Source organism: Quercus suber, unplaced genomic scaffold (genome assembly GCF_002906115.3).
Source record: "Quercus suber isolate HL8 unplaced genomic scaffold, Cork oak 2.0 scaffold_500, whole genome shotgun sequence".
Taxonomy (NCBI): domain Eukaryota; kingdom Viridiplantae; phylum Streptophyta; class Magnoliopsida; order Fagales; family Fagaceae; genus Quercus; species Quercus suber.
This window is the reverse complement of record NW_027069949.1, coordinates 300,354-444,532: the sequence shown is the minus strand read 5'-3', so window position 1 is coordinate 444,532 and position 144,179 is coordinate 300,354. Positions and strand designations below refer to the sequence as shown.

General features: G+C 35.1%; 9 protein-coding genes, 1 non-coding gene and 1 pseudogene across 13 annotated transcripts; 5 read left to right on the top strand and 6 right to left on the bottom strand.

Moving 5' to 3' along the window:
- The first annotated feature begins 1,375 nt into the window (after window positions 1–1,375).
- Window positions 1,376–1,448, top strand: TRNAF-GAA (transfer RNA phenylalanine (anticodon GAA)). The gene has a single exon. It is a non-coding gene; the product is annotated as a tRNA-Phe (tRNA).
- Window positions 1,449–5,681: 4,233 nt separating this feature from the next.
- LOC111999498 (ATP synthase gamma chain, chloroplastic) lies at window positions 5,682–7,300 on the bottom strand. Its single transcript, XM_024031623.2, is given in 2 exon segments — window positions 5,682–6,695; window positions 6,697–7,300. Coding segments are annotated over 2 exon segments (1,122 nt in total). The 5' UTR covers window positions 7,137–7,300; the 3' UTR covers window positions 5,682–6,013.
- A 3,852-nt stretch (window positions 7,301–11,152) lies between these two features.
- On the bottom strand, window positions 11,153–14,926 carry LOC111999478 (pentatricopeptide repeat-containing protein At1g11710, mitochondrial). Of its 2 annotated transcripts, XR_010624923.1 has the most exons (3): window positions 14,668–14,926; window positions 11,560–13,633; window positions 11,153–11,474 (listed from the first exon to the last, which is right to left on the bottom strand). XR_010624923.1 is itself a non-coding variant. In XM_024031605.2 (2 exons), exon 2 carries the CDS (start codon window positions 13,593–13,595, stop codon window positions 11,634–11,636), a length of 1,962 nt encoding a protein of 653 aa, XP_023887373.1. In that variant the 5' UTR covers window positions 13,596–13,633; window positions 14,668–14,926; the 3' UTR covers window positions 11,153–11,633. The 2 variants fall into 2 exon arrangements, 1 of the variants encoding a protein (XP_023887373.1); XM_024031605.2 differs by having other exon boundaries at window positions 11,153–13,633.
- An 8,680-nt stretch (window positions 14,927–23,606) lies between these two features.
- Window positions 23,607–28,569, bottom strand: LOC136063220 (uncharacterized; annotated as a pseudogene).
- Window positions 28,570–34,586: 6,017 nt separating this feature from the next.
- LOC111999510 (transcription factor CPC) lies at window positions 34,587–35,577 on the top strand. 2 transcript variants are annotated; one of them, XM_065763266.1, is made up of 4 exons: window positions 34,694–34,712; window positions 34,828–34,918; window positions 35,050–35,095; window positions 35,245–35,577. In XM_065763266.1, the coding sequence occupies exons 1-4, from the start codon at window positions 34,698–34,700 to the stop codon at window positions 35,336–35,338; spliced, it is 246 nt and encodes an 81-aa protein (XP_065619338.1). In that variant the 5' UTR covers window positions 34,694–34,697; the 3' UTR covers window positions 35,339–35,577. The 2 variants fall into 2 exon arrangements, with proteins under 2 accessions (XP_023887407.1, XP_065619338.1); XM_024031639.2 differs by lacking the exon at window positions 35,050–35,095 and having other exon boundaries at window positions 34,587–34,712.
- Window positions 35,578–50,006: 14,429 nt separating this feature from the next.
- On the top strand, window positions 50,007–58,287 carry LOC111999497 (tRNA wybutosine-synthesizing protein 2/3/4). Its single transcript, XM_065763252.1, is given in 9 exon segments — window positions 50,007–50,796; window positions 51,115–51,568; window positions 52,160–53,350; window positions 53,521–53,650; window positions 54,423–54,658; window positions 55,270–55,405; window positions 56,094–56,170; window positions 57,491–57,597; window positions 57,692–58,287. Coding segments are annotated over 9 exon segments (3,159 nt in total). The 5' UTR covers window positions 50,007–50,075; the 3' UTR covers window positions 57,799–58,287.
- A 14,996-nt stretch (window positions 58,288–73,283) lies between these two features.
- LOC111999481 (peroxidase 42) lies at window positions 73,284–75,743 on the top strand. Its single transcript, XM_024031608.2, has 4 exons — window positions 73,284–73,568; window positions 73,655–73,843; window positions 74,259–74,424; window positions 75,023–75,743. Exons 1-4 carry the CDS (start codon window positions 73,338–73,340, stop codon window positions 75,430–75,432), a joined length of 996 nt encoding a protein of 331 aa, XP_023887376.1. The 5' UTR covers window positions 73,284–73,337; the 3' UTR covers window positions 75,433–75,743.
- Window positions 75,744–76,890: 1,147 nt separating this feature from the next.
- LOC111999511 (uncharacterized) lies at window positions 76,891–82,678 on the bottom strand. Of its 2 annotated transcripts, none has more exons than XM_024031640.2 (6): window positions 81,835–82,678; window positions 80,091–80,972; window positions 78,991–79,181; window positions 78,420–78,626; window positions 78,050–78,110; window positions 76,891–77,744 (listed from the first exon to the last, which is right to left on the bottom strand). In XM_024031640.2, the coding sequence occupies exons 1-6, from the start codon at window positions 82,045–82,047 to the stop codon at window positions 77,148–77,150; spliced, it is 2,151 nt and encodes a 716-aa protein (XP_023887408.2). In that variant the 5' UTR covers window positions 82,048–82,678; the 3' UTR covers window positions 76,891–77,147. The 2 variants fall into 2 exon arrangements, with proteins under 2 accessions (XP_023887408.2, XP_065619334.1); XM_065763262.1 differs by having other exon boundaries at window positions 80,091–80,967; window positions 81,835–81,915.
- Window positions 82,679–97,119: 14,441 nt separating this feature from the next.
- On the bottom strand, window positions 97,120–103,155 carry LOC111999480 (calcium-dependent protein kinase 21). The gene is made up of 8 exons (XM_024031607.2): window positions 102,083–103,155; window positions 100,938–101,081; window positions 100,670–100,822; window positions 99,835–99,947; window positions 99,268–99,435; window positions 99,030–99,157; window positions 97,706–97,805; window positions 97,120–97,630 (listed from the first exon to the last, which is right to left on the bottom strand). The coding sequence occupies exons 1-8, from the start codon at window positions 102,876–102,878 to the stop codon at window positions 97,556–97,558; spliced, it is 1,677 nt and encodes a 558-aa protein (XP_023887375.2). The 5' UTR covers window positions 102,879–103,155; the 3' UTR covers window positions 97,120–97,555.
- An 18,463-nt stretch (window positions 103,156–121,618) lies between these two features.
- On the top strand, window positions 121,619–122,110 carry LOC136063217 (uncharacterized). Its single transcript, XM_065763258.1, has one exon. The coding sequence runs from the start codon at window positions 121,619–121,621 to the stop codon at window positions 122,108–122,110; it is 492 nt and encodes a 163-aa protein (XP_065619330.1).
- Window positions 122,111–137,709: 15,599 nt separating this feature from the next.
- Window positions 137,710–138,411, bottom strand: LOC111999517 (protein S40-6). The gene has a single exon (XM_024031645.2). The coding sequence runs from the start codon at window positions 138,409–138,411 to the stop codon at window positions 137,710–137,712; it is 702 nt and encodes a 233-aa protein (XP_023887413.1).
- Window positions 138,412–144,179: the final 5,768 nt, after the last annotated feature.

The following is a 144,179-nucleotide window of genomic DNA, read 5'->3' as shown; positions in this document are numbered from 1 at the left end:
TTCCTACTCTTTTCTGGCTCCTTTTCCTCACCGCACGAGCTCAATAAACTCTTCAACTCACGATGCCCCTTGAGTCCAGCCTTACCCAACTTCCTCTTAGAGTCTACATCAATCATCCGCTGTTTTCTTCGCTCTTCTAAAGCTAATAGCAAACCGAAACCCTCTAGCGAGGTCCCGACAGATTTCTGGAAAGCTTTAATTCTATTAGTTACCCAAAGTGACAACTTGGTGCTATCAACATCAACCTTACCCCCAATCTTCTCAGTTGTAGGAAGCTCCTTTCCCACAGAATTAACCATCGCCAGCGGTGCCACTTCAAGTGGGTCTCCTAAATGATTCCAATCCAATAACCCCTCAACAGAGTCCCACTCCTCACCCTCTGACCCAAAATCAGAGACAACAGAGCCCCCAACACCCTCAAACTCAGAATCCCAACTAAACAATATGTCCCTCATTAACAAGAGAAGCCAAACCTGGATTAAGTTCACCCTTCGGAATAGGTTGATTTGACACAGAATCAGGGGAGCGATATGCGGATAGCGGAATAACGATTTTCAACCTTACCCCCATTCTTGAGTTTAAGTCTTTTTTATTTTCTACTCTTCTTGAATGGTGTTTGGTGTTACCTTCTTTTTCTTGTATTTCCCTTTCTGGGTTGCTTGATCTTTGTACTTTATTTTCTTGATGTTTTTGCCTCTTTCATACATTTCCTATGTACAGGGTTGTGTTCTTTCAATAAACTTTTAAGTTACTTATCAAAAAAAAAAAAAGTTTTCAGTTCTACATAATGTTTGGAGGGGTAATTATAGGTCACCAACGAGCACTAGCATTGGAGGGTGTAAAAACCCTCTGGTTGCTATTTTAACAACCAACAACCCAAAATCTGGCCACATCCGGGGGTTGGTCTCTATTTATTTTTATCAACTATGAACAGTTGGTTCTCATATACAACCCAAAATCTGGCCACATCCGGGGGTTGGTCTCTATTTATTTTTATCAACTATGAACAGTTGGTTCTCATATATGAGAACCAACTGTTCACAAGGATGTAAAAAATTTATATTATTTTAATGAGGAAAGAGAGACAAAAAGGTAGAGAGGAAAGAGAGAGATGGGAGAGAAGAGAGAGAATTGATTTGTTTATATTATTTTTTTGGTATAGTTTATATTATTTTAATAAATTGTATGTAAAATAGAAACTGGGATGTTGGGTGAGTTATAAAATAGGATGGTAAAATAGATAAAGTAAGTTTTGAGGAAGTAAAATAGACACTTTTTTGCATCCCCGGATGTTAGTAAAAGGTATTACTACTACTTCATAGGATAACTTCCCATGGTGCAAACAGGGGTTCGATTCCCAACTGGTGGATAATTTGCGGGGATAGCTCAGTTGGGAGAGCGTCAGACTGAAGATCTGAAGGACGCGTGTTCAATCCACGCTCACCGCACGCATCCTTGGGATTGGGGCTTTGTTAGAGTAATAGACTAGTTATTGGATAAAACTCCGTTGATTAGGATAATCTCTCTATGTGGATTGCCAGCCTTGATTTCAAGAGGAGAATTACTTTGGTAGCAGTAGGCAGTAGCACTTTTGTTCTGCTCTAAATCTTTCTTTTGACTTACTATTTGAAGATGTGACATCTCATCTTTGAAAAATTTGCAATTAGTGAGGTTGTTCTCAGGTTTCATGCTGATTTCTAACTAGAGATTAGATTTGGTGTGAAGAATATGATTAACAAAATGCCAAGAATATTATTAACAAATTTGCAATATTTTAATTTTTTTTGGTCTTGTGAATCAAAGTTGCACCATTTTCAGTCTTGATGTTTCTGTATTCAAAGATTTGTAATCCATAAATCTATTGAAAGAAATTTTCTTTTACCTGTTGGAGATCAAGAACTAGCATCCCCCCAAAAACCAAAAAAGGCACCTTAGAGGACAGTAGAAAACTGTGGCCATTTTAGATTCCTGGAGCAAGATAAAAGAAATATGAAATTTTGACTTTTTTGGAATCCCATGCCTTCATCTAAACAATTTGAGAATATTTGAAGATGAGACATTTCCTCGTCTTTGAAAAAATCACAATTAGTGTGGTTGTCCTCAGGTTTGATGCCATTTTCTAACTAGAGAATATATTTGGTGAGAAGAATATAATTAACAAAATGGTAAGAATAATATTAACAAATTTGCAATATTTTCATTTTTTTGGTCTTGTGAATCAAAGTTGAACCATTTTCAGGCTTGGTGTTTCTATATTCAAAGATTTGTAAACCATAAATCTATAGAAAACAATTTTCCTTTACCTGTTGGAGGAGATCAATAACTGGCACTCCATCCCTCCAAAAAAAAAAATAAAGGCACCGTACAGAAAAGTAGAAACCTTTTTGGAATCCCTTGCCTTCATCTAAGCAATTTGAGAATATTCTTTTCCAGTCAACAATGATCAGATAGGGCTGAAGTATCAGTTGAGTTTATCCTCTTGTCTAACACAAATAGCTAACAATTTTCAATTTACATGGTCATACAACTCCTTTTCGAAGATATTGTAACTAATAAGCAATTCATTTGGTCATAATACTCTTCTGTAAAGATATTGTAGATCATAAGCTATAATCTAGAGGCAAGCTCCTTTCCCCCTTCCTTATTTTTATGAACAAGGACACGGCCATAGGACTCCTTTTTGAAGATATTGTAAATGATAAGCAAATTCATGTGGTCATAGAACTCTTCTGTAAAGATATTGCAAACTATAAGGGTTTTATTATTATTATTATTATTGCTAAGTTGTAGACCCAAGCATTGGGTCTTGAACTCAAGACCTCACCTCAATACCATCATTATGGGGGGAGGAAGTGCCAATTGAGTTATAGTTCATTGGAACATATTAGAAGCTGGTTTGGAGGCAAGATCCTTCATCACCCCCCCCCCCCCCCCTTACCCACTTCCCATCATTCCCACGTTCTCCAGGGATAGAGTTGTATTAGCGCTAGGATTCTCAGCTTTATTAATAGCCGACGTGACTTCCACCCAACCTGATGCTTGTCAGTCTCGAAAATCCCTCCCAAGAAATACACGATTTCAAATTTTGAAAATCCAAAGCAGCCTCCTTTCCTTTGTTTCCAAAACCTCCAGAGATCTGCCGGACTTTCTCCATCATCCTCACCGGTCTAAAGGTGGCACTCCTGTGCTTCACGCCATTATTCTGAAATAGCGGATGGATTGTCTTCCTCAACTGAACTCCAAAACTTCTCCATCCACTCCACAATTTTCCTTCCGGTATGACAATGGAAACCCTCCGGCGGCCTTTATCTAACTCAGAGACCAGCAGAAATGAGCCATGAGCATTGGACCCCAGCTGGAGAATAAGCACGCTATTACCCTCCCTGACCGTTCTCGCAAACTGACCCTGATTTGGCTTAGATAACAACTCCTCAACGTGAAACAGAATTCTTTTAGCGCACTCCTTACTCATACTGACAGAACGAAAGAAACTCCTACTTCTCTCATGAATACGTAAAAGGAAAAACGACCCCCTTCCTCAATAGCAAACTCAAAAGTTTTTGCTTCAATGAAAACAAAAGTAGAACCTCCCAAGATATTGAAGAGAATCCCACAGGCGTGTCAAAGAATTTTTCTTCTGTAAAAAGATATGCTTGTTCTAAATTTGAATAATTCCTTGAAATTTTGATACGTCAGAAATTACTTTTGGCTCTTATATGTCTAGAAGAAGAATCTTTCTGTCTTTCTTTCTTTGTTTTTTTTCTTTTTGTGTGTTTGTGTTTACAAGCTTATCATCGAATTCTAGAATTTTGAATCTTCTTGATGCTTGTCTACCTTATTGGAAATCAGGAGATTGATAAACAAAAGAAACTAAGGTTTAGGTTTATTTGAGTTGAGGTTCTAAGTCTGTCATCGTCTTGGTTTAGTTTCTGAAAATTTCTAAAATTTAGATTTTCTGTGTTTATTAACTCTAAAATTTACATTATGTTGTCTATGCAACTTATGATAATTTAAGCATAAGATCAGGATATACATATTGAAGTTTTGAAAATATGATTTTGAGTTGAACTTTTAACATGGGGAATAGAATTGATATTTTGAGTTTTTTTTTGGTCATCATGGTTTGAATTGAGAGTTCCATATTTGAATGAAGTTTGAGAAGATGACTTTTATGCTATCGTTTTTCATATGACCTAGATTTTTTATTCCTAATGTAGATTGAGATCAATCAATAATGACAAACATAATAGTAATATAATTAATATGAACAGCATAGAAGGTATGTTGATTAAATGTTTATGCATATATAAAAAAGTAAACACTATCGCAGGCTAGATCTCAAATTGCCATTTTGTTAATGTTATCACCTTGAAAATGCTGAGATTATTATATTGTAAAGTTCACATAAATTAAGAGATCTCAACTGTTTATATCAAGTTTACATTAATTTTCATTATACACTGTTAATAGACATCAAATGTTTGCAACAGTAATGGACAGAAACATATACCACATCAGTGGTTTGATTGGTTGTATTTAAGTGTTCTGGTTCAGCCTTAGCAACATAGGCTTTTTACTCTTAGAAAAATTCCAAATAAGTTCTCCCTCTCTCTCTCTCTCTCTCTCTCTCTCACACACACACACACACACAAGCATATATTGACTTGGTTGGGAATTTTAAAATATTTCCTTCTTTCTGGTTACATAATTAGTTCCATTTATACTTCTTTTATTGTCAGAAAACTGAAATCATAAGAGTTGCTATATTTATAAGGACTTTTAGGTAGACTTTCAGTTTTGATAGATAGGTTTCCTCTTAACTTGCTGAAAACAGAATGCTACACATGAACTCTTTTGAGGATTTAGTACACATGAAATTAGATATAGATAGCCCAGACATTTGGAATTATATAGATAATTTACTTTTTTCTTTCTATGGTCTTTAAATTTAATAACAAAGAGAATTATAAACTACTTATTTTTATACAGTTGGATGGAGAGTATTCCATTCTAAGCTAAACATTGCAGAGCCACGCAACCGAACACCAGTGAACAATCTAAGGACCAATTCGCAGAAGTGGGAGATGATGATAGAGATTTAGGTATCACCTCTTATTACTTCATAGCTATACAATCAAAAGGATTTGAGGAAAAAAAACACATGATAAATAACCAAATTAGGTTAGAAACATTTATGAAAGTCCTGCTTAATGGAAGAGGAAATGTTTGAACACTGGGATCACTTCTGAGATGTTTTTATAGGAGGTACATGCTAAACCTCCTTGTGTATTATGAATTTTAGAGAACCTTATTGGTAAATTGCTTCCCCACCTTCAATTCTTAATTGGATAAAATTGTGGCCTGATACGCCATAAGATTACTAAAGTGCATTCTCTGATTGCTACACTAATGGTGGCATATTTAGAAACATCATCCTAAGTTAACTGCGAATAAATTGATTCTGCACTGTCACAAGTTAAAGGAATCCAGTTAAACTAATAGTGAAATTCCAATTTCAGAATATGTTTGTCATTAGTAATACTGAAACTCAGTCTTCAACATCAACCCTGTTTGGGCACTATGCATAATAATAGCCATTTCATATTATGAAAGCCATAGAGTAAATGAATTATACTAACAAGAACCAACATGTGGGATATATCAATTATCAAGTGACCATGGAAATTAATAAGAGCTGCAATAACACAGCAATGTACAGTTCTTGCATAGATTATAACTCAGCGTGCCATGCAATGAGAATTTCAAATATTACAAGTTTATAATGGTAGAAAAAAAAAATGACATAAAAAGAAGTACAAGTTTATTGCTCCTATGTTCCAAAATACATTGCAGTTCTCATTGTGCACAAAGTTCATACGCATGAGAATTACAATGAAAAAAGTGTAAATTCTGAATAACTGTTCTTAAACAAGCATATTTGAATAAATTAAGAATCCCCATAAAAGTACCTACTAAGAAGCAAACTGTGGTGGACACAAGAACCAGGGTTTCACTAGATTTGAGCATTGGCACCAGCAACAATCTCCAATATCTCGCCTGTAATTTTGGCCTGGCGTTGCCTATTGTAGACCAAAGACAGGGACTTCTTTAGCTCAGATGCATTATCAGATGCACTGGTCATGGCGCTCATCCTAGCAGCAAGCTCACTCGCTAGTGATTCCTGCAATGCCCTCAAAATCTGACTGTTCAAATAGAGAGGCAACAAAGCATCAAGAATCTGAACTGGGTCCTGCTCAAACTGCAAAATTGGTGAGAAATCTACTGTCTTAGTCCTCACAACATCTCTCTCCACTGTCAGTTTCCCCTCCCTAGTTGTTAGCCTGAAAAACTCATCCTCAGCAGCATCCACACATGTTCCATTTATATCACAAATCTCACCCTTTGGTGAGAGTGGAAGCAAGGTATGAATAACTGGCTCAGACTTAACCAAAGACACAAACTTGGTGTACAAAAGCTCAACTTTATCAACCTCCTCACTAACAAAGAATGAGAAAACATCATCAGCAATAGCCTGAGCTTCTTTAGCAGTAGGAAGTGAACCACCCTCAAGAAACTTATCAACCGGAATATAAGGCCTCCTACGGAAGTAAGTGTTACCCTTTTTACCAACACTAATAACAGTATAAGAAAGACCAAGACCCTTCAATTCAGCAATCCTTGCTTCAGCTTTTTTTGATTTGATTGTTGAAATTACCACAAAGACCCCTATCACCAGTGACGACAACCAAAGCAACCTTCTTGACAGGCCTAACCTTTGTAAGAGGGACATCTACATCATCAGTTTGTAGCTGCTCATTGATGTTGTAAAGTACTTCTACAAGAGTTTCTGAGAAAGGTCTGCCATTAACAACAGCTTCTTGTGCTCTCCTGACTTTAGCAGCAGCAACAAGCTTCATAGCCTCAGTGATCTTCTGTGTGTTCTTTACAGAATCAATACGCTCTCTGAGCTCACGGAGACCACAATGGATTGGAGTTACAGATCGAGAAGGATTGCAAGAGGTTGAGTTATGAGAAGGAACCTGAAAAGGGTTGAGGAAAGAACGGAAGGAAAGTGCAGATGCATCAGAAAGGGAAGGTTTTGAGGACACCCACATTGTTAAATTTGAGCAAGACATGGTTTTAATGGAGGTTTTTGAGCTATGGAGGGACTAACTATGGGGAGAGAAAGAGGGTCCGCTATGTGGGTTTGGTTTTTTTTCTTTTTGTGAATTCTTATCTTCATGTTGTTGTTTCTGGTGTTAGAGGAAATGAGTGGAGGGAAAGGGAGAGAGTGGATGAGGTTTTGGGATAAGGATTTTGACCGTTGGAAATTGCTTGGGCAGGATTTTGATTCTTATTTTATCTTTTAATTCATGGTGGGGTCCTCTCTGATGTGGCATCATCTGATTGGGGGTATTGGTCTCTGACTCTCTGTTGCATGAGATGAGAGGTTCCTAATAAATAAATAAAAAGGTATATGCGGCTATGCGACTGGGATACTTTCTCTGAGCCAAATTGAGTTCAGTACTGTGTTTCTTTGTTCATTTGGGATACAGCAGTAACCAGTAAATGTACAAAGTAAAACATAGCTCTTAAATAGTAATAACTAGATAAAGCAGTCATTCTCATATGTTGTTAAATGTAGAGATTAAAACATAGCTCTTAAATAGTAATAACTAGATAAAGTAGTCATTCTCTGAGCCGAGTGCTAGTTTATTTGAGTCTGCCGTTGTAACTATTGAATTTATTAAAAATAAGAATTGATGGTTTGCTACAAGGATTTGAAATTGTAAATCAAGCAATTATTATTAAGTTACGAGACTCTTGATATTCTCGTATATTTTTGTTTTACAATAACTTCGGTTATTTACTTATTTTGGTTTCATATAACTTTTTTCTTTATTGATTTTTTCTTAAAAAATAACTTGGATAAAAGTGGAATTACACTTTAAGAAATCGAGGCTTTATAACTGACACAAAACTAAATCTGTATATAAAAAGTGTCGATTTTTTAAAGCAACAGTAAAAACCTATACTAGTTTTTGGTTTGTTCAATCTGCACTGTTTTGGCCTCTTCTCTTCATTTTTGGGGGGGGGGGGGGGTAACATCATTGTTGAACTCTTTTATATTTTTTAATATTTTTATTTACATAAGTAAAACTCAATTGCTTATTGTTGGAAGATGATAATTTTTGTTATCATTATTAGAAGTTTTTAGTGATTGGATATTGCCTTTAACAAATAGGTATCAAAATTCTCATACGAATGAGATTAATTTTGTATGACAAACATTTTTTATGTATATAGTTTCATATTACTTCATATAAAAATTCGATTTTAATTTTCTCACTCAAGAGGTAGCACATGCCTTGCACGTGCCACCTAAACTATATATATAAAAATAGCCAATGAGTATATACAGCTACAGTAATTTTGATTTGTTCAATGTTCTCAGTTAAACCTCAATGAAAGCTTGATTCTTAAAATATTCCACTGTGTATTTTCTAAAATACTCCACTAAATTTTAACATCTCAAAAATTTTCTTCACATATTTTGAGTTTTAGATGATAGTAATGCTTAGAAAGTTGGAATGATAATATAAGGTGTTGTATTTTTTACCTAGAGAACATTAATTTTCTAGATTTAGATCTTCAAAACTTATAATTTATTTAATGGAAAAGTCGATGACCCATGTCTTTTGTTTTTGTTTTTGTTTTTGTTTTTATGCCTAAAATGGATCTTCATTAAAAACTAATTAAACTAAAAATTGCACTTAGCCTCATGTAGAATGATAAAAAAGAAAGTATGAATGAAAAAATTTTCATTGTATATGGTTGAAGGTATTTGATGAAGAGTTTTAGTTCTAGCATATAACATCATTCATTACGAAAATTTAAATATTATGACAACGTTTTAGTAAAACTCAGTTGCTTATTGTTAGAAAATGATGACGTTCCTTATCATTCTTAGAAATTTTTAATGAGTGGATATTGCCTTCAGCAAATAGGCATCAAAATTCTTATATGAATGAGATTAACTTTGTATGACATATATAATTTTTATGTATATAGTTTCATGCTTTTTCAAATAAAAATTTTATTTTAATTTTCTCACTCAAAAAGTAGCACATACCTTGCACGTGCCATCCACACTAGTAAAATAAAAATAAGCTAAGCCAAACTCTAAAAATTATTTATTTTGGTTTAGTTTATTCAACCAACAAGATGGTGTAATTGAGCTCATCAAAAAAAAAAAAAAAAATGAAAAGAAAAGATAGTGTTAGTGAGTAGGCATCCATGTCACCAGAGGAACGCGTCATATTTCTTGTAAATTAGTCACTAGTATTTGAAGAAAGGATATTCCATGTAATTTTATTTTTTATTTTTTATTCTTTTTGTTTTGGAAAAGTGGTTACTTTTAAAAATAGAAAAATAACAAAAATAAATAAAAAGAGCAAGTTATGGTCCATCGCATCTTGCTGGTCATGATGTGTGTCACATTGGCATTATTTGGCCACAACAAACTTGAATTTTGAGAATTTCACAATTAAATTAATAACAAAAAAGACAAACTAAAATTAGGGCACCACACAATCATTCTTACCGGTATTATTATTGTCATAGTCCTTGACCATATGGACAAAATATCGATTTTTATGTGTACAAACAGATTAATGTATGTCATCATATTCGACATATTGATGGAGATGTAATAATTGTGTACAAAGACTATATCCTTTATCATTAACACGGTTTTTGGCTTAGTCTTGGCACTCACTCAGATTATTGTATGTCACCATATTTGACATATTGATTTTTTTTTTTTTTGCTAAACTTCAATGTCATAACTCAAATATTTGACATATTGATATTTGACATGAAAGTTTCTTCATATAAGACGGAGTAATTGCTTCGGAGATGCTTGTACCAATTTCGCTCAAGCTTAGTAGAAAATATGCATATATAGATGTGGATCATGTATGTTTCCTTATAACATTTTATGTTAAATAGGTGATAAGTTTACTTGTCATGTCTTTCTTTATGTTGTGAATATCTGTTAATTATTTTTATGGAAATAAATATCATGGTAGAAACATAAGTACTGTATCTTTATTTCATCTAATAAAAATTCATTTATTTTGAACTAGAATTATTGATTTTTATTTATTTTTTAACTCAATGTTACATTGAACAAAGTGAAGATATTTAACATTTGCTAACTATCTAGTACATTGGACAAGATAGCAACTAGTTTCGTGTAAGAAATTAGTCACTACTCTTCAATATATATTAGTCACTACTCACTAGTATTTGAAGAAAGGATATTCCATGTAATTTTTTTTTTTTAATTCTTTTTGTTTTGGAAAAATGGTTTACTTTTTAAATAGAAAAATAACAAAAATAAATGTGTGTCACATTAGAATTTTTTGGCCACTACAAAATTGAATTTTGAGAATTGCACAATTAAATTAATAACAAAACGAAAAGACAAACTAAAATTAGAGCACAACAAAATCATACTGGCTATATATTATTGTCATAGTCGTTTGACATATTGATGTAGATTGTAATAATTATAAACAGAGACTGTAACCTTTATCATTAACACGGTTTTTGGTTTAGTCTTTGCACTTACTCATGATTTTGATCCAAAGTTTAGGCAGCAGGAAAAAGGGAAAGGGGGAATGAAGAAGATATTTAAAATGAAATGTTAAAATTAATAAAAAAAAAAATTCAAATGAATTGTTCATACAATTTAGTTTAAAAATTGTTGTTAAAATATATTCAAAATGATTTTTTATTTTCATTTAAAAAAAAATTTGAAGTTGTTGGAGGGATCAATTTGTTTTTAAACCAAAGCACAGGAGATATTTTTGCATTTTTTGCTTGATTTAAAAAATTAAATAAATTAAATAAAAAAAAAAAAGAAAAAAGAAAAGAAAAGACAAAAAAAAAAAAGTGAAATCTGTATGAGGACATGCAATTGCCAATATGTGCACAAGAAAATCTGCCTACATGTAAATTCAAGAATTTAAGAGCAGCTGGAACTTCAAAACTATTTCCAGGGAGATCACATACAGTATTCAATCCCAAGAAAAAAAAGAAGGAAAAAAAAAAAAAAACATTGATGGTAGAAATATCAGTAAACCACTGGCACGAAAAATCAGAGAGACTAGAATTCATTCCAATATTAAGAGCTCAGATCATCTGAAACCCCCTTTAGTATGATGTTTAAGAAGAAATTTTACATCATTTTTTGGATAAACCAGCAAACTCCTTTTTCCCTCTTCTTCTCTGCAAAACAAGGTAGACGAGTTTGAGTACTCTGTGATCTCCAAGAAGAAATCCCTGATAAGTGCATACCTAAGTGACCCAATAGAGCTAGATGCCATCCTTTGGCAATATGAGCCTCACAAAATTCAACTGCAAGCACAGAGCAAAGAGATTGTGCACATTGACCACTCATCCACCTGCTGCAACGGTAAATCAGCACATTCTTCACTGAACTGTCTAGGTGTCTTGAAAGCACAAATTTATATTGGAAGAATGAAGCCTTACATTAAGGAGGTGATTGTATAGGCAACTTGCCATGCTAAAATGTGTGATTCGAAGCTCACTTTGCCATTCCGAACTCAAGTGTCCACGTTGTCTTCTTGAAGAAGTGGGCTAACAATGGCCCTATATGTTGGTCTATCAGGGATCACTCCCTTAAGCACCATCTCATCATGTAATTCAACCACCTCCTCTGGAGTGCAATTCTTGCTGAAATGGGTAATAAGTGTTGTGTATGATATGGAATCAGGAACAACGCCATGATGAGCCATCATCTTCACAAGGTCTTTTGCCTGTTGAAAACACCCAAACTTGCACAAGAAGTTGATTAATGTATTATAAGTGACTCTGTTCTCTAAAATCCCCAACTTTCTCATTTCTGAAAACAAAGCAAAAGCCACTTCAATCTTCCCACTGAAGCAATAGCCATTAATCAGAGTATTATAAGTTATCACATCAAATAAACCCATGCTCTGTAAAACATTTTTCAAGAGTTTTGCAACATCCATCGCTGCCTCTTTGCATAAACCATTTATAACAGAATTATATATAATCAAGTTGGGATTTTCTTCCGCCTTTATCATTCGGTCGTAAATCTGTACTGCATGCTCTACATTGCCTTCCTTGCAGTACCCATCAATCAAACTACCATATGTAACAAGGTCAGGAATTAAACCGTGAACAAACATACTGCCTAACAGTTGCTTGGCTCCTGACATATTTTTGCTTCGGCACATATAATTTATGAGAATATTGTGAGAAAAAGCATCTTCAAGGAGGTTCTTTCCTATTACCTGGTTATTCAGTCTAAGAGCTTCAATCACATATCCATTTCTGCAAAGCCCCTTCGTGAGGATCGAGTATGTGAATTGATCAGGGCATATACGCTTATCAATCATGTCAGACAATAGCAAAGAAGCTCCCTCCATATCTTCTACCTTGTAAAGCCAATGGATAACTGTATTGTAAACAACAGTATTAGGAATTAAGCCCCTTTCCACCATTTCATTACACAACTTAAAAGCCTCCTCCAAACTCCCTCCTCTTGCATGCCCATCTATGAGAGTCCCATAGGTCCTTTCATTGGACTCAATACCCACCTTAGTCATTTCAATACGCACTTCTTCTGCCAATGCTATGTTCCCGATCTTACAAAACCCATTAATGATACAATTATAAGTAACTGAATTGGGCCTTACACACCCCCCTGACATCACCCCCATCTTCCTTACAAGCTTCAAGGCAAGTTCCAAGTTGCCCATCTTGCAAGCTCCATCTATGATCATGTTAAAAGTAACAACATTGGGCCAAATTTCATCCTTCAACATCCGGTAAAATACCGAGATTGCTTCTAGTAATCTACATTCCTTACAAAGAGCATAAACAATCAAATTGAAAGTATTCACATTTTCACTATACCCATATGAAATCATTTCTTTATACACCTTCCAAAATCTATCAATCTCATTCAACTTCAAAAGGTGACCCAGAAAATTATTCCAAGCGTGAATTGTAACCCAACAACCGTCCATTCTCAACTTTTTGATCACTTCATAAGCACCATCGGTGGCCCCAAACTGAGTACAGGCCCTTACCAATGCATCAAACACCGCCGGACTTGAATCATCTCCTTCATAACTATTAATCAACCCTTCCAAAACATCGAATGGAGCCAATCCTCTTACACACATTAAGTTCCCCATACGAGCCAAGGCCTCATCGAACCTCCTCAATTTTACCAATAAATGAATTACAGCACAACAAGATTCCAATGAGTGCGAAAAATTCTTCTCTCCAATCCAATTGCAGAACTCCAAAGCTAACTGTGGCAAGTTCCAAAACTCGCCAACCACACGACATACTAATGAGTTGGTGATACTCAGAGACATTTGCTCCAAAAGTTTCCATCTCCTCTGCTTTAAATTAACACAAATTGCTCTAAAAACAATGTCCTCAGTACTTGGATTTGAGAACTGCTTACCAACGTGAAAACCCCGGCATATAAAAGTACTTCTTTTCCTTAAACAAAAGCTTAAAAACATAGAATGTCTAAAACCCAGTGCATCAAATGGCCTAAAACCTGCAACAATAACAAAAGTAAGGGAAAAACCAAATCAGTGTAGCTGATAATCCCATATCTTTTTTTATTTGAAATTATGGGTAACCCCCAAAAGATGGGTTTGCTCAAAAACATAGAATGGTGAAACTCCAGGTCATCAAATGGCTTAGTTTCTGCAATATATAGTCAAAGTAAAGGAAAACCAAAAAAGGTATAGCTAAAAAAAGTTTATGTCCTTTTTGATTTGGGATTATGACCCACACCCAAAAAATGGGTTGGCTTAAAAACATAGAACGGTTAAACACCAAGTCATTAAATGGCTTAATTTCTGCAATATATAGTCATAGTAAAGGTAACCCACATAAGTGCAGCTAACAAAGTTTATATCTTTTGATCAGCTATGCAATATTCATCTTCCAATACAATGATTTGGCTAGTATCCATCATCTATAGTCAAGATACATATTCAATATTCAGAATCAAATTAGAGAAAAGAAAAATATTTTTTAAAAAAAGCATTCCAACATTCAGGGCCCATTAAAGAATTCTCTCAATGAATTACTTACAAACACTAGAGTTAAGTTTTAGAATGTCTAAATCCAGAATCCTATATTTTTACTTACCCTCAATTACTTATATTTTTGAAAATCAAGTCAATATGAACAAGAACAAATTTTGTTTTTATAGATGAATCAAAGATAAATTCAATACTAAAGAAAAAGGAATACAATTGCTACAACCCAGCTAAATTTAGCATCACAAAAACAACACCAAAGCCACAATACAGGACAGCAAAACCCTCTTCTACACTGCACAAACAGTGCATTAATAATCAAACAAAACCAGCAAATCCAAAACTCACATTAATAATCAAATACAATTCTTTCAGGAAAAACAAATTAATAGATTAAAAAAAAAAAGTAAGTATTTCAAATATAAGAATTCAACCACATTAATCTACAATACTCCAAATTTTTATAAATAAAAAAATTGAAGGAATAAAAGTTATCAATGAATAAAAACAAAAGGAAATTTAGTATTAATGGAAGACCAACCTTTGAAAAACAAATGCAAATTTCTATGTTCGTCTGTGAAAGGGTGGTAGTTTTGACCGGTGGAGCGGCGGAGCAACGTACAAGAGGTGGCTTTGAGAGTCGGAGACTGGGTGGCTCGGCGGTGGAGGGAGAAGAGGGCTTGGGGTGACCGCTGGGAGCTGGGTTACTGGGTTACGAAGAAGTCGACGAGAGAGAGTGTGCGTATTAGGTTTTGTTTTGTTTTTGTTTTGTTTTTGTTTTTTTTTGTTTTTAATAGGTGGTGTAGTTAAGTGCTTAAGTTAACTGGCTTTAGTCTTGTAGCGAAAGAATTCTTTTTTTTTTTTTTTGAGAAGCTAGCAAAAGAAAAATTATAATACCACGGTACAATTTGTGTCATAATTGTCCACATGACAAAATGTAGGTGGTGAAAATAAAATTGTTAATCTATGTAAATGTGACAAATAGTAAATTATAGTCTAACACGTAAGATAGTTACAGTAAAAATTGTATCAATTTATGTAGCACTAAAACTAGTTGTAGTAAAAGTCTTTTGGGACTCACCTATTAGTGAGACAAAGGTCTTATACGCCCGACACATAAAATACTTTCTTAGTTTAGTTAAATAATCATATGTAGTGCACATGTTATTTTTACACATGTCAATTTATTAGAGAGAGAGAGAGAGAGAGAGAGAGAGAGAGAGAGAGAGAGAGAAGTACTTTTTTTTTGGCTAGTATTTGGATGACAAAATCGTTGTTTTGCTTTTTAAAAGGAAAAGTTTGGGCCTAAAACCCTAGTATAGTGTACACCTCGGCTCAGTTGGCTGTCCTTTGGTTGTGATGACTTTGAGGATTGAGCTCATATCTGCTGGGCTGGTGGGCCTGTTGGGATCGCACTTTTGACCCAAAAAAATCTCTCTCTCTCTCATGGATCATGATCTTGCTCAACATACAATAGACAATAGTTTTTTTTTTTTTTTTTTTTGCCTTATAGATACCATAATATTTGCCCTTACCATAGTTTGTTCCATAATAAATGTTCGTTACCATCAAACAAAAATATCAATAGATTTTTTTTGGTACAAGTGATAAAAGATTTTAACATTTGAGTTAATTAGATCTCACAAAAACATCAATAGATTCTTTTTGGTATAAGTGATAAAAGATTTTAACATTTGAGTTAATTAGAAAGATTTTAACATTTGAGTTAATTAGATCTCACGTACTAGATTGGGTTGAAGAGCCACTTGCAATTATTATCATCAGCTAACAAATGGCAAATTTATCCAAGCGGAGTTAGATACTGGCTTACTTTGTAATAATATCACCCTAACACTACATTATGGGTGATTGAAGGCTGGAGCAAGAACAAGTGTTTTAACAAAAAGGGTATGAGTATGAAAAGGTGAAGCTTGAAAACAAATGGTCAACGGCAAAAGTGCATCTCTAATATACCAAGACTTCACACAAGAAACTACAACCTGTTAGTAAGAATTGTCAAAATTTTCCATGATGTTATGAACAGTTTTTGCCATTTCGTGAAACTACATTATGTTAGCAAAAGTGGCCCCAAAATGAGAGATCAATGGAGGATGTACAAGCAAAATATCTGTAAACAAACCTAACTATAAAAACAAATTGACTGATAATGATTACATCAACCAATGGATTAACATAGTAACTGCCTGTGTGAAAAGCATACCCAGAGCCCTCCATTCACCAAATAGAGAGAGACCTTCATCACAGTCTCTTTTATATGCAGATGTATGAATCACCAGTCCCCTAGTTCAAGTTTTAGGGAAGATGAGGACTCCATGAAGATCAAACTTCCTCACCTTTCTACTTCCACTCTGACACCTCTTGGTTGTGAAAATTCGAGGAAATATAACCACCACTGACTAGTATGGACAGATCAACAATCAACCTAGTCTGTCTCTACCATCACCGCTGCTAGTATGTGTTTTTGGGTTTTTAGGTCTCTACCCTTTTGGGTCTACAAGAAAAGAATTGGACCCAGTTAGACCCGATTTGACAACGGATCAGACCCAGACCCGAACAGACTTTAGTTAATCTCTCTTTCTCTAACAGAAAAATTGACTTACTTAGCAATCACAAATTTCCCACTCTTTCTTTGAGCCCACACTCACTCTTGTAATTCCCTTTCTCTCTCTACACACACATTCTCTCTAAAAGTAGAGATAGAAAAAGCACCTACTTGCTCAGCAAGAAATCACAAATCACTTTCTTTGGCTAAAAATCATCGTGTCCGACTCTCAAATACCTAGTGCCACCAAATAAGTTTAGACTCTCAAACTTTGATATGATTTGAAACCCAAAATTGAGTATTGTGAAATCAAAGAAAATGGTGGAAGGCGAATCGAAGAAAACAGAGCAAGCCAAGAGAGGAACCAAAGTTGGAATGGACAAGAATCCAATAGAAGAAGGTGTCTTTGATTTCAAATCTACTACTGGGATGTGTTTTTGGGTCTTTACCTTTTTGGGACTACAAGAAAAGAATTAGACCCGATCAGACTCGATTTGATAGCTCGTCAGACACAAACCCGAACTTAGTCGATCTATCTCTTTCTCTAATAGAAAAAATGACTTACTTAGCAATCCCAAATTTCCCATTCTTTTTTTGAGCTCACACTCTCTTTCAGAATTCCCTTTATCTCTCTACACACAATCTCTCTAAAGTAGAAATTGAAAAACACCTACTTACTCAGCAAAATATCACAAATCACTTTCTTTGGTTGAAAATCATCATGGGTCTGACTCTCAAATCCCTAGTGCCGCCAAATAAGTCTAGACTCTCAAACTTTGATCCGAATTGAAACCCAAAATTGAGTATTGTGAAATCAAAGGAAATAGTGGAAGGCGATTTGAAGAAAACAAAGCGAGCCAAGAGAAGAACCAATGATGGAATGGACGAGGAGCCAATAGAAGAAGGTTTCTTTGATTCATCTTTGATTTTAGATCCACTGCTGGTATGTGTTTTTGGGTTTTTAGGCCTTTACTCTTTTGAGTCAGCGAGAAAAGAATTGGACCTTATTAGACCCGATTTGACAACAAGTCAGACCCGATTTGACAACGAGTCAAACCCAGACCCGAATAGACTTTAGTCGATCTCTTTCTAATAGAAAAATCAACTTACTTAACAATCACAAATTTCCCACTCTTTCTTTTAGCCCACACTCTCTCTTGGAATTCACTTTCTCTCCCTACACACACACTCTCTAAAGAAGATATAGAAAAAACACCTACTTACTCACCAAGAAATCACAAATCACTTTTTTTGGTTGAAAATTATCGTGTTTCACTCTCAAATCCCTAGTGTCGCCAAATAAGTCTAGACTCTCAAACTTTGATCTAAATTCAATTTTGGGTTTCAATTCAGATCAAAACTTAAGAGTCTAGACTTATTCAACAGCACTGGAGATTTGAGAGTGAGACATGATGATTTTTTTGGCAAAGAAAGTGATTTGTTATTTCTTGCTGAGTAAGTATGTGTTTTTAGTAAGTATGTGTTTTTTTTATTTCTACTTTAGAGAGTGTGTGTAGAGAGAGAAAGGGAATTCCAAGAGAGAGTGTGGGCTCGAAGAAAGAGTGGGAAATTTGTGATTGCTGAGTAAGTCGATTTTTCTGTTAGAGAAAAAGAGATATCAACTAAAGTCTGTTCGGGTCTAGGTTTGACCCATTGTCAAATCAAGTCTAACCAAGTCCAATTATTTTCTCGTAGAACCAAAATAGTAAAAGATTTAAAAATCCAAAAACACATACTAGCAACAGATCTGAAATCAAAGGCAAATCAAAGACACCTTCTTCTATTGGCTCCTCGTCTATTCCATCTTTGGTTTCTCTCTTGGCTCGCTCTATTTTCTTCGAATTACCTTCCACCATTTCCTTTAATTTCATAATACTCGATTTTAGGTTTCAATTCAGATCAAATTTTGAGAGTCTAGACTTATTCGGCGGCACTAGGAATCTGAGAGTCAAACACACGATGATTTTTAGCCAAAGAAAGTGATTTGTGATTTCTTACTGAGTAAATAGGTGTTTTTTCAATTTCTACTTTACAGAGAGTGTGTAGAGAGAGAAAGGGAATTCTGAGAGAGAGTGTGGACTCAAAGAAAGAGTGGGAAATTTGTGATTGCTAAGTCAATTTTTTTGTTAGAAAAAGAGAGAGATCGACTAAAGTCTGTCCAGGTTTGGGTCCAACCTGCTGTCAAATCGAATTTGACAAGATCTAATTCTTTTCTCGCAGTCCCAAAAAGAGTAAAGACTTAAAAATCCAAAAACACATATCAGCAACGGATATGAAATCAAAGGCAAATCTAAGACACCTTCTTCTATTGGCTCCTTGTCCATTCCATCTTTGGTTCCTCTCTTCGCTCGCTCTGTTTTCTTCGATATGCCTTCCACCATCTTCTTTGATTTCACAATACTCAATTTTAGGTTTCAATTCAGATCAAAGTTTAAGTGTCTAGACTTATTCGATGCCACTAGGGATTTGAGGATGAGACATAATGATTTTTAGCCAAATAAAGTGATTTGTGATTTCTTGCTGAGTAAGTAGGTGTTTAGTCTATTTCTACTTTAGAGAGTGTGTAGAGAGAGGGAATTCCAAGAGAGAGTGTGAGCTCAAAGAAATAGGGGGAAATTTGTGATTGTTGAGTAAGTCGATTTTTATGTTAGAGAAAAAGAGAGATCGACTAAAGTTTGTTTGAGTCTGGGTTTGACTCGCTGTCAAATTAGGTCTAAGCGGGTCCAACTCTTTTCTCGCAATCCCCAAAGGGTAAAGACCCAAAAACACATATCAGCAGCGGATCTGAAATCAAAGGCAAATCAAAGACACCTTCACAAATATATATATATATATATAATCCAACATAATAATTAGCTTCTCTCCCATAAAAAAAAAAAAAAAAAAATGAAGTTCATAGAAAAGAAGGGCGTAAAAAAAAAAAAAAACACAAGGTGCATTTGATTTATCTTGGCCAATTAAATGGCACCTGGGGTATTGGATTCAGTATTAAAAGAATGGCTGGGGCTGGTTAGGTATGTCTTAAATTTGAATCTTGCCTAAAATGAAAATGGAATAATCCTAGTTCATTATTATGGTTATGCAAATTATCAAAATAGGATTCAATCATATGCAATTATTCAAAGAAGAAACGGTCATACTAAAGCTTTATAAAAAGCAATTACTTTAATAGTAACTATTCTGTTTTCAACTGATTATGCCTAATTTGTAAGAAGAAATGGACCAAAGATAGAGCAAAATGGCTAAAAAGTTTGAAATGGGAAACCAAGTTTTTTATTAAAAAAAGGTCTGTTGAGTAAAATTTTGTGTTCAATCAATCATCTTGAGAAAATATGAGAGGGCGAATCCTATAGTAGTTTTAGTTCTTCTATGAGGGATGACCCTGAAGCAAGGTTGTCAAAATCGGGATCTTATATAAGATCGTGAAAGGTAGGTGGGATCGTGAATCATAGGATCGGATCGTGGATCATAAGATCCTACATATTTTCATATTTAAAGTAAAAAACACATTAATAATGACTTTGTATGTTGAATAATCACGTAAATTGTGAATTTATCCATAAAAAAACAAAGATTTGCCTTATATGATGTAATTTGCATGTCTTACATCGCTATGTCTATATTAACGAAACAAATATATTTACTTTTTGACCCAATGTATCTAAAAAGTTCAATAAATGTTTAATTAGCAACCAAATACCAAAATATTTATCAATAATATGGAAATATTTTTTAAGTTCTAAGTTCCAAGTTTAAAATCCAAAATAAGTTATCAAATGGAAACTAGCTAACTAAAATATGAAATCCAAAAGCAAGATTAATATTAAAGTGAAGTGAACATTTAATTATTCTCATTATAGGGTTTTTTATGACCACTGTTCTAATCATCATCAACCATTTTATCATCTATGTAGACATTGTATATTTGTATACTAGAGCTGCAAAAGAGATCAAGATATAACTTCACACTCAACTATTCAAGTTATACCATTTAGCAACAATTACAGAGTGTGCTCAAAAAAATCAATCAATCAAGATACAAATACAAGCATACTAATAAAATTATATATAAGAAAAACATTTTAGTAATATTATAACACAAATTAGTATATTGATCAAACAAATTTAACAAACATTATAGCTTAAAATGTAGCAAAGTCAATATAAATTCTTCATTTAGAAATGATGAAGCATTCCTTCATTTTTATTACAAGTGAACTAAAAACTAGAAAACATTTGCTTAGGTTAACATAATTTTATAAAAAATAAATATAAAAAAAGCCATCGCATCCCCATCACAACATAGAAAAAAAAACCATTAAAAGTTCATCAAAACCAAAAATTTATCCTAAAAAAAAATGATGTTTTGGTAGGATCAATAGGATCCAATACATTCCTACACGATCCTACCATTTTTACAATTCTAGTGCGATTTTAAACGATTTGATGAAGTGGGATTGTAAAATCGTGTGATCCTACGATCCAGATCGTGATTTTGACAACCATGTCTTGAAGCTTTCAAGATATAAAAGGTCAAACTTTACTTTGGAACACCAAAATTGTATGTAAAATGTGGTTCAGTATGCAAATAAATAGAATTTGGTGGAGCAATAGTACTTATCAAAAAAGATGAATGCTTCTCATTTCTTAAAAGAAAGACTTGAGTCACCTTATTTTGCATATTAGGAATTTGTTCACAGCCTGATCCATCCTCTCCTTCAGAATCAGCCATCTCCTCACACTCAAACTCTACATGTTCTTTAATTTCTTCATCAAGGTCGCTCAATTCTTCCTGCTCCATCACAATCTTCGGATGAGACAGGTCACCTATATCATCATGTGATATCTGCTGATGTTATTACTTGGTATTGACAATCCATGGCTACTTGAAACAAGGTCAGTAGTAACTGTGGGACAAATATCACCCTGCTAATAATGTGGGCCATTGAAGTTTAGGGTTTTCATTGTAGACCTGGAGTGTGATGCTGCCAATACTGTCAGTTGGATTACATGCAGTCACATCTCTACTTTCCATGCCTTTCTTCTTTCTTGATGTATAGCTTAGGTGGATCTCCAAGTCCAGTTCATTAGTTTTCTCTATAGGGCTTGGAGGGTTAACACTAGTAGCCAGACCAAGACTTAATAGTGACTCAGTCTGGACAGTGTCAAAAACTTTCTCAATAGTCACTGAGTCAGTATATACATGACCGGTTCTTTGTAGCCGTTAGGGCTGTCCACGGGTTGGGCCGAATCAGTTTTCGACCCAACCCAGACTCGACCCGCCAGCGTCGGGTGGAGGGGCGGAGTAACCCGAAACTGACCGCCGAAAAAATCAGTCGGTTCAGTTTTCAGTGATGGTTAGCGTCGTCGGGTCAAATCGGTTGCCGGAATTTTTTTTTTTTTTTTTTTTTTAAAAAAAAAAAAAAAAAAAAAAAAAAAAAAAAAAAAAAGGTCACCGGAATCTGGAACTTTCGCCGGAAACTGGAAATTCTTGCCGGGATCTAGAAAATTTCGCTGGAAACTGGAAAATTCTCGCCGAAAACTGGATTTTTTCTGAAATCTGCATTTTTTTTTTAGCTAGAAATTGTTGGGTTTGGCCGGATCTAGCTAAATCCCACCAGATATAGCCGGATCTGGTTGAGATCTCCCTAGATCTGGTCAAGATCTCGCCAAATCTGGCTTGTTTTTGCAGATTTGGCTAGATTTTTTTGTAGCTCGATCGGGTTCGGGTTGCTTGGGTTTTGGAGATGCGAACCCGCCACTCGACCTGCTAGTGTCGGTTTTTGAGAACGGAAACCCGCCGCCGACCGACTGGACCTTCGGTTCGGGCCGAAATCAAGTTCTCGTTGAGCGGTTTGGCCGGGTTGTTGGGCGGCGGTCGGGTCTGGACAGCCCTAGTAGTAGTGGATGGAAGTCAATGCCAGAAGATACTTTAGATTCCTCTTGACATCAGAGATTTATTAAAACCTTCAAAATAGTTTTCTAGGTAAGGATTATGGAAGAGATTTAGGTTCAATTGAGGCAGATTTTCTGAAAAGAAAATGAAAGAACTAGAAGTACTAGTGCTGCAGTTCAATCGATAATAGGGCAGACGTCTATCTTCAGGGGACTGGAACAGTAAAGGATGCATCTGAAGATTAGAATCAATGCGTTTTCCCTCAGGAATACATTTATTCCTATCAACTTTAGATTCTTTTGGATGCGAATGTCTAACATTGTCTTTCAGGGGACTATTTTTTTCCTGTACAGCTTTTACTGAATGGGTGGTTCCCAAGTTCACAGCATGAGGAATTCGAGAAAGTAAATTTTCTTTTCCAGAATTACAAATACCACCTCTAGCCACTAAAATCTTGGTAGATGCTCCAGATTGAAAGCCTTTGAAGTCAGCCTGTGAGACTACACAAACAGATGGTGGAAGATTCACAGGAGGCAAGTCTAGCACTAATTTCACTAAGAAGGAATTAGAAGCACCACTTTTTCTACGACAACGATAAGGCTGAAAAAAAGAATTAGGATTTTCTGATATTCAATGTCATACCAGAATCTGGATGATTTGGTTCCATTTTATTAGATGTACCATTTCTAGCACTAGCAAACTAAGATGAAATACCCAGGTACACTGTGATAGAGTTAAAAACTTGTACATGATTCCAGTCTGGAGTTGAGTCTCTCTGAACCCATCATAAATTTGTTGCTCCCTTATATGAGTACCCTCTTGTTATAATGCATAGAAACATGCATGCACATAATAATATATGAGTAAGAACACATTTACACATTAACAATGTTACGTGCAAGTATTATTTAGTAAGTAAATTCATGATTTCTATTTTTCTAATTCAATAATTTATAGACCATATTTCCCATTTCTATTCAACATTACCATTACACTAGAAAGCTTAATAGGTGATGAACAAAGATTACATTGAGTGTCTCATAGCAGAGGCCAACTAGTTTACAGCAAAAAGCACAAATTTTGTGCAATGAGACACAGTCTGCAGCTGTAGGTGCATGTTTTAATAACTATTAGCAATTCAGACAAAGTTATCTGATCCATGGACAACTAATTAGAATATTGTATAAAAGCAATGGGAAGATGTGAATAGTTGAATTTCAAATTTTCAATTCAAATTTTCTAGCTCAAAGTTAACAAACCTCCTTTTCGGATGTAGTTTGCCAACTTGCCAAACCTCCAGTTTTGCACTTTTTTTCTTTTTAACTCATACAAACACCACCTCTCCTTTTTTTGCTTCATCCTACTTATATGACCTCTGAGTTCCAAAGGCAACAAGCAACTGCCGAGGTAGTAAAGATGGTTCTCTATGTGAGACAAAAAATTGCCACACAAACATCCAATCTAATTTATAAACCTTATGTCCCTGGGAGATTTGGATCAGATAGTAAATCACACAGGAATCAATCAAACAGAAATCCTCTTAAGAAAAATAATAAATTCAAACATCTCTAGGTTGAATTTACCTCCTGAATACATGTTATCTCTTCCACAGTCAATGGAGAGGTCTTCATTCTCCAAACTGCCTACATGAAGTAGAAAACAACTACATTAAAAGTTTACTGACAAACAAAATGCCCATCTGCTTTTGCCATGTTCATATGGCATATTTGTTTATCCACCAAAACAATCTAACTAAAGACCACGTCCAGCAATGATATAAGACCTAAAAATTAACTATTACAATTTTCAAGCATCCAAATACCATAGATTTTTCTCGACCATTAGTGGATGAAATGTTTGGTTGAAGAGTCAAGAATGTATATCCACTCAGTTTTAATTAGAGGTCATGAGATCACCAAGAATGATAAATGTTGGAGACAGAAAAAGATGGAAGTAGTAAACAAAAGGAGGACATAACCCAAATGCCCAAAATGTTTCACCATGTTCAGATGGCATATATCCACCAAAACAATCTAACTAAATACCACTTCCTACAATGATATAAGACCAATAAATCACAAGTTAAAATATTTGAACGTCCTAATACCATAAATTTTTCTTGACCATCAATGTGATAAAATGTTTGGTTGACAAGTCAAGAATGCACATCCACTCTTTTAGATCTTCCACTTGATCTTCTTGTACTTTTTAAAGTTACTTTGTGTTCACTATCATGGCCATAGAGAGTTTTTATTTTCAATAAAACTCTTATTACTTATCCAAAAAATAAAAAAAGAGGCCATGAGATCACAACCAAGAATGATAAATTTTGGAGATAGATAAAGATGAAGCCACAAATTAGCAGCATTGTTTTATACAATTAAAAAAACTGCTATATCTCCTCTATTTATAAGTTCTAGGTGGAGGGTGATGTTGTGGGTTCAAGACCCATTGGATGCATGTGTAACTTAACAATATAAAATAATAATAATAATAAATAAATAAATAAAAATTTGCTTAAGATGACTATCAATTAGGATGAGATAAGAAGAGATCAAAATAATTTATAATTTATCTTGGTTGTGCTCAAGATTGTTGAAATACCTTTATGGGATTTTCTGGTGCTCTAGATGAGCAACGATTCTTTTGCCTGACAAAAATCTCCAACAAAAGTGGTACATGTCAATTAAAATAGTCAAAAATTGCTTAATCATGACAATTATGTTGATGAATTACAACACACCTAATGCCAACATGACATTAAACTTCAGAACTTAAACGAACTAACAAATACTATGACTCCCTATCATCATGATCATTAAACTTAACCTAACAAATACTACAATTCCCTATCATCATGATCATGAAACTCTAAAACCAATCGCAATCTTTATTCAACAATGTACATGATGAGCAAAAAAATAATTGACCATATTAATCCATTATCATGTAAAAAAAAAAAATTTATTTCCTCAAAAAGAGAGGATATTGAATACGCAAACACCCATAAGTAAACTCACATCTAGTCAAACTAATTAACCAAAAAGCTAGGAATGGAAATGGGACTTTTTAAAAGGATAACTTGCACAAACCCTCTAATTCAGGGAGCACAACCAAATTATTTCAGAATTTATTTCTTCAAATTTTATTGTTGTTGGAAAACTCATATTTCTTTTTTTTTCTTTTTTCTTTCTTTAGATTTTTCAGGTGGGGATCGGTGAGGATCAGATTTCATGTTTTTTCTAATAGGGATAAGATTTTAAACTATTTAATTTATTTTTAGTTGAGGATTTTGAGGGATTGTATGCTTCGTATTCCTAGAAGCTCTATAAAAAGGCTCCAAGTGGTGGTTTTTTATTTTTTTTATTTAGATTTTATTGTTGTTTGAAATTCAGACAGCTCTCGGCAGTGAAGCCTCGACTGTCTTGCATCACTATCCAGTGTGAAGCCAACCAAAATGAGATAGATCAGAATTGTGGATTCTTAGTTTAATAAAAAGCAGCTTCCGAACAAAGAGGGCTTCAAGGGTGCATTAACAACAAAGCCTTTACTCCCAAAATTTTGGGCTCAACAGAGAATTCGAAGTCAACTATATGTATTTTTATACATTATTCTGTCTTAATAGGAGCCACCTCAATCTTTAAACAAATATGTTCATTTTGTGTCTATCTGTCCTTGTATTTCCATTTATCCATCTTAAATCTTAACATTCATCTATGCACATTTTATAAACATATTGCTTCTTAATAGCTCAACATTTAGTACCATATAGCATGGCTAGTCTTATAGCAATCTTCTAAAACTTTTTTTTAACTTAATAGGTATTTTACGATCACACAATACTCCAGACACACCTTTGCTCTTATCCTATAATTCACATGCTCTTCAATCTCTCCATCATTATGAATTACATATCCAAGAAATCAAAAGCACTAACTCTTTGGTATCTCTTGACCATCAAGTTTTACAACTCCGTCTTTATTTATCCTTTGCTTACATTTCATGTAATCTGTTTTAGACCTACTTAACCTAAAACCTTTAGATTTTGAAGCATCCCTCCAAATTTTTAATTTGGAGTTGACTCCATGTCTAGTTTCATCCACAAAAACTATATCATCTGCAAAAAGCATACACAAAGCAACTTCATCTTGAATCAATCTAGTAAATTCATCTATAACCAATGCAAAGAGATGGACTTAAAGCTAATGCTTGATGAAAAACTATAGTGATATGAAACTCACTTGGGACAATTCCATTTGTTCCCACGCCGTTACAACTACGTAATATATAATTGTAATATACTTTAGAGGAAAGCTTTTCTTTTCTAAAACCCACCATATAACCTCTCTAAATATCTAGTGAGTGGAAGAAATGTAATTGCTAAGAGAACCTCATCTTTAATAATTTTAATATTAGCCTTAGATGTGTACACATACACACATAGAATACATTACCATATCCATCTAGCAAAAAATAATTTCAATTGAGTCTTACAACCTATCTAGTTTCTTTCCAATGAGATTTGGCTCAAATGGTACTTCCTCCTTCCACAAGAATGGTTGGAGGGTGAAGTTGTTGGTTTAAAAACTACTAGGTGCAATTGTAGCTTATCAATGAAAAAATAAAAAGCATCTAGTTTCCTTTCATCTTTTGACCGAAATAAAATACTTTCATGCTTTTAATAGTTTGGACCCAAGAAAACAAATATACGTACATACATACATACATACATACATATATATATATATATAAATTGTTTTGCATTCCTATGCCATAAGTAGCTCCATCCCTCCTTTACAGAAAGAGCAGGAGGAATAGAAACACAACTGTCTAAGCAAGCTTAGAATTTTGTCTAAACAATGATTACCAGAATAATTTTGTGTTTGAAATTCAAAGTCTAGAACTACCTGATGCCTCGATTTGCATGGAAGAAACCGTTGTTGAATAGCCTTCCAATCCGTATTGTATTTCATCAACCCCAGCACTAATAGCCTACATTAACCATGACCATGGCACTTGGAAGTAATTACAGGAAACAAATGTTCAACATAAAGGTTAATGCGTATCACCATCATCAACTACAGAATTAAATGGGACCCACCTAGGAAAAAAATGAAAAAACTTTTTGTTATTTAATCACATACTTGCATACTTGCGTACTTGAAATAAATTTAATCATGAATAGAGATCTTAAAGCTACCATTCCACCATTAGTCAAACCTATAGTAAAATTTACTACGCAGAAAAACCTTTTTTAGATATACTTTCATCTCCCAGTATATAAAACAATATTCCTATTCTAACAGGTGAAGAAAGCATTAAGGATTGTGAAAAAATTGTGAATCATAAGAGAGATTCCTGTTAGAGATCAAACCCAAGATTTTTCTTTTTTTATGATGTTATATCTAAGACATGAATCCTAACATCCCATCAACTCCATTATTTTTGTCAAAAGAAAAAACCTATGCCATTAATATCCATACCTAAAGTCAAATGCATTAGCCTTGATTTCAACATTTAAATTTCATGAGTCTTTTTCTTATACCGTGACAAAAGTATAACTATGAAAAGCAATGCACCTTGAAATGAAGGCATTTTAAAACTGAAAATAGTAAGTAATCAAGATCAAGTAAAGCCACCAATTCAGCAATAAAACAGTCAAACAGAGAAGAAAGCATGTAACTCACTCATCCTCTACATTAGTGAAAAGCACCCAATTTATAACAGCTGTAGAGAGTGGCTTATGTGGAAATAATGAAGGATTGAAGAAAGGAAAAAAATCTCTGAGCTAACTTTACAATTTCCTTGGTAACTAAAGCAACTGATTTCTTCATGGTGCTTTCTACAAGTGCAACAGCCATTGTTTTTTTAGGCAATTGTTGACTGGCTGTAGATGAAACCATGTTAACAGCTGAGGTAATGGGTCCCCTTAAAATTTCAGAATTAGCTTCAGTATCAACGGGAAAGAAGGAAGGAGAAACATTGGTTCTCTTTCAAAGGGAGCATCACTACTAGATTTCACAGGACGATGTTGATAGTCCTGTACAACTATGACAAGAATTTCATATCAATGACAAAGCATACAGAGGTTAAACTTTTGAACAAGTGTATGATTGTAAAAGCATGAAAAACACTTGAAAGCTTCTAAATGACATACTAGTATAAACATCATCTGTATATCTTCCAACTATATTGAGTGGAGCCACATCCAAGATGGACAGTAACAGACCACTTATCAAGGGCACCTAGAAAGAGTCCTCGATGTTTTGGAAAGAATCCACTTGCTCATTGAAAACATGTACACATCTTCCTTTAGAAGGATACATGTTTTGAGAAGCTAACATCTGGTTATTTACAGGAGAGCAAACTTTTTGTGTATTAAATGGAGGAAATGATTCTAAACTACATTGTGCTGGGGTGACTCTGGGATGTTCATCTGGCACAGATGAGCAAACATATGGAGGGTAAAAACAAATACTAGGATATGGGACACTTTTCCAGGCTAATACTTCATTATGTTTTTTAAGCATCTCAAAAATCAATCCCTGAACCTGGGAGGCAATGTGTTACAGAAAAGAGTCAAGAACACACACAGCAAATACTTGAATGAGAAGTTGCACATGTTCATGTATCAAAACAATGTAATTGGCCCATTTGGTGGAGAGTAAACCCATTTATAGAACCATCTTCTGCTGCAGAATAATGAGGCATCAAAGTTATCCCACAATTAGTAGAAAAGATTGCAGTTGGTCCATTTTGCGAAACTGGCAAGAGAGGATGTAATGGCCTCTTCTCCTGTCCTGAAAGCTTCTTTTTATATTGGGTAGAGTTTTATTTGTGCCTGTTTTGCCTAGTCTCTAGCCACCGTCCAGCTCCCCCATACTTGTTTGGGTTTTATCTCAAGTACTTTCATCAACATCACTCTCAAGCAACTCTTGAATTTCTATCTCAAAATCCACATCATTATCTTCATCTTCATCATCAACAATTTCATTCTCTTGATTTGACTGACCATCACCATCTCCACTATTTAAAACAGCTGCAAGAAACTTCCTGTATTCTTCTTCACCATCAACATTTTGAAAGTCATCATCATAATCAGTTTCTTGAAGAAAAGTCTTGAGTTCATCAAGTGTGAAACTTGCAAGGGAATAACAGACCCTAGTACGTGTGCAGACAGCATCCTTATTCTCTAAATCTATTACAGGCTTCTGGGATTGTGCTGTATTACTTAAGTCTCCTACCAAAACATCAATATAATCAATTTCACTAACATTGTCCTTTGTTTGAATAGTATCAGCTTTTGGTTGGGAGTTTGAGCAAGATTTTCTCTTCTTAGGAGTTTTGGAAACAGAATCTCCAACAGCTAATTTTTGCACCTCACTTGTTGGCTTCAACAAATTAACTCCCAAACTATTATCAAAAGTCTTTCCCTAACTGTCAACTTCACCATCAAAACCATCACTGGAAGCATTTCAACGACCACAATGCCCAACCTTAGTTGATTGTGCATTTGAACATAAAGAAATCTTCAACAAAATGAAAACTTTGTGCTCAAGATCCTCAAGCATCTAGAAGCCCCAGAAAGCCCAATCATCCATAAAAAAACGTTAATCAACGCACATATAATACCATCCTGAACCAATGCCAAAAGTATAGATTAACCCAAAAAAGACAAAATTTCAAGCTCAACAAAGCATCAAGTCCTGCCTTACCATACACATTCAACTTAATGATTAATCAGCCCACTTTTTTAACAAAGGCAAATCCTAAAAAAAGTATGCTACTTTACATCTTGTACAATAAATTTAACCCCCTTTTTTTAGTAGTAATCAGAATTGAGTAATGCTACTAACACCCAAAAAAAAAAAAAAAAAAAAGACATCATTTTTCACACTAGGTGAGTTGACAAGCTTTTACTGATTCTCGTCTAGGTCTACCACTGACATAACTTTTTTATCTACCGCTAACAATTTATCAAATCAGCACATGTCAAATTTTAAATGTCTCTAGACTTTCTCATTAGAATTACATGTTTTTACAATTAAAGTAATGTAAAATGAATCCATTTCTTAAATTCTAGCAATGGGACATTAAGAACAGCAAGTTGTCCTATAAAAAAATATAGATATTCAAATAGGAAAAAAAACACACACACACAGACAATGTGAGATTAAATTAAGAAACTAATTTGAATGCAATGAATTCAAGCTTCAAAACCCTAAATTTAAAATTTAAAAAAAAAAAAAAGATTTATTGAGTGAGGGAAAATTGAATACGTACCAGTAGCAGAGAGAATGGTGAACGAATGAAGGTATTGGGAAGCTTTATGGTGCTCACGAACGAAGATGTTGAAGGAAACAGAAGCAAACAACGTCATTTTGAAACTTGAAACGCAAATTAGCTATGCAAATTTTTTTTTCTTTTCTCTCTTACCAAAACGGTGTGCTTTGGGGAGATTTAGGACTGTTTAGTATAAAAAAAAAAAAAAAAAAGTGTGAATGAATGGGTTTCAAATTTTTTATTCAATAACAAAAAAAGTTTATTAATTAGGTTAATTGAAACTCATTACGTAAATAAATATTTAATTATACTATTATCTTACATTTTTTTGTGTAACTTAATTTAGAATTGTGAGTGTGAAAATTGGCAAACTTTCTTATTCAAAGATACTAAATCAAATTCTGCTCATTGGTAGAAGAAATGTACTTATAAGGAGGTGAGTAATGTTTCATTCTTAAGTAGGTGAGTCATGCTTCATGTGTAAGTGGATGACTTATGCTTTTTCGTAAAATTATTTACCAATATTGAATTATCTTAAAAGTATTTTCTTTTGGAATGGGGAGTTATGGGAATTTCAAAATTGTTAATTCAGTTAAGAATAAGGAAAAAAACAAGAATGATACTGAAAATGTTATTGAAAAAAGCAACTAAAAAGAGATAGCTGATGGAATGGTTGGTGATTTTATTTTTTAGAAGAACGTTGCAGATTTTACTAAGAAAACTTAGCCAAATCGGCTATAATTGCAACACTAAGGTGTGGAGGAACATCTTTTATCTACACCAAGAAACTATTGACATGTTTAGTATGCCTAACAAGGTTATGAGAAACTGAATTTCTCTATCTCTTGGTATGAGAAAACATAACATCAATAATGAAGTTGACAAAAATTTTGCCTCGTCTATGAGTTGACCAAAAGAAGCAAGAGAAGTATCGTGACAAAGAAAAGCTTTAAAGATCACTTCCAAATCCCCTTCAAGAATACTAGAAGAGGCACCAGCATCTTTAGCAAAAACTAAACTAAAGCTCTAACGGCGGCAAAGGTTTCATCATCCTCCGCTGAATATGGTAGATGATTATTATTAATAATAAAATTGTTATGATGATGGAATAAATCTAGAGTTTATATTGTTTCATAAGTAACAACCATGGTTTTAAAAATCGAATTAAATGAATTAGTTCACATTTGAACTTGTCTCTATATTGGTTCGGTTATCATATAAAACTGAATAAATGCCAAAATTGGAGGAAACCAAGGAATTGTCAATTCAAACAGTAAAATTGGAAACCACAATAGTTAAACCATTTCCAACGGTATTTTGATTCAAGCAAACCCGGTTCCCTCATCGATGCTAAATCAGCTCTTTGGTATTATTACTCTTTAAAAATTGAACTTGACTCTTGTTTTCTTGTATTGTTGTTAAACGACTCATGTCAAATGTATTTAATGAACAAGAATGATGAAATGACAAGAGAATGCTTTGAATTGTAAAGTTTTTTTTTTTTTAATTTTTTTATTAGATGTCATTCTAGCTGGGCAGGTGGAAGTCAAGTGAGAAATAGGATCACTTTTCTGTTCATAGTTTAGCACATCAAATCGTGCAGTACATCGAATCATGCAGCCGATGTCTCTCAATTAAAGTCAGATGAATTGAGTTGAATCCTATACTTCAACCCGGGGGTAGGTTGAATGTGTGATTTATGATTTTTAGTCAATGATTTAATACATCAATCCTATCTTAGATTATAAGAGGTTTAAAATATAATATGCATCTACATCATATGGTTATGCCTTCATACCTACTCTACATGTTTTGAACATGGATAATGGATATTAATGCCTACTACCTAACGCTTCTGGATCCGACAATTTTTGTTAGAACCATTCATAAGGATAAAGCGCAGGAGGAGGAGGAAAAAAAAAAAAAAGTCCTTTACATCTACTTTTAGACTAAAACACATTGCAGTTTTCCTCAAAAAATAAATTAAAAAAAAAACACTTTGCTGTTTGGAGTTTGGACCACTAAAAAAGATATTTCTTAAGAGGTGCACGTTTATTATTATTATTTTGTAAGATTCAAAGAGTTTCAAGTTTATAGCCAACTAGCCAGATAGATAATTTATCTCTAGATTACTACTGAAAAATTAATGGTGCTATTCTCTAAATTAATACAGTAATTTATAGAAAATAAGAAGTTCACAAAATATAAAACTCCTTTCCAAAATGTGCTTAGACTTTCTACATATTCAAATATTATCAAAATACTTTTTTTTTTTTCTGTCCTACTTGTATTCAAATATGTACAAATGATTCACACAGAAATAATTACATGGCAATCAACCATGACTGTATTCAGTGTATTGTAAACTAATCACTAATGACAAATTACTAAAAGATGGAATTGCAATTAACTTGGTTATAACTTATTGCAAGTTATATTTTCACACACATAGATGTACATACCTGCTCACCCCTAAATTCATGAATTATAAAAGTTATAAAATAGCATCCAATTCTCTTTGCCAATTAGATAATTGAATTAATAAATACTACTATAGGCTCTTATTGCCATCTTATAATTGAAAAGTCTTTTTTTATTATAAATAATTTTACTTTAGAATAATCTAAGTGTACATGTATGTGAAACTCTCTCTTGAAAACTTGAACTCTGTGAGCGGTGATATAATTGAAAAGTCTTAACTTGAACTCTGTGAGCGGTGATATAATTGAAAAGTCTTAACATGTATCATATATCAATTAAAAAAAAAAAAAAAACCTTATATGGGATTGAAAAACAAATTGTTTCCAATTCCTATTTTCCAATTAAATTATTGGATTAATAAATACTACTATAGTCTCTTATTGACATCTTATTATTGAAAAGTTTAACATGCGAAACAAAGTTCTATTATTATATATCAAAAATAAAACATGGGATAAAAAAATAAAAAATAAAACGTCTGGATTAGTCTTAACATGCAAAACATATGTTCTATTATCACGCACAAATGGTATAATTGAAAAGTCTTAACATGTGAAACATATGTTCTATTATCATATATCATTTAAAAAAAACTTATATGGGATTGAAAAACAAATCGTTTGGATCCAATTTCCATTTGCCAATTAAATAATTGGATTAACAATTACTACTATAGTCTCTTATTGACATCTTATCATTGAAAAGTTTAACCCGTGAAACACAAATTCTATTATAATATATCAAAATAAAACCCAAATGGGATTAAAAAAATATAAAACGTCTGGATTAGTTAAAAAAAAAAAAAAAAACCCTCCTTATTAGCTTATTTACTTATGTATAGTTTTTTTTTTTTTTTTTAAATCCTACTTTTTCAAGGTATAATTATATAATGAAAGGAAATTCCAAATTTGTATTTCAGGTCAATTAATCAAGGCAGAACAGATTCTGGACAAGTATAATACGTTGTCCCCGTGGGGTATCTGTACTGTGTACAGTTTGAGGATAGGGCTGAATGAGTTGGCAATTCACAAAATCAAAAGAGAAAGGGATACATATCTTCAATAGAAGGTAGAAAAGGGCCAAATTAAACAGGCTTTTTTTATCATTTTGCTTATCCACGAGATTGGTTTGTGTTTTCTCACTTAGTCACGTAAAGCTAACTCAACCAACTATTTGATGTCCTCAACAACCCATCAAAGTTGATAACTACCAGTCTTTATGCTCTGATTTCTCAACTACCAATCATCATTATAAATACCATAATTTTATGTTCCATCCCATAATGAATCACTTGACTCATCTTTGTGGAGACTAATGGGAGACTTAGCTCAGACCACTAATGACAATAATGAAGAAACCAAAGGTACCCCATTTGAAATTTGGTCACTTCTAGTCTTATTTCAATCAAGACTATTGCTTGTTTTTCAATTTAGTGACATGGGTTTGTTCTTGTTCTTGTTCTTCTTTCTTTTTTTCAGAGGAAAATAAACTGGAACAGGATTCCAAGCTGGAATTCTCTGAAGACGAAGTCTCACTCATTGCTAAGATGTTTAGATTGGTTGGAGAAAGGTTTGTTTGTTATTGTCATTCTTGCTACTCTATACATATACAATTAGGCTGCTTTAGTCTCAATTTTTTTTTTTTTGAGAAATAATTACAACATGCTGTTAACCCTGCAACTCGAATCCTTTCCCCTCTAGACCCTCAAGCACTTTGTGTATGGAGAGGTGCCAATTCAGCTACAAGGTCTTTGATTTTAGTCTCAATTATGTGTGTGTGTTTTGTTCTTTCTGGGTGTGGCAATATGTGCTAGGTGGTGATCATTTACTATTTGACCTATAAGCTTAAACCATCAAGAGGTGATGAATTTAATTATTTACCTATTGTTCTAACAGGTGGTCTCTAATTGCTGGGAGGATTCCTGGAAGAACAGCAGAAGAAATTGAGAAGTATTGGACTACAAAGCATTCAGCTTCAAGTGAAAGATGACTGAAAATAATTCAAATACTGCTATGGTTGATTGGCTTTGATTGTTTATTGTAAATGATGTCAAGGTGTGGCTTATAAGTATAACAATTGTTATTATATGGTAGTTGCTTTCTATGATATTATTGATTTATGTAATTATATTAGCTAGTGTAATCAGTAAAGCAACGATGCATGGTGAATGTTTATGCAAATTACGAAGTGCTTGACATGTAATAAGAATCAACTTTCTCTTCTTCTTCTTTTTTGGCAAATATTATTTATATAATGAATTGTTCTTATTTCCTTTCAAATTAGTCTTTGGAAAAATTTTGTTTTAACCAATTATGTTACGACTCAAATAATCTATTAGATTAGATGTCTTTATTAGAAACACGACAAAATTAAATGTCTTTATTAGAATCACAACACCAAAAAGTGCCAACGAGTTAAACTACACAATACTCTTATCATGATTTGTTTGTAATTATAGGCTAGGAGAATCACCATCCAAATAATTATGTAATGTATTGTGGATAAGATTCGAAAAAACTTTGTCGATTTTGATAATAACTATTAACGCCGTTGTTTGTTGAAAAAAAAAAAAAAATCGGTGGATACAGTCAAAGTAGGCAAATTATTTTTATTACATGAGACATTAACACCTAATAATGAAGTATAGCTACTTGTACAAGTAGACCCCTAAGCTCGTGCAAATCGCTATCATACTAGAAATAAGTTTCTGTTTACCTTTAATAATGATTGTGTCTATCTTTTTTCTGAAAAGGAATAGTAATAACAATAATAATTGTGGTGCAACGTTGGATTTATCATGTAGTGTGGGTCAGGTTGGATTTGTCCAATATGCAGGAATGATAAAGAAATGAACAGAGCTCAACCCATCGATTTTGCTGTAAAAAAGATACATTGGCCCATAACTCTAGTCCTGATTAAGGCCCAACCCACTCTTGTACCCACCTTTAGTCCTTTATTCAGAATTCTACACTCCAACTGTCACGTCAAATTTTTTCTATTAAAAAAAAAAAAAAAAAACCAAGTTCTGCTCCCACGTGAGTTTTAAAGTTCGGAAAAAATTCTAAAATCTCAAATTTCTGTTCTCTCAATAGGTTTAACTTCATCTGAGATATCAAATTAGACATAGTAACGTGTCAAATTAAAAAAAATTTGACGTGACAGTTGGCAGTTGATGTGGCAAGAAAAATCAAATTTTTATTATTCAATTTGACACACCAATTTTTTCCATCCAATAGATAATAATAGAGACTAAATTAACATGACACTAAGAGTTTAGAGCCTAAATTGACATAATAAAAGGTTAAAGACCAAATTGACATTTGGTGTGAATGATAGGGACCAATTATGTAATTTATCCTTTATTTTATAATAAATGAAAACCCTCTCCTCCTAGTCCCTTTCCCCTCAAAATTCTTCCAATTTGAGAGAATCAAAAATATGGAGCGTAGAATATATCCCTCCAAATCCCCTTTAAACCCTTCTCCCTCCTCCTTGAAGAAAAGAAAAAAAAAAAAAAAAACCAAGTTCTGCCCCACGTGAGTTTTAAAGTTCGGGAAAATTTCTAAAATCTCAAATTTCTGTTCTCTCAATAGGTTAACTTCATCTGAGATATCAAATTAGACATAGTAACGTGTCAAATTAAAAAAAAATGACGTGAGCAGTTGGCAGTTGATGTGGCAAGAAAAATCAAATTTTTATTATTCAATTTGACACACCAGTTTTTTCCATCCAATAGATAATAATAGAGACTAAATTAACATGACACTAAGAGCTTAGAGACTAAATTGACATAATTAAAAGGTTAAAGACCAAATTGACATTTGGTGTGAATGATAGGGACCAATTATGTAATTTATCCTTTATTTTATAATAAATGAAAACCCTCTCCTCCTAGTCCCTTTCCCCTCAAAATTCTTCCAATTTGAGAGAATCAAAAATATGGAGCGTAGAATATATCCCTCCAAATCCCCTTTAAACCCTTCTCCCTCCTCCTTGAAGAAAAGAAAAAAAAAAAAAAAAAACCAAGTTCTGCTCCCACATGAGTTTTAAAGTTCGGGAAAATTTCTAAAATCCCAAATTTCTGCTCCCTCAATAGGCTTAACTTCATCTGAGATGTCAAATTAGACATAGTAATGTGTCAAATTAAAAAAAAAAAAAAATGACATGGTAGTTGGCAGTTGATGTGGCAAGAAAAATCAAATTTTTATTATTCAATTTGACACTCTAGATTTTTCTATCTAATAGATAATAATAGAGACTAAATTGACACGACACGACACTAAGAGGTTAGAGACTAAATTGACATAATTAAAAAGTTAAGGACCAAATTGACATTTGGTGTGAATAATAGGGACCAATTATGTAATTTATCCTTTATTTTATAATAAATGAAAACCCTCTCCTCCTAGTCCCTTTCCCCTCAAAATTCTTCCAATTTGAGAGAATCAAAAATATGGAGTGTAGAATATATCCCTCCAAATCCCCTTAAACCCTTCTACCTCCTCCTTGAAAAAAAAAAAAAAAAAAGTGTTCTGCTCCCACGTGAGTTTTAAAGTTCGGGAAAATTTTTTAAATCCCAAATTTCTGCTCACTCCATAGGCTTAACTTCATATGAGATGTCAAATTAGACATAGAAAATATCAATTAATATTCTTTTAAAAATGAATCGTAACTTCACCAAATCTATAGTTTATTTCTTCTCTCTTCGGTATATGTAACTGCATAAAACCATCAAATCTAGAGGCAGAGTTTCACAATTATATCACAAAGAATTGAAAAAACAAAAACATTGTTTTAGGAAAAGGAAGAAATCGGTGGTGACCATATAAAGTTTGTTGTCTCGGCTTCCAAATAGAAGCAAATCTTTGGCTTTGTCCAAAGCTTCCTTTAGAAAAAAAAAAAAAGAACCTTAATTGTCTCTTCGGAGATTTTGATATTGATCTCTTCTAAATCTTTGAACAAACGCTTCAAGAGTCTTAATCTCCTGTTGGGATTGTGACACTGCCTCCTAAAAACGCATCTTAAGTCTGAGATCCCAAAGATCTAGTCCACAGCGTCGATGAGATTCCCAAGTAACACAACATTATGGTCCTCCATACAAAGTAGGAGTAGCTTTGCTTGTTGCCATTTTTTGTTTTCTAAGCTCTAAAATACTAAGATAGACTTGTAATTTAGGTTAAGCACCATAGAGATTGCGTATTTTTTTAACACACGTAGGAATAGAAATTTGAGTTTTCATTTTATATATATATATATATTAGATTTGACGTGGTTGTACATTTGGACATAATTGAAATGTTGAAGGGACTGGGCTTGGTTCACCGCAACTAAATGGGTTGTTTTACAAACCAAGTGGTGCACAGAACAAAAATCCTACAATACATACATACTAACAAGTAAGAATATATGTATTGAACACAAAGGAAAATAACAAAGGAAAAAAGAAAACTTATGTAATAATGAAACACACGAAATAACTGTTAAGGATCCTCTAATCAGTACTAAATATTTCGTTATTTTTCTTAATTGTGGATTACAATGCGTACACTAAAATGTGTTACAAGGTCCAAATAAGCTCAAAAATTACAGACTTAAATGGCTATCTAAGCCTCTAAGACTTGCAAAATTTGAATCCCCTTGGATCCAAGTATGTTCTACAATGACTGTTTTTGGGATACCGAGCAATATTTCCCTATTTTCTTTGAGTTTTTTAACAGAGTTTTCTCAATGATTCTGTTGTGATTTTCTCTTGCTGAATGCCTCTCCAATGTTAGTTGCTTCTTCCTTTTATAGTGTTGTTTTGAGGCCCCGGGGTACCACTGATTCCTCCCCTTTGTTCCCCTAGGTACCAGCGCCCATGCCATGCCAGCCACTTCGGTGGTTGGTCCTTTCCTCATTTTCTTATAGTTTCCTTCTTTTGATGCCCTTTTCCCTGAACGCTCCTTGCTGACTTTCCTTTCTAGGATGTCCCTAGAGAACTGACTTCTGAATCTCTCTCCCTTCAAGGCTTCTACATCTTACCTTTTCAAATTCAGCTTTTTTGGCTACCTTTCCTTTTGTCATTTTTTCTTAAATTAGCTGATTCCCTTTCTGTCAGCTTGAAAGTTTTTCGAACTACTTCCCTTCGTGGTTCTTCCTTCTAGGTTCCTCGAGGTACCAGCCCTTGGTTCATAAATTGTCAATCCCAAACTTTCTGATTCTTTTCTGCATCATTGGGTTGCTGAGAAGGACGTATCTGCCCTTCGTTTCTTGTGTTTCTTGGTACTCTTTTGAACTTTCTCCATCTCATCCTATTTGTGTTGCAAGCCTTGAGGATCTTGAGCCCCTAACAACTTCTGAGCATCCTAGGCTAGTTCCTTCTACTAGATTTCTTTTGGTTCTCTAATTTTGGCAGGATTGGCCTATTTCTTTTCTTCCCTTTGCTTGTTTCTAAGGCCTATCTTTTCATGGGTTCTGGGCTTTAGATCTTTTGGGCTTTTCACCCTTTTCCCTCGTAGTGAGCTTAACCACTTTAATATTACTTTCTATAGAGTTGGCCCATTGTGCTATTTTTGGGCTTTGGCGTTAAGATTTTTTAGGCCTCAACATAACCTAACTATCCTTCTTAGCAACCAAACATTGAGATTAATTAAATACCTTAAGTTTTGGTTCATTCTTTCAATGAATAAGTTGATTTATCACTCAAGAATTGTATACAATCAATTCAATACAATAGAAAACACCGAAAAACAGAAATATAAAATTGCACATATACAAAGTTACACTTCAAGCTAGAGATGGTAGCAAATCTAGACACCAAAGGGAAAAAAAAGGATTTGTATAGCAGAAACATAATTCTAAATTGTGGTATACACTTTCAAAATTACAACTATACAAAAAATCAATTCTTTGTAGGGCCTAAAACAACACAACACTGAACACCAAAAAAAAAAAAAATCCATCACTTATTCATATGAAATTGGAATTTGTTCCACTCCTAAGATTGCATCAAAGATTCACCATATTTAGTAAACGATCCTAGTCAATAGAGTTGCAGAATTTACTATTAAACTAAAATTTATTCTTGATTTCCCATCCAATCAATTTCATAATGTCTTCGTTTGAGTTAATCTTGCTTTGATGAATGGTAGCATTTTCTCTGCTTCTATTGTATAAGGTAACCCATGGGGCAAATCTATAAATAACAGTATGTACGTGCAAGTTAGACTATCAAGCTTAATGAAAGAGAATGAGTGATGAATCTAACAGTACATTTAAGTGTAGAAATAAAGAATAATAAAAATAGAAACTTTAACACTTTAATGTCTAGAGAAATGCAAAAGCGAAAAAAAGAAAGTAAAGAAGGTATGGGAAATACTTGGAAAACCCTTTGAAAGGGATGAAAAATCACAGGTGAGCGAAGGGAAGAATGTCCGTCACTCTTTAGAGCTCTTTGTTATGTGAAAGTTAAGGTTTTTACACAATAGTCATGTTCTTCCCAAAGAAAGCCTCTCTTTCTACCTCACTTTCCTCTCTAGACTTCTGCTTCTTTTTCTCTATCTTTCTAGGTTCTTGCCCTAATTGTTTAGCAATATGTTTCTCTTATAGTACGAGGAAAGTTGTTATGTACGTTAGGGTAGGTGTTAGGCCCCCATTCGCCCATTTACAACCCTAATATAGCTATTGTACTATACTATGACTGGAGGAGAGAGAAGACATGCCAATGATAGAGTAGTGGAATAGAGGGTGACTCTGCTACAACATGGGGAGAAAGCCATAAACAAGGAAAGGGACCCCAAGGAGGCTAGGAGTGATGCACGTGTCCTCAGTAGTGGTTCAGCACAAGCTCAGCCAATAAGAGGTGTTCTATAACATCTAACCATAGGGGGTCGTTATCTCCCTTTTACACTAGTGCTGGGTGTCCATGCTATGTGCATTTTTCACCCTTCCCTAACATGGTCATGCCATTGGTACGAACCAAAGATACTCTCCCTTAACCAACGTTCTCCTTTCTTTCCTCACAGCTAGCAAATGTGTAAGATCTGAATCCAGCCACTTCAGCATTCACTAACACATCATGGCCATATATAAAAAGTAGAGTTGATAAAAATTAATTTGAAGATAAACATATGTTTAAACATATTTCAAGATTGTAGGTGTAATCTCATGATTTACAAATTAAAACTATTTCATGTTTGTAGGTGCAATCTCAAGATGCTATTCTTACATGCGCTTAGATTTTACAGCTATTGAGAAGCACCAATGACTTCAAAAAAATCATCGTATTATTAGTAGGTATTAGACTATTGTAGTTGGTCTAGTTATTGGGTATATTGTCTTTAGAAGATTATTAACTAAAATGGGCGTAGGAACAAGCATAATTGCCCTAATTTCTTTAGGAAATTCTTCAAAGAATTTTAGGGTCGGCGATTCTACAATTGTAGCTAGAATCAATAACGGTGAGTGATGTCCCTCCAACGAGCATAATTGCCTTAATTTCTTTAGGAAGTTTTTCAAAGAACTTTAGTATTGACGATTCTACAATTGTAGCTAGAATCAATACCGGTGAGTGACATCCCTCCAATGAGCGATGTGTGTTATTTATGGTGTATTTGGTATTGATCTCAATTAGGTAGTTGGTCTCCTACATTACAACCATTACTATAAAATGGAAACACACACACACACACACATACACACACACACACACACATATATATATATATATTAATTGTGATCTTATTATAATATTTTTTAATATAGGCAATAAGTTTTTTTATAATTTAATTTATTTTCTTGTAGGTGCATTGTAAGCAAAATTTGATGTTCATATATGGTATAATCTCATTTGTAACTCAATTCATTTTTTCCAACCCATTGTTGAATGGAACCAGTCTATGAGTGTAAACATTAACAATACATTCACTTTTTTTCATAAATGAAACATATATCTCTCCATTTATTGACTTGAAATGAAACATAACAATAAACATATTTCCTTTGCTGGTAAACTCAACTTGGCCATGAGGACGACACTTTGGCGACCTTTGGGATCTCCTACTAGACAAGGGTGTTCATATCTCAAAACCTAAATTGGGTGAGTTTTATAATCATCACATTAGTTGATTGTAAAAATAAATAAATAAATTTGCAACTCTTTTTAATTCATATGATGCTTTTTTTTTCTTTTTCTTTTTCAGATGACTTGGAGTAAAATGAATCTTATGATTGGTATTCCAACAATTATTTAGCTTGCCCTCATTACCTTCACTAAGAAGGTATGTTAATATTGCTATTCATTTTAAATTTTAATTTTCACCGTATTTTCATAACACTTTTACAACAAATTGATAAATGGTTATTGGTTTGAATCTAGAGTTTAAAATGCTTAAGATCTATTATGAAAATGTTGTGAATGTGGCATTTTTCTTTAATACTATTTATTAATTCCAATGTTATGCCATAATTTAGTGATGATTGATTTAGCCTATTATAAAAAAGCAATTAATGTTTTGAGTGTAAACATAAACACATACATTCACATTTTTTCATAAATGAAACATATACATTTTTCTCTAAATTTATTGACTTGAAATAAAACATAACAATAAACATATATATTCAAATTTACGTTTTAGATCTTAATATTTCAAATATCAATTTAGTCCCTAATATTTTGGTATTATATCAAAATAACCCCTATCAATAAGTGGTGGATTAATGAAAAACTAATGTGGCTAACGTGACTACATCATAATTAATTTTATATACTATTTACTTATTATTATTATTCAAGATAGACATAGAGAGTGGTTTCAATTAGCTCAACTACTAAAGTCTTTGACGGTTGAATAAGAGATATAGGGCTCATTCCCCACTTATACCAAAAACTAATTGGTGTCTTGGTACCATGGATAGTGAATATAGAATTCTATCTAGTTAGATATAGGAGTATTAACGGATATATTGCTGGCATAGCAAATTGGGAGTCCAACTCATAAATCATATCAATGACATAATTGATATAAAAGTTAAATTTTTTTTCTTGCCACCATGATTTCTATTTGTATAATAGTTTATTTTTTGAAGTATTTTCCTTAAAAAAAAATGAGGGTCAATATAGAAGATCTAGAGGGTATCTAACACAAAATCCTCATTGGATTCATGTTCAAGTTTTTATCATTTTAGAACCACTCAAACATATTTTTTTCCTTTTTAGAACTGAGTTGGATTGTTGCACAATTCATATTAGTGGTGATTGTTGCAATTGCTCTCTATATGTTTTTCATAATGTTTCTATAAGTGATTATTAACTACAATTTGATATTTTGGTTTTGGTCTTTGTTTCATAGTAAAAACTTGTTGTATTGTTACTTAAGAGAATTTGTTGTCTAAAGACTCTAAACCATTATATTAGGAAGTTTATCTTCTACTCTCAAACACTCTAATTTCTTGCACTTTACCTCAATATATACAACCATTAAATGAAAGAATACTAAGAAATTTGAATAATAAAACTAAATTATTTTTCCCTATTCCAAAGACCTTACTCATATTGGGGAAAATGCAAAAAAAAAAAAAAAAAAAAAAAATAATCAACAGTTAAAGTTAAACCAAAGAATTTTAGTTCAAATTTGGGGGGGTGGGGGGGACATAGACAATCCCTTCTCATTATTTGTATTATAAGAGTTCCAGTAAAAAAATAGAGATTAATTATAGCAAACTTTCTCTTCTATGTGAGTCTATGACATCTTCCATAAGAGGCAATTCATACTCATTTCTCTTGAAAAACATTTTTTTTCTGTTAGGACATATGTGGTTCACATGTTAAAAACATATGTCATGTTTTTATGTAGTTTGCTAATCCTTTGATAAAACGCACTTTACTTGTATTTGGGTAGATCTAGGATGTGTCTAATACTTTAAAAAACATGTTGTTCAAGTCTAGTATTAAAACCATGAAGATTGGATCAAGAAACAAGTAAAGAAAAGCTGTTCATTAAGCTAGACAGATAGCTCGACACCTGCGGACAAATAGCTCGACAGCTGCTCGACACCTCTCGACAGTTGCCTATCTATCGAGATCTTAAGGTGTTTCTTATCGCAATCTCGATACCTTCTCGATAGCTGGTGGATCGATCAAGAAATCTTATGTCTTCTCGATAGCTCATCGATAGCTTCTCAACAGATAGCTATCTATCAAGGTTTAAATCTCAACACTTCCTCGACACCTCCCGATCGATCGAGATTACGGGAAATCAGAATTTTCAAATCTGATTTTTGGGCCAGGCTTTTGTATTTATGTAGGGTTTCTTTTCTCCGTCACACAAGAAAATACAAGGAGAACATATGCAAAAGGTGACCGATGCCTTATTCTCTTTGAAAGAAGCTACTGCGTCTTTGCGCCTTAGGGTTTTGTAACCAAGTGCTTCTTGATCTTCATTGTTGATGAAGTGAAGAACTTTGCAATCAACATTCTTCTTCTTTAAGTTGGTGAGTGAGTCATGTACTGGGATTCGTGCAAAGGAGTTAGTCACGTATTGGGATCCGTGCAACAAAAAGGGCGGCATTCATATATTGAAGAGTTCAGAGGTTCTGAAGCGGTAGAAGGTTTCTGCTGTGAGTTCATCTACGGGGATTGTAGAGTCTAGGGACAAATGTTTTGTATTAGATCTGAAACTTCTCTTTACTATAGTGGATTGCTTTTCGGAAAGGTTTCCCCCCAGGTTTTTTACTATGAAACTAGTTGGTTTCATTGGTTTTCCTAGGTGATGAATATCTTGTCTTATTTATTATTTCTGCTGCATGATTTTGACATGATATTGATGTTTGTTTGTTTTAACAAGTTTTATTGATAATAAATCTAATTAACAACTTAAATTTAAAACTTGTTAATTCTATCAATCGGGGTCTAAATTTCCCAACATATTCAACATTCCGACAGTAAGAAAATCATAATTGTAAAACTTTCACCAAGTTTAACAAGCAATTTTTAGAAATCGGAAAAAGAAATTGTTACAGATCATGAAGTTCATGAATATTGTCTAACATTAAAAGCAAACCAAAGACTACGCTGTTAAGTTATAGGAACTCAATTAACACAAACCCAAAAATTAATCCATAAGTTTTTTTTTTTTCTTTCATATGTATTCCATAATAGAAGTAAAGTTATGACATATCATATGGAATTACTTCTTCTTTTTATTCTAGGAGTTGCTTGTGCTGTTGTCAGAACTTAGAAGAATGCTTAGAGGTTTTTGTTTCTATTTTTTTTTTTTTTTAAAGATTTTTTTTGCACATCCTGAAAAATAAGGAGAAAATACATATTTAGATAGATTTTTTATTTTGCATAAATATTTAAAATTGTAAGAAGGGTAAAAAAAAAAAACACATTATAAGAAAGAAAGGTTATGACGAAGCAATTAATATAAAATTAGTAATGATTTTTAGTTTTCTTACCAATTGTGTATTTTCAGAGATGTCATCTATTTTGTTGCCATTAGCTATATCCTTCAAGTTTGTAAGCAATTTAATATATGAAGCACTGATAGGATCGTTTGCAATAGTTTGATCACTGTTGGCCGGTGTTTTTAAATGTTTAATATGAATACTATTAGAATTAACATCGTCTATGTGTTTGTTATACTCAGATTTAAACGCGTTTGTGACAATGTAAATTTCTAATCCCTCTTAGACATTGTAATCTTCAACTTTTATTAGGAATGTATAGGATTTTAAAATCAAGTTCTGAATATCTTGAGGTACTTTATTTGGCTCCTGATTTTGCACAATGTGATGTAAAATTTAAAGTTTGTTAGTATTATAAAAACGTTAGGTGTAAGTATAAAATTGGAAATGGTTAAGAATTTAGATTAGATACTTTAGAAGAAAGTTCTAGAACAGTTATCTAAATTATTTTTTTCGCTTCTATATCAAAAAGAACAAAAGAAGTTGTCGAAATGTGATCTCACTTGGATTTGTACTCTATAACTAAATTTAATAATGAAAGAAATTAGAAAATGTAATAAGCTTATTTTTATAACTATAATTAAAGCAATTATAATTTTATTTTCCTATGCAGTCATTTTCACAGTTATATAATATAAGTAATGAACAATTTCTACTGCAGAGATTGGCTAATGTACAAACAATCTATTTTTGCATCAAAAACTATGAAGAGAAATATTACATGTTACCATAAACTATCACTTCCAAAAGCATCATTAATCAAAGATTAATATGAATTACAATTCAAAATAATTCCAGTAGTTACCTGTGTCCCAAATACTAAGCTTCAATCTTTTCCCACCAATTGTTTGTTAGTAGCTTAATCTTAAAATCCACAACTAGAAATGATTACAACAATAATGAAAGTTCATCTAACTAATGAATTTCAAAAAAATGTGTAATTCTTATCTGATATAGAAGAAAAAAATGGGGAGTTGTAAATATTTTTTTTAAGAAACAGTTGTAATTGTTATTAAGAAACAAACAAAGTTTCTATGATAGCCTCAGATTAGCATTTTGGGACATTTTTCATTGCAATAAACAACACTTATAGTAATTTCTACATGGTGAGCAAATAATATGTTATTGCTGCACATGCCATAATGTTTGTTATTATCAACAATAACGTACACAAACTTATCAGCATGATTCAGCAATAGCCCAATTACATTTTCCACCCAAAAATAAAATAAAAGGCAAAATCAAAATCAAATTCAGCTATCCCTAAAAAATAAAAAAATCAAAACAAATAATTTAAACTCCAAGCAACCATATCAATTCCAACTTTGTTTCCAGGAAAAGGAAAAGGGAAAAGTACTTTTGAGTCTTACATTTACCTTTCTTCCAAATTTGAAATAACCCAAATTTATTAAGCTAAGATATATAAGAATCTTGATCCTTAGACCCCAAAATAATTAAAAATAAGAAAAAAGGAAGAGAATTTTTTTTTCCTGAACTTTTGCACTTATTATGGGCAACCAAAAAGAGAGAATGGGACAAAATGAGGATATACCCCTTTTGGTGAAAAGTTCCAGCAAAATGCCCCTCTTATGAAACTATTTATGGAGATACCCCTGTTTTGAAGAAACTCGATTTTATCAAAATCAAGTTTTAGTGTGGAAACTCGAGTTCCACAAATTTTTTTTTTTTTTAAAAGTTCAATTTGGCTATAACTCGATTTTCTAAAAATCGAGTTTTACATTGAAACTCGATTTTTAGAAAATTGAGTTTCAAAACAGGGGCATATCCTTAAATAGTTTCAGAAATAGGGTATTTTGCTGGAACTTTTAGCCGAAAGGGGTATATCCCCATTTTGGCCAAAGAGAATGATTAGATTGAAATTTGAGATTATGTACACCTAAACTAATGGTTGTTATAAATAATGATAAGATGCAACTCAAATTCAAAGACTACTTTGAACGAGGAGTTTCAGTATTTGTAGATTCCTTCATACTTTTTAGGAAGACATATGTCTGTTTAAGAGTTGTTTCTTATGTGAGAGATGCGACTCTTTGGTAAATAACTAACTCTAACACTTAATTAATTTTCTACTATAGATTGGTGAAGTAACATCATCTACCAAGTGGGGGTCATTATATAATTGAGGGTGCACCATATTATGGTGTGATTACCTATCACTATTATACACCAACATATTGTAGTTATCCAAATTTGTAAATTGAATCCAACGTATAATATATATTGAGAAAACCTTTAACCATTTTTTTTTTGTTGGTAAGGTTGGACAATAAATTATATTTGATCACTCATAATGGCTTACAGTGAATTTCTTCAATTTGGATGGGCAATGAATCTGAATGCTTGTAGTGTTGCTTATCTCTCAAGCTTTATCTTATGTGTGGCCTCCTAGTCAGCTTCTACATCCACTTGCCTTTGTGCTTCCACTCACCTAAAACCAAAATCAAAATTAAGAAGCAATTAACCAAAAATTTAGTTCAAGCTTGTCTTCGAATAGTTTGAAGGGAGTTGAAAACCCAAGGAAAAAAATTAATCTTTAAAAAAAAAAAAAAAGGATAATGGAAAATCCTTAAGAGGGAAAGAGAGAGAGGTTGAAGGTACTTGTGAAAGAGGAGATTTTTGGAAGCTTGGACAATCTGTGTTTTCCATGCTCAACAACGATGGTGATTTCTTGTTTATTTTCCTTGCAAAAGGAGAGTGAGAGAGACAAAGAGAGAGGACTGAGCGCTTCTTTGATCTTTGGCTTTAAATATGTGTGTATACATACATACATACAATATATATTGTATTGCCAATTTTGCCCCTATTATGTTAATTTACATTCATTTATCGAGTTGAAGTTCATCACTGAGCTGGATTATATGTTCATGCTTGGTTTATTTTATTGTTGAATAAGTTTGAACTTGTTTATAAGTTACTTGATTAATTTGATAGAATTTTATGGCTTTTGGTCCATGATGATTTCTCTTTATCATCAGACCAATAAAATAATTGGTTTTTAATGTAGGCAAGATTCAAATTGAAAATCTTATTCGACGATAAGAGACTTTACTAGTTACTTGATTAATTTTTTTTTTTTTCCCAAATATAGTAAAAACTACGATTATAATAATTTATCCTTTCACAAATATATGATAGTAATTGTACATGCAAGTTAGATTGTCGAGAGTGTAAAGAAGGTGAGTTATAGATCTAACTGTACATTTGAGTGTCAAAGGCTCATGAACAATAAAAATGAAAACTTTAACACTTTAACATCTAAAGAAAATAAAGGCAGAGCAAAGAAAGTAAAGAACACATAATTTACGTGGAAAACCCTTAGAAAGGGATGAAAAACCATGGCAAGTGAAGGATAGAATATCATTCACTCTTAAAGGCTCTTTATTATCTAAAAGTTTAAGGTATTACACATGACATTGTTCTTCCCAAAACCTTTCCTCTTTCCTTACTCTCTTACCCATATTTTTGTGTCTCTTTCTATCTCCTGCCTTAATTTCTTAACAACATGTTCCTCTTATAGAGGAATGTTGTTAGGTATATGGAGGAGAGAGAAAATCTGCCAATGTCAGGGTAGTGGGATGAAGGGCGGCTCTGCTACACTGTGACGGACAAGTATTAGACAAGGAAAGGGATGTCAGGGTAGCTAGGAGTGATGCACGTGTCCTCAATAGTGGTCTAACTTAACATTAGCCAATGAGAGGCGTTCTACAACCTTTGACCACTAGGGGTCGCTATCTCCTTTTCATGATAGTGCTAGGAGTCCATGCTGGGGCACACATTTCACTCCCCCCAAGAGTGATCACGCTGTTGGCACAAGTCAAGGGTATTATTCCCCTTACCAACACTCTCTTCCCTTTCCTCACAGCTTGTCCATGTGTAGGGTTTGGAACTAGCCAAATTAGTACACTTGTTTACCTTGGCTAGTGTATCGTACAATAATTAAGAACTATAATTGGTTATATATTAAAATCATATATAATTTGTTATTACAAATGCAGTGTTTATATTATTGATAAATTTAAAATAATAATTTGATATTTTATAAACTTATCTTGAAACTCACACAATTCAATTTCAATTATACAAAAGTATAAAATATTTTTATTTATCCGTAAAAACATATACCATTATTGGGTGTCCAAGACCGTTTTAGGCCCAGGCGCCAAGCCCACTTTTGTACCCACCATTTTGTTTGAAGAGGGTTTAGACTTTACACTAGCGAGGGTTTTTGCTTTGCAGTTTGCTGTTGCACAGCGCGAAAATGGAGTTCGAGAAGAGAAAAGCGGCGACACTAGCGTCACTGGCATCCTCAGACACCGACAAATCACCGAAGGGCACGTTGGACACTCCCATCCTCCCTCTCATCAACACCCTCAACAATCACCCTTACTACTTCACCACCAGCTCCTGCTCCGGCCGTATCTCTATCCTCTCCCAACCCATACACCAAACCCAACCCAACAAAAAATCCAAAGGCGGCTCCTGGCTCTTCGTCTCCCACGACCCGGCCGATACCGACTCGGTCCTCTCCCTCCTCTTCCCCGACTCAGCAACTCGCTCCGAACCCGAGCTCGAGTCCGAGCTCGTCCTCCGGTTCGAACCGCTCATCGTAGCCGTGGAGTGCAAAGACCTCGCCTCGGCTCAGTCGCTGGTCTCCACGGCGAGGTCGGCCGGGTTCAGAGAATCCGGCATAACCAACGCGAACAACAAGCGCGTGATCGTCGCGATCCGCTGCTCGATCCGGCTGGAGGTTCCGTTGGGGACCACCGAGTCCGTCATGGTCTCGCCGGAGTTCGTTCGGTACCTCGTCCGCGTGGCCAACGAGAAAATGGAAGCGAACAGAATCAGAACCCAAGGCTTTCTTCGCGCTCTGCAAAATGCTGACGTGGCGGAACAAGAACCAGAACCCGAACCGGAATCGGAATCAGAAGCTCGCGGCGACGATGATGATGAACATTCCGGTAAAAAATCGAAATCACGTAGTTAAAAACGCAAAAGCAAAATTGAGTGAGTCAGTGGTTTGAATTTGAAAATATGATTTGGCAGGGGCAGATTTGAGTGTGCTGCGTGTGGTTCCGATAGTGGTTTCCGGTGAGGAGGCGGTGGAGAAGCTTTATCTATGGGGACACTCGGCGTGTAGTTTAGCTTCGGAGAAGAAAGTATTGGTTTTTGGTGGATTTGGAGGAGTGGGAAGGCATGCGAGGAGGAATGATAGAACCAGAACCCGAACCGGAATCGGAATCAGAAGCTCGCGGCGACGATGATGATGAACATTCCGGTAAAAAATCGAAATCACGTAGTTAAAAACGCAAAAGCAAAATTGAGTGAGTCAGTGGTTTGAATTTGAAAATATGATTTGGCAGGGGCAGATTTGAGTGTGCTGCGTGTGGTTCCGATAGTGGTTTCCGGTGAGGAGGCGGTGGAGAAGCTTTATCTATGGGGACACTCGGCGTGTAGTTTAGCTTCGGAGAAGAAAGTATTGGTTTTTGGTGGATTTGGAGGAGTGGGAAGGCATGCGAGGAGGAATGAAGCTTTGGTGCTTGATCCAAATTCTGGCACATTGGAATTGATTGGCAGTGTAGAGCCTAGTCCGAGTCCACGATTAGGTCATAGTTGTTGTCTGGTTGGAGATTGCGCCTTTGTTATCGGAGGCAGGGGGGATCCTGTGAATGTTCTTGGTGATGTGTGGGTGCTCAATAGAGCAAAGAGTGAATGGAAATTAGCCAAATGCAGTGGCTGTGTTTTTCCTCCAAGGTGAAAAGCCTTTTTTTGCACTAATGCGCTTTTCTATTTTAGTAGTTCTCATTTCATAGTTGAAAAAAAAGTTATCGATTTTCGGGTTTGATTAGCAGGTTTAAATTCATAACATCTTTGAAAGTCTAGGGATTGATTTGAAACTAACAGAACTATAGGGTTTAAATTTGCCATCTTAACTATAGTATAGGTTTAATTTAAAATCACCCCTAAAGAATAGGGTTTAAAATGTAATACTCTAAAAAAGAATTCCGAAACATTAGTTTAAATTTTAGGGCATTAGTCACTAGTTTGAATCTCCCATTTCCTCATCTTCCCTTGGAGTCTATGCTATACTACAACTGCCACTGTCCTTGATAACATTATGTGGCCTGGTAGTTTAGTTTTGGAATCCAAAGCCTTAATAACCCTTATGAGAAATTACTTCCAACTGCTATTAAAAATCTTGAATTTCATTGTAATGAAATACATGTAGGCTAGAGTACATTCGAATTTGCTTTGTTGATTGCTTATTTGCTTAAATTTGGTGTGGGACCTGCCAAAATAAGCTCAAAATGATCAAGATTTTCAAAATATTTGTTTGTGACACAGGCATAGGCATGCAGCAGCTGTTGTAGGCTCAAAGATATATGTATTTGGTGGACTTGACAATGACTCAATCTCTTCATCCTTTTATATCCTCGACACAGTTAACCTGCAATGGGAAGACTTAGAGGTTGGTGGGGAACAGCCATGTGCCCGTCATTCTCACTCTATGGTGGCACATGGGTGTAAGCTATTTATGTTTGGAGGATACGATGGTGACAAAGCACTTGGAGACTTGTATAGTTTTGATGTTCAGACATGTCAATGGAAGAAAGAAAAGACAGCGGGAAGAGGTCCACATGCTAGGTTTTCCCACTCAATGTTTGTGTACAAAGATTATCTTGGGGTTATTGGCGGTTGTCCTGTCCAGCAACATTGTCAAGAGTTAGCACTACTTGATTTGCGGCTCCAAGTGTGGAAGCATGTGACACTTGATTCTGTTGGCAAAGATTTGTTTGTACGAAGTACAGCTAATGTCATTGGCGATGATCTCATTTTGATTGGTGGTGGGGCATCTTGTTATGCATTTGGAACAAAGTTTAGCGAGCCAATGAAAATCAACTTGTTACCTTTAATGACTTCAAATGAAAATTTTATGCCTTCTAAAAATGGAGATGTGCATGGTACCTGCAGAAATGATGGGGTGACAGGGAATAAGAACGATAGCTTTCAACATCCACGAATTGAAAATTTGCAAACTTTAAAAGAAAACCTTGACTTAAATTTTGATAGTGAATTACCTGGAATGAATGAGAGTCAGATGATTGCTTCGCATTGGGTTCTACAACTTGAAAGGAAGTATGCAAAATTGGGGAAGGACATACTGAAGAAGTTTGGGTGGTTAGATCTTGAGAGGAAGGTTTATTCTCGGGAGGACGGAAAACATATTTGTTTTCCTGTTACCAAAAAATTTTGTGGTGTATTTCATGAAAGGCAGCATCATTTGTTTGATGCATCTGAATTAGATAATGACCATTTATTGAAACCATTTACAGGAAAGGGGCTTTTGTTAAATGAGATCTCAAGTTTGGAAGCTTTGAATCTTTTAAAAGAGTGTGGTGCAACTAAGCTGGTGGATGAGGTAGTTGAAGTCAAAAGAGCTGCAAAGTCTCCCTTAAAAGTAATGGGTGAAGCTGTGGCCTCATTGATAAAGAATAGAGGCCTTTCAGAACAACTATTAGAGGAACTACCCACAAGGTTTGTGCTTTGTTTTGTTTTTGTTTTCTTGTTAGCTTCAGTGATATGGATTGAAAATAGACATGAAGTAGTCTAAAGTTCAGGCACTTTCTGGCACTTTATAGTTTTCTAGTGGAGGCAATGTCCATGTACTGTAGTGTTGCTCATTTAAATTCTTCTGGCCTTTTCAGATGGGAGCGACTTGGTGATATTGTTGTGCTTCCAGTCACATCCTTCAAGGATCCTGTATGGGACTCAATTGGGGCAGACGTTTGGCCTATTGTTGCCAAATCACTTAATACTAATCGACTTGCCCGCCAGGTAAGCTATATACTTGAATTATGTTATGTTGCTCATTGATGACTACTTTTCTTCATTTTGTTTCAGAATACATTCTTTGTGTTGATTCTGTGAAAGTGTGTAGTCAATTTTTTGGTTCATTGAACCTCGGTTGTCATTTTAAAGTAAAACTAAACTTAATGTATGAGGATATGGGCTTCTTTTAGGATTGAATTACATGTGATACATACATTGAAAGATGATATAAAAGCACATTGACTGTAACCAAAATTTAATTTTACTCTTAGAATGAACATATTCTGTCCCAGAGTTCAGGCACATCATCATCAATTGATTCAGATAATTTATATAGATCCTTTCAACATGGGAACATTGTCATGACATGATCCTTTTGTCTTTACTATTATTGTTATTATTATTGTTTTTTTTTCCTTTTAGGTTGATTTTATTATCTTGGAGGTGCTTAAGTTCTAAATTATTCTCCATATTGTTTATTAGTCATATTTTAAAACTAATTATGTAGTATATCCTGACCAATGGGCCACTAGCAATGATAGTCATATTTGTCTTCCCTGAAAGGTGGTGACATTTTGTTTTCCTAGCAGGTGATATATTATATAATACTAATAATTCAAATTTTAAGCTATAAAACTACATACCATGTTCGATCAGAATGAGTTGCAGAAATTCTCATCTGAATTTCACTAACTTGAAGGTTTTCCAATGCTTGTCATTACTTTGTAGTGAATTGGGTGTTGCTCATATCTTAATTACTTTTTTGTGGTATTTCTAGGGCAGAGTTGCACCAACAGGAACAAGGGACAGTACTTTGGAGATTCTAGTTGGAGATAATGGTTGGGTTGATCATTGTGAAAATGGAATTCTCTATTCTTTTAATGCTACTAAGTGTATGTTCTCCTGGGGAAATCTTTCTGAGAAACTCCGTATGGGCCATCTAGACTGTAAAGATGAGGTGATTGTGGATTTGTTTGCTGGAATTGGATATTTTGTGCTGCCATTTCTTGTCAGGTATGCTGTAATTTTCTCTGGATTCCCTATAGGATTGGTTTTACTAGTCAAGAGTCCTCTTGTCTACTTGTCACATGAGTTGATCTGAATAGGGAGACAAAACATTAGGCAGTGTACAACTGGAGATAAGAGGATATATAATATTTACACATGTATCAAATTTCATACATGTAATGCTCTTAAAAAAAATTCTTGAGAATAATTAATATAGGATTACAGCCAATAAGCTTTAACTCAAATGGCACTTCCTCTTGCAGGAGCAAGACGGAGGGTGAGATTGTGGGTTTGAGACCAGTTGTTGCATGTGTAACTTACCAATAAAAAAGAAGTGTTGTATTACTTTTATGCACATTAGTCTGCTGGACCTCTGGCTTATGATACCTCCTGAATTAAACCCAATGGATGATTGTACATGGAGACTTCTAGCAGTCTACATTTTTTTTATGGATAAGTTACACATGCACCTGATGGGTCATGACCTCCTAACCCTTATAAGAGGAGGAGGTGCCAATTGAGTTAGAGCTCATTGGCGTCTACTCTTTTACAATTATTTCAACTGCTTGATCATTTGTACACTAATAGTGACCTGATTGCTAAACTTCCTTGATCAGGGCCAATGCAAAACTAGTTTATGCTTGCGAATGGAATCCCAATGCCATTGAGGCACTCCAGCACAATCTACAAGCCAATTCAGTCAGTGATCGTTGTATCGTACTTGAAGGAGATAACCGGATTACAGCACCTAAAGTAAGTCCATACACTGATTTATTTTGTTAGTTAATAAATACTAAATAGTCAAGCTGTAGCACTAGCATATCATGATTAAATTCCTATTAGGTTATTCTAAGTTAATGAAAATTTTCTTGTCTAGCGATGTAGAGAGGAAATTTTAACTGACAATGTATATTTGAAGGTCATGACTGGTTAATAGATGTTGTCCTGTCAACTTTCCTGTGTAATGTTTGATGAACATTATTTTTTTTTTTGATAGGTTGATGAACATTTTTAAACGCTTGATTTTGAACTTAATTTGGAAGATGAATTATTATACTTAGATGCTTCTTTTATTTTTTATTTATTTTTATTAAGTCAAGAACTGAATTTAAGATGTAGGCAACCACAACCCACCTAATAGTTGCCTAAGCCAAAGTCTGAGGAGATCTTCTGAGGTGTCAGTTGAATGTGTTATCTTTTGACGCTACAAATTAAATTTAGAAGCACACAGCCAACTGTTGATGGTTGAAACCTTTTATGGCTGGTTTGCAACAGATTGTGAAACCATCCTTTGTTGATATAGAATACTGATGCAATGAGCTAGTTTGCAGTGGCTGATATTTTACACTGGTCCAAAAGGAAAAGTTTATCATGAAAGCATGCATTAATGTACAAGAAGATGGACTGCTCTGATTGATTCCTTTTGATTTTCTGCTTGTAGGGTGTTGCTGATCGTGTCTGTCTTGGTCTCATTCCAACAAGTGAGGGTAGCTGGGTCACTGCTGTAAGGGCATTAAGGTAACTGCCAATACTCTGTATATGGTTCCATTCAATGACTTGTTTTTTTGTTTTGTTTTGTGGTCCAAATTGTCTTTAGCTTCCAGGAAATGTTTAAGACTGCATTACTTCAAATTTTTGTTATTTACTTTTCAAAATGTTTAAAAATTCTATGTATCCTTTCATTGCATTGTTTCTTGTTGCTGTTTTGTATTATGGGGTCCGTTTGGATTGAACTTATTGTTACTGAAACTGAAAACTGAAAACACTGTAGCAAAATAATTTTTAAATTGTGAATAGTACAGGTGGGACCTATTTTTAATATTTTTTAGTGCATGAACAGTGTATTCACAGTACATAAACAGTGCATACACTGTTCATGTACTGTACCTTTTGTCTCTAACGTCAACACAAGCGGCTGGGAAAAAAAAAAAAGAAAAAGAAAAAAAAGAAGGAGAACCAAAACGCCAACGCCAGACGCAGACGTGCAATCCAAACTGCACCATAGTTTGAAATGTCTCAAATGCCCAGGAAATGTTTCAAATTCTGAACAACCTCAGTGTTAAAACTTCCATTCCTGGCTTAGGTTTTGTTTCCAAATATACATTAATTTCCTTGAGATTCTTTCTTATCCAAGGCATGTGGACTTTGGATTGAAATTGAAATGTATTTTCCTTTTGTGCATGTGCCTTTTCTCTTTCAAATCAGAAGTCATTTTGCATTTCCTTTTGTACTTAATACACATGTTACCAAGATTGCTTTAATGTTGCACTAAGTACTGAAATATATTTTAGCCTACAATTTATCACTGTGTGCGTCTCTCCAAATGTGGTGAAAATAAAATAGAGGGAGGTAAAATTACAGGGTTTTAATGTTCTGTGGAGCTTAATGTAGCTGCAATTAAGATAGATGTCAATTTTTAGTGGAAAAAGTTTTGTCATGATGCCTTTGTGGCCTCTTATCATCTGTTTCTGATTAGCTTTTCAGAGCAGACTTAAACTATATATAGTCTTCAACTCATCAACTCATCAGGGTACCTAGTAAGTGAAAGTTTATATCTCAAAGTGTAAGTTTCTCATTCATTTGAACCTAAAAATAGCATCTGGATTTTGGAAACCATTAATACATGTCTTTAGCTGCAGTTTTGTTTTCACTGTTTGTGATTGTTTTTGAGAAGATTAATCTCAGATTCTCAAGTAAACTGGATCCAAATTTGAAGAAAAAATTGTTACATTTATTCTGCCCAAATTAAGGTCTGAATTATAGATTCAATTGCATATGAGATCTTAGTCCCTATTTCTTTTGACCATCTTTTCTTATATTGTAACACTAATAATGCAGGAGTGCTGGTGGGATGTTACATGTGCATGGAAATGTAAAGGACTCGGAGGAGGGTTTGTGGACAGAACATGTTTTGAAATCAGTATCTGAAATTGCTAGATCTGAAGGTATTGTCTTCTTGGCTTAATAGGTGATGCTTGGACGTGTTGAAATTATGCTGAGGACGTGTAAAGTGTAAAGTATCTCCTTTCTGATTCACAGGCTATTGCTGGGAAGTTTCAATAGAACACGTGGAGAGAGTGAAGTGGTATGCCCCGCACATCCGCCATCTTGTTACAGATATAAGATGCAGACCAGTCCAAAGATAGCACTTGAAAGTTGAAACCCAATGTTTCCTCAAGGTAACAAAGTACACTCCTGCATGTTAAACATTACCTGGGGGGATTGTGAATTATATCACATGCCATTCCCCAAGCTGATCTATCTCCATTGTTGTACCCAATCACAAAGGTAGCAGTAGCTCTCCCTCTCTTTTTTTGGTCAGAGGCAGTAGCATTGAAAATTTACATATTTGAGGGGTCCCATTGACCCAGTAGGCAGAGTAGATTGGACCACTTGATAAATCTGAGGATAGGTTATTTATTGTTTCTAGATGAAGATGTGGAATGCTTTGTAGAAGTTCTGTATCAAATTACTGAGATTTTGTAAAAGATGGAAGACTTGTTTGTGCATTTTAGTAGCAGTAGACTAGTAGTTCTTGTTCTCCCTGTATCAAATAGTGCTTGTCACCACATTGAATTGGGCCTGGTTTTCAGCACCTATAATTAATGGTCCTATAATGGACTCTCATTTGTGCATTTTGTAGCTATTTTAAAAAGTCATGCAATGAACACCCACATGGGGCAGCATTAATGCAAAATCCTGTTTTGTTCATGATTTGGTTAACGAATCAAAAAGACAATTTCGATGCACTAGTGAGGATTGATTCGGTTGGACAGTATAGTTAATTCCTTGGTCCATCATTTTGTAAATAAACATGGGCTGACTTTGAATCAGAAATGCCTCTTTTCAATGTCACAAATGCGATAAACAAGGGGAAATCTTGCTATTAACTAAGAAAATTGAGAATCAGACAAAAGCATTGGGACTTGTTAGCAAGCCTAGGCCCAAACTAAGCTTTAAGTTTCAACCCGGGAACTTTTAAGAACCTGCAAGTAGAATAGGATCCTTTCTATTTTAATAAGATTTTCTAGTATCTAACAGTGTACATAGTGTTTTTTCTTTAAAAAAGAAGAAAAAAAAAAGTTTACATAGTATTATGTTATTTGAAGTTTTAAATCATGTAACATTAAATATAGCTTTTAAGTTAATGATGATATGAAATTTTGAAAATACTATTAACACCGGTAAACAAAGCTTAGAACGTGAATTAACATGGATCACGGAGCCCAACTAGTTGGGTTCAAAACCCCAAAACCATATCTTACGGATTACGTTTTCTTATCATGGACCTCGTTTCATGGATTCAGAGTCTTCAAAAGCCTAGAGTACCAAGTACCAACTAGTTGGGTCTGCGACTGTGTGTGTAGTCGTCCAATAATAATAATAATAATAATAATAATAATAATAGCATGAAGAATAATGACAGTACTAATATGGAGTGGCCATATTAGTAAAAATAATAATAATAGCATGTGTGTGCTAAAACTACACAATTGAGAATTCTAGTAGGTGGAGTTTATGATTACTGTGAAAGTGGCCATTAACTATAAAGTTGGTTTACAATAGCCCGAAATATGAAGCATATATGAATGGCTAAATTGAGTACACTCAATAGTCATATGTGCATTGAAGGATTTATTTTTATTTTTTATTTTTATAGTAATAAATTGAGTACTTTTAGCTAAAAGGAAAATAGAATGATGGTAAGTAATAATAGCTCTCAGGACTTATAATACTTGCAAGTTTTATTGTTCTGTAATTTAGTGATATTTGCTTTCCTCTTGTGACGTGTTCAGATTTGAGAGAGAGTCTTTGGTTTTGTGTACAAAAGTACATAACAAGATACAAAACTGATATGTGTTTAATTTAAGATACACGTTAATATCATCTCTTCCATACTAATATACAAAAGTACCGGAGGAAATTCAACATTAGATTTGATTATTTACTTAAAGTGGATAAAATGTAATCACTCCTAAAGAAAAAAGTCTTTAAAAAAATAAATAAATCCCCCCAAATTAATCAAACTAAACCCACTTTTAGCATAGGGTGCCAGTGCAACCCACTTAAAAAGACCAAAAAAAAAAAAAAAAGAGTAGTGTGCAATGCTGTACGGGAGACTTACTATTTGATGCCCATCTCTATTTAATAATAAAAATATCATGGGGAAAAGAAAACAAAGATGCAACTTGGCTATTCGGCAGTCCGTGAACGTTTCTATATACGCGACATCTTGTATTTTCCATTTATGGTCATAGAAAATATAACAATTTTTATACATTTTCCTATAGTCAAAGTTCCCTTCTTTTATTTATTTTTATTTTTATATTTGCAGATTGCCATATCACATCTTGGGAACTATTTAGTATAATATTCTGCATAGATTATTGATAAACTAATTAGTTAATTTAAAAATATATATATATATATATATACTCTTTTGAGAAGTTATAAATATTCCTTTATTTTTTTTACCTAGTATTTCCAAAAGAAAAAGCATTCCTATAGTCAAAGTTCCCTTCTTTTATTTATTTTTATTTTTATATTTGCAGATTGCCATATCACATCTTGGGAACTATTTAGTATAATATTCTGCATAGATTATTGATAAACTAATTAGTTAATTTAAAAAAAAAATATATATATATATATACTCTTTTGAGAAGTTATAAATATTCCTTTATTTTTTTACCAAGTATTTCCAAAAGAAAAAGCATAAGACCACAAAAATTTTTACAATTTTTTGCCACAATTATGACGTGGCAAAGTGTGATCGGTGAATAAAAATAGTTGGTTCATGTGTAAGTGATAGTTAACAATTTACCATTGTGAATTATAGAATAATTTGTGATTCTAGAACTATTCATTCCAAAAAGTGCTAGTTACTTATTATGTTGGTTTCTATATCTATGATGATTAGCTAACTAAAGATTAAATAGGAAATGATAATGTATAGATTGTAAAACCCTTCTTCTACATCTACGTCTAGCACTAAAGGTATAAGCTAAGCATCATTATGTGAGTGATGCAATGGTGAGAGTGTGAGTCGTCACTCATGGCAAGGGTTTCAACTTTCTAATTTTGTATAAAGAACAACAGCTACTTGTAGAATAGAATACAAATTCAAGTGTAGGTGTCGGTGGCCGCGTTGTCGAGGGCGGTCCATTCAAGTCAATTACCTTGGCTCCATTCCAGCCACTTGGCAGTTGGTACCACTCCACTTTTATGCTAACTTGGTAATGCCCACAAATTATGTAATCTTTTATAATGTAGAAGACTGTAGAACCCCTCATCAATAATAATAAAGAACCCTTTATGGCTTTAAGTAAACTAGTAGTAAATTATTAACATCTAAATTACATTAATTCCGTCTGCAATGTTTGGGAGGAAGAGGAAAAAAATATATAGTTTGAATGAATTGAAAGATATATATATATATATATATTTCTCATTCCATTTTATTCTATCTTAAGTATTAATTAACAAAAAAAAAAAATATATATATTTCTTTAGTGAAATAGAGGCAAATAGCCAATCTTACTTTTCTATGGAGATTAAAAAAAGAAAAAGAAAAAAGAAGAAGTTAAAATGCAAAACTTACCCTCTATGTTTCACTAAACTCATTTAAGTTTTTTAACTCTACTTTTGTTCATTTTAGTCCTTTAACTTTCAAGTTTAATCCTTTAACTTTCAAGTTTAATCAATTAAGACTTCTCCATCAATTTTTGTTATATGTTGTGGTTAATTTTCTAATTTTTTAAATTGAAAAAATTCAATTAATTATTAAATATATATATATATATATATATACAGACACTAAAGTTGTGGTGTAGTGATAGCGGTTTTAGTGCAAATACCTATTGGAGATGGAGAAGAGGCGTCCGGCTCATTTTTGTTCACAAGCCAGAGGAAATGTGTCACTGTCAATGCCATTCCTTTCTTTCTTTTTTTCTTTTTTCTTTCTTGTTTGTGTTCTTGGAGACCTCCCTTTTTATATGGTAGTGATGGGATGAGACCTGATCTATAGTTATATAATGAAAATGATGTTTCTACTTTCTGCATTCGTTTTGGTATTTTTCACATCATTTTTTGAAACACTGTGAGAAAAAAAATCATTCAATAATCACACCTGCAAACCTCTTTTTTCTTTGAGCAAAATTTCTTTCTACTTGTGGAACTTAAAATAGATTTGTAAACAAGATATTGTAAAATAATGCTTCTAAGTTCGTAAATTCATAAGTAACAAATAATGACATATTAATTATGATGAAATTTATAAAAGGGCAAATGATTAACTTTCAAAGATAACATGAGAAGTGAGATTATAACTAAAAAATGTACTAAATTTAAGGATCATCTTTGATTTCCAAGAGGTAATACAAACATGAAAAAATTTAGGTGAAGTTTCTTAAATCATATATTTCTTGTTTCCCAATTAAATTCAATCATATGGTTGTATTAATCAATAGAATATAGAATATGTTTTCTTTCAATCTATATATTCAATGGTCAATATAGGTTACGTGCTTAAATTAAATTGGGAATCCAAAATAAAACCCCTAAAAAATTATATCTAAATTTATCCATACAAATAAAGAAGTCAGGTTAAAAAAAAAAAGTTTTGAATTCCATTCTATTCTAGTTGGAATTTTCCTTTCCAATTAGTTAACAGTTACAAATCACCTCCCTATTCCATCTTGTTCTAAATTCTAGCTCATTCTACTCCATTCTACATGTTTCAGTCCCTTTTACTAAATTCCACTTGGTATGGTGATTTTTGACCGGTTTATAAATAAATCATTATTTATTTTATCTAAATTATATATATATATATATTACTTCTCACACGTATGACATTTTATTATTATTTTACTTTAATAATATATTTTTCTTGTATACTTTAATTTGATATGGTATAATATTGCATATGACATTTTATTATTATTTTACTTTAATAATATATTTTTCTTGTATACTTTAATTTGATATGGTATAATATTGCATATTTAAGTATATAAATTTTGTAATATATATATATATATATATATAACTTTAGCGATACTCTCGAAATAGCACGCCAAAATAGGTCAATACTAAATTATTCCATTCCAATGAATAGACTGCAATGAGGTTTGAAACTATGTTCAAAACATCACTCAATACTAATTACAAAGTAAGACACTTACATTTATCAATAAGATGCCGAAAGCCCGGGGGCCAGCAGATGGTCATCAATGAGAACTGATAAGTTAATGTGTACTTATCTCTTTAATAGCATAACAGGTATCTTCCATTTTATGCTTCAGAAGCTTCAATAAGCTATGCAATTATATCAGCAATCATTAATAATGCAATTAAAGGGCTACCCCACTTGGAAGTGAAAGAAAGGTACCTCGGCTTTCGCTTCTGTTGTTTACTTGGTTTTTTACTGCCCAGCAAGAGGTGGTAAACATCAAGTCAAGTGTATTTTTCTATTTTTGGGTTGGCCTAATATCAACCAAGTGTACTTATAGATAAGGACCAAGGGCAAAGAAGGATTTGGAGATGATGCCGTGAGCTTTTACATGAAATAAAATGAGTAATGCTACTGTTATAGACTATTTTATAATATTTTTACAAATTGTTAAAGTGGTAAATTATTTTAGTTTTCATTGAAAACAACTACTAATATTTTTATTTACTAATAATTACTCACCACATTTACAATTTATAAAAATGTTGTGGTTTTAACATTTTCCATAGACTATTTTTGAAGCATTCATGCCTTAGCTTTTTCTCTCAAAAACAAATTATAGTTCAACATATGACATATCAATAGGGTTTCCATAAATAGAATTATACTATTCATTTATTTTTGGTTAACAAGAATTATACTATTCATGTCCACACACATAGCTATCAGTTTATATATCTATGATTTGCCTGTCTCATATATAATATAATTCACAAATGGGTATAGTTTAGTCAAAATCGATTACCAAAAAAAAAAAAAAAAAGAGTTTAGTCAAAATCCATCATGGTTAGGTTGAACTGTGGCGTTCTTACCTCCACATCCCATTCTAAGTAAATATATATGTTCAGGTTTTGTTAGGTGAATAAAGTCAATAGACCACGCACTTAATCCTTGTATTATTCTAAGTAAATACAATTTTGGTCCTTGTATTATTTGTTACCTTTTCAATTTCATCCTTATACATTTAATTGTGTTAATTTCATCCTTTTAACTTTTAAAATCAAGGTCCTTCAATTCAACTATTAGTTGTGTCATTGTGTTAATTTCATCCATCATCATAGACTATTTTTGAAGCATTCATGCCTTAGCTTTTTCTCTCAAAAACAAATTATAGTTCAACATATGACATATCAATAGGGTTTCCATAAATAGAATTATACTATTCATTTATTTTTGGTTAACAAGAATTATACTATTCATGTCCACACACATAGCTATCAGTTTATATATCTATGATTTGCCTGTCTCATATATAATATAATTCACAAATGGGTATAGTTTAGTCAAAATCGATTACCAAAAAAAAAAAAAAAAAGAGTTTAGTCAAAATCCATCATGGTTAGGTTGAACTGTGGCGTTCTTACCTCCACATCCCATTCTAAGTAAATATATATGTTCAGGTTTTGTTAGGTGAATAAAGTCAATAGACCACGCACTTAATCCTTGTATTATTCTAAGTAAATACAATTTTGGTCCTTGTATTATTTGTTACCTTTTCAATTTCATCCTTATACATTTAATTGTGTTAATTTCATCCTTTTAACTTTTAAAATCAAGGTCCTTCAATTCAACTATTAGTTGTGTCATTGTGTTAATTTCATCCATCAACTTTCAAAATCAAGTCAAATTCATTCATCGACTTTAAAAATAAAACCAATTTTCTTCTTAGAAGTTGAATTAAGTAAGAATAAAATTGACTTTAGAAATCAATACAATTGATAGTTGAGAAACAAAATAACACAACTAAGTGAATATGGATGAAATTAAAATTGTCCCATTATTAGATTCATACTTCTTAGAGTTGGTGATGGGTGCTACTTATACAACCCAAAGATTGAATTATCATAGCATCTTAGGGATTCAATCTCACCCAATCTTTTCCTTAAATTAAGGAATCACCCTCTACCTATTAAGGGTTTGGTTGCAACTAGTTATAAATTTGGAGGTGACAAGAAGATATGCAAATCTTCTCTTCTATATGGAGTTTTGAATTTGGCCCACGAGTGTGAATTTCATTCTTATGTGAGAGGGGAGATATATACACCAGACACATGATGAAATTTTCCCATTTGGTTCCTCGGCTAATGATGTTTTACCAATCTGAGCTGTTACATCAGTTTCGTAAAAGTTGATTATCAACAAAATATATACTTTATATCTATGGCAATTATTGCAATTTTTTTTTCTTTTAAATTTTATCTGTCATGGCAGGTATCTTTGATGAGAATAATATTACTGGACAAAAGGATACAAAAAAGTAATTGCCAAATTTGTTAAACCAATCAATTAGTTGTAAAGCCTATAGTAATTAGGAAAAGACAGGTATGTGGATACCAAGAAAAAGTTATCAATAATTTTATAAATCTTGATCTCCACTGTTAGGTTCTAAGGTCTTAGGATTTTATGTATTTAGAACTCTAATTTGTAATGTTGGCAAACTATGATCAAAACATTGTATTTAGTCTTATTTAGACTTGCTCAAAGTTGGTTTAATATTGTAAAGTTGGAATCGAGTGGCTGCAAAAGTTCTTGGGACTTTTGGCCTGGCTCGATCGATCGAAGAATAGACTCGATCGATCGAAAATCGCACAGGTTGATTTTTCTGCAGAATTTCCAACTCAGCCCTACTTCATTAAACGTTTAGGTTTTTATGTTTTTACCCTAGGTATATAAACTAAACCCTAGCCACGTTTTTGGAGGTTGTCTATATTGCTTTGTTGCTCATACATTGCGGTTTTGTGTGAATCTCTTGTGAGATCTTTGAGGAGCTTTCCTTTACACAAAACTTAGGGTTTTCAAGGTAGAGATGATTTCAACATCTTGAAGATCATTACCGTTGCAACCATTGGAACTTAAAAGAAAAGCAAGCGGGGAGCTTGTAGCTGATTGAGGAATTCAAGAAAGAAGTAGTCCGTGGATTCGGAGCCTGCGCGTGGTCGTGTCAGGAAGTTCTACTGGTGGGTAGCATTAGGAAGTCGAGCGGGGAGCTTGTAGTCCTTTTGTACGAACTTCAATTCTTTCATAGTGAATTCAGGTTAGCCTTGAGGATCGGTGGGTCAAATCCTCCCCAGGTTTTTACCGTGTGGTTTCCTGGGTGATCATATCTTGTGTTATTTATTTTCCGCTGCTTTATATCTTGATATGATTGTTTGGATTGTTTTAACCTAGAATTGCTTAATTTGACTAAGTAACAACTTGGCTAATTAATCTAGGCTACGCAATCTGTGTGTTTAAGGGGTCTAAAACCGTTCAAGTGGTATCAGAGCAGGTAGCTCTTTTTGTTTGAGATTTTTAATCTCTGAGCTGATCCTTGACCCCTGTTGTCATGGAGCATGGACACTCTCTGTTTGTTCCTCCTCATTTTGATGGGAACAACTATGCCTATTGGAAAGTAAGGATGAAAGCATTCCTGAAATCCATTGATGAAAGGGTTTGGAATTCCGTTGAATACGGATGGGAGAAGCCCGCTACTCCTGTGAGTGAGTGGCAAACTTCTGAAAAAGAAGCAGCAAGCTTCAATAGCAAAGCTATGAATGCTATCTTTAATGCTGTTTCTATGGAGGAATTTAAGAGAATCTCTAATGTTGAGGTTGCTCATACTGCTTGGAAAATCCTCCAAACTGTGCATGAAGGCACAAAGGCAGTTAAGATAAACAAACTGCAGCAATTAACTTCTAGGTTTGAAAACATTAGGATGTCTGATGATGAATCCTTTGATGAATTTTATGCCAAACTGAATGATATTGTTAATTCTGCTTTTAATTTGGGTGAAATCTATGATCAACCTAAGATTGTTAGGAAGATTCTTAGATCTTTAACTGAAGACTTTAGACCCAAAGTGACTGCCATAACTGAAAGCAAGGATGTGGACTCCATCCCTGTTGATGAGCTTGTAGGATCTCTTCAATCCTATGAGTCTGACCTACCTAAAGTGAACAAATCCAAATCAATGGCTCTTAAGTCAGTTGATGATGTTGATGGTGGTGGATTTGATGATGAGCTCTCTGCTACAGAGATTGCCTATCTTGCCAAAAACTTTAAGAACTTTCTTAGGAATACAAATAGAAAGGCAAGAGGTACTTACACTGCTGAACCTAGAAATTTTAGGAAGAATGATCCCACTAAGGTTAACAATTTTGAAAAACCTAGAGAAAATTCTGGTCAATCTTCTAATAACTCTTTGGGTCCTCAGTGTTTTGGCTGTCAAGGGTATGGTCATGTGAAGTCTGAATGTCCTACATTCTTAAGGACTAAGGGTAAAGCTATGGCTGTAACCCTTAGTGATAATGAGGTTTCTGATGATGAGTCCGGTGGTGACGAGGATGGAAACTTCATTGCTTTCACGGCTACTGCTATAGTCAATGAAGGCATATCTGCTGAAGAGAACCCTTCTGATGGGGAACTCTCTGAAGATGCAGATCTTCAAGAGGCCTATAACAAACTTTGCAAAATTGCTGCAAAGGATGCTATGAAAGTTGATCTTGGCCTAAAGAAAATTGATTCTCTTGAGCTTGAAAAGAGAAATTTGCTTGTTAAACTGTTTGATGCAAATGAACTTTTGAATAATGTTAAATCTGAGAATATGCTTTTGCTTGATAAAGTTAGAACTTTGGAACATGATTTATCTGTTGCTAGATCTGCTAGTTCTAAACTTGATCACATGCTGAATGTTCAAAAGTATCCTTCTGATAAAACTGGGTTAGGATATGTTGAAAGCATCTTTGATACTGGACCACATTCCACTACTTTTGTTCCTTCTTCTTCTTCTGGACCTTCTGTGAGTGAGGTTGTGAGTGATACTGTCAAACCACCTGTGAGTGAGGTAGTTAAACCTGTAGAAGTTTCACCACCTAAGAAGACTAGGGTAGACTTAAGAGAATCTAAACCTAAGGAGCCTACCAAATCTAAGGACAAGATGCATGGTAAACCTGCGTGGGTTTGTCATTATTGTGGTAAGTCTGGACATATTCGTCCTAACTGTTACAAGCTTCAAGCTGATAAGAGAGCAAATAAACCAAAAGTGCCTGTGCCTCAAGCACAAGATCCTATGGCATTAATTGGTGAATTGGTAAAGGTGTTAAACCTTTATTCCAATCATGGAGTTGGGAATCACTCAAATGTGAATAAGAACTCCAATGCTCATGGTGCATCTAAAAAGTTTTGGATGCAAAAGACTCGAAATACTTGAGTCTTTCTGACATGGTCCTTGTGCTTCATTGCTCTATTCTTTTGTGACCATTGTTTTTTTTTTTTTTGTGTTTTCTTTGTTCTAGGACTTGCATTGCATTACATTCATGCATTTCATTCTAGGATTTATTTGTTTTCCTTTAAATTAAAAATAAAAAAAAAAAAAAAAAAAAAAGGGAAAAGGAGGAAGCAAAATTTATGTTGAACATATTGTTCTTGATTTTTGAAAAACAAGGTTGGTCAATTTATTTACACATAACATGTCTTATGTACCTTGTTTAACTTGGATGAGCTTACTTTATTGCACTTTACTAGTTTGAGCTTTGTAGTGCATGTTGTGTGGGAAAGATGTTTATGGTGTTTATCACTTTGTCTTAATCTTGAAGTCACATGTTATTTGACTGTCGGACTTGATCCTTTTGAGAAAGGCATAAATAACCATCTCACCACTGTTCACTAGCCAATCATGAACACCTTAGTGCATATCATAAGATTCTGTGCTCGAGAAAGTGTAGCACATGCACAAAAAGAACATAAGGTGTAGCCTCAAAATAAATTAAAACTGGTGTGTACTATTAGGCTTGATGCCAATTCACTTAATTCAAACCGGTGTGTACTATTAGGCTGAATGCCATCTCATGCAAATAAGAGGCAAAAATACAAGAAACTTACATGATTGCAAGCTTTTGTTCTAGGAGATGTGGGAGTTATAGGATGTAACTCTTTAGGTGATAGTCTCTTTTGAATTCTATGTGATGAATTTTGTAGACTTTGTGATTGATTGCTATTCACATATCACCTCACATGTATCTCAAGTTTTTGCTAGTATCACACACGACACAAGTTACTCTTTGTTAAACACTGTACATGCTAGTGTGTGTTTTTGGTCTGACCAACCAAGTTTGAAAATATCTTGAGATTTATGCACAACATATTTGTTGCTTGAGAAAATATAATGGGAGGTTGATTGCAATTTGTTTAAGAATATTGGGTTCAAAATTTTGGGTTTTTGAAAAAGCATTCCATCTCATACTCATGCATTTTGTTTCTTCAATTTAATGCTTTGAGGAGTTATTTTCAAAATTCGGCTTGTGTCTTTCAAAAACTGTGATTTTTCCAAAATTTAGTGAGCCTCTGCCCATTTCGATCGATCCAACCTATTTTTCGATCAATCGAAAAAGTGCTCTCATTTGTCTTAAAATGACTGTGCTTTTCGATCGATCGAATGTAATTTTCGATCGATCGAATATCGTGGAAAAGCTTTTTAAAAGTTCAGTTCTGACTTTTTCAAAGGTTCTATTCAAACCTTTTTCAAACTTTTTCTCTCTCTCCGCGTTGGCAAGACTCCACAGTTCAGATTTTTGTCGTTTTCCTCCGTTGTTTTTGCAAAATCTCTCTTTCCTCAAGCCGGTAAGACTCTTTTGCCCTTCCTTTTGATGTTATTTTCATTATTTCATGCATAAATCCATGCATTTAAGGGTAATTTTCGGACTTTATTCTTTTTGGATTTTCTGTTGATTCAAACCTTATTTTATGAAATTGATCATTGGGTTTTTGTGGGGACACATTATATTAATGATCCTTGGTGGTTAATTTGATCAATTTTGTGTTTTGTGAAAAATTGAAAATTCTAGGGTTTGTTCTTGATCCGAATTGGGGCTTTTGTTAAATTGGGTAGAATTTGATGAAATTGGCTTGTTGTGTTGGTGTAATTAAGCATTATAATCTATGTGCTGTGTTTTGTAATGCTCAATTCATCAATTTGTTGCAAATTTTTCAAGTGGTTTTTCAAATTTTTGGGATTTTTGATAGAAATTCCTTGTTCAAGCCAATTTTGTCCAATTACTCTCAATTAAACTTAATTTTTCACTGCATTTAGATCATGCATCACAACATGTTATTGTTCATGCATCATATAGATTTTTGTTCTATATTCTTTATTGTGCTAATTTGCAGTCTGCCCTTGGTTTTGTTTTCTCTTGTTCTTTGTGTTTTTCTCTTTGTGTCTCTGTCCTTTCCTTAGCACTATGCCTAGGAAAACTAGAGCCCGTAGGAGTGTTCCCTCACCTTCTCCTTCACCCCCTCCATCCTTTGATAGTGAGAGGTTTCCGAGTGAGAAAAACCAAGAGATTTTTGAGAAGCTAAACATTAGGAGAAAGATATGGGCTGAGCGTTCTGTGCTGTTAGATGAACTCGATCCTGCCATTAGGGCAAATTTTGAGCGTCGGGGCTGGTTACCCTTGGTGGATGTTTCTGATCCTCCTCCACCTTCTGCCTTGATTAGAGAGTTCTATTCGAACATCTCTATCCGCATCTATGATTCCAACACTCTAGTAAAGAGTTGGATACGAGGCGTAGAGTACTCCATTACTCCTCGGATAGTGGCTGATGCTCTAGGGGTACCGTTGGTCCAGCATCCTGTCTATCCATATGATGAGTCTCCCGAGATTAGCGATGTTTTGTCTTACATCACTGGTACTACTGTCCAGTGGGGTTCTGATCCTCGGATCACTTCTGCTGAGCTCTCCGGGTTACACTATCTGTTCTTTAGGATAGCTTGTCATTCTATCTGGCCCATTTCCCATGTTCACACTATTCCTCTTGAGAGGTGTGTATTTCTGTACGCTCTGGTTACTGATGCTCCTATTAGTTTTCCCCATCTTTTTCTTCGTTCTTTGAACGATGTTTATAGGAGTTCATCTTCTGCTCATGCTCTTGTACATCCTATTTTCATTCATAGGATTCTTCTCTATCTTGATCTTAGTGGCTTTCCTTCCTCTGAGCCCGTTCATGTGATAGCTCCTATAGGTGCGTCTTTTCTTAGACAGAGGGCCGCTCATCTTCGAGCTGGTTCTAAACACCCTAGGTCTGAGCCCTCTAGTAGCGCACCTCCTCCTTCTTCTTCTGCAGGTCTTGCTGGTGAGGATATTCCTGATCCAGTTGGTGATGATGCTGCTGCTGCTGATGTTCCTCCACCTCCTTCGGCCGACTTCGATGTTCGTCGTACTTTGGAGACTGTCATGACCATTCAGACGGCTCATGGTCAGATTTTGGTGGACTTGCTGGACGAGATTCGTGCTCTCCGAGCTGATTTTGCGCGTCTTCATTCACCCTCACCACCTCCTTTTGATGGCGACTTGTGATTGTCCTTTGGCATTCCGTCACAAAAAGGGGGAGTGGAGTTTTGAGTTTTGTCTTGTAGAGGAGTTTTTGTAGTTAGGGGGAGATTTTTTGCTTTGAGGAGCTTGTGGAGTTTTTAGATTATATCTAGGTGCTTCACTTTGTATATCATTTTTGGGGATATTCATGTTAGGGGGAGTAACATTGATTGATATACATGTTATTTTTATTGATTCTTGTTGCTTTGTGATTCACTGCGTATTGATTTATATTGATTGAGTTGATCATTCGGATATGTCTTTATTTTGTGTTGTGTGAATCTTACAAGAATGTTATACCTGTTGTTTTACTCTTTTCTGTCACACATGCGTTTATGCGTTTGTTGAGTATTTCAGGATTATACAGGTTGATTCAACTAAGCAGCTGTCTACACTTGCAACTGATGGATAGTAGTAGGCTGAATTTGAATTTATGAGCATTATCTTTGTAAAGGGCTTTTTATTTGTAAAACTTTGAGCTGTTAATTAGGGTTTTGTCACGGATTGCCAAAGGGGGAGTTTGTTAGGTTCTAAGGTCTTAGGATTTTATGTATTTAGAACTCTAATTTGTAATGTTGGCAAACTATGATCAAAACATTGTATTTAGTCTTATTTAGACTTGCTCAAAGTTGGTTTAATATTGTAAAGTTGGAATCGAGTGGCTGCAGAAGTTCTTGGGACTTTTGGCCTGGCTCGATCGATCGAATAATAGACTCAATCGATCGAAAATCGCACAGGTTGATTTTTCTGCAGAATTTCCAACTCAGCCCTACTTCATTAAACGTTTAGCGTTTTATGTTTTTACCCTAGGTATATAAACTAAACCCTAGCCACGTTTTTGGAGGTTGTCCATATTGCTTTGTTGCTCATACATTGCGGTTTTGTGTGAATCTCTTGTGAGATCTTTGAGGAGCTTTCTTTTACACAAAACTTAGGGTTTTCAAGGTAGAGATGATTTCAACATCTTGAAGATCATTACCGTTGCAACCATTGGAACTTAAAAGAAAAGCAAGCGGGGAGCTTGTAGCTGATTGAGGAATTCAAGAAAGAAGTAGTCCGTGGATTCGGAGCCTGCGCATGGTCGTGTCAGGAAGTTCTACTGGTGGGTAGCATTAGGAAGTCGAGCGGGGAGCTTGTAGTCCTTTTGTAAGAACTTCAATTCTTTCATAGTGAATTCTGTTATGCCTTGAGGATCGGTGGGTCAAATCCTCCCCAGGTTTTTATCGTGTGGTTTCCTAGGTGATCATATCTTGTGTTATTTATTTTCCGCTGCTTTATATTCTTGATATGATTGTTTGGATTGTTTTGACCTAGAATTGCTTAATTTGACTAAGTAACAACTTGGCTAATTAATCTAGGCTACGCAATCTGGTTGTTTAAGGGGTCTAAATTCCTGTCATCCACTAGTCCTATTGAATCACAACAATCAAATTCGTGTACTATTTTGGTTGAGGAAGTGAATTTAATTTTCAAATTTATGGGGGAAAAAAAAAGAAAAAACCTCAATGCATAAAACTCTAATTTCTATGGAATATGAAATAGATGGTTGGAAAACAGACTTAACACTAATTTTTTAAGAGATTGAATTGGGAAATTTATTCTTCAGCCAAAATTTTGAAAGTAGCATTAACTCTTGTTTTAGAATGAGAAAAGTAATGCTATGAAACCAGCAGAATTCATTCAATTCTAATGAGTTTGCATTTTAAGCAAATTCCACTAGGATTGTCAGAAATCTTGATCCAGCAGTTAAGACCGCATCAGTAGGCCTTGGATTGGGCCCCCTACTTTACTTATTTTCAGCACACAAATAAGTTTTATGGATCATAACTGCTTTGAGTATTTTCCGTAAGCTCTAGTACAAGTATGTCCAACTTTCAACAAAAGATAAGGTTAAAATATTTGAGTCTGTTGAGCAGTAAATGCTGCATAGCTTAAAAGTGTAAAAAAGGTCAAGAGCATCAAAATTTAAAAAAAAAAACCCAATTACAATTGGATAAATATAAGTCTTATGTCATACTTTAATAGCAAATTAATTCCTGTGTGGCTTATTTAAGCAACACCTCGTGAACCAAAGCAAAGCCAAGTGACCTTTAGTGAGAATAGAGAGATGTCTTCCAAAGCTCTCTTCCTCTTAGCTTTCTTGTCCTTCTCAGCTGTGTCTCTCAGGCATGCTTTGGCTGATAATGAGCAAGACCCAGGTCTTGTAATGAACTTTTACAAGGATACATGCCCTCAGGCTGAAGACATTATCAAAGAACAAGTCAAGCTTCTCTACAAGCGCCACAAGAACACTGCTTTCTCATGGCTCAGGAACATCTTCCATGATTGTGCTGTTCAGGTAAAGCTCTCATCTTTGTTTTTAATTTGCGTGCAAAATTTGCTAGATATTGACAAAAGCATTTCTTTGGTTGGTTTGTGAACTAGTCATGTGATGCCTCACTATTACTGGACTCCACAAGAAGGACTTTGTCTGAGAAGGAGACAGACAGGAGCTTTGGGCTAAGGAACTTCAGGTACCTTGATACCATCAAAGAAGCTGTGGAGAGGGAGTGCCCTGGAGTGGTTTCATGTGCAGATATCCTTGTGTTGTCTGCTAGAGATGGCATTGTTTCAGTAACTACCTTGGAACCTCTCAATTCTGTTTTTCTTTTTCAATATCACTTTCAGTCATTTGGTTTTATAGAGTTCCATTAACTACCTTCTTTGTTATGCATGCAAATGCGAATATGTTCTTGATCTTAACTGTTCAGTTGCATACTGGATCAGTGGATCCACACCCAACTTATGCACAAATTGAATTTTCTGGGTTCTAAAAAGTACCATTCCTTAACATGGATTTTGCTGTTGTGATTCACAAACTGCATGCAGTTCTAAGTTTGTTGCTATGATGTTCTTGTTTGTGGTGCCTTTCCCTTTATGGCTAAAAAAATCAAGATCGTTACAACAGATCTGCTTATTGTACCATAAAGCTAGTAGCATAGTACTATTCTAGAATGTCAATGTTAAACTGTTTATAACATTTGTACAGCTTGGAGGCCCTCATATCCCTCTCAAGACCGGAAGAAGAGATGGTAGGAAGAGCAGAGCAGATGTAGTTGAGCAATACCTCCCAGACCACAATGAGAGCATCTCTGTTGTCCTTGAGAGGTTTTCTGCCCTGGGTGTTGATACCCCTGGTTTGGTTGCTTTGCTAGGTGCATAAAATCCCTCACATCTCCATCGTGCTCATATTATGTATAGAAATGTATATACATAGTCTGTATGTTAAATTACTAATTATACCCTCTAATTTAGCCCTTCTATTCATTTCTGTCTAATTTACATTATTTAATACTACCAAAATGACACCTTTTTGAAAAGTGAAAAATCCATTCATTTTTGTCTAATCTACATCATTTAATACTACCAAAATGACACCTTTTTTAAAAGTAAAAAAATATTAAAATTAAAGGCGAGATTGAATAGAATTACGGACGACTAAATTGATACAAATTAAAGTTAAAGGATTGAAATATCAAAAAAAAAAAAAAACTGAATTGAAAATTGAAAATAGCTAGAACGACTAAATTGAAATAGATTAAAGCTTAAGAACTGAAATGAAAAAAAATGTAACTTAAAGGACTTAAATACAAAATGAAAACAGGTTGAGGTTAGAGAGGCTAATTTGTAATTTAGCCTAGCAACATGTTTTAGATGGATTTGCATAGGTAGACAATTATACAAAAAAAAATTTCCTAACAAAATGTCACCATGCATTTTTGGTATAACTAATTTGTTTTTGTATAACTACAGGAGCTCACAGTGTTGGAAGAACTCACTGTGTAAAGCTAGTGCACCGTTTGTACCCAGAAGTTGACCCTGCACTCAACCCTGACCATGTTGAGCACATGCTCTACAAGTGCCCTGACGCAATCCCAGACCCCAAGGCTGTTCAATATGTGAGAAATGACCGTGGCACACCAATGGTTCTAGACAACAATTATTACAGGAACATATTGGACAAGAAGGGCTTGTTGATAGTGGACCACCAACTAGCAACAGACAAGAGGACAAAGCCTTATGTGAAGAAAATGGCAAAAAGCCAGGCCTACTTCTTCAAGGAGTTTGCTAAAGCCATCACCAAGCTCTCTGAGAACAACCCTTTAACTGGTACAAAGGGTGAGATCAGAAAGCAGTGTAATGTTGCTAACAAGCATCATTAAAAGCTCTACTATAAGTTTAGCTCTTCTTTCCTTGTCTGTATGAGGGGAAGAAGTGTAAGAATAGCAGAATAATATGGGCTTTCCAGATCAGTTTGTTCTTTAATGGGCAGTGTTTGGTGCTAGTGAATGGTACCAGAGGTCCAGAAGTGATAACCGTGTAGAGCCCAAACACTGCTTTTTGATGTAAGTTTATCCTTTCTTTTTGTGAGGTTGAAATTATGGGCATGTTGGATGTCGGACTTGTGTATATATGTATGGATGGTTTGTTAAGTGTGGATTGCAATATGATGATTATTGATGATTCATGCAAATGATACTCTTTTGAAATGACATGATGGTGACTGCAAATGTATATTGGAATCCAATGAAAAATGCCATACACTCAACCTGCTAAGAAAATATCAAATGATGTAAAGGGGTCCCAAAAGTCAGCAAATTAACAAAGTGACATTAAACAGACAAAAAAGAAAATACTAATAAAGTAGATTGGAAATATATAGAATGAGGATAAGGAAAAAAAAACATAATCAGGATGAGATTCTCTTATATAATCAATATTGCATTATGCGTATGATACAATTAATGTAGGCAGAGTTTTTAATCAGGATGAAAATTGATGCGTATGCGTACAATCAATATTGCACTATGCACGCCAACTTATCTGTTGGCAGGCAGAGTTACAATTAATGTAGTCTAGACAAAGAGATGAAATGTGGACCAGGGGTGTGCTCCTCTCTCTCTCCCTCTCTCTCTCTTTCTCACACACACACAGATTGGGTTGTGAAGAACTAATCTTCATGATTTGGCACTGGGCAGTGCATTTTTCAATATTGAAAGCATGTTTTTACATAAAATATGGCCATGAGAACTCTTAACATTTTCTAGTTAGAGTGATTTAACTTAGGGAAGTGCCATTAAGGGATAACAGGCCAATCTATTATTTGTTATCCATTCACAGTTGCTTTCTGTGGCCATGGTCGATAAGAACTGCATAAATTCAATTTTGAGGAGAGTGATGAGAAGCTTAATCCTAGTGAACTTGAGCCCTTCAGCTGCATAGAATAAACTTGAATGGTGAAAATTCTTATTTCAGGACTGTTATTTTGAAAATTCTTCCACAATATCATTAGAGTTACTAATGTGGTCCTTTAGTAATTCTGGTTTGTGTCTTCCAAGTTTGAAATTAAACTAATTTAATACATACCCTCCAATAAGCTTACTATAATTGACTCTTAGCAAACTTTGAGACTTTTATAACCCAATAAACAAGGCAAGATTTCAGCGTCAATGATTCAACAGTTACCGAGTTGTAAACCATGAAACTCATATTGTAAGCAGGACTGATCAATGACTTGTGGAGGTTTAACGTAACCAATCATGGACAGTAGTGCAGCATGCTTGAGACATATTATCAATTTATTAGTAATTGAGTAAGAGAAAAATAATAAACACATCTGATTTCTGCAAGAAAATAGGAGGCATCTCATTTCTCTTTACAATGCAACGATAAATCTGCTAGAAACCTCCAAGATATATCTTCTCTATGAACCAATGGACACAAAATTATATAAATAGAAACTTGTAAGTTACACACCTGTTGCAAAGAACAGGCCCAAAAATGTGTTACACTGCATCATTCTTACCCTAAATTATTGCTCAGTGAAGAAAATTTACATGAAACTCATCTATGTAGATGGTTCATTACTTGCACCTTTCTAATGTTCTTTTGGATCTGTACTGCTTGAACTACTGTCAGAGTCACTATCAGCTTCCTCTAAGGTCTTATCATTGTTCTGTGTGCCACCTACTGTTTTCGGTATGAAAGGATTGCTAGAGGTGTGGCTGTAATAAGGCTGTTGATGGATGGAGATGTAATTTGCAGCAGATGGAAAAGATTGGAAACCATATGTTGAAGGGAAAGGTCCTGGAGGAAATGTGTTTGGTGGAGGCCAATACATCATAGGTAGGAAAGCATTTGCAGGCTGTTGTGGGAACACATGGAATGGTGTTTGATTATGGTACGAGACATTAGTAGCAGTACCAGGAACCACTGGATTTGAAATTGGTGGGGCATCTGGTGAAGTCTGAGATTGCATGGACTGGAATGCTGCCATTGCCATTGCATGATTGTGGATGGAGGAGTAGCCCATTAACCCAAAATGAGCTGAAGTTGCAGAGCTTGAAGGTGTAGACTGTTGGACTAAGGGTCTTACCAAATTGTTAGACTTAGCATTTGAGCTTGTTTGTTTCCTTCCCCTTGATTTTGTTGAAATAGTCTTCCCAGTTAGCTGCTGAGAACCAGGGTTAGCCAGCTGAAAGAAAAAAGATCATAGCAAACTGAGAAACCATCTTTAAACAGAAACCTCAACCAGATTATTTTGAAAATACAAGAACTCAACAGAGAGCTTAGTGCTATATTAGGCATCTTTGCCATGAGAATGTTATCTGGTACCAACATCCTTTAGTGCATATATCAACAAACCATATCTAGCAGTTTTCTGATTATGCAATTCACACTGATTTTTAAGCTTTTTGCATACAACTATTGTGTCTTAAAACAACTGCCTGAAAACTCACAAAAGTAGTGAGATATGTGAATTTGGGTTTGGGGTCATACAGTATCGCTTGTCACCAGATATGGAAGAAACAGCTCCTCCCCTTCAGCATCTTCATCCGTCCTGCAATAAGAAGGAAATGCATCTAGTCAAATGGCCCTAGATGATTGGAGAGTGAAGAGTGTAGAATTTTGAGTGAAGACGATGACAAACATTTATTGGGAGGTTAAATTCACACTTTTGGCTTGATATAACTCCTCCACAGTCTTTCATTATGTGATGCTTAATACCACCCAATTTGGTCAAATGTTATGCTATATAGTTGACAATGTTTTAAAAACAACGAAAGGCATTTTATCTCAGTTATCAAATTTTAGTTTCTGCTATTCCATTCCATAAATATCATGTCCTCAGGTATGCAATGGTACAGACCTGTAATATTTTTGAAGCAAGTCCAAGTTCCGGTATTTAGTTTCTCTTTGAACCAGGTCATCAGGAAAACCAGCCATAAAAAGAAGCGTGATTCCCAAGGCCTTGAAGAAGAAGCTTCCACTGCGAATATGAACTAGCATTGCCATACGACACATCAGTGGCCCAAAAGACTTCAGTTTGTTTCTTCCCATGCGCTGCCTGACATATCTGGAACAATTCAACCCAGGGCTACATTCAGAGTGGAAGAAGTGAAACATCATGGCATCAATTGCCAATGCTAGCTAGCAAGGTAAAGTTCTTATTAACAAAATGGTCCTTAACAGGAACTTTCTACCTTGATAAAGTAAAAAATGTAATTTAATGTAGTGAATGGGGAAACAAGAAAACCATTTTGCTGATTATCAAAAAAAAAAAAAAAACCATTTTGCTGTGCATTCTTTCAAGAAATATGAAAACGAAAGTTGACACAGAAAAGAGATGAATATTAAACCCATTTATGGTTTTGCAGATCAACTATTGGAACTGTTAGCCAGAGTAAAATCAATTATTGGAAGTTTGGAATGGTACATACTCATTTTGAGGAAGATTTCTTGTTCTTCCACCGTACTTGATACACAGAAACAAGCATGATGGGCAGCTAGTATCAGAGGGTCGCATAGCCTTTTCTTCCTCAAGTATTTGAACAGGACATAACGTTGGGTTCTGCCGATTGGGATAAAAGACCTTCCTTCGGACACCGGGATTCTCATATAAAACATGCTCCTGATGATTAAATAAAATAATGGCTTTGTTGATTAACAAAGGAATGAACAAGGAAGAATTACTGGATATTCTGTGACATTCATGAATTTTAGACGGTCTTTTAGCAGGCAAGTTGGTACTGTAATATCGTGAAATCACCTCAGTGTCCTATTAAACTGGAAATTGAGATTTTATGGTAACCCAAAATGCTTTTCTTTAGCCTATTATGTAAATGCTGAGTATCAAAGAAGAACTAGACTCCCTTGAATGCAGCCAGATTCTCAATGGCACCACCTCAAATCCTATGATGATCTGCCTGGCATGGTTCAGCATATATTCTTTTCTATCCTGATGCCAAGCCAATCGAGAGGAATCTGAGGTGTGAAACACAAAAGATACATCCTAAGTTTCAAGTAACATTTGAGCTACTATGCATCAAACAACTCATAATTTATTTAATAAAGTTCAAATAAGATATTGTTCGGTTAAGATACTATACTAGAATTCTATCAACAGATTAAATTAAAGAAGCTGATTAATTCACTTGATGGACAGAAAAGGGAAAAGAAGTCAGGTGAATGATCTAGCCAAGCACTTTCTGATGATAAGACAACAATGCAGCATGATTTGGCCCAATAACTTTAGTGCAAAATATTAGGAAAAATAAAATGTCAGTACTGATTATAGTTGATATTTAAAGTAAGTAACATTCATGGCACATCTGAAGATCCTTTGACTTAAACATCTAACAACATCATGAAAAGGTAATGTTCTCTTCACATCACTTAAATTAAAAGCCACCAGTAAGAACAGTAGCAACACAAATTATATCAATATGTACTGGTATAAAGAATCATCATATCTTTCAAACTGGATCCAATTATTGAGACTTAAGAAACTAATGAAGTTTGCAAAAATCAGATTGCTTACCCCAGGGTCCTTCGGAGATATGAATGGTTCTCCCTTCCTTAAAATGCTAAAATGATTGAAGTTTAACTCGTACATATCTTCACATCCATGCCTTATACCAAGAGATGCAAAGACTATAATTTTCCTTATAGTATGAGATTGAGCATTTTTCTGAAACAGGATCTCTGACTCAATTATTCTCTTCACTTCTTTTGGACAGAAAGCCGTCTTTGGAGGTTTTTTATGCAATGATAGGCTTCCAGGTCCTGGATGGCAAACCTCTTTATCAAAAGTAAGGATCCTGGGTGGTGCTTTATATTCTCCAACATTTTTGGTTTCTTTTCTGTCAAGTTTTTTGAGTTCTTTTTCATTATAAACTGGCTTTGTATCAGGTACCAAAACAATTTCCTTTCGATTTTCATTCATTTCCCGGTTTACAACTGAAAAAGTTGGCTCACTCTGACCAACAGAGCAACTTTCCAAGCATTGCATATGTGATCCCCCATCAAAATCAACACCTCCAGGAAGATATTCTTTCAGTTCATTAACAGTTCTAGAACTCTCAGTAGCAACTCTAACTTTATGGTCACCATTAATATCATCCTCGTCACGATAATCATCATCTTCATCATCACTGTCATCTGTATCATCAAAATCTGCAGCCAAATCAGTGTCTTTAAATTTTTCAAAATGCAAAAACTGGGTATCATCCATGCTCATCCAATTGACCAAATGGTCTTCCAGATTTGCGTCTTTGGGAGGAAAACACTGAGGGTCATGTGTCTTCTGCAATGACATTTCACTTTTGTTAATATTTCCATTCTCAGTTCCATCATTAGCTGTATCTGTTTTCTGTCTTTTTAATTTCCTGAAGCTTCTCTCCGTTGCATTTGGACAACTGCCCTGAAATTGAAGATAAGAGACACCTTTAATGATATGAGTAACAGAAATTTAATGTTAGAAAGAATAACAAATCATCTAACTACTAACTAATGTAGCATTCTATGTGTCAACAAATTTTGGCTGCATGCAAACCCAAGTTACTTTATCATCCATAAGATTGATGCAAAAAAGTTTAATTAGTAAAGCAAACACCAAATACAACCCCCCCGGCCGCTCCTTTTTCAACCAACACCCTAAAAAAGGAATTAAGAAGAATGATCTGATCATCAAAATCTTTGCCATACAAGTTAAGACTCTCACGTGTACATCAAAGCGCAAAGGTGAAAGCAATTCTTTAATAGTTATCTTGCATGCTTTCTCTTTTTGAATTCAATTTAATACTCTAGAAACAGAATTATATATGGCATCCTTCCTTTAAGGATGACACTTCTTAGTGTTTCCAACTAAGATGTTCAGGGTTTGAATCCCCCTCAAAGCTTCTAAATTAAAATGAAACCTTCAATTTTATAAGAATGTAGCTGTTGGATAATCTAAAGGGCAAATACTTTGTAGAGATTTCGGGAATATCACATAATAATCAGATTGAACAGTTGATCTGTTTATATACTTACAAGTGAGACATATAATCATTCACAACTATAAACGAATACCATCTATTAATAAGACTTTCTTTCAATGAACATCTACCATTAAAAGTAAAAAAAAAAAATGAAAAGATATAAAAGAAAAAAGGCAAGTATAATGGTTTTTCTTATAATATTTATTGTATAATTAAAATTAGAAGAAAATGAAGCCTCATAGACTGATAAAAGACAAAACAAGAAACGATGCAAAAACACAAATATGAACTGGGCAATCGTACTTGCCCATCTGCAGGAAGAGAATCCTTGTTTCTTTGTATTTGAGCTTCAAGAATTGATATTCTCTCCATAAGCTCAGCATTCTTCCTTCTTTCCCTTTGTAACTCAGCAGTAATCTCAGATATAACATTGACACCTTCCCCTTTCACTTCTTGCTGTATAGCACACAATGCAGAAGCACTGACCAAGCTAGCACAGGATTGAAGCTCTACCATTGGAATATACCAAAAGCCAATTTCAAGACCTTTTGGATAGCCTCAAAACTAATAATCACAAAAAAAACAATATCTACCCACTAATCGAAATCTTCAAAAAATTCTTCCCAGCTGATAATCTTAAAAAGAAGAGAACGTATGAGAGCAAATATCAAAACTTTCATGTAGGAAAACTACTAAAATCAAAGAAAGAACTGTCATTGATGCAAAACCCATGTCATAAAAGTGATTTTCAAAAGCATTTGTACTTAAAAACTGAATAGTGGAGAATACACTGATGCATTACGATTATAAAAAGACTATTTGAGTATCAAATGAGAGCATGAAAGTGTTCCAAGAGACAAAAATAATGAGAGCTTAAAGAACTGTGTAGTTTGAAGTGTAATAAGTCAAAACTAAGCTACAGTTGAAGCAAAACATGATCAGAAACATAGAAAAGAAAAGTTCAAAAGAGAGCAAGAAGTAGAAAACGTGTGTTTGGTAATCAATGATATTCAATGATAGATGTTCTAGAGAAGGAGATGAAAGTGATTGGAAGATGAGTAGCCTTTTGGGTTTGATTATCGTCTCAGACTCACTGTTTTGTAAATGGAAAATAGAAGGTTAAGGCATGCATCACCACGTGCGCCTCTCTCTCTCTCAACCTATGGCCAAGACACCTATTCTTTATTGGGTTTTAGTGTAGACAATGTTTAAACCCGAATCTAGTATTCGAGAAGGTTGAGTTCACTAGAATTCACAAAATGTAATTTAATTAGTGAAAGAAACACTAATATTCAAATCCGAATCTTTTATTTTAAAAAATTGACTAAATGGAATCCACAAAATGCAATTCAATTGGTGAAAGAACACTAATAATCAAATCTGAATCTTTTTTATTTTAAAAAGTTAAGCTAAATAGAATCCACAAAATACAATTTAATTGGTGAAAGAAAATAGAATGCTAAAATAGTATATTTATATCCTCTAATTTTGAGGTTGTTTCTAATTTGGTCCTTAATTATGTAAACTTATAATTTACTATCTCGAATATTACAAACAACATTATTGTGATCCTTCATCAAAAAAAAAAAATTATTGTGATCCGTCCATCAATATCAATTAGAATCTTATTATGAATCTGCAAAATATGATATTGTTTTGGGGAAAATATAGACTTGTTTTTGGATGGATTACCTGTGAAAATGTAACGTTCCATAACACAAGGGGTGTATTGTCAATATCATATTTTGTCTGTCCCCAATCTGTATGAGTGTGTGTATATATATATATATATATATTGTGGAGGTTCTAATGAGGATGAAAGTTACCTCACATGACCCATATGTTTAAAAAAAAAAAAAATTATTTCATTTTAGTGTTTTCCTTTTTCATGACAATTTTCTATGTTTAAGTAATATATGATATCTATGGTACAATCCAAGTCATTGATTGCAAGTGTGAGAGTCTTAATCTAGTCGGACCTTTCATGACTTCTAGATTAATCGATACTTTTTAATATTTTCAATAAATACATTCAAGGTTTGAATACCTATCCCCTTTTCAAATGTATGAACAAAAAAAAAAATTAGTTGAACCCGCACAAAAAAATTAGTTGAAACCCCCATTGAATAAAGTATTTGGATAGAGTAAATTGATGCCAATTGCCCATGTTGTTACACAGTAATACACAGCCTCAAATTTAGTTAATTAAGTAATCATTAATTTTTTCATTGGCTATACCAACTCACAATTCTGACTAAACAATGAAATTGTCTTCTTATGTGAGTGGTGAGGCTAGTGCCCCGTTTAGGAGCATCCGAGGCAGTGGTCATTTTATAATTTACTGATGAGATGCTCAACAGGTTAAATTGTTTTAAAAAATTTAATTAACTACCATCCAACATTTGACAACAAAATCATTAGGTAAAAATGCAAAATTGGCCCTCTAATTTTCACATTTTTTTCATTTCAGTCCTCTAATTTTCAGTTTTGTCATTTTAGTGCTCTAACTTTTAATTGCTGTCAATGCAAGATTCCATTAGAACCTAGTTATGTCCTGCCATTAACATTGTTGAAACGACGCCGTTTTGCATTTTCTTTTTTAATTCGGAATTAAGAGAAAATAAGAAAAATCTGGAAAAAAAGAAAAGAAAAGAAAATATTAACGGGGAATAATGTAGTGAAGAACACCCAAATCCCTAACCATGTAAATTTGGGGATAATGCGTTAGTTTGAGAGAGAGAGAGAGAGAGAGAGAGAGAGAGAGAGAGAGAGAGAGAGAGAGAGAGAGAGAGAGAGAGAGAGAGAGAGAGAGAGAGAGAGAGAGAGAGTTGAGGGATTCTCGGTCTCAATCTTTGCAAATCGGTCTTCATCAGAGCTCCATCACCGATTTAGTCAAACCGATTCAGTCTCTCAAACCGATTCATAACTTAATCTCGAATAGTTAAACTGAATCAAACGGACTCAATTTCCTACTCAATCTCTCTCTCTCTCAGTCTGACTCAGTTTCTCTCTTAAACGGACTTAGTCTCTCTCTCTCTCTCAAACCGCCGACCAACTTAATCATTTCCCCAAATTCTCTAAGTTAGGGATTTGGGTGTGGAACGATTCCTCTGTTTTGATTTCAAGTAAGGGGTCATTGTTCCCCTAAATGTTTTCCTTTTTTTTTTTTTCTTCTTTTTTAATATTAGTTTTTTTTTTTAATTTTCTTTTAATTCCGAATTAATAAAAAAAAAAAAAAAAAAAAAAAAGCAAAACGGCGTCATTTCAGCAGTGTTAACGACAGGACATAACTGGGTTCTAACAAAATCCTGTATTAACAACAATTGAAAGTTAGAGAACTGAAATGATAAAACTGAAAGTTAGAGAACTGAATAAACCGGTCACATACTCAATAAACTAACAGTATCATATTGTGACTCTTATCTACCTATGAACTCAAGGTGATAATCTGGATGTACCATGCCATGCCAGTGTCTCTAACTAGTAACCTCATAGTATATTTGGTTTTTGAACTATGTTTGGATCATCTGGCCAATAAGTTCTTTGCGTGACCTGTATGTTAAATCACGGGGAATATGAGTTTACTTGTAGCCCATTATCTAATTTTGACTTCAACCTAAAACACAATTTTCATTCTATTTAAATAGTTTGAGGTTTAATTGTTATGAAACCTCAGGACGCTGTAACTTTTTTTTTTTGAGATAGTATCTTGGTATTCACTTATGATAATTGTTTTTTATCATCAAACGAAGACACTAATTGGTTTTTTGTTGTAGGCAGTGGATTGAATTCTAGATCTCTTATTCGACAACAAAAATTTTTACTAGTTGAACTAATTAGAACCCACTCAAAATGCTATAACCTAAACGCCGAATGCTGAATTGCAAAGATTTTTTAGATAAGGGAAACTTGGGGTATTTTATTTGAGGAAAAAAAGTTGTTAGGTTCTAAGGCTTTAGGATCTAAATGTATTAGAACTTTAATATTTAATGTTGGCAAACCATGATCAAAACTTAGAGTCTAGATTTAGGCTACTCAAAGCGTGTTTATTTGTAAAGTTGGAATCAAGTGATTGCAGAATTTATTGGACTAAATTTTCAAAGCTCGATCAATTGAAAATTAGACTCAATCGATCGAAACTCATGCAGATTGTTTTTTCTGCAGAATTTCCAACTCAGCCTAAGCCCATATGACGTGTAGGGTTTTATGTTTTACTTCAAGTATAAAAGGAAAAACCTTAGCCACATTTTAGAGGTTGTTGACATGCTGTGTGTGTGAATCTCTTGTGAAATCTAGAATTGTTTACCTTCATACACACTTAGGGTTATTAAGATCAAGATTGATGTCGAGAACTTGGTGATCTCCTCAATTGCTATTTCAAGAGCTTAAAGAAAAACACAAGTGGGAGTACTTGTGGTTGCTGTGGATCAAGGAAAAAAGTAGTTTGTGGACTTGGAGCTGTCACATGATCGTGGTAATAAGTTTTCTACTCGAGGTAATAATAGGATGTTAGTGGTCTAAGTCTTATTGTAAAACTTCAATTCTTTCATAGTGAATCTGTTTTACCTTAAGAATAGTTAGATTAAATCTTCCTCAGGTTTTTTACTGGTTTAATTTTCCTAGATTATCATATCATTATGTTCTTTATATTTTCATATTATTTACATGATATGATTTACTTGTGTTAACCTAGATTTGAATAATTTATCTAAGTAATCAATTTGCTAAATAACTAGGTTAAACAACTTGTGTTTTAAAGAGTCTAAAAACGTACAAAAGTCTTTAAATATAAAGCCCTTCATTAAGAGAAATATTCCAATTATCAATTAATTAGATGCAAAAATCAGTGACCAAGGTTTACAATTTATACCAATAATAAGTTGTACAAGGGAAAGATGGAAATTAGGAGTCTGTCTTGACTTGCGAGTCCCATAACACCATTTCCCAGATTATGTATTAAGAAAACAAGTGCACACGTGCATCTAATATGATATTTTGCTCAGTGGGGTGTACAATATATTGATAGAAAACAACCTCACGTGCAATGGTAACCTAAATGGTTGTCTCTTAACGCAGTGTGTGTCAGAGGAATATGAAGCTAAACCTTGGATTCCATCCTTCTAATTTTTAAACTAAGCCTACCCATATGGGCAACCCTTGTTTTTTCAACAAAATAGAATAAACCCATCTTAATTTAGTACCAGTGAAAGCCTAAAATACTTCTTGATTGTACCAGTGCTCAACATAATTTAAGCAAGCACTAAGCAGGTAGTCTTTCCTGTTGAGGGTTGCCCAATGAGCCTAAATCAGAGCTTTTCTTTATAAAGGAGAGAAAAAAAATGGCTGAAGAAAGCAACAAAGTCAGAGTCTTTTAGTAGTACCTGAAAAGTGTGCTGGCAAGGTAAAAGGAATCCCATAATAATGAGTACACACACAGCCTTTGATGGCTTTCTAGTTAAGATATATTAATCATTCAATTGAAACTTGGAGCTTAAGAGTTGCAAGTGGGAAGGGTGTTATATATAAATATTATGTTTGTCTTGTAGAGTGTGTTTAATAAAGATTAAAGCCTTGTGATATTTAAGTTATTATATATGTTGAATAGCTTCACATGACAGGTTGTTTATGTTTTTGGTAGCTTTGAAATGTGAAATATGTGGGAGTGAAAAGTAGAATTATTTTATTTAGTAATGACAATGGACAAGCATGTTGTTCAAGGGACAAAAGTTTTGGAGATTAGATTGTCATGGTATTTCTCCCTTGCTATTCTAATACATGGCCAATAATGTTGGGCGAAGCTATCATTTTTTGTTTGGGGGGGCCAAATTTTTGTATTAATATATTAACTTGTCAAGATAAATCATCGTACACATGCGTAAATGTACATACACAAATATAAACATTAATATTTTGATACTAGAGTAAGTATAATTTATAAATATATTGTATATAAAATTAACAATTTTCAAATATGTATATTTGTAAGATAATTTTTTTGGGGAACTTATCATTTTTTAAACTCCAATGAGTATACAAAAACTGTCTAATTTAGTAGTATTAAACATGTACAAAAAAACGAATTAGAGAAAGCAAAAATTACCTTGTCTCTATAACTACTAAACTAATTGACAAATTCTATTGGTTTTTAAGAGCATTATTGGACTAACTCAAACATTTAGAGGGCCAACTTTTATTTTTGTAGTTAAATATTTAAAGTTTTAATATTTGTACATAATATAAAATAATTTTTTAAAATTTGGGGGGGGGGCGCATCCATGCTATAGCTCCGCCCCTGGCTTTATTTTGGAAAAGATTGCTACTGAATACAGGAGAAACATCCAGAGAGAGAGAGAGTTTGTACTTGGTTCTATTTGGTCCATGTGAGATGCCTTGTGAATAGCGACCCTTCTATTGCTAGGCCTTTTGAGGCATTTATTCTTTAAAATATAGATTTTCTTTTTTTAATACTAAAAAATAAATAAATAAAAAGCAAGGGGAGGAGTAGGTAGTGAAAACCCTGTGATCGTGCTAACTCTTAGCTGTTGAGATATCAATGGTATAAGTGAGTTGGATAGACTTATAAAGCGGAGGATCTACCTGTATTCTTTCAAATGAATTCAACCATAACTTGACTTCAACCTTACTAGGTACTTCAACCTTACTAGGTGATAAAGACTAATCAATCAATCAATCAATCAATCAATCAATCAATCATCATCAAAAAAAAAAAAATATATATATATATATATATAAAAAGCAGAGACCTTATACTGAGATTCTGTCATATAGTGCTTTGTATGAGTAGTATTTCATTTAACCTTTCACCTCACTCCATCTTCTTATCAATAACTAGTTTAAGTCATAAATGCAGAAGATTAAGAGATTTGGTTCCACCCCTTTTCCAACTTCTTGAACTCTTTCACTTTTAATTTCATTAATTTCAAAATTGAAAAGTTTTATCCATTCAATGTTAGTTTTTCATGTTATAAAGCAGTATCACAAAATATTGAAGGTCAAAAGAAATGGAGAGAGAGAGAGAGAGAGAGAGAGAGAGAGATATTAGTGTCAAGAAGAGTATGAAATTGGTTTTGGTTTTAGGTGCATATGATCTAACTACTTGTGGGGTGTTTGGGGGGGGGGGGGCAGGATTCAAGTCTTCAAGAGGAAATTTCACATACATATACACTTAGATTAGGATAGAGTAGAATTTCTATCTTGTATAAAAAAATAAATAAATAAATAAACAACAATAACAACAACAACAACAACAACGACAACAACACAATTATGTCAAAGCTTGGTACAATGCTTCAACAACATTTGGGGTTTCTGAAAGGTATATTTAGGGAAGACATAGAGCCTTTATAAGTATTATTTGAATTTATTTATATTTTTGGGAAATGCTTAATCATTGTAAGTGATAGAAATACTCAAATGTATGTAAAATTAAAGTTAAGATATGGAATAGTATAATTTTATATTTCTCTGTTCAATTGTTGTTATAATTTTAATCTCCTGACATGTATATTTTAGTTTTACAAATTAAGAATTAAAAACCTTAAATCTTAGATGTTCAGCCTTCAAAAGTTCATGTATTTTCCTTTTAAAAAAATACTCCTAAAAAAATAAATAATAAGAATTTTTGTATTGAAAACGTCAAATGTGATAAGAATTTTTATATTGAAAATGTCAAATGTAAGAACCAATATATATATATATATATACACACACTTGATAAAAAAAAAAAAAAAAATCAATATGCATGTAGTGGAATTTTTGAGGTCTAATTAATTATGGTTACTTATATATGGATATATTGTATAGTGACATATAATACATAATTGAAATTAATTTTTCAAATATTATAACACATATGAGTATTATAAAATAACTAATAACAAACACGTGCATCACGTGGGACATCCGCTAGTATTTCTCAAAGGGATAACCCAATTGTTGATGCCATGTTTATGTTTATGTTTGTCAAGTTTTTATACACATATTGTATTCAAAACATATGGTTCTTAATTATTTACATTTGTAATCCTTTAGGTCTTTTAAAATTGTATATGAAAAGAAATCTTGATATGCTAAAATTGATTAAGCATCTTACAAAAAAAGATAATAACAAAACATTTAGATATTGAAATATAAAAATTAATTAAGCACAAATATGGTTCATATGTATGTTAATTTTTTTCTTTAGCACATGTTTTGAGTGTTTGGATTCTAAACAAATTTTAGTATTTGAATGTCATATTTCCATGGCTGCTTCATTAATAATGCACAAATATTTTTGTTGAATTTTTTTTTTTCATTAAATTTTTTTTTTCTTTTGGCAGAACCAATTTGTATTGGGTTTAGAATGTGGAAGTCATATTCAAACTCACTCATAGCAACCACAATGGAAATTTTTTATAAATTTTGCTATATATAGTAGGCTAAACTGCTGAGAGACTTACAATTACTTCACAGGTGCTATTGTATCATTCGCTGAATGTACTTACAATAGTTCACAAGAGCTATTTGTATCATTCGTTAGGCTTATAAAAATTGTTAAGTTTGATTTTAATATGTCTCTAATTATGAATTTTAAAATTAAATAAATTAAAATTTTATTCACTAGGAGATTATTTAATTAATATAGGTTAGTACTTATTAAATTACATATTTTCTTAGACTTGAAAAAATGTTGTGATTGTTGAACAATTGAGTACATACTTGATGGAGCATTCATATGTGAATATGTTGGGGGATTTGCTCTGGTACTTGTAAGAATTAAAGTAAAACTAAATGAGGTCGAATATTTAAAAGAATTGAAACTTGTTTGAGAGGTTAGTTGTCTTTCACATTTACAGTATAAAATTGTTTTATATATTAATAACATAAGAAAAATTGAGTGTAAACACTTTAAAGATTTTATATATTGTTGTTAGAAATTTTAATATAATTTCATGTTTATATTTGAATAAAAAATAACGTATGTTTATAAGTTGAAAATTTTCAATGTTTATGAAACTTTTGTTTAAAACCTAAATTAAAAAATTGTTTTAATTTTCTACATTTGTACCCCTTTAAGATTTTGGAAAATGTATATGAAAAAAAAAAAAAAAAAAAAAAAAAAAAAAAAAAAAAAAAAAAAAAACCTAGAATTCTTATGGCAAGTTTGAAAGATAAAATAAAAATGCCAACATAAATTCACATATTAGAAAAATGAAAAGCCTTAATTTGAGCATACACATCTCAATGCCAAAGATGATCTAATTTTATCTTTAATATGTGCTTCCTTTATTTGGTACTTTCATTAATCATGTTTTGGGAGTTCGTTAATATATTGTTTTTGGTATTCTAAGCACTAGATAATTGATTTTAATATAACTCTTGTGCAGGAATTTAAAAATTAACTAAGTCTAAAATGCATTTAGTAAGAGACTTTATACTAAGCTAAAAATTAACCAAGTCTAAAATGCTAACAATTAGTATATACATATTTCAAGTATTTTATATCTAAAAAATGGCTAAGTTATTGAACACTTGAAGATATATCCAAACAAGCTTTGTGTGAATATGTTTGAAAATCAATGGAACACTTTTAGTTCTTGTGATTACCTTCAAACCACAACTCACGAAAATATTAAAAGAAAAGGTTATAGACTTCAAACACTACATGAAACGTCCCAAAGGAGTCTTTGTGTGCGAATACATTTAAAGAATTGATGAAACAATTTATATTTTATGGCTAGGAAACTAATAATCGGATGAACCAACATCACCTACTCGACTCCTCATCAAATTACATGTATGTTTTCATTAGTATAATAAAAAAAATCACATAGGAATTGAAAGTTCACTTGGTGTATATAAAACTAGTGAATGTTTAGACCCCAATTTCAAAATAACCCACACAAGCAGGGGTGGAGCCACATAGTGGCTTGGGGGGGCCGTGGCCCCTGCAAAAAAAAAAATAATAATAATAATTTCCCATTAGACTATGAAGAAAAATAATTGGGCCCCCTAACATGAGATAGCCGGCCCCCTACCCATTTCTCACCCATTCTCCCAGCCTCAATCAAAAATTAAGGAACACCCTCAAATTTATTAAAAAAAAAAAAAAATTATATGTTCTACTTTCAAGCCCAAAAAAAAAAAATTGAACTAAAATCTGAAAAAAAAAATAATAATAATAATAATAATAATTTTGTAACAAAGCCAGCCCACTCCCGGCAAGCCAACAGTAGCAAACCCATGGATTCTCACCCAATTAAAAAAAATAGTATAAGCAAATCAGAAATCAAACCATGGTCACGTCGTTGCAGAGAAAACCAATCCCCAATACAGCTATACAGAGCAAAATCAAACCAAACCCATTACCCAATACTGCAATATAGAGGTGTTTATTAAAAAAAAAAAAAAAATACAGAGCAAACCAAACCCAGAACAAACCAAACCCACGGTGAGACGGTCACGTCGCTTGCAGGCGCAGTTTGCTCCGTCGCTCGTCGTCCTTGTCTAGTCGTCATCGCTCATTGCTTGCCCCTCGTCGTAGATCGCAGATCGGTCTCGGCTGCTTCAGTGCTTAACCTCAAGGTATTTCTCTCTCTTTTTCTCTCTCTCTTTATCTCACTAAAATGAAAAATATGAATGTCTGATGTCTCTCTCTCTCTTTATTCTAGTCTAATTGTCTAAGTTTTCTAACTTAGTAACTCTCTCTCTCTCTCTTTTGAACTATAAGACTCTGATTGGCTAGCTGAATCTTCACTATCTTTTTTTTTTTTTTTTGATAACCAATCTTTACTCTTTAACTTTATTTTGCTTTTTGCCTATTTTTTGGCTTTATCTTATCCATTGCTATTGGTCAGTGTGTGTTGGTGTTGGCGTTGGCGAGATATTGATTGTCTTTTAGTGTAATGTGTATTATGATTGTGAAATTTTCTGATTGGCAGGTTGTGATTAGGGGACGGCTTGTGCTTGTTTGTTGAGTGGGGTGGGAGTAGATGGGCTGATGGGCACATGGGGTCGGGTAGTAAATAATAATTAAAGCAGTGTAATGTGTTGCACATTACACTGCTTTAATTATTATACTGTACATGAGATGTATAATGTTTGGCTCTTTTAGTGTAATGTGCACAAGGGACTAAACAATATAACAAATTAAAGCAATATAATTAATGACAAACAAATTAAAGCAATATAGTTTATTGTTATGCTAAACAACAATAATTAAAGCAGAATAATTAACCAATACATTATAAAAGATAGGGGTGTCCACGGGTCGGGCGGGTCGGGTTTGTGCCCAACCCGCAAACCGACCCGTAGACGATCGGGTTGCAGATTCTCAACCCGCAACCGACCCGTTAAGAGGGTCGGTTTTCGCAGGTCGGTTCATCGGTGGGTGCCATCGGTTTCAGGTAAGGCCGAAACCCGACGGAAAACACAAAAAACAGCCAAAATCGGCGAGATCTCGCCCGATCCGGCCAAGTTCCGATGAAGATTTCATCATGTCTGACTATTTTTCTCTCAAATCGTGCCGGAAATCTCTGGATCTGCAGTATCTATGCCGGATCTACCTGTTTTGGTCGCCGAAATCTGCCAAATCAAGCTGAAAACTCGTCGGAATCGCTGGAAAAATCGCCAGAATTTGGTGTCTTCGGGCGGGTCGGGTTTCACGGGTTTTGAACGATGGGACTCGAAACCGACCCGCCGGTCGTCGGGTTTTGGAGATCGGGACCCGCGGCCGACTGCCGGAGCTGTCGGATCGGGTGAACGCCGGTCGGGTACGGGCAGGTTGGGCGGGTTGGGCGTAATTTCTAATTAAAATTTTATTTTTTTAAATTTTTTTCAGGTTAATTTTTGAGTCATATTTTTAAAGTTAAAAGAATTATGAGCAGACAAAAAACAATTGATGCATTCTTTAAGAAAAAAGATGTTAGCAATTCAGAAATTAGGACACCTGCGGCTGTAGAAACAAATGTTAATACTTCAATGCCTGATAAACATCCCTTTAAATGTCCAAAACTTCAATTTGAAGAGATAGATCGTGATCTAGGATCACGTAAACAAATATGTGAATTTCCTATCAACAAACAAGATGAAATCTGACGAGCTTATCTCAAAGAAAGTCCATATCAACCTAAAAATATAGACTATTCATATAATGATGATACTCAAATTGCCAAACCACGTAAATACTGTCTTGTATGTGTGATTGTTTTCCTTTTGGTGTTTTGTTTTCTCTATTTTTTTGTTTCTCACAAGTTTGGAATTTCGGTTGAATTCCCAACATGCTCAAGTATATGATGATATATGAAAGTTGATAATTTTGTATCTAATAGACTTAAGAATTATATTTAGTATATCTCTGTTACAACCCGGCCCCCCCAAGTATTTATTCCTGGCTACGCCCCTGCACACAAGCTTATACTCAAACAATATATGTGCAGAATGATAACTACAAGCAATACCCAAATAAACAAACTACTCTAAACTATAATTAATCACAACACAGTAGCAATTAAAAGGCAAGAGTAAGGGTTAGAGAGATGCAAACACAAAGATAACATCGGCACATGTTATTCGAAGAAGAAACTGAAGAACTCGGCAAAAAATCTCCAAGCGGTAAAATGATCCACTAAAGAATAAAGTTGGGATACATGAAGAGCATAAACCTTCCAAACCTAATCTACCTAATGCACCTAAGCCCTCCAAGCTTCTTGCTCCAACAAGGTTAAGCCTAACTGTGTCTTCTTTAACTTTCCGGATCCTGCAATAAGCCTATTGCATCAACTAAATAAATTGGTCATCTCTGAACTGCTTCCCAAGCACCAAATTACCTCCTCAATGATATAAGTATGGTGAGATAAGGATTTGGCTAATAAACCTTTCAAGGGTATGTCAATGGAAAGGGTGAAAGTAGAGGAATTTGGAGAATCAAATGTCTAAGACTATGGATGAGTTAATCTTGTTTTTCTTTAAGGTTTCTCTCTCAAAATTTTCTCTATAAACTCTCAACATTTCATGGTTATAATGGTATTTATAGTAGGGTACGTGAGGAATGTAAAAAGACATTTTTCTGCAAAATAGGGTGTTCTGGTGACTCACTTGCTACTGGGATGAGTTGCAAGTTTGAGTCACAAAATAACTGCCATGTCAGACTATTCTTTTTTGTCCTGTAGTGCTCCAGCTATTGTAGCCCTTTAGCTTCCTGCATGCTTCACATGTGTGGCATTTTGACGAGTCGCCAGTCGCGAGTCACTCGCGAGATCTAGTCGCAAAAACCTCTCTGAATGCTCCCTCACACTCTCTCACACACAATCCTTACATGATTCTCACCTAAATACAAGGTATCTAAGTACTGAAATACAAGTAAATTTGGTACGGAATAAAACCAACACATAGTTGAATAAATTCAACCTTACAAGAATAACCCTTTGGGTTATAGATTACATCCACTTAGGATAACGGACAATATTACTTTTTCCTAAAAGAAAAAAAAGGAAATAAAGTAAAATTACAGTATATGCATTCTCTAGAAAAGACTTCAAAGTCTTCAACGTTGATTATCTCGAAAACATATGGTGATTTGTGAGGTTATCAATATGTTGATTACCAAGCAAGTTACATGCAACTCACTATGGCAAATAGGAGATATCCTATAATTTTTTTCTCGAACTTATTTCCAATGTACTTTAACAACACTTTGCTACTATGTAGAGCATAAATTTCACCCGAGCTACTTGGCTAGCTTTATTAGATACCAAAAAATCTAAAATAAAAACTAGGCCAAATATATACTACAATCCTTGTCATGCCATATGTAGCTACTCTCACTCACTAAAGTGGAGGGAATTGTAAGACGGGCAGTATTTCAATTTAAACATTTATTTTTATTTTTATTTCCTTCAATCCAAAACATTAAAAAGATGAACTTGGAAAGAAAAGCTTGATTACAGACTTATAGTTGTTCTAAGTAGGCTGTCATGACTAAGAGCCTTGTAATTTAGTAAGTAGATTGTCATGACTAAGAGCCTTATAATTAAGTAACATTACTCATTTCTTTCAAGTAAGAAACTTGGTTTAGAATCTCCTCTCTTACTAAGTAATGAGTTGAGCGAGCTTGATAGAGCTCTGATACAATTTTAGCCAGCTAGTAAGACATAACAACATAAAGACATAGGCCCACTCTTAAGCCTAGTTAAAAAAAAGTAACTTTTTTTTGGATAAGAGATCGAGTTGTAATTGAGAGAGAAAACAAACGACTGGTAGTTTTCAGTTTGTTTCCAAACCTTCCACGTCTCAGTGTTCAAAGGCGTGTAGTTTTTCAAGTAGAGGTCATTTGTAGCAAATAGATAACCCCTAGTTTTCTTCTTTTTTCAATCCTATTTATCATAAGATGACTAGAGCAATTGTCTGATAGTGGTTGTCTTTTTCCAACAGGAGTTATAACAATACAAATAACGGGGGTTATATGATTTTTGGAAGAAGTAGATATAAAACATATAGCTCAGACATTTTTGAGAAAAAGAGACCATCAAAAGTCAACACGCAAGAAATTCAGGAAGTAAAAAAGAAATACTAATAGAAATCATCAAAGCTAACATCGAAATCATGTGAAAATTGGTGACCTAAAGGGGAAGTAGCAACAATAAAAAATCGCCACCTTCAATAACAATATACACGACTTTTTAGGCCCTCATATAATCAGTTTTTTTTCTATTTATATTAATTTTTCTTCAATTTATAACATTTAAATTAAAATTCTGAATAAGTTCTTATATATTTTGGGATGTCTTTTAAAGATTAGGATTTAATTTTGTAATTTTCTCAAATTTTCATTTTTGTTGCAGTAATTTTTCATATTTTCCACCCTAATTTCGTGTCTAATGCGAATTGGGATATTCAAGTGTTTCCTTAGCTAGTTAGCTATCTTAGGAATGCAGTTAGTTGCCCTAGGATTTTTTTATCTATCTGAGAGCATTGTAGCTTTCAAGAAAATTCAAGTTTTAGTTGAATAAAATTTCAGAGTTTTCTCCTTTGTTTTTCTGGTGGATTACAGAGCTCTCATTGTGGATTCAAGGGTTATTTTCATGAGATAGTTTTGTTTCTTGTGGCTTTCCACCGGCATCAGAAGCATTACAATAACCTTAACCCGACCAGGGTCATAACAGTATATCAGTCCATAGGCACCATGGAAACCAACTTCATGCCCCCAATGATTTCAAACTCAAGACGTTAATCCCAACCCGAACAAACCACATGGGAGTAACTTTTTGTCACTAGACCACGTACTAGTAATAAAGTAGCTGTGCATTTTTGCTCTTACCATTGTGCCAATCGTATTACAAGAACTTGATCAGTGATCCATTGTGCGAATGATTAATAACAATGGCCCAAGAGTATAAAAATACAAATTTAAACTCCAAGAGAGTGACATACTCATCAGACAGAAAGAAAAAAAGAAGGGGAGTGGAAAACTAGTATACAAACAGGAATCAGCACCCAAACCTCCTGCTTGGCCAAGTCTACAACCGCGTGAAATTTATCATCTTCTAATAAAAAGATAATTTAATAAGAAAGCAGAAGACAATCATGTTAAAGTGGAAAACAATATAAAATATTAGAATTTGGAAAAGGGTCAAACCTGAAACTAAATATGCACAAAAACTAGAACTACACTTCCTCTGAAGCCATCTAATCTATAGCCTCAGAATGTTCAATAATATACCAAAAGATCATAGAAGAAAACCAACTCAAAAGTGGTCTACCAAATATATATGTGTAAGATTTCCTCTAAATCATGCTGACATCAAGCTTCCGTTTGGTAATGCGCTATCAAAATACATTTTTCGGAGTACCATTTTTTTTTTTTTCAACTTTACTGTTTTTAAGCTACAGATTTTCCAAATAAAACCCCATTTCAAAAATGGGAAACATAAGTTGTATCAAACGGGCACCAAGTCATTCAAGAAGAGCTCACTTGAACGGTAACAACCTCTGCTTGAAAAACTTTGAACTCCCACTTGTGGAACTAATATAGTTTGGCTGGCTGTGGCATTCCACTTCTCATCATCGTGGAAAACTCCTCGTAGTTGATCCTCCCATCCTATTGGAGCAGAGAACATCAGTACCAATAATCTTTAAATGAGAGTTCTAGATGCTTAAATTAAAAACAACTTACATTATCTGTATCCACCTCAGAAATAATTTCTTTGATGCTTGCTTCATCACCCATTCCGTACTCCTTCATAGCCGCCTCTAACTCATCTCTCGTAATATACCTATTTACAGTCAAGAATTGCATCACCTTGAGTCTCCTAATCTTTAAGATTTTTAACTTATAAAAAAAATACTTTATAAATTAATTGACCTAGGCAATTTGAAATACTGAGTAAACAGGCCTCACAGTTCAGCAGATTTGGTGGACCGACGGTGGTTCACTAGATTTAGTGAACCAATTTTACCTCACAGATATCTTTAATTCAAAAAATACTTTACAACTTAATAGACCTAGGCAATTTGAAATATTAAGTAAACAGGCCTCACAGTTCAGCAGATTTGGTGGACCTATGGTGGTTCACTAGATTTGGTGAACCAATGTTACCTCACAGATATCATTAATTCAAAAAATACTTTATAACTTTATTGACCTAGGCAATTTGAAATATTTAGTAAACAGGCCTCACAGATCAGCAGATTTGGTGGACCGACAGTGGTTCACTAGATTTGGTGAACCAATGTTACCTCACAGATATCATTAATTCAAAAAATACTTTATATAACTTTATTGACCTAGGCAATTTGAAATATTTAGCAAACAGGCCTCACAGTTCAGCAGATTTGGTGGACCGACAGTGGTTCACTAGATTTGGTGAACCAATGTTACCTCACAGATATCATTAATTCAAAAAATACTTAAGAACTTAATTGAACTAGGCATTTTGAAATATTGAGAAAACAGGCGTCACAGTTCAGCAAATTTGATGACCAATGGTGGTTCACTAGATTTGGTTAACCAATGTTACCTCACAGATATCATTAATTCGAAAAATACTTTACAACTTAATTGACCTAGGCAATTTGAAATATTGAGCAAACAGGCCTCACAGTTCAGTAGATCCAGTGGACCAATGGTGGTTCACTAGATTTGGTGAACCAATGTTACCTCACAGATATCATTAATTCAAAACAGAAAAAGTGTAACGATCATGCATGCAACTCAAATATTTCTACCTCAACACGTCAGTAAATAATATAGAAGAAGATGAATAAGAAGACAAAACAGATATAACCCCATATAACAAAGTCATTCAAGTTTATTATCATAAATTAAATGACAACTCTTAGTCAATGCCAAAATATAAATAAACTTTAAAAAAAGTTTATTAAGGTTCTGCATGTAAAATCAAGAAGTTGAAAATTGATAAAAAGCAAGAAATTCAGTAAAAGATCAATAATGCTTCAACATTATGGATAATATTAACAAAGGAAGATTGTGAACTCACCCACTGCTATCCTTATCAAAATACTGAAATGCTTTGTATAGGTGATCATCTCTTTCTAGTCTGTGTCTATGCATTGTAGCAGAGATAAATTCGATGTAGTCAATCGTTCCATCTCCATCTACATCAGCCTGAAATCCCAGACATAAAGAAAGAACCAGCCTGCCAGTTGAGTATGACATGGAAGGTATATAATCAACTATCAACAGATATAGTCCATATGGGGTCCACAGTTACTTACAGCTTCCATGAGTTGCTTGACTTCAACCTCTGACAGTCGTGAACCCATCCGAGCCAAACCTGTCTTCAGTTCTTCATAAGTGATTGTACCACTGTTGTCAGTGTCCATGTTTGTGAACATTGCTTTAAGACCTTTAATTTCTTCTTCAGATAGACTTTGTGCTATGACCTAGGGAATTTTGAGGCTATTAGAATACAATGAAAGCAAAAAGACCATCTAGAACCATGACACTAAAAGAGGGAAAATTTCTTGGTATCTGGGCAATTATCAAAAATTGGATCTTTCTAGTGCAGCGGAATAATGCAGGAAGGGCCATATCTTTTGCAAGGTAATCCCATCCAATTAATAAACAGTATTTATTATTAATACTTGCTGGGTTTCATTTCTTGAACAGTAAGATTATTCAACCGAGGCAATTTCATATTTTGTATATGAGAATCACCAAATTAGACACTCCAATCACCTCTCTAAGAGTAATTGATAACCATTATATAATATTCGAGGGCAACTTAGAACAATTTTTATCATTTGACAATAGGATCTTGTGAGCACAATTTGATAATTTACCTTTAGTGCCAGTTTCTTGAGCTTATTCATTGCCCTAAATTGCTTCATTCTCAAGAGCACTGCACCATCTATTGGCTTGTCTGATGCTTGCCCACCTTTAATCCATGGATGCTCTAAGCATACAGAATACCAAAATTTTAGTCAGAAGCATTACAACAAAAGCTAGGTGTATTATGAGCAATGCAACTAGATGACATGAATTCATATTATTTGATAAATTGATGAGTAAAAACCACAACCAAAACCTTTAATCCATGGAAGCTCTAAGCATACAGAATACCAAAATTTTAGTCAGAAGCACAGGAGCATTACAACAAAAGCTAGGTGTATTATGAGCAATGCAACTAGATGACATGAATTCATATTATTTGATTAATTGATGAGTAAAAACCACAACCACAACCTGAAACCGGAAATTAAGTTTTATCTTATGTTGTTTCCCTTACATTGGTTTCTGTTTAACAACTGAAAATTTGAGACAATATTTGATTTCTTATGTGGAAGAAATTCAACAGGGAGGACCAGTGGCATTGCGCAGCTTTTCTTTCTTTCTTTCTTTCTTTCTTTTTTGAATAAGTAGCAGCAAATTGATGCCCATTTTCTAACTAAACCCTTTATTACAAGAAAAAGTCATTTTTATGTTATAATATAGCCGGTAAATGAAAAAGATTTTATTTGATGGACATAAAACACAATTTAAATAGTCTACTTAAAACTCATCCTTGAAGGGAATTGAACAACCATGACAAAATATCTCTAGATTACAATACAATGACTTAAGCTTTTCCTTGATTTAACTTTTGATTGCCAATAAGAAAAAAGGGGGATTTAATACCAAGAACTTGTGCGGCAGTGATTCGCTTTTTTGGGTCCTTTGTCAGCATCTTCCTGATTAGATCTTTTGCACTCTCTGAAATCAACGGCCATGGTTCACTTTTAAAGTCAAGTTCTCCTCGCAGTACGGCATCAAATATTCCCTTTTCATTTTCTGCAACATAATTTGAGCTATGTATCTTACTCCACATTGTTAATTTGAGGGACTATATATATAATATATTCCAGAACATATAACATCCAAGAAAAGATTGTTGAGTTTTTGTTACCTGCCCAAAATGGAGGTACACCACTAAGAAGAATGTACAAGATAACTCCAGCACTCCAAATATCTATTTCCTTTCCATAATTACGCTGCAATACTTCAGGAGCAACATAATAAGCACTGCCTACTATATCATGATACACCTTTCCTGAGATGAGTTTGAATAAAATAAAGGTCAAATGCCAGTGTACAATTTCTTTGCTATGATTGAACAATAAGGTGGAGGAAACATCAAGACAAGTCCAATTGATCAAGAACAACAGATGCCATAGATATCACAATGAACCGACAACTTTATAAGCAGAGTTAGTATTCAGTTACAAACTGCACTTTGGGGCCACATAGACATAGAATCAATTCTCTCTGTTAGCATGACATCTTTACCAATTACTCAAATGCTATTCTGTCATATGATACGTGTTTTAACACTTTTTACTTATTAAAAGGCATCTTGAAATCAAATTACAACTTTCCCACAAAAGTAACATGCAGCAAGAAGTTAAAAGTAACATAATTGAATACTATAGAGCATAAGCACAGTAAAAGGGTCAATCACATTGGCCTCACAGTTTATATGAAGGACAAAATTTAGCTACAAAATCGATTGTAACCTTAGCCTAAAAACTCACTCAATATTTTTTTATTGAAGGTAAATTTTGACAAATTCACCGTTGAATTGCATCTTCTTCTTATATCCTCCATGTTTGCAAAATTTCAAGAAAATTAAAGATCAATAGCTATGTCATCAATAAAATTTTAAATTGCAAGTTTTTGTAATTTAAAATTATGCATAAAATATAAGATTATAGATTATATAGTAAATGATATCTAATTGACTCAAAAATTGACATGTGCATTAAAAGCGTAAAGATAATGCAATTCAACGGTTAGATTTTCAAAATATACAGTTATATTTATTTTATTAAGTGAGTTTGTAGGCTAAAACTACAACTAATTTTGTATCAAAATTTTGTACCCAAACAAATTGCTTAAGAATTGAATTTCTCACTGACTACATAGTACATACCATTAACTAGCCTAGATGGTGAATCAAGTGACAAACCAATACATTCAAACACTAAATTCAAAAACTAGAACAGTGTTAAAGGAACCAAAAAAAAAAAGTATGAAACAGGATAAAGAAATCACCTTCCTCAATGAAGACAGACAACCCGAAATCGGTTGCTTTCAACATAGCCCCTTCATCCTTAGTAGACAGCAAGAAATTCTCAGGCTTAAGATCACGATGCATCACACCCATGAAATGGCAAACATTGACCACATTAACAATGGCCCTACAAATACCTGAGGCAGCCTTCTCAGAATACTGGCCTTGTGCTATTATCCTATCAAAAAGCTCACCCCCAGCACAAAGCTCCATCACAAGGTGCACGGAGTACCTATCCTCATAAGCACCCCTGAATTCCACAATGTTTGACTGACCAGACATGTGCTGCATAATCTGAACCTCTCTCTTCATATCATCCCTGTCGCTCTTGGACACAAGCTTACGTTTCAGAATGGATTTGCAGGCATAAGTGCGACCAGTTGAGTTCTCAGTGCACAGATATGTGATGCCAAATTGACCTCTACCCAGTTCTTTTCCAAGTGTATAGTACTCTTTAATGTCAACAAAGGGCCTGCCTAGAATGGAGTCTGGTTTCTGCATAGCTATTATGTTTTTGGGTGCAGGTTTTGCTGGACTAGGACTTGGTGGCTGTGGCTGTGGCTTCATCTGATGATATGATTGCTGTTGCTGTTGCTGTTGCTGTTGTTGTTGGTGGTGGTGGTGGTGGTGCCTAGGTTGTGTGGTTTGAGTTTGAGGGGCTGAGACTTTATTTTGAGACACAAAAACTGGTTGGGCTAGGTAATTTTGGATATTTGATCCATACCCATTGATTACATCTGGGTTTGGAGACTTTCTCTTGCTAGAACAGCAACCCATTATTTCTGATCTATTATAGATAATACTGATATAGCACTAAAGTTCAAAACTTTATGAAAAATCCAACTTTGGGTGATGGGATTCCAAAGCAATGAGTGTAGGGAATGGATGAACAAGGCCAAGGAATTAAAGGAAGATACAGATCAAAGTATTGGGTCCATGTAAAGATAGAAACTTTTGTCTATTTATAAAAAGCAAATAAAGATACTTTGCGGAAATTTAGTCAGAGCAACAGTTTCGCTAAATTGCCTTATATACTGACCGAAATGAAAGCTGAATTCTTTTGCTCAAAAAATGAAGAAGAAAGAGAAAATGAAAGCTGAATCTCAGATAATAAAGTAAGGGTATATTCCGAATGAACAAAATTCCTCTTCAAATTTTTCCAACTTCTCGTATATTATTTTTTATGAATTTTAAAAATCTAACAGTTAAATTTTATGGTTTTTATGTTTTTAATATGCATATCAAATTTCATTCAAATCAGATATTATTTACTATTTGATAATTAACTTATTTTTTATATACAATTTTAGATTACAAAAACTTAAAATTATAACACTTATTTAATAACATAGCACTTGATCTTTGATTTTCTTAAAATTTTATAAGCATTAAAGATATAATAAAAATATATAATTTAATGTCAAAATTTATATTCAATATAAATATATACAATGAATTTATAGAGTTTTATTCCAAACTAGCTTAGAGTGAAAAATGAATTATGTCAAATAGCACACTTTTTTTTTGAGAAGCTAAAATGAGGGTCTTTATAGTCATATTATACCCCGAGTAAAGAGCTAGTGGCTTCGGTCAGGGAGTTTGTAGTCGGTACCCGTTTTGTACCCTCTATGTGAGAGTCACTTCACATTTTGTGAGTATACCTTATCACTAAGTTTACTACTAACAAAAATTTGTGTATAATAAAACTTAAACCTAAATATGTTGCACGAAACGTCCGAGCCTTACCCTCGTTGACACACTTGTTGCTTGTTGTTTCTAGCATTTTCTAATTTCTCGAGACTTGAGTACTTTGTGAGCTGTGTCAGAATAAAAATGAGCGAAGATTTTGGGTAATCAAAGAAGAACGTGTCAAACTAATCTACAAAATTGTCACCTTTCTTTTAAGACTTAAATCAATTGTCTTTTCTTTTCTCTTTTTGTCTTTTTTAAAAAAAAATTATTTTGCAAAATTAGTTCAAGAAATAAATTTAAAAAAAAAAAGTAATTATCTTCTTTAACAAAGTATTAGTAACAAATAAAAAGAAGGCCTTTGTTTTTTTTTTTTTTTTTTTTTTTTTTTTGGATGAACTAAAAGGAAGGTATTTGTTGGAGAAGAAAGAATCACCAGGCGAATTGATGATGCTTTGCTAATTTATATTTTATTCATTTATTAATAGGCTGTATTTGACAAGATAGCTCAGGAATATGAGCTGGAGACATTCTTTCTTTCTTTGTTATTGGAAACCGAGGTCACTTAGTTCATTAAAAAAAATTGATATAAGGGTCTTACACTCTTACTTATAATTTTTTTTATGATTATGAAATAAAAAACAGGAAAAATTTGTAATTATTGTCGTATTATATATATATATATATATGTGTGTGTTTAAATCCAATAAAAAATTCTTTTTTATGATGGCTAAAGATTTTATGGCCGTCTAGTAACGTTGTTTGTATTTTTTAAAAATACGTATGGATAAAAAATATATAAAAATACATCAATTATATTTTTAATTATAATATCTTTTTATTTATTTTTTGTTCAGAAAAAGGTGAGATACATAACAAGTTATCTAAAGAAAAATTTGAGGATACCGATTTTTTTAAGATATACTCTTCCTTTTTTATGTATATAAAAGGATAAAGTTTCTGCGCTTTAAAGGTTTTTCTTTAAAGGATAAAGCTTTTGTGCCATATATATAGAGTACTTAATAGAGTTATTGCTGTGTGAAATTCAAGTAATCAAATCAAACCTCATCCATTCCTATGAGTGACGTTAGTCCAGCCATGGCTTAGTGGAAAAGGTCGCCCCACTAAACCAATCCTCTTTCAACATGGATGCCACGAAAACAACACTCTTTGTCTTTGCGTGGCCTCGCTACTCACCACCATACTTTGAGAAACTCCTGGCCTAATTCCAGGTACTGTTAACTTAAATGAAGGAAAACCATGTTTTGGATGATCGACACCTATTTATTATTTATTGGTGAAGCTTAAAAAGTCCAAACTTAAAGTTTCTTTTTTATTTTTATGTTTTATAGAGTTTTAATCTATGTCGACGGCTTTCATCAGATCAAAATACTAATTAAATTTTAGTATAAAAAAATTTTAAATTTTAAATTTTTTATTCAACAATTAAAAGTTTTACTTATTGAATTAACTAGAATCTACATAAAACTTCAAATATTAAAGAAAAAATAAAATCGATAACAAAGTTGTATACTGTAAGAACTAGAGATAGGTGATAATGTTGATCTTTATCTCGGCAGATATGAACCCCTCGGGGTCTAATCAATTGCTTGACGAGAAAAGGACATTATGGCCCGTTTGATGGCGAACATTGTGGCCATTGTTGAGATCTTTTTTCTTTTGACAGCCATTGATGAATGATGATAATCCAAATAGAATAAGGCCATTCGTGATCACTGAATATCATTTTCCTAATTATTGGTAAGATACTAATCATTTATCATTTGTTTTCAGCTGCCGTCTCTATGTCCTAGAAAAGCTTATCATTTATGAAGTCTCGTGACTTGGCCTTCTGTTTTTTTCTTCTACTTCTTCTGAAGGCACTGGCGGAGCCCCCTTGACTCCTCAAAATTTTTAATAATAGTAGTTTAAATTAGTTATATACTAACATGGAGGAAACAAAAAAAATGAAAGGACTTTTACTTGTTGAAAGTGACCAAATTATTGCTTTTGTCTTGTCCTACTGCAACTTGCACCTATTTCACTATTTTTTTTATTTTTTATTTTATATCATTATTTACACTATTTTTACTATTTACGATACTTTTCACAGTATTTTATCCTTGAATGATACTAGAAATACTACAAATTTTACAACTTATATCTTACAAATTGACATGTCACAAATCACAAAAAAATCATTTCAAACATTTATTCATTATATTTTTTAAGTAACACTGATCACATTCTTACTCCATCAGTTTGTAAATTTTTAGTAGCTATGAATTGGTTAATTTTGTTTATTTATTTTAATAATATGAAATATATTCATATTTGATTACAATTATTTATTTATTTTGTTATTATTGTTGATTAATATTTTTTAGATTAATTTCACTTTTAATATCATCTTTTAATTTTGCCCCCTCTAGACTAAAATCCTGGCTCCGCCACTGTCTGAAGGTGTCTAAAGCTTTCCGGGTATACGGCTATTCCTCGAGTGTGTACCCACCTATCCTCTTGCGTTCATACTCGGTAAATATTGGGAAAAATCTCTTAAAGATGACATGGATACGTTTGGATTGAAATAAAAAATTACCTTTATTTTACTATTTAGTTTATTTTTACTATTATTTATGAGTTTTACTGTATTTTTTAGCACTATTTATAGGTTCTACTGTACTATTTTAATTAACTTTTACCTTTATTTATAATACTTTCAGCAATAATTCTCACTGCACTTTTTTCAAGATTGTCAAAATCGAAATTTTACGTAGAGTCATTAAAAGTAGGTGTGATCGTAGATTGTAAGATAGGTAGGTGTGATCGTAGATTGTAAGATTGGATCGTGAATCGTAAAATCTTACATATTTTCAGATTTAAAGCAAAAAAAACACATTAATAATGATTTTATATGTTGAATAATCACGTAAATTATAAATTCATCCAAAAAAAAAAAAAACTTAGATTTGCATCATATGATGTAATTTATATGTCATACATCGCTAAGTCTATACTAATAAAACAAATATATTTAATTTTTGACCTAATGTATCTAAAAAGTTCAATAAATGTTTAATTAGCAACCAAATGCCAAAATATTTATCAAAACATATGAAAAATATTTTACAAGTTCTAAGTTCCAAGTTTGAACTCCAAAATAAGTTAGCAAATGGAAACTAGCTAACTACAATATAAAATCCAAAAGCGAGATGAATATTAAGGTGAAGTGAATATTTAATTATTCTCATTCTAAGGTTCTTATAATCACTGTCCTGAATTCCTAATTATCATCATCAATTTCATCATCTATGTAGACATTATATATTTGTATACTAGAACTGTAAAAGACATCAAGATACAATTTCACACTCAACTATTCAAATTATACCACTCAACAACAATTAAAGAGCATGCTCAAAAAAATCAATTAATCAATATACAAATACAAGCATAACTAATAAAATTATATATAAGCAAATATTTTAGTAATATTAATTAGTATATTGATCAAAAAAATTTAACAATATTATAGCTTAAGAGGCAGTAAAGCTAACATCAAATTCTTCATTTAGAAACGATGAAGCATTCTTTCATTTTGATTATAAGTGAACTTGAAACTAGAAAACATTTACTTAGGTTGATTTAATTTTATAAAATAAAAAATAAAAAATCATACCATCACAATATGAAAAAATAAAAACCCTTAAAGCTTCATCAAAATAAAAAATTTATCCCATAAAAAAAAAAAAACAAAAATATTATGTTTTTGGTAGGATCAGTAGGATCTCATATGATCCTACACGATTCTACGTACGATCCTACCATTTTTGCGATACTAGCGCGATTCTAAACGCTTTGGTGAGGTGGGATCGTAAAATCGTACGATCCTACAATCCAAATTGCGAGTTTGACAACCATGACTTTTGATACTATTCATGGGTCTTACTATACTATTTAAACTAACTTTTACTTTTATTTACAGTACTTTCAGTAAAAAGTTTTTAGTTTCAACAAAATAAGCAGATCCCAAACAGACTCTTGGACGCTGACTAAAGGTTTTAAACTCAAGTAGACTATACCTTCCTCTCACATAAAGGTAAATTCTACATATATATCTTATATATAAATCCATATTTATATGAGAGGAGACTATAATTCACCAATAATTTCTCTAAGAGAGAGATGAGAGATTTTATATACATAAATAATATGACAATTAATCTAGCCATTTGTCATCAAATAAAAGAACTATGATTGAATCTCACCTACCGAAAAATAAATAAGTAAATAAAAGAGTTTATATAGAAGTAATTAAAAAAAAAAAAAAAAAAACATATCAATTAAGGGAGTAACAGATAATTTGACTTTATATAGATTACAATGTTAAGGATTTATAGTCGACCCCAAAATTTAGAATGGAATTACGACTTATTGCTGTTATTTTTTTTTTTTTTTTTGGGACCTTTTATAGGTAAATAGTGGGGGAGGATTAGAGGAGGAATGTGAGATTTGAACCATACATGGAACATCACAATTAATATAGCAATGTTTATTACATATACCCACTTACTTACATTTCATTTTTGTACAAAAATTGTGACTTAAAGTCACAATTTCAATTATTAAAAAAAAAAAAAAAGTGTGTTCGTATAAACAAGTGTGTATAAGAGACATTTTCCCAAAGAATATCATCAATGTTGGACTGTCAATTGGAACCCCAATTTCATTGACCAATAATAAAGAATAATTGTATGAAGATGACACTATAGGTTTAACTCATGTAATACTTCCATACATATCAGAGTCGCCACATTACAAGCTGATACGAGGTTCATTGTTTGGCTAGTTAAGTCATATTATAAACTAAAATTGTTTTTTTTTTTAATACCTAGTGGGAGGGAGCACGATTAAGAATCCAATCAGAAGCGTTGAACCAAATTATGTGAGGACCGATTTTTATAGTCCTTGGTCTGTGGAGTGGAGATATATATTATGTTATTAAGTGTTTTTTTTTTTTTTTTTAAATTGGCCCTATACTTATTTAATTATAAGGTCAACATATTGTTATCCAGAAAAATCAAGAACAAGCACATTAGAAGGGTCAGAACTTGTCTCAATCTATTGATGTGGTCCTATAAATCTGACATGGGAGCAAGGCATAGATCATACAGCTTTGGTGCCTGTTGAATTCTTGTTGGATTTCAAAGTTATATAACAAGACCCCTACGATAGACAGGAAAAAAAAAAAATACTCTCCATTCCCGTTCCACTCCCCCATCATGTTCCTCTCAATAATACCTTACCTAATTATAGTCCATAGACTAACATTAATGTGTTAAAAATTTGAACTTCTTCACCATTCAAACCCCTAAAATGAGTTTTTCTTCTTAAAAAATATTTCGGTCACGCTTCCTTTCTTCTCTCATCTAAAGATGGTAAGAATGTCTTGTTACACTTTACTTGTCATATCTTACTCTTTCTTCTTTCTTTTGTAACTTTTGAATGTTGAAGTAATGACAAAATATTTCCAGTCCATTCTGTTTCGTACTTATCCCACTTTTGCCTTGTGCGGATTTTTTTTCACTTTGAAGAGGGGATAGGGATAGGGATAGGGGCAAGGTTCCCCACTTCCCCTGATTCCACCTTCCCCCACCCAGCTGCTATATCTAGAGTCATCTCCTCCATCATGGGATTGACGATATTTGTGGATTTTCTTCAACAAAAATTGTGCTTCATAGGAAAATTCTTTAAATTAAGAAAATTTATTATTTCAGGAAAAAAAAAAACTATAATTTAGTATATTGTTTCCAATCATGTACTAAACAGGTGGAGGGCTACATTTTTTTTTTTCCCCTTATCTATGAATTTGCCACGACAGAGGCACACTGTAATATTATTATTTTTTTTGCTAGGTAAGTGTTTATGCAGGGGATTGAACCCCTGAGTTAAAGTCAATGAGAACGTGGCTCAATAATTTTTAATCAACCTCAAAGTTTGCTGTATGAAAAAGAATATTATCTAGATTTTTTTAAACTAAATTATATCTTAACTGTAATCATTCGAAGGCTTTGAAGTTGATTTGAAAGCATACTTAGGCTTGTTTGTAAATTTTTTTTTTTTTGTCACCGACTGTAGAATGTTTTAGAATTCGACACATTGCACAACTTTTTAAATTTTTATTAAACGAATGTTTTGAAAGTCGCACTTAATTGAATTTATATGCTCTTTTCATTTTTAAAATGCTGTGCAACAGGGGGGTAAATTTCTAACATTAAAATTATGATTTGATTGTCACTCAAAAAAAAAAAAATTTGTGATTTGATGGAAGTAGAAGCGCGTTCACATTAAAAATAAAATAAAATATGTTAGCAGTAATAAAGTTGAAGACACAAAAATTTGAAATAACATTTAAAAAAAAAATTAAATATTCACAAGAAACAAACAATATTTAATGTGGTTTGGCCAACTTCATGCTTATGTCTACTAGAAACACCAACCAAAAATATTTACTGTGGGGCCAGAAAATCGAGTAGCCAAGGCCCACTTCAACCCAGACCCAGATGGCCCACGCCGAGGACGCACGATGGGTCCGAGGATGACCCTATCCTCGGTCATCCGAGACCTCGGTGCGGAGAAGGGCAAGCTCTGGGCGAACCGTCACCTCTGCATTGAATACGTTCACCTAACCCCTCTGGCCGCATTAATGGAGATGTAACCCTTTGCCAGGGCGACATCGATCAGGGTGAACTACTTGAGCACGGAGATGACCTTTGATGGGATAGGCCGTCAGGAGGAAGGCCAATAGATGATCAACAGGAGGAAGAAGATGGGGATATATAAGAAATGAGAGCAAAATGTAAAGGAGGATCGGAAAGGTCTTCTTTAGGGGGGGAGCGGGAAAAAAGTCTCCTCGGCCATGAGTCGAGGAGCATCCCCCAGTTGTAAACTGCTCTAAGTACTTTTTCAATAAAAGAGAAAGGTGTTCATGCTTCGTAAACGCCGGCTAGCGCCTAAACCTTCAACCCACTCTCTACAAATTCATTGTTCTGGGTTCGTTGGGCCTTTAACTCATCTCTTTTGGGTTTAGGCAACAAAAACAGACCCTACATCTACTATCATTGATATGAATTACAACAACATTAATCAAATCTTACGACACTCATAACGCATACAAATAATACTTACAATCTCACCAAAATAAACAAAACCTTTCACAAATATAAACTCACAATCCCAAAGCCTAAATAAATCCAATAACTCCCTCACACAATCCCAAAGCCTAAATAAATCCAATAACTCTCTCACACTCACAAAATAAACAAACTCTCAACACAATAAACTCTCAACGCATAACAACAGGCAATCTACAAACCCCATAAATTCTACCAAACTATTCTTTGTAGAAACCTACTAATGTTTATTTCTTTCATAAGTAATTCTTTTCTTTTCATATCAAGGAGAATTTTTGTCTTCCACACCCTAAACTAAATCTACTTAGGAGTTTGAGACAATATTTAATAGATTAATGGTGTAGGGACCGGGTTTGAGCACTTCTACTGTTGAGAGAGTGTACTCAAGCTCAGTTAGCCCAGTACAATAAATTTGTAAGGAGCGGGTTCAAGAACTATGCCCTAGCAAGCGGACAACGCTCAATGTGGCATTCACCTCCATCGAAGGTTGGCAGACCAAGATTACCCTTCGAGGTGTGCCCTCGAACCGGTCCAAGGAGCCTGACGGTGGTCTCCCTCCCAGGGGATCGTCCAGGGTCCAAAAAAACCCCCCTAGCTGATCTGTTTCTTCCCCTTATATAGCCCTTTTTTCACAATCTCTCTCTTCCACTTGTTGATCATCCATGCCCCTCTCTTCTAACCGCCCGTCCCATTAGCCGCTTTACCAGCACTCATGTGAGTTGCAACAACCAAGGCTGCCCTGTTCAGAAGTCACATCTCCATTAGTGCGGCCAAGGGGTTAGGTGAGCACATTTAGTGTAGAGGTGATAGCTTATCCTGGACTTACTCCTCCGCTTAGTGTTGGTCTCGGTTGGCCGAGGGCAGGGTCATCCTCGGCAGGGTTCCTAGCAACTCAAACTTTCACACTTCATCCTCGGACGTTCCTTCCTCCTCGGCATGGGCCTTGGGCCGGATGTAAAGTGGGCCGAGGTTGTCATGTTCTTAGACCTCACAAGTGGTATTAGAGCTAATGGTTCGAAGGCAAGCATTTGATAGTGGCAAGGGTTCTACTAGTGGTGAGTCAAGGCAATTATGTATTGGTGACTCCCATAGTTGTGCAAGGAAACTCCTATGTTCGTCCCAAACATGGTTGGGTAAAGGGCACATTATTGGTGCGAGTGATGCATGACACTTGGATTATTACGAAAAATGCTTCCATTCAAGGGAGATGCTAACAAAAGTGTCACGTGACTTGGTACAAGGTTCACATATGAAGGAGGAAATTTTTTGGAATATTTACGTGTGAATAGTGTGGTTGGTCGATTAGTAAAATCCCACTTTGAATATTAATGAGTAGAATGAGTGATTAATATAACATAATTGAGCTCATACTAGGCTTAAGTTTTATGGGTCAAATGGTGTCTTTATATGTTATATTAACTACTCGAGGGGTCCTCAATATTTAATAGATGATAAAATTATTGATCTCTGGTCAACTATATATTTTGTAGGCTTTAAGGGTTTTTTTTTTAAAAAAAAAAAAATATTAAAATACACTTTTAGCTTTTAAAGTTTAGAGTTGTTTTGATTTTGCCCATTCATGTAGAATTATATTTTCACATTGGTCCTACATTCATCAAGCTATGTCATCCATATCATGTTGAATGTCATCAAATTACTATCGGAAATAGATGATATAATCAATATGAAACAGAATTAAACATGAATGATTAAAATGAAAATTTTGAAATATAAATAGTCAAATTGAGAACAATAGTAGTGTATTTTAGTCTCTCTCTTTCTTTTCTTTTCTTTTTTTTTTTTTTTTTTTTTTGGCTAACATTTGAGCACTTGACCATTTCTCCAATGTGTAAAGTCCCCTTGTCCTACACACACTAAGTATTTCCAAATAATAATCTTTTAGGAATGGCCAAAGATGCTAGTTAAGAGTTTTGAATTCAAAACCTAATGGAGAATATGGAGGGTACTTGAACATAATGAACCAAGCAATCTCTAGGCCTAGACTTAAGGCCTTCCACTACCAAAAAGGCCCAAAATTTTATAATAGTAACTGGTTTAATAAATAAATAAAAATTCATAAATGGGTTGTGCGTTCTTTTTCCTACCTTCAAGTGAACTGCAAAATTTTAGGCTAGCAAAAACCAACCTTATTGAAACCCTAAACTATTTAACCGAAAAGTAAAATGTAAATGTCAAAATATCGTTGATGATCAATTTTCCATAATAGTTTTAGACTTTAATTTTTTTGTAAACGTATCTCCTATAATAAAATTTCAACATTAGTCATTGAATCTCCCACATTGTGATATGCCAAACAATCTCTCTCTCTCTCAAAATTAAATTTAGATTTCAACTTTTTCTTAACCTTTTATCACCTTACCTTGGGTAAAGCAAACCACGTCCTTTTTCAGGGAGAGAAAAAATTCATTTCTTTTTGTTATTATGACTGGGCCATGATATGTGGTATTTGATTCTAAATATGAGATTAACCTTAATTTGGATATTATTAAGTTATTGAGTTATATGTTTAATTCATCTTTGTAAGGAGAACTTGAAGTTATTGGGTGCTTCTTCTTTTTTTTTCTTTTTTTTTTTAATCAATTGGGTGATTATATTAGTATTAAATAAAGTTTCAATGTTACTTTGTATAAATTAGATTAAGTAAATTTTAAATTTATTTTATTCTTTTCACGTTATAACTTTATATTGTCGATATTTAAATATTTAAAAGACTTGCTTATTGCATTAGCCATGAAACTGTATTGACTTGATTCTGAACGAAATTCAGCCACATATTAACAAAAAAAGAAAAAGAAAATCTAGTATAAAGTTATGACTAAAGTTCAATTTAGTCCCCTAATTTTTGCTAAAATTTTCAGTTAGTCCTTAATTAAGGTTTATTTTGTACAAATCTGTTAGCAAATGAATCCATTTAAACATTGTTTCAAATTGTTTTGTATAAAATAATACTCATCAAACAACAATTTTTTTTTTTAATGAAAAGGGATGTTTAAACGGTTTTGTTTGCTAACAAATTTGAACAAAATTGCCGTATTGGCTCATTTAAACAAAGTGATGGACTAAATTAATAAATATTAAAATTTAAGAACCAATTTGAAATTTGAGGTAAAATTGAAGGGACTAAATTGGATTATATAGTATCTGTTTGGATACTGCTGAAATTACATGCCTTTGCGTTTTCTTCTTCTTCCTTTTTTTTTCTTTTTTTTTATTTTTTTAAGAAGGGCGTTTCTGTGGCAGCAATGTTTTTCTAGTGGGTCTCATGCACTGTTCACGTGACTCACAAACCCCTTTTTTCAACCAAACATTCATTAAAAATGGGTCGCACGGCACTATTTACACATTTAAAAATTATTTTACTACATTATTTTTAGTTCTTAATAAAATAAGTGGTGTATAATACACCTATATTGTAAGATTGGCAGAAATTATAGCACAATCTATCTTTTGTTTTGGGTAGAAACATCCAACCCAGGGAGTGGCTAGGTTAGGTTAGGTTGGTCCTTCGAAGCCCCTTTAACTCTTTGGGTTGGGCTTGAGAGCTCACCCCAAATCAGACTATGTAATACGGACCTCGCTTTTTAGCTTTCCAGCAAACCAAACACAACTTGTAGGGAAATGAACATAGGCCTCTGGGCATATAGAGATTATTGGATTTGTTGCAAAGGGCTCAATCAGAAACTTTGGGAATGCTATTAAACCCAACTCTTATAAAGGCCCATTCCTTTTGCTTGTGCTATCTAAAGTCGAAGCCCTTCATGTGCTTGTGTTGTACCAATTGAGAAATGCAAGCCTCTTTGTATTCCATTTTTTTTACAAATTGGGCTCACTACTTAAAATGGAAAATTATAGAGATATGTAAATTTGACTACATAAATTTTTACACGTTGATGTAATCATCATCCAATAATGCATGTTTGAAATGTTTTTTTTTGGGTGATCGATGACACATCACTAGTATCTCTAATATCACTCATTTAAAATTGTTATTGTCAAACAAGTTTTATGTAAGTCATCAGTGCATTTGGCAACGACCATCAAAATTTCAAAATTATATGTGGCATTAACTTCAATGACCTTAGTGAAGAGTTTTATAGTTCAACTGATATATATATATATATATATATTTTTCTAACAGATATATCTAATATTCAAATTTCTCACCTCTAATTAGTGATAATAATAATAATAATAATAATAATAATAATAATAATAATGACCTTAAGGTGTGCAAATGAGTTTATTGTCATTGGTTTATTTTGTTTAAACGATAAATGGTGTAAAAATATAATTATATGTAGATTTTTTATATAAAAAAATTTTGTAAAACACTATTTACCCAGAGAAGCAAAATAAATTCATTTAAACAGAGTTGAAGGAAAGATTTTTCAGTTCTTTTATTAATATGAGGAGAAGGAAAGTTATGGGCGGGCTTGTGGCTATGATTATCATTGCTCAACCTCACTTTCCTTTTTCCTTTCTAGAGGGAAAATTGGGAATTCTCTTTCAGAAAAAATGGGGTTTTTTTTTTAAATTTTTTTAAATTTTTTTTTTTAAGTAATAAAAAAAAGTTAGAGAGGCTGACTAGTGTGGTTTTCCTACGTAGGCGTGACTATAACAACATCCTAATTGTTCATAGGCTAAGATTTCATACTACACTCACTGATGAACAAGGCGAACAACGTACAAATATTGCAACACACTGTTAATGGGAGAACTCAAACCCATGTCCTGAGGCATTTCGGCCCAAACCCTTACCATTAGGAATGAGTTTCATTACAATAAATGGAACAATTAGACAGCTAGAGAAGAAACATTTTAGAAAAACGTATAATACATAGACGGATGTGTTTAAATACCGCTTATTTGCTGAAAATTAAAAACTGAAAACTTATTGCTGAAAACATTGTAGTAAAATAATTTTTAAATGTGTGAATAGTGCTGTGAGATTCAAATTTACATAGAAATCTGTGTTTTGCTAAATTTGATGATATGTAAACAGTACCTATAGGACCCACTAAAAAAATACTGAACGCGTAGATGAAGCAAAACGCCCAATCCAAACTCATGCATAATTACTACATTCACTCACACTTGTCGGTGGTGGAAACAATGAATGATGATGGCATATTTGTCTAAAATCTAAATGCGTGAATGGGTGGTGCTAAATGGCAAGGGACTTCTGTCGGAACCTAAAAGAAGACATTGAGATTTGAGACTTCAAAGGCCATTAATGACATTGGTCATTGGTATTGTAGCAACCCCTAATACATTAGTAGTACGTACTACGTAGTCGGCGAATTTTCATTACATTTTCTAGAAGAGTTTATATTAGTAGAATTTTCCCTTAGTTTTTAAAGTTATTTATTTATAAAAAAATTTTGAAATTTATTTTTTAAAGTATAATTGTATTTTATTAACTTTCAACCATTAAACAAATAAATTTTTCAACAAAAAGTTAATGTAAATATATACATGATAGAAAAGAAAAAAAAAAGTGTATGAATTCAAAGTCTATGGACAACTAATGAATATTCTTATGCTGTCAAAAAGATAGTCTTGAGAAATTAGTGGAGGAGGTTAAGTTAATCAAAAAGATGGTTACAATTCAATGATGCAAGATGTCCTTGCTTTTTCTAGGTAGGAAGGGGTAGAGGGAAAATACCTACCCATTAAATTATTCAAATTTGTGACTATAAGAAGATATTGTGACAAATTACAAATCTATACATGCCGTGAGAGAAAGATCTAATTAGACCATGATACTTTTTTCGAGTATAAGAAATTGGACAAAAGCAAATGCTGAGAAGATTGTAATTTGAATAATGATCGTAAAAAGTGGTCCCCTAGATATATGCAAAGTCCAATATTTTACCTAATCAAAAAATTATGGTATAATTATTAATGGCACCACTAGAATGAAAAAAATAAAAACCGATGGTTCATAAATCTTTAAGCTAGCGAAGCAGCAAGTTGAGTGACTGAGGAGAGGAGCAGTGTCCTTTTCTTGAAAAAGGTGAGCCATAAGGCATCAAAACCTTAAGAATGGTGGATCATTCACGCGCACTGCTCACCAGCCACGCCTACTGTAAGAGTCTTTTGTCAAGTTGTGCTGCCATTGTGACCACAGTCTATCACCTTCTACCAAAAGTAATGAGCTCTCAATTCTCCTCTGTTGGACCCACTTCTATTTGTCCAAGTTGACGTCATAAACGGGTGGACAATAAACATGGTCAATTCATAATTGAGTTAAGATATTTTAACCCGTTTTACTTTTAGTAATTTTTAAATATTTTTGGAGCACAATAAATAATATTTTTTTTTTCATATTTATGGAGAACTCTTTCTGCTTCCTGTAATTGAGGATTCTGAAAATTCACCAAGAGAGACAGCTATGTGAGGCTGTAAAGCATTACCTCTTGTGATCTTACCAAATTGTAGAATTCAGAGTGCTCTGTTCCAGCATCTTTCAAATGCTAGAGTATTCTCAAAGTTTGATCTGAAGAAATCATCTCCAGAATGGAATTCTGTTCATACAGAAGCTTTCAAGCCAAGCGGAATTTTCCCTGCCATAGTGAACAGTAACGGGTGAAGGATTACGTCCAACAAAAAAGGGAGATCATCCTTCCTGAAATAATACCAACTGATCCAGACATCTGCAGAAATGAAGACATAGGTAATACTCATTGAGTAAATAAAATCTCTTTGAAAGTGGAGTGGTAATGAAGTGTTTAATCCATGACTATTTGGATTTGGATTTCCTAACTAATATCTTGTAGTTATCTACTTATCTCTAAATTATTTCTTCTAATAATTATTTGGTGTACAGGAGAAAGTGATATTACAGACATTAAAATGATTAGTTAGGTATTTTAAGAGTCTTGAAAACTTCTTCCTTCTCTCTCTCTCTCTCTCTCTCTCTCTCTCTCTCTCATTTTTTTTTATTTTTTTTTTTTACTTTAGAGTTTGCTAACAAAACTCTCTTACAATATCGACTTGATCACTTGAGCGAGGTTTGGATTGTTTTGATGTTTGTTTGACTAAATGACATGTTCATTTTCATGACTTCAAAATTTAATAATTTAGGTTGTATTAATTTTATTTATTTTTATTAATCTCTTGATTTTAATATTGTAAAGGAGGAAACAAGAATAACGGTTTAGCTTTAGTATTATCTATGACGTTTTGGGTTCTAGTCTCCTGAACAATATCCATGTTTATCTCTAAGAGGTTTTTCCTTATAATTATTCGGTATGTGTTGGATAGAGGGGCTCGAAGGTTTAAATTAATTTGATGTTTTTTCTAAGAGTCTTGGACACCAACGTAAACAAAATACACCTTTCTTTAATAAAAAAGTATCAGAGATTTAGATTAATTTGGTGTTTGTTTGACTAAGTAAAATTCTTATCAAAACTTGTTCATTTTCATGGCTTCATAATTTAATAATTTTGGGTGTAGAATTATTTATTTATTTATTTATTAATCTCCTGGTTTTAATCTTGTTAGAGTATTCTCCTTTTAGGCAGACTTGATAAGCATCATTCATTTCTCTACTTTTTTAGTTAACTACAATACTTTGTAGAGTTAAAAGCAATCAGCGCTTAAGACTTGTTAACTGTTAAGTTGGCTTTAAGATCTAGGGAAATTTTGTTTGCATAGACTCCAATAAAATTCCCAAAATTAGGATGTCAAATAAGTATAGTTAGCATGCGCTTGTACTCTTCAATATCTTGCATGATCATGTGCATTGCAGTTTATCTGAATTCTATTGTTTTTGTATTGAAAATAATACTAAAAAATACCAAGAGTTTTGTAACTTTTTTTTTTTAGAAACAAACACACACACAGGGGAGAGGGAAAAAGGGTTTTAATACAAATGCACATCATAACTCCACTCAAAAGTCATGGTAACCGTAAGGACCAGATTTGAGCTCGTAGCCCACTACATGGATGGACCTAAGCCCAAAAAGCCCAAAACAATAAATTCCTAGAGAAGGTTGGAAAACTGGGTTTTAATTGATCAAACAAACATTGGAATAGATTCAAATGATAAGATAATGAAAAGTAATAGGGTTGTATTGAAGAAAAATAGTCCTTGGCAATGTTCGAGGTGTACTGTTCTTGTATATTATTCTCAAATTGGGTTACAAGTTTGGTTCCTAAATGCTACAGTGTTTCTTCTTCCAATTCTCGATCCCCTAGTCTAGTTGCTCCATTCTTCATTTATACCTCCTTCCTTCTCACTTCCACCTTCCACGTGCATACTAGATAGTTAGTCTGGATACTTGTCCCATCATCTCATTCTAGTAATCTTCACGTAGTAGCTGTAAAACTGTAATCTACTATTTATGTATCACCTCCACATTCATGCGGCCAGGGTGTTAGCTGCAATGCATTTAATACGGAGGTAGTAGCTTTCCCCCTTAGATATTTCAGGGCATTATCCTGTTCACCATTCTTTCAATGCTTATCAACACTGACGAGAATCCTTGGGACTTAAACTCGAGTAACTGACACCCTTTTTGGACCTTCGCATTGGTTAGCCGAGGAAAAATTTATCCTCAGCCTATCCCATGAGCTGTTATGGTCAAAGTTAACATCTATTTACCAATATAGCCTTCTCTAAATAAGATTCCTCATCCTCAGACAACCTCTTGTCTTTGGATTGGGCCACAGACTCGTAATAAGAGCAAACGATGGGCTCCCGGCCCCAATATCCCTACAGTAACTTTTAAGGGAGAGTGGAGCAAGTTATACTACACACAACACATTCTCTTAAATAATGTGGGACAATTACTTATTCTTTTTTTTTGAGAAACAAACACATACACACAAGGGAGAAGGAAATGGGTTCTAACATAAATGCATACCACAACTCCACTCAAAAGCATGATAACTTAATTTGTATCTTTTTGTGTTTTTTCACCAGAGATGTCTCAAATTCAAGTCTCCTCCTTCATTTCAACTTCCAAATTATAAATAATAATAATTGTACGATGCACCTCGCCCAGGGCCATCTGGACATTTAGGCCCGCACAACGTAAATGGACCCATGGTTGCTATACGGACCTGTGATGCCCAAGCACGTTTGGGCCCTAAGCTCTAACGTGATGGTGAGGCCCATGGTCCCCATCTCCCTTTACCCAGGATCCTAGCTTAGGCCCACGCAGATTGCAAGCCCGGGCTTCATCACTCAATCTTTGCTCGGGGGGCCTTAACCGGGCAATGAGGGAATAATAACACCTGAACATCCCATCCCAAATTTGCCCGACAGAACTTAGGAGCGCCGTAGTCGGGCATTTCTGCTGGAGTGGGAACCAAGTTCCAAGGCCATTCCTACGGCGTTCCACTCCCACCTAACCACCCACTTGTAATCAAGGGTATTGGACCTCCCTTTGCACTTTCCATGGGAGTAATCAGGACCTCTCCACTAACCTTGAGCTATAAATATGAGAAATTGGAGCAAAAATGGGGGTTGGAAAAAGGTTCACCAGAAATAGAGAGAAAGGAGAAAAGAGCGATAGAGAGGGATAGGGAGAGAAAACAGAGATAGGACTTCATAGAGTCTCTGTGCCGAGAACCACCCATCGTGGGAAATCCTAAACCCACTTTTCAAATAAGTTGTGAGCCTAAGTGAGGCCCAACCCATGCCTTTCATTCGGTATACACAATTGGTGCCGTTTGTGGGAATCTTCGACAAAGCCGTGGTTCTTCCGAGACTCACACGCGAAAGAATGTCCGGGAGACATTCTGGGAGTGATGCTGAAAGTGGTTCAGTGGGATCTTCTCGGGGATCCTCCTGGTGAGAACGGAGGCAAAAAAGGCGCGAAGATAGGAATCACGAATGGAAGGAAGAGAGGTGGAGGTCTGGCCTCGGCGAAGGGTCGTTCCAAACGTAGCGAACGGTCGGTATTCGTCGCTTCAGGGCATAAACAACCCGATGAAAGGGATGAAAAGCTTGAATAGTTGCGTAGGTTGGTGAGAGATCTGGAGTTGGAAGCAGAGAATAGGCACCGTAGAAGGGACCAAGACAACCGAGAAAGAAAGTCCAATACCAGGGAAGATCGTCAAGAGATGGGATCTAATTAATCCAGATCCAACCACCGCCGAGAACGATCCCATTCACGGGAATCTCGTCGGCGAAGGGAACGTTCACATTCGCAGGAATCCCATTGCCGTCGAGACCGTTCACAGTCATGGGAGTATGTAGACTGAGGTTCGAATTCCCCAAAAGAGCAACGGCCCCATAATGCGGCCATGGATACGATGAGCCGTGCGCTATGAAGAGCTGTAAGGTCGCCATTTTCGGCTGGCGTCGAGCGAGCCCTAATGCCGGACAGATTCGTGCAACCTCCGTTCAACTCTTATGATAGGAAAACTAACCCGGTAGAGCACGTCAGTCACTATATCCAGATGATATCCCTGCATACCTACAATGATGCACTGAGGTGTAAGGTTTTTCCCTCGAGCCTTGGCCCTATCGCTTTTAGATGGTTTAATAGGTTATGGAAAGACTTCATCCACAACTTCGTCAAGCTGATACAGGAGTTCGGGATCCGGTTTGTAACTTGTAGCTGGGTGCCATAACTGGTAGACGCACTGCTGTCCATGAAAATGAGGGTGAGGGAAACCCTTCGTAGTTATGCTGGCCGGTCCTGGGAGCTTTACAACGAGATCGGCGGAGGGAACGAAAAGATTGTTGTAATCACTTTTAGAATGGGGTTGCTCGAGAACTTCGGACTAAGGGAATCATTGACTAAGAAACCCCTCGAGGACATGAGAGAGCTGATGAGGTGCATCGAAGAATACGAACGGCTGGAAGACTACCGGCTGCAAAGCAAAGGTAAAGTGCTATCGATAAATCGTCCTCAGCAAAACATCTACCCACCCAAGATCCGGTGGAATTTGAGGATTCAAAAACTAGAAGCACAGGTCGAGGAGGTGAATGTAACGTTTAAAGAGCCAGTGCATAGGATTGTTGATAAGATTAAGCATGAGTTGTACTTTAGGTGGCCAAATAAGATGGGAGGCGACCCGTCTATAAGGAATCAGAATTTGTACTGCACTTACCATAAGGATAAGGGCCACACCACCGAGCAATGCTGAGTGTTGAGAGATTATCTCGGGCAGCTGACCAAGGCTGGGCATTTAAAGGAGTTTGTGATGGATGTAAGGGACTGAGGAATAAGGCAAGGTGCTTCGCAGAGGAGGAATCCCCTCCCACCCCCTCTTGGGATAATTGAGGTTATCCATGCTGCATCGAGAGGCCTTACTACGGCAGGGAGGAAAGGGGTATTAACTGTGGTATTAGTGGAAGGAAGCTCGGATGTGCTGCTGCCCAGAAAGAATATGAAATCCACCTGGGAGCCGATCGCTTTCGACGATAGTGATTTGGAGGGAACGATTCAGCCATACGACGACGCAATGATAGTCGCGGCTCGGGTAGGTGGCTTCAGAGTGAAGAGAATAATGATAGACCAGGGAAGCGGGGCTGACATTATGTATTCAGACCTGTTCAAGGGGCTCTGGTTGAGGAACATGGATCTTTCAAAGTATAGTACACCCTTGGTCGGGTTTGACGGTAAAGTGGTAGTTCCCAAGGGGCAGATTTCTCTAGCCATGAATATGGAAGGCAAGGAAGTAGTGGTAATGTTCATAGTAGTTGCTTCATTCTCCCCATACACGGCAATACTAGAAAGGTCATGGATCCATGTAATGGGGGCTGTCCCGTCCACTCTGCACGTAAAAGTCAAGTTCCCCACCAATCCAAGTATCACTATGGTACGAGGAAGCCAGCATGCGGCCAGATAATGCTTAGTCACCACAGTCAATTGGAAAAAAGAACAAATCGACCAGAAGGATCAGGCCAAGCAGGAATGTCCGTCACTAGGGATCCCTTTATAGCAATTACAGAATTTGCAATAGGAGAAGGGGACTGGGTGTACGAAGAGGATGGTGAAAGTGAAGGTATTGCCGGATGTAGACAAGTACTTCCAGATAGGAGAAGGCCTAAAGGACCAGGACAAGGTAGAAATGTTATTACTCCTCATACAGAATGTGGACGTGTTCGCTTGGAGTCCATACGAGGTGCCCGGAGTGGATCCCGAATTCATCGTTCATAGACTTAACATAGACCCCACATTCCCTCCTAAGAAGCAGAGACCGAGAAGGTTAGCCAAGGAACATGTTGAAGCAGTAAAAGCAAAAGTGCAAAGGCTGAAAGAGGCTGGGGTAATAAGGGAAATTTACTTCCCGGAATGGCTAGCCAACACCGTGCTAGTGAGGAAGAAAAATGGCAAGTGGAGGGTCTGAGTGGATTTCACGGATTTGAACCGAGCATGTCCAAAAGACCTGTTTCCCATACCAAAGATTGACTAGTTAGTAGACGCCACGTGCGAATGCACGAGGATGAGCTTTTTGGACACTTTTCTGGGGTATCACCAGATTACCCTGGCTCTCAAGGACCAGGAGAAGACCGCATTCATATCTCTGGACGCTAACTATCATTATACTGTGATGCCCTTTGGGTTGAAAAATGCCAGGGCCACCTATGAGCGGATAATGACAAGAATGTTCCGGGACAAAATAGGACGAATGATTGAAGTGTACATTGACGACATGGTGGTGAAAAGCAAACAAGAGGAACAGCATGTAGAGGACCTCAGGGGGGGTGTTTGAGGTACTTTGACAACATAAGTTATGCCTAAATGCCAAGAAGTCTGCTTTTGGAGTAGGGGCCGGTAAGTTTCTGGGATATCTGATCACTAGCCGAGGAATAGAAGTCAATCTGGACCAGATAGAGGCCGTGAAGTGTCTCAAACCATCGAGTAATCCAAAGGAAGTACAAGTGTTAATAGGGATGCTAGCTGCCCTTAACCGGTTCATCTCCAAATTCGCCGATTGCTGCCGACCATTCTATCAGCTTCTGAAGAAATGGAATGGGTTTCAATGGAACGAAGAATGTGATAAGGCTTTTCGGGATTTGAAGGAGTATTTGATGTAGGCACCTATATTAACAGCCCCAGAGCCTGGGGAGGACTTACTCATGTACCTGTCAGTGTCTAATCACGCTGTTAGTGCCATACTACTCAGTGATTGAGGAATTTAGTAGCCCATATATTACATTAGCAAGACTTTAGTTGATGCCGAAACAAGGTACTTACCTTTGGAAAAGTTGGTACTAGCCTTGATACATGCCATGAGAAAGTTGCTGCATTATTTTCAAGCTCATACAGTGTATGTCCTGACAGAGTATCCCCTGCAATCGTTGTTGAGGAGGTCAGACTTCACGGGCCGGATAGCCAAATGGGAGACTCGGCTGGGCTCTTTTGACATACGGTACTGGCCAGGCCATGAAGTTCGATGAAGGGCCAGGTCCTCGCTGATTTTGTCGCAGAATTTTCTCCCAAGAATAACGGGGGAATAGTGTGTCATGTGGAGACTCGCCTGTGGAAAGTATTTGTAGACAGAGCATCAAGCGCTTTAGGGCGGGAGCCGGGATTGTTATTATCACCCTAGAGGAAATAAGGCTGGAACATTCTTTTAGGCTGGGGTTCAGAGCCTCTAATAATTAAGCCAAATACGAAGCTTTCCTTGTCAGATTAAGAGTTGTTTCGGAAATGGGAGCTCGGGAGGTAGAGGTATATTTGGATTCTCAGTTGGTTGTAAGCCAAGTCCAGGGAACATTTGAAGCCCGTGATCCCCGGATGAAAGCATACTTGCGATTGGCAAGGAAGGCTATGAACAAGTTTAGTACGGTAAAGGTATCCTAAGTGGGCCGGACGCAGAACAAACATGCTGATTCCCTAACCACACTAGCATCATCAATGACGAAAGAAGTTCTCCGGTTGATTAAAGTAGAACTGATAGCAGAACCGAGTATTGGTATGGCAAATTGCGTTAGCATCTCCGGGGTTGACGTCGCTGTGATTAAGCAACCGAGCTATGTTAGATGGACCCAATCATTGAATTTCTGTCCGAGGATCAAGTTTCGAACGACAAAAGGGAGGCCAACAAGGTTCGCCATGTAGCACCCCGATACTGGTTGTCAACAGATCGCAAGCTGTACCGAAGATCTTTTGAGGGGCTATACCTTTTGTGCTTGCACCCAGAAAAGGTAGGCGAGCTCCTGACTGAATTGCATGAAGGGGTTTGTGGCAGTCATGTAGAGGGGCATTCGTTGGCACACCGAGCAATGACTCAAGGGTTTTGGTGGTCACAAATGCAGAAGGATGCCGCCGAATAGGTATGAAAGTGCGAACAGTGTCAAAAACACGCGTTGTTAATTCATCAGCCAGTAGGACATCTAAACCCAGTTAGCAATCCATGGCCCTTTGTGCAGTGGGGGCTGGATATTCTCGGCCCTTTTCCCCGGGCAACAGGTAACCGAAGATTTGTATTGGTGGCCGTTGATTACTTTACAAAATGGGTGGAGACAGAAGTTTTGGCCAATATTCAGGACGTGGACGTCAAGAAGTTTGTATGGAGGAACATAGTTACAAGATTTGGGGTGCCAAACTCACTAATATCCGACAATGGACTGCAGTTTGATAGTAAAGTTTTTCGTGCTTTTTGTAGTGATCTCGGCATCAAAAACTGGTATTCGACACCAGCTTATCCACAAAGCAACGGTCAAGCTGAAGCCACCAACAAAGCGATCTTGAACGGGCTGAAGAAGAGATTGGATAGTGCAAAAGGCAGATGGGCTGACGAGCTACCAAACGTCTTGTGGGCATACCAAACGACTTCAAGAACAAGGTTTTGAAACCCGGACCAGACCGTACAGTCTGACCGGGAAAACCTCGAACTGTCCATTTTTGCGATTCTTTTAGCATCAAGGATCGTTCTAGGTGAAAAAAGCAGGGACCTATGTGAACCACAGTCGGATCTCACAGTTCCACGAACTGTAACCAAACCGGTTCGCATGGGTCTCTATTTCCCTTTGAATCTGAACATTAAAAAAAAAAAAAAAAACACAAAGAAAAACAAGCTTTAAATTCTACTCCCTTCAGAAAACAGATATCAACCATGAAAGAATTTGAAAAGCAAAAAACAGAAAAAAGAAAAAAAAGAAAAAGAAAAAGAATAAAGCAGCCACATTACCAGTGTGGATCATGGCAACGCTTTGCTTCGATAGATCGATTCTCATTTTTTCCTTTTATTTCTTTCAGCTTCTTAAAGTCGTTTTTACTTCTTCTCTGCCCCTTTGTTTCACTTGCTTTTCTTTCTCTGGGCGGCTTTTATGTTTCTGAGTTCTGATTTCTTCTCTCTCTATCCCTTTAGTTTCATTTCATTTGCTTCCTTTCTTAGTGTTGCTTTTTAGCTTTTAGGTATGTGATGGATAACGAGGCACGTGTGTCTTGGGCTTCCAATTTAAGAATTTACTTTTCATCTTTCTTTTTTTTTTTTTTTTGGTTAAACTTTTCAGCTTTTCAGTGCTATAACTAAGTCCCTTAACTTCAATATTTTTGGTGGGGTGTTCAACTATCAATTCTAAAATGAGTTTTCAGCTCTTCGGACCATGGGAACTGGGAAGAGTTGGGCTTGACATTAATATTATGTAAATGGGCTTGGCTAGAAGGTGGGGCTCAAGGCTCAAGACTTATGTAAATGGGCTTGACATTGAGGTTCAAGGTTTTGGGTTTGATAATGTTATAATTAAGTCTGGTTGTTAATATTATGTAAATGGGCTTGACATTGATAAATTATTAGATATTAACTAAAATATAGCCTTCTCAAAAAAAAAAAAAAAACTAAAATATAGATTTATAGTTTTAATTGGAATATTTTAGTTAATTTTTTTTATTTGTACCAAATTAATATATTTATTTATATTTAAAATAATTATTAAATTAATTATTACATCATCACGGTTCGATCCCGGTTCAACCTGGGTTCGACCTCAAAAACCTTGAACCTCTTCCCTTTACGATTCAATGAACGATCTGGGTCTGAAAACCTTGTCCAAGAAGATCGACCGGTGAGACTCCGTTTTCCTTATCGTACGGAGCTAAAGCGGTGATACCAACCGAGGTAAATCTTTGCAACGCATGAGTAGAAGATTTTGACCCCACCCAAAATGGTGAGCTGATGATGGAATGCTTGGACTGGATGGAAGAGTGCTGAGAATCGGCTACCATACGACTAGCCGAATATCAGCAAAAGCTAACTTGGCGTTATAACCGAGGTATAAAAACAAGGGAATAGCGCTGGAGACTTGGTGCTAAGGAAAGCAGTGGGGAACATGCGAGAAACAAACTCCGGGAAGTTGGCCCAAACATAGGAAGGACCCTACCGAGTTACTGCAATCGCTGGCGCTGGGGCATATTACTTGGAAGACTTGGATGAGAGGCCATTACCTCAACCGTGAAATGTCCATAATCTTAAAAAATTTTATCACTGATCGGTTGTAAACTATGTTGTAAGTTAAATGCAATGCCTTGCGTACGTATCATTAATGACGAAGGTAGTAATTGCCTGTGCACATATGCTTAATTCCATCGTTGGTCCCGGTTCGATCATCACTATCGAGCAACTGGAAACTTTGCAAAAAAAAAAAAAAAACTTTTTTGTTCCTAAGGAATGAGCTTGTCCCCGATTCAATATCCATCACCGGGCAGGAAGAAACCTTAGTCTAAAATTCCTAAGGACAGAAGCCTGTCCCTTGTTCGATATCCATTATCGAGCAGGAAGAAACCTTAGCCTAAAATCCTTAAGGACTGAAGCCTGTCCCCAGTTCGATATCCATCACCGGGCAGGAAGAAACCTTAGCCTAAAATTCCTAAGGACAGAAGCCTGTCCCCAGTTCGATATCCATCACTAGGTAGGAAGAAACCTTAGCCTAAAATTCCTAAGGACAGAAGACTGTCCCCAGTTCGATATCCATCACCGGGCAGGAAGAAACCTTAGCTTAAAATTCCTAAGGACAGAAGACTGTCCCCAGTTCGATATCCATCACCGGGCAGGAAGAAACCTTAGCCTAAAATCCCTAAGGACTAAAGCCTGTCCACGGTTCGATTTCAATCGCCGAGCAAGAAGAAAGCTTAAATTTCCTAAGGATAGAAACCTGTCCTCGGCTCGATTTTCATCACCAGGCAAGTAGCAACCTTATTCTAAATCCCCCGAGAGCAAGTGGTAACCCCAACCCGGAGCGAATCAAGAATGTGCTCGGGGCATAGTCACCTTCGCTAAGTGTTCCTAATAACATCCTAACAGAAGCTCGGGTGATAGAGGTCGCCTTAGCCGAGCAACTTTGCGCCAAGTAAGGAGTCTCTTTCACATTCCATAAATTTCCTCGGGTCCTTACCAACCACTGCATTAGGTGAAAATTACGGCCGCTAGGGATAGCCAGCTGCCTTTAGTAATGAGTAAGGGGCAAACAAAAACATTCATGTCGTTGAAATACTAAGTCATGGGATGCTCGGTTCTAATAGCCAAATGATAAAACATTTAAAACAAATAAAGGGCGGGTAACCAAATAAAAAAAATATTTGTCCTCGCTACTGTAACCCGATAACTTCACTAAAGATAAACTTAACGGCAAAGTCATATCAAAAGTAAATTGTTTGGTCACCATGATTCGGTGATAAAGCAACACAATGATAAAAGACAACATGGAAATAAAAGATGTTCAGTCACCACAACCCGGTGACTAGGCAATACCAGGAGAACGAAAGATAAGCGTAGAAGGAAAACTAAGTTTAAAAAAGTATTAAACGGCTGGGTTGGTTTGGAAAAGCTGAACTGTATAACCTGAAATTTGTCCTGCAGAGTCCTCGATAGCTGGCCTTCAGTTTTAATTATGGCCTGGGGCATTGAGGTTGCTCGTGGCCTCCATTTCGGGGTTCTCTACATGAGTATCAATAGCCTCTACCAATGCCCTCATGTTGGGGGTATCCTTATCATCGGCAGCCTCAGCCTGGCTCTAGACTGAGAGAGCAACAACGGGGCGGGGAATCTTTTCTGGATTCCACAATTGCGAATCCCCAAGAATCCCCGCCGCTTAAAGAGCAACTAACCAACCCTCCTCAAACCCCTGGGCTCGGGCTTGAAGAGTGACGGGCTCCACAGAGTTCTCTACGTCCGCGAACCTCTCGTCATACCATTTGGTCTCAGAGGCCTCCAAGGTAGCCTTAAGTTCAATTCAGCAACTTCTTTGTCACGGACCAAGTTCAGACTCTCGGCCGTCGCCAATTTCAGCTCAGTATCCCTCACTCTCCCCTCTATCTCGGCCAACCTCTCTTCCACTAGCTGCTGTGCAGTCTCCAAGGTTTGTGCCTTCTGATCAGCCACCTCTACCTCCTTGACCTTATCTCGGGCCGTGTCAATGGCAACTTGCTTAAGCGTCCTTTCCCACTCGACGTCTTCAGCAAGCTCGCTAGCCCTCTCACCGAGTATGTGGGTAAGTTGAGCGGCCTGGCGACATCACCAAGTCCAAGTTAGAAAAATGTGTGGGGGAGAAAGGGCAAAATTTATCACAAGATAAATGGAAAGTGAAGCAAAAATGCTTACCGCGATGGAATGCCACTGTAACTGCCGTATAATGGAGTCCTCGGAGCCTTCGGACTAGAAGTGCACATCCTTGGGCAACAGTAACCCGCTCACCAAGCTTTCTGCCACCTTTCCTCCTTCACCTTGAGCCCATATTTTCATGCTCGCAGTAGCCGGCAAAGGCGTACCACCGAGCATGAAAGTTCGCTGCCAGTTAGGAATGGCTCGTGAGGAAGAGGCTACTTTAGTACCGCTAGAAGCTGCAGGTTGGGTGCCGCGGGCCGGCTCCCAAATTACAATCCCTCTAAAAGGGTGGGGGGGAGTCTTGGCAAGCGCCTCGCTTGTGGTTCTAGCCAGGTGATTGTCCAAACGTTGCTTCTTTTTTTGTCGGCCAGAAGGAGGAGGAGTAGGAGGAGTATGGTCTGCTGGACGAGCTTTCTGCGGCTAGGGAAGGCTGTAAGCCGGATAGAAACTGATCGGTAGTCAATTTCTTTCTAGTCACCATTTCTTCTTCTTCTTCTTCAACTAATACTTGCTCAGCCCCTCGTTCCTCGGCTTCTTCTTCTTGGCCTTCGACGGGAGCGTGTGCTAGTTCCCGTAAGGCAGGGGAAACATGTTCTGTAGATTCGTCTCTAACCGAGGCACGGTCTTCCGCTGTTAAATAATTGGGACCTTGGTCTTTGGCTTCCCCAGTAGTTAGATTGAGGGGGAGAAATTTGGCGTGCCGTACATCTATGTAAGACAATAACATGCTGTTGACTGTGAGGGATTGCCTAAAGGACTGTCAAGTCTTGTACACAGGGGTGCAACCGAGTATAAGATAGGAGGCACGGAGCTGACCATCCCTGTGCACAAAAACTTCAAACCGTAGTGTGAAATTTAGGTCCTTGATGTGAACCACCCTAATATCCGGGGTGAACAGTTTACCTTCTGCAAACAGAACCACAGTAAGTCAGTATTTGAACAAGTAAAATGGCTGTAAGAAAAGATTACAGGTAAGTTTGAGAGTGCTACGAACCCATTTCGCACCGCAAGAGGGGGCAAGGGATTTCACCGGCAAACCAATTGCCGTGCACCTGGATGAACTCCCCGGCTGAATTTCTATTGGAGTCAGGTAGGCACAAAATGAGCCGTACCCTCACATCCCTAGTCTTTAAGTAATAGTTAGTACTTTTATTCCTACACAGGCTGTACATGTGGTTTATGTCGTGGTGGTCTAGCTCTAACCGAACACCTGGCTTAACCTACTGACGCAACTAACCACCCGGTAAAAATTGGAGGGAAGTTGGTTGGGGCAAAGCCTATAATATCTAAGAGTGCTGAGCAGAAGCGGGTCCATGGGAAACCTAACCTCGCCCTCCAGGATTGACATTAAGGGGAAAAAGGCAGTGTTGCCCCCACTATGGAGAGCAAACTCGCTCTCGTGGCAGTATGCCACTTCCACATCACTGGGGATACTGAACCTCTGCCTAAAGGTGGCCAAGGACACCTTAGTATTCAAAAGGTAAGCAAAACCCATCTTATAGCTCTAAATGTGAAGGAGGAAATTTGAAGAAAGAAATTGAAGTAATAGAAGGGGCTAGAGCACTTACTTTGGGCTAAAGGGAAGGTAGAGGCTCTGGGTTGATCAAACAGTGCGCAGATGGATGTACGGCAGAAGAGAGAATTCAGAAAGAGGAGAGTGAAAATATGGAGAAATGGTTCAGAATGGAGGATTTATAAGGGGCCAGAGGGTAGAATAAATGCCACCCATTAAATGAGGCGTGGGAAACCCTAAGAGTCCCATCACAAACTGTCGCGCGCACGCCGCCTCGATTCGCGAACCGTTAGGAAATGATGACGGTAGAACCAACGGTCAGGCACGACGCGTCTTTTAAGGGCGCATTAATTGGCCTCCCAACCTCCCAATGCATGCTGATCGGTTTACCAGACGGAAACTCTGCCCGAGGCTCCTTGATTCGTCCTCGGTGGAGAGCACGAATCAAGGGGGGGCTAAGGTAAGGTGCGCCTCCCTAGGGCTTCGATTTTCATCACCAGGCAAGTAGCAACCTTATTCTAAATCCCCCGAGAGCAAGTGGTAACCCCAACCCGGAGCGAATCAAGAATGTGCTCGGGGCATAGTCACCTTCGCTAAGTGTTCCTAATAACATCCTAACAGAAGCTCGGGTGATAGAGGTCGCCTTAGCCGAGCAACTTTGCGCCAAGTAAGGAGTCTCTTTCACATTCCATAAATTTCCTCGGGTCCTTACCAACCACTGCATTAGGTGAAAATTACGGCCGCTAGGGATAGCCAGCTGCCTTTAGTAATGAGTAAGGGGCAAACAAAAACAATCATGTCGTTGAAATACTAAGTCATGGGATGCTCGTTTCTAATAGCCAAATGATAAAACATTTAAAACAAATAAAGGGCGGGTAACCAAATAAAAAAAATATTTGTCCTCGCTACTGTAACCCGATAACTTCACTAAAGATAAACTTAACGTCAAAGTCATATCAAAAGTAAATTGTTTGGTCACCATGATCCGGTGATAAAGCAACACAATGATAAAAGACAACATGGAAATAAAAGATGTTCAGTCACCACAACCCGGTGACTAGGCAATACCAGGAGAACGAAAGATAAGCGTAGAAGGAAAACTAAGTTTAAAAAAGTATTAAACGGCTGGGTTGGTTTGGAAAAGCTGAACTGTATAACCTGAAATTTGTCCTGCAGCGTCCTCGATAGCTGGCCTTTAGTTTTCATTATGGCCTGGGGCATTGAGGTTGCTCGTGGCCTCCATTTCGGGGTTCTCTACATGAGTATCAATAGCCTCTACCAATGCCCTCATGTTGGGGGTATCCTTATCATCGGCAGCCTCAGCCTGGCTCTAGACTGAGAGAGCAACAGCGGGGCGGGGAATCTTTTCTGGATTCAAAATTGCGAATCCCCAAGAATCCCCGCCGCTTAAAGAGCAACTAACCAACCCTCCTCAAACCCCTGGGCTCGGGCTTGAAGAGTGACGGGCTTCACAGAGTTCTCTGCGTCTGCGAACCTCTCGTCATACCATTTGGTCTCAGAGGCCTCCAAGGTAGCCTTAAGTTCAATTCAGCAACTTCTTTGTCACGGACCAAGTTCAGACTCTCGGCTGTCGCCAATTTCAGCTCAGTATCCCTTACTCTCCCCTCTATCTCGGCCAGCCTCTCTTCCACTAGCTGCTGTGCAGCCTCCAAGGTTTGTGCCTTCTAATCAGCCACCTCTACCTCCTTGACCTTATCTCGGGCCGTGTCAATGGCAACTTGCTTAAGCGTCCTTTCCCACTCGGCGTCTTCAGCAAGCTCGCTAGCCCTCTCACCGAGTATGTGGGTAAGTTGAGCGGCCTGGCGACATCACCAAGTCCAAGTTAGAAAAATGTGTGGGGGAGAAAGGGCAAAATTTATCACAAGATAAATGAAAAGTGAAGCAAAAATGCTTACCGCGATGGAATGCCACTGTAACTGCCGTATAATGGAGTCCTCGAAGCCTTCGAACTAGAAGTGCACATCCTTGGGCAACAGCAACCCGCTCACCAAGCTTTCTGCCACCTTTCCTCCTTCACCTTGAGCCGTTATTTTCACGCTCGCAGTAGCCGGCAAAGGCGTACCACCGAGCATGAAAGTTCGCTGCCAGTTAGGAATGGCTCGTGAGGAAGAGGCTACTTTAGTACCGCTAGGAGCTGCAGGTTGGGTGCCACGGGCCGGCTCCCAAATTACAATCCCTCTAGAAAGGTGGGGGGGAGTCTTGGCAAGCGCCTCGCTTGTGGTTCTAGCCGGGTGATTGTCCAAACGTTGCTTCTTTTTTTTGTCGGCCAGAAGGAGGAGGAGTAGGAGGAGTATGGTCTGCTGGACGAGCTTTCTGCGACTAGGGAAGGCTGTAAGCCGGATAGAAACTGATCGGTAGTCAATTTCTTTCTAGTCACCATTTCTTCTTCTTCTTCTTCAACTAATACTTGCTCAGCCCCTCGTTCCTCGGCTTCTTCTTCTTGGCCTTCGACGGGAGCGTGTGCTAGTTCCCGTAAGGCCGGGGAAACATGTTCTGTAGATTCGTCTCTAATCGAGGCACGGTCTTCCGCAGTTAAATAATTGGGACCTTGGTCTTTGGCTTCCCCAGTAGTTAGATTGAGGGGGAGAAATTTGGCGTGTTGTACATCTATGTAAGACAATAACATGCTGTTGACTGTGAGGGATTGCCTAAAGGACTGTCAAGTCTTGTACATGGGGGTGCAACCGAGTATAAGATAGGAGGCCCGGAGCTGACCATCCCTGTGCACAAAAACTTCAAACCGTAGTGTGAAATTTAGGTCCTTGACGTGAACCACCCTAATATCCGGGGTGAACAGGTTACCTTCTGCAAACAGAACCACAGTAAGTCAGTATTTGAACAAGTAAAATGGTTGTAAGAAAAGATTACAGGTAAGTTTGAGAGTGCTACGAACCCATTTTGCACCGCGAGAGGGGGCAGGGGATTTCACCGGCAAACCAATTGCCGTGCACCTGGATGAACTCCCCGGCTGAATTTCTATTGGAGTCAGGTAGGCACAAAATGAGTCGTACCCTCACATCCCTAGTCTTTAAGTAATAGTTAGTACTTTTATTCCTACACAGGCTGTACATGTGGTTTATGTCGTGGTGGTCTAGCTCTAACCGAACACCTGGCTTAACCTACTGACGCAACTAACCACCCGGTAAAAATTGGGGGGAAGTTGGTTGGGGCAAAGCCTATAATATCTAAGAGTGCTGAGCAGAAGCGAGTCCATGGGAAACCTAACCTCACCCTCCAGGATTGACATTAAGGGGAAAAAGGCAGTGTTGCCCCCACTATGGAGAGCAAACTCGCTCTCGTGGCAGTATGCCACTTCCACATCACTGGGGATACTGAACCTCTGCCTAAAGGTGGCCAAGGACACCTTAGTATTCAAAAGGTAAACAAAACCCATCTTATAGCTCTAAATGTGAAGGAGGAAATTTGAAGAAAGAAATTGAAGTAATAGAAGGGGCTAGAGCACTTACTTTGGGCTAAAGGGAAGGTAGAGGCTCTGGGTTGATCAAACAGTGCGCAGATGGATGTACAGCAGAAGAGAGAATTCAGAAAGAGGAGAGTGAAAATATGGAGAAATGGTTCAGAATGGAGGATTTATAGGGGGCCAGAGGGTAGAATAAATGCCACCCATTAAATGAGGCGTGGGAAACCCTAAGAGTCCCATCACAAACTGTCGCGCGCACGCCGCCTCGATTCGCGAACCGTTAGGAAATGATGACGGTAGAACCAACGGTCAGGCACGACGCGTCTTTTAAGGGCGCATTAATTGGCCTCCCAACCTCCCAATGCATGCTGATCGGTTTACCAGACGGAAACTCTGCCCGAGGCTCCTTGATTCGTCCTCGGTGGAGAGCACGAATCAAGGGGGGGCTAAGGTAAGGTGCGCCTCCCTAGGGCTATCTAGACATTTAGTCCTGTACAGCGTGAATGGACCCATGGTTGCTATATGGACTTGTGATGCCCAAGCATGTTTAGGCCCTAAGCTCTAACGTGCTGGTGAGGCCCATGGTCCCCATCTCCTTTTACCCAGGATCCTAGCTTAGGCCCACGCGGATTACAAGCTCGGGCTTCATTACTCAATCTTTGCTCGAGGGGCCTTAGCCAGGCAATGACATCCCATCCCAAATGTGCCTGACAGAACTTAGGAGCGTCGTAGCCAGGCATTTCTACGGGAGTGGGAACCAAGTTCCAAGGCCATTCCTACGGCATTCCATTCCCACCTAACCACCCATTTGTAATTAAGGGTATTGAACCTCCCTTTGCTCTAACCATGGGAGTAATCATGACTTCTCCACTGACCTTGAGCTATAAATATGAGAAGTTGGAGCAAAAATGGGGGTTGGAAAAAGGTTCACCAGAAATAGAGAGAAAGGAGAAAGGAGCGATAGAGAGGGAGAGGGAGAGAAAACAAAGATAGGACCTCATAGAGTCTCTGTGCCAAGCACCACCCATCGTGAGAAATCCTAAACCCACTTTTCAAATAAGATGTGCGCCCAAGTGAGGTCCAGCCCATCTGCCTTTCATTCGGTGTGCACAATAATAATAATAATAACTTTATTTCTAAAACCCCATAACATAGTTGTCAAATCCTTCAAAATTTCAAACTCAAGGGTGGAATGGATAGGATTACATGCAATTTAGTCAACTTCATCAATCACAATAAATTGTGTTATTTAAGAGGGTATCATCAATATCAATTGCATGTAATGAACATTTCATAGTATGCGGATCTCATTGATTTATTGGACCCACACGCCACAAGAGGTTAGTGCATACAATCAATATAATAAATAATTCTCAATTATCTAGATACCTTTATAAAATAATTTATAATATGATTTATGAAATGACCTACATTCTATTCAAGAGCCAAAAAATAAAAAATAAAAATAAAAAAAATAAAAACTCTTCAACAATATTAATATGGACTTTCATGGGAGCGTGTGCATTTTTGTTTATCTTATATCCATTGTTTTCATATGCAAAAGAATACCCAAAAATACCAAGAGTTTTATAACTTAATTGACTTTTCTTTTTTTAATGTTTTCATGAGAGATGTCTAGGATCCAAATTCCCCTCCTCCATTTTAGCTAAAAAAAAAAACCTTTCTTTTTAAACCCCCCACAGCATGTTGTCAAATCCTTCAAAATTTCAAACTCAAAAGTCAAATGGATAGGATTACACACTACTTGTATTTCTAACTTCTTTCTTTTTGGTTAAATTGACTAAATTGCTCTATCAATTACAATAAATTGTGTCTTTTAAGAATATATCTTCTATATCAATTGCATGTAACAAATCTTACACAATGTGTGGATCTCACGAATTTATGGGACCCATATACTATAAAAGGTTGGTGCATGCATTAAATACAATAAATCATTCGAGAATTATCTAGATACCTTTATAAAATAATTTAGGCTAAGATTTATAAAATGACCTACATACTATCCAAGAGCCAAAAACAATTTTTATTTTTATTTATTTTAAAATCTTCAATAGCATTAATTTGGACTTTGGCAAAGAAGTAGGGCTCATTTTCATTTTTCTTAAAAGGAAGTCTAGGGACACAACTTTTGTGTCACAAGTTTGAGTTCATCAATTGTGCATTGTGAAAAATAAAATGTATTGGGTTAATTTGAAAGTAATTATCCACTACTCACAATTGAATACATCTTCAAATTGTGGCAAATTGTATGATAGTAGAAGAACGGTTTTCTTTATGTTGCATAATTCTTCTCCCCCATGTAATAGAGAAAATTTAAGAATATAATTTTTGTGCTACAACTTTTGTCAAAATTCAGACATAGTTCACTACTCCATTGCGAATGATTAAGAAAAAATAGTAAATGCATGTGAAAGTGATAGTTCACTATTCACAATCGATCACTTTAATAAATTGCATTAAAAGCTATTGGTCCTATCACAACTGCTCACAATAATACAACAAGAAGATTAGCTCTCTTACAACAGGAAAAAAGAGTTAACATCAACTGTTGTTGAAACTGAATTGTCGCTCTCATGAAATTGAAATACAGTGCATAGAAGATAGAAGTACTAAGTTACTTCAATAGTCTACTGCAGCAAAAAAAAATTCTACCATAAAGTTAACAAAGGAGGAAAAATATTTAATGCAAAGTTTAGTTTTTCAAAACAGAAATTACCCATTAAAATTTCTGTGGAACGATGCATATACAATGAGTAGAGGTGCTGATTTAAAGTTCAATGACCAGATAAAGTAGCAGCAGATTTTGGTGTAAGATGAACATTTTTCCACTAATACACATTTCAACATTTGGCTACAAACTACACTAAACATCCACAATTATCAAAGACACTTCTGCAAAAGAAATTGGAAACACAATTTTCCCAACTTCATATCCAATACAGAAATAGACTTCAATCAGAATTTTACAAAATTCTGAACCAATGTTTGGGCTCACTCGTGATTAGGCTGCCTCATTAGACCCGACCCGACCTGACCGAATCATTGCCCAAATAACCCCCAAAAAAAAAAAAACCAAAAACTAACAATAATAAAAACTAAAAAAACCTCCACCTATGCCCATCATTCAATCAATAATACAATAACACAATCGCATCTACTAAACCATAATCATAACTAATAATAATCAAACCGGTTTGGTTAATTAAATTGTTTTTAACCATCGAACCCGGTCTGGCTCCAAACCGCATCTCGCACCCGCCTCATGTCCCGGCCCTTTAAGGTCCGGCCCACGCCTTCAAAAACCGAGGTGGCCGCCATTTTCTGGCTCCGCGCGTACTCACGCGCCAGGTACTCGTGCGGTGGGACCATCTCCGAGTCACCATCCTCGTCATCCTCGTCCAACTCGTGCAGCGACTCAACCGAGCCGACCCGGAGTATCTTGCTCCAGTCCGGCACGTTCACCGGCGCTGACGTGGCCATGTGCCTCCCACCGCCACGCGTCGCAGAAGAAACGCCGCCGTCGTTTCCGCGGTACTGGTGCACGACCCTGGACGACGACGACGGAGCCATCGTCGTAGAAGCGGTATTATTGTTATTATTATTGGCCATCATCATCGACGACGCGTCGTTTCCGTCGAAAGCCAAAGACAGCCCGCCCACTTGGCGGTCATCCCGCGGAATCCGGCGACGAAAGATCCCGTTGGCGCGTGGACTCCAGTCGCCCTGTTGGGAATTGGAATTATGGTCATCTCCGAAGCTGTTGCTGTTGTTGTTGTCAACCATGGACCAAACATCCTCTTCTCCGAGCTCCGAACCGTCCGTGCCGTTTGAGCCTTGTCCGTTGCCGTACACACCACCATAGCTCCCAAGAAATCTATCGCTACGACTTGTCGTCAATTTCCGACCCTTGGCCATATCGCATGATGGTTATCAAAGCCCAGAACCCGGATACGGATTCGGGTCTTTACCCGGATTCTGTTATAATAAAATCTAAAAACAAAAATAAAAAAAAAGAATAAAAACTATATTATAACAACAACATGGGCATAAATAAGCTCGGGGTTTGGAAGAATGAGGAGGTATATATAGCGAAATTTCAGTTGTTTTTTCACGAAGGTGTGTGTGGTCCCCACCTTTTTTTTTTTTTTTTTTTCTTTTTCTCATTTCATTTGAATTTGGGATTCATTTTGTCTACATTTCATCGCCACATAAAATATACTTTGGATTTTATGGCGAGAATAGAATGAGTCCAAATCTTCTGTCCTATTTTTTTTGCTCCACTCTATACTCCACCAATAAATACTTGCCACGTGATACTATTAATTAATAACTGTAGAATTAATAAGTCAATAATGATAATATTTAATTAATTAGGTGAATAGGTGATAAGTATTTATTGGTGGAGTATAGAGTGGAACAGGAAAAGTGGGACAGAAGATTTGGACTAAGAATAGAAGACGCCAAGCCAAGTGAGTCACGTAACCAAAAAATTTAATGCTACTCTTATCAAAAAAAAAAAAAAAAATTTAATGCTACTAATAATTTTCTAAATCCAAAAAAATAAAATAAAGTGAGGTAAGTTAGTTTTTTTACTTGGTGCCAACCGCCACGCACTTTGGAATTACGTGAGAGTGATTTGTATGCCAAAATTGGAGTTTAATTTGTTTGAGCTCTTATCGCCCTTAGCAAATAAGGCAACAAATCAATGAGATAACTCTGTCTTTGACAGATTTTTATTTTTAATTTTTCATAATAAATTTTGGTCAGTTTGGTACACCCACTCAAATACATGTTTTTAATTTTTAAATAATATTATGTGTATTTTTGCATAATTTTTCACCTACATGTATTTCCATACATGTTTTCAGTTTTTAAATACATTTCATCCGTTGAATTTTTCTTGCTTTAATTGATTTTTTTTTATTAAAGTATTTTTAAAATTATTTTGTCAAAATTGTACTACTTTATAGTTTATACCTTCATAATCATAGTCGCGTTTTTTACTGTTAACATACTTTAAGAGTTTGTTTGGATACCGTTTATTTTGCTGAAATTGAAAACTTATTGCTGAAATTACTGTAAATAAATGTAAAAGTTAACTGAAATAATACAGTGGGACCCACGAATAATACAAAAAAGTGAAGTAGGCTCATGAATAGTAGCAAAATAAGATGAATAGTAAAATAATTTTTATTTTTCATTAGTATCCACCTGGAAGCTAAATCAAACATTGTTTATTTGTGGGTTCTAGATGTGAGGGTTTATTGATTTTGTTATAATATTCGATGATATAAATATTAGATTTTCAAATTTTAAAGACCAATTTAGAAACAATATTAAACTTTGAGATGTTAAAGTGATGGTAAAAAAAGAAAATAGTAGTTTAAGTGGAACCCAAGATATGTATATTTAAGTCATATGTATTCTAATAATAATTAAGTCAAATTTTAAGGCGAGAGTAGTTTAATCTTTGTAAAATTAATTGTCAAGTCACATAAAAATAATTGATTGATGAATTCATCAAATCATGAACAAGTAACCAATTATAGTATAATTGACCATTAGATGTATAATAGTTATTCTTCTAGCAAAAATGTAAGTTAGCTTCTTTTTTCTTTTTCTTTTTTTTTTTTTTTTGAGAAAGAAAAATATAGTTAGTTTTAGAGACTTAAAACTTGTTTATTTTTACTTCTTTAGTCTTGATGTTTAGCATTTACTTTAATTTTCTTTGACAAATAGCATAATAAGAATATTTACATAAATATATATAAAATAAAAACAAAAGGAATGCATTATAAAGTTTAGAAATAGAGTAATATTAGAGATTTTTTTTAGAGAGTTTCAACGTATGACATTCGTTCCTGATGATAGCTCTTTATCATCAGACCAAGACACTAATTAGTTTTTAGTATAGGCTAGGACCCCAGATCTCTTATTGAACAATCGAAGACTTTACCAGTTGAGTTAACTAAAACCTACATATTAGAGATATTATTAATTATACTATATAGAGTTTACAAATTAATAAAGAGAAAAGTTAACAAATGTCTTAAAAATATTGGTTTAGGAAATAGTTTTAAAAAAATTTTATGAGAAAAGAAAAAATTAATTGACTTTTTAATAATTTTTTATATTTCCATTTAAAATGGTATAAAACATTTCTTAAAAGGGAAATGCTAATGAGTGCCCTTAGGGCACTTGTTAAGAATTCAGTTAAAAAAAGTTTTTATGAGAAAAAGAAAAAAAAAATTTTAACAGTTTTTTTTATTTTCCATAAAAATGATGTCAAAACTTTTCTAAAATGAATTGTTAACGAGTGCCATAAGGGCACTTGTTAGCATGACCCTTCTTAAAATAATCCATTAACAAATGTTTTAAGGGTACATGTTAGTCAAACCCATTAATATATCATTAGTCAGACCAAAAAACAACTTAAACTTTCATTTATTGAGTTGTTAAGACCCGTCAATGACTCAATCATATTAATTAACATTTTTCTTAGAAATGTCATATATGATGTATGTATATCTAATTATCTACAACAGGTAGGATTGTTTTACACTACCTTTAGATAAAAGCAACTTAAACATTCATTTATCAAATGGTTAAGAATTGTCAATAACTCAATCATATTAACTAACATTTTGTCAAATATGACATATGCATATCTAATTATCTTTAACAGGTGGCGATTGTTTTACACTACCTTGAGATTAGATAAAGATTTATCCACATCAGCTTTCATTCTCTCCTTTCATAAGAGGGATCCCACTATTTAATCCTACCCTGTTTGACCACGTCAAATGCAACTCATCAGGGACCCACAGTCCACGAGGATACACACATACTAGACCTCCAAACTATTTGTCCTCTAAATATCCACCACGTGTACCAGGGTACCTATCAATGCCACGTGCCATAACAGTGACCGTTTAAAATTTTAAGGAAAAGAAAAAACAAAACAAAACAAAAAAGTTTTGGGGATGTTCACTTGAACATTGCTAATGATAGCGACATTAAATTAACACTGCATATATAATTAATGGTTTAGGATGTAATCTTTGATTTTGGTTAAGGTTAAAATAATATGGCAAAATTTAAATACAAAATTTTAAGTATTGTTCTTTTAAGTTTTTGTCTTAAGATTCAGTTCTGTGGTTATTTAATTAAAAAATATTTTTTTTTGATGAGAAAAAATTCATATAACAGAATCTTAAAAAGAAAACTTAAAAAATAGCATGTAAGTACTGTTCCTTAGTCATGCTCAAAATAATATAACGTCCCAACTTGGTTTTTTTTAATTTTTTTATTTAAAAAAGCATAGTCTTCCGTGATAGCCACATTGGACGGTGGAGAACAAAATGGTAGGGACAAAATTTTAGTGTGGGACCCACAAATACAAGTGTCTTTTTGTGTGACTATAAACAAAACAAGTTGCCTTATCACCATTCATTGTCAAAGATATCACAATCAAAGCTAAGGCCCAAAACCCCATCCAAGGGCCTAATTTTGTCTAAAACCTTACTATTACTTTGTTATGGCACTTTGGTAGCTAGGGGCTTTGATTTCATTTGAGTATTGTTTTTTTTCACTTTGCCTATAAATGTTTTTTTTTTCTTTTTTTTTTGGTTGGTTGATGTATGATCATGATGGTACTGTAAAGTGCCACTTGTGTGGAGGTATTATTGAGGACTCCACTAGGGCCCACTCTCACTTATATTGGCCTCATTTTGTGGAGGTGGGACCCAGCCTTGCCATGACCAGACTTGTTTGGGACCCACTATAAATTTGTTGGGTTTGCCAGATGCGGGCCATGGCCCAACTCTGGCTACTATTGGACCTATCATTACTATCAAGTATCCTATGCTTGCCTACCATTTTTTTTTATCCAACCTTTGCTTTTCACCCTACTAATTACATAATAAAAAAATTATACTGTATAGGGTCCCAAGAGTAGTAACCCGTATTTCTTTAATTTTAAATATATTGAATATTATAGAATTTGAATCAATAATATTCGTAAGGACTAGTTTTGAGTTCCTAGCCTCCAGGATGAATGAACTTAGACTCAAAAAACACAATACAATGAATTTGTAGAGAGTTGGTTGGAAAACTGGATTTTAATGAATCAAACAACCAGCAAGTAGATCTAGATGACAAGAAAATGAAGACAGACTAATTTTATCTAAAGAAAACCATCATCGGCACAGTCCGAGGAGATTAATTCTTATATATTTATCTTAAGTTTGGTTACAAGTTCAACTCTTAATTGCTATAGTTTTCCTCTTAATTTATCGATCCCTCTTTTCAGAATCTTCTTTCTATTTTATATTATCCTCCTTCTTCATCCCTACCCTCCATGTGTAGACTAAATTGCTAGTGTTGATCCTTGTCCCATCGACACCTTCTTGAAGTTTTTGGAGAGTAGTTATAAGGCTGAAAGATACTGTTCATGTATCATCTCTTCATTAATACTGTTAGAGAGTTAGCTGTAGAGAATTTAATATAGTGGTAGCAACTTTCCCTTGAGATATTTCATAGCCTCCTTTTGTCCTATTCCTTTTAGATACTTTTCCTCATTAGTGGAATTGTCCAAGATGTTGCCTTTTGTGTCAAACCTTTGTGTCAGAGCACACCTTCTGACCTCGACTTTGCTCAGCCAAGGAAGTATTCTTCCTCGGACCGCCATCTTAGTTGATCATGATCAGACTTCAACTCTTTCCTTACCAATATAGACTCTTAGGAAGGTGTTTATTCGCCCTCAGACTACTTAATGTTCTCGGATTGGGCTCGTAGCCGAATATATTTTATAGATATGTACTCCTGGGCCTATCACTCCTACTATAGCCCCTCGAGATTTTTCTTTCTGGCTTCTCGAGAAGAAAGGAGGATTTCAATGTCACCATAGTTAGTCCATGCTCATCATACATCACCTCTGCCTGTGCAGATGCCTTTTTAACTGCCTAAGACACACTCCTAACGCTTCAGCATACGAGACACGCCTTCATTAAATTTTTACGACTCCTAGTCCCCCACGTTATACGGCGCAATGCGAATCCAACGGTTGAGGATTTCGCTAGAAATAGGGCGGGAGTTTTCTACTTGTAACTATCCTTTTGATATAAATACTGCCCCAAATCAATCATTCTTCTCACTTTAGCTCTCATACACTGAACTTGCAAACTTTATTCAAACTATTTGTGCCTTCACAAACTTCAAGAACCTGTCCGAGGAGACCTTTCATCCTCTCGTAAGTCTTTATAAACTTTTCCATTTATTTTTCTGTTTACCTTTCTTTTCTTCGTGTTTTCCTTCTCAGCCTTCTTAGTCCCTCCTTTACTATCTTAGCACTTTTAACTCCTCTCTAGATATGGGTAGATTTGCCTACCTGGTAGATTCTAAAAAGGGTATAGAAGATTTTAAAGCTCAATATAGGATCCCGCCGAGTGTATCCATTAGGTATTGTAAGGAAGGGGAATGGCACGAAAAAAGACAAGAGGGGGAAGTGGTGATCCTGATGATTGCCTTTATAGAAGGAGAGATGAGAATCCCCATGGGTACCATCACCAGGGATTACCTTATGACCCATAGATTAGCTCCCACTCAATGCGCCCCAAACATGTTTAGGATTTTAGGGAGTGTAGATGCCCTTAATGAAAAGATGGGCTTGGGGCTTACCCATA

Bases quoted from the DNA above. Each gene is read 5' to 3' on its own strand.
- LOC111999478 (XM_024031605.2), bottom strand. From the start codon at position 13,595: ATGTTTTTAAGCTTTTGTTTAAGGAAAAGAAGTACTTTTATATGCCGG.
- LOC111999510 (XM_065763266.1), top strand. The intron at 34,919-35,049 runs GTTTGTTTGTTA...TTTCCCCTCTAG, and splicing joins TTTAGATTGGTTGGAGAAAG to ACCCTCAAGCACTTTGTGTA. The intron at 35,096-35,244 runs GTCTTTGATTTT...TTGTTCTAACAG, and splicing joins GGTGCCAATTCAGCTACAAG to GTGGTCTCTAATTGCTGGGA.
- LOC111999481 (XM_024031608.2), top strand. From the start codon at position 73,338: ATGTCTTCCAAAGCTCTCTTCCTCTTAGCTTTCTTGTCCTTCTCAGCT. The intron at 73,569-73,654 runs GTAAAGCTCTCA...TTTGTGAACTAG, and splicing joins TCCATGATTGTGCTGTTCAG to TCATGTGATGCCTCACTATT. The intron at 74,425-75,022 runs GTGCATAAAATC...GTATAACTACAG, and splicing joins TGGTTTGGTTGCTTTGCTAG to GAGCTCACAGTGTTGGAAGA.
- LOC111999511 (XM_024031640.2), bottom strand. From the start codon at position 82,047: ATGGTAGAGCTTCAATCCTGTGCTAGCTTGGTCAGTGCTTCTGCATTG. The intron at 80,973-81,834 runs GTACGATTGCCC...CTTCAATTTCAG, and splicing joins CTCTTCCTGCAGATGGGCAA to GGCAGTTGTCCAAATGCAAC. The intron at 78,111-78,419 runs GTCTGTACCATT...TTCTTATTGCAG, and splicing joins TTGCTTCAAAAATATTACAG to GACGGATGAAGATGCTGAAG.
- LOC111999480 (XM_024031607.2), bottom strand. From the start codon at position 102,878: ATGGGTTGCTGTTCTAGCAAGAGAAAGTCTCCAAACCCAGATGTAATC. The intron at 99,436-99,834 runs GTAAATTATCAA...AAAATTCCCTAG, and splicing joins TCAAGAAACTGGCACTAAAG to GTCATAGCACAAAGTCTATC. The intron at 97,806-99,029 runs GTGAGTTCACAA...GACTGTAAATAG, and splicing joins TTTGATAAGGATAGCAGTGG to GTATATTACGAGAGATGAGT.
- LOC136063217 (XM_065763258.1), top strand. From the start codon at position 121,619: ATGAGGGTGAGGGAAACCCTTCGTAGTTATGCTGGCCGGTCCTGGGAG.
- LOC111999517 (XM_024031645.2), bottom strand. From the start codon at position 138,411: ATGGCCAAGGGTCGGAAATTGACGACAAGTCGTAGCGATAGATTTCTT.